We start from the raw sequence: 144,179 nt of genomic DNA, 5'->3' as shown, positions 1-144,179 counted from the left end.
GAATCCAAAATACAAGTGTAATACCAGATCCAGAAAATATAAGAAAAACATGAGAACAGATCAGATTTTGATTTGGATCAATTCTACCCTAATGCATTTGAACAGATCCCAATCCGACCCTAATGCACATTAAAATTTCACTTAAGGATCCAAATCTGGAACTGACATTCGGAGACAGATTGGATATCTGATCCATGTGGGTTGGGTAACAAAGAAGGTGGGTTCTTTTGGAAAACCCGATAAGGTGTAAAATGGGCACATTAACGGTTATGCAGAGAGACACAAGTTTCCAGCTTACCACACTATTTTTTCAGGTGATAAGTAGGACTGGCAAATAAGCCCAACAAGCTGAGCACGGACTGGTAAACAACCCTGTTTATGCTTGACTCTTGAGTTTGTTGCTAGCAAATTATAACATTGATTGTTTTCTAAAAACAAATAATTTTAAAGTATTTTTTAAGATATAATTTTAAAATAACAAAATCATATTTTCATATCAAACAAATCACATCAATATTCATACTTTCAACAACACTAACATGCCGCACTATGTTTCTCATGACTCAAACTTGCATATAGTTGTGCAAGTGAAGTTGCTCAATATGCATATTCATCGATGTGATCCAGGTCTTACACCAATTGTACATATGATGCATGGATCAACTTTTCACCAGTGTCGATGAATAGACAAGTACCCAAAAACTAAAAAAAAAATGTCATCAACTACTTGTCTACCTTGTAACCAGACATTTCTTTTAACACAAGCTAATTTCTCATTCATTCTCCTTGCCTTGTTGTTGTCATATTTGTCTCTCAATCGTGATAATTTTAACTTTTCACCTTTGAATGCATCTTTGGGTGCTTTCAATAATACTTGACATTGGTGTTTGAAAATTTTAAACTGAGGTGCATTCACTGACTCCTCATGGCACTTCAATCTGGTGATGTGTGTCATGTTTTTCAAGGTAATGGTCATCTCAAAAGTGAAGAACTTATATGTGTTGGTTTCTGCATTCTAAAACTGCACTATAAAATCTACGAGACTATGACCAATTTGCCATGATGTAAGCTCAAAAAAAAATTAAAAATACATTTGATCATATCAGTCCTTCGCTTCCTCTGATAGTGTTAAGAACCACTAATGTGCTTGTAACCAATGCATAAAACTTGTTAAATCCTATGACTCTTGAACATGTTAATCTTGCAATCACAATAAAATTTACATGAAATTAATCAAATATCATAATTTAATTATTGAATATAATAGTTAAATTCAATTCATGCACATATATGACAAGTTAATAATTGAATTCTAATATTACAAACATGTTTCATAATCATATTTCAGAATTTAGTATTTAAATTCAAATCCAAACTCATAATCTCAATTCAAACTCAAGTTTAAACTCAAAATCTTAATTTAAAAGCTAAATGCAAATTTAAATTTAAAGTAACAATTTAATTTTAAATATAAATTTAATATTCAAAAGTAAAATTCAAATCCAAACTTACAATTCAAAATTAAATTCAAATTATAATCTAAGCAGAAAATTCAATTTGAAATTCAAACTCAATTTCAAAAATAAATTCTAAATTCTAAATTAAAATACAGATTTAAATTCAAGTTTCATATGAAAATCTAAACCCATAATTAAATTACTCTTAAAATTAAAAATATAAAATTTATTTGAAATTCAAACTCAAACCCAAATTCATACCTATATTAATCAATGAATTGCAAATTTAAAATAGTTATCTTGCAAACATGTTTCATACACACGTACATACGACATTTTAAAGATTGAATTATAATATTCAAGCTAGTTATCTTATAAGCATACTTCACACAAAAATATATAACAATTTAATGAATGTATGTCTATACTCAGACTAATTATCCTAAAAATATGCTTTACACATATATGATTAATTAATCAATGAATTGCTTATTCAAAATAGTGATCTCACATACATGTTTCATATATACACATGTATAACATTTTGAAGATTGAAATACAAGAATCAACACAAACACATATATATGATAATTTAATTAATAATTGAATGTTACATTGAAAATGGTTGTAAGCATATTGCACACAATAATAACGCAGTCTCCACTCTACCTGTTCACAAACATTGGACCTTGTTTACTAATGCAACCTTTTTTCTGAAGCATGTAGTTGCTCCTTCAAGGGTTAGTCTTTCATCTCCCCAGACTTCTGAACATCCTCTTGCACACTCTCCACACCAACATTCTCCTTTTGCTTAGGTACCTATTCTGTAAAAGAACCCGCACTCTCCTTCTCCTTTGACTAATGACCATCAATATCATTATCCACCTTAGCATCTCCACCTTATATCTTCTCCACCTCAATCATGACATCTTCCTTTTGTTAAGGTACCTCTTCTGCATTTTTCACCCTCATAATGTCCATACATATCTTCTACATCTCACCATTGTCATTGCAGGTGACCATGTCAACTACTTCTTCAAGTCATGCATTGATGTTAGCAACAACTTCAAACTCAATAAATGACTCATTCAACTTGTTCACCACAAACTGCACACATGAATCTCCTTCCTTAGATACTTTCAGGATGTAAGACATGACTTTGGTCATAGGCTTGTCAATATTTTATTTTGTTGCCACTTAAGGTGTTGGTTGCTTCTTATTTGAACACAAATTTTTGAGGCCCATCTTACTCATGTTGCATTTATTGTATCATATGTTAGACACCCATACTTTTAGCTACAAAACAGGTTTCCTCTTTATCCATGTGTCAAGTCTCCTCCATGCTAGATAATAGCATTAATCAATCAGTGGGTAAGCTATTAGATGCGTTGTTCTATCGGTAGGTGTTGGCATAGGTGTTGTTGCCTTCATGATAGTCTCTTTAATAATCATTTTATAATCAATAAATAAAGATTTTCCTATCAAAACAAAATGAACAAACCGGTGATTGAAAAAGCTTTTTTATAGCAACTAACAAAAGTAGGCATCGTCTCTTTACATTAAACATAACATCAAATATTGTATATGCCTAATCATATGTATTGCAAGAAGATGTTAGAATATTTTTTGTCTTTTTTTCATATGATAAAAATCCCAAAAGAAAATGAAACTCACAAGGAAGATGATGCAGACAATAGATATTCATTAAAATGAAGACAAAATGTTAACTATTATACTTTTTTTTTCTTTTTTAATATAATACCATCATCTAAACAGAAGATATTGATAACAATATGTATAACATATGATGATCATAAAACGATAAGGATAAAAGATAATGTATACTAAACAAAAAAGCAAATACTACAAAATAATGAAAAACAAAAAAGTTCACGACATTAATTCATTTACTATGGTTTCAATTATGTAAAACAGGATTGGACCAATAACCTTTTGCCAACTTTCATAAACTTTTTCTCATGTAAATTTTCCTATAAGTGGTTCTATGAAAAAAGTACAGACTCATAAACATAAAGATGTTCAGAACTTATAGTCACTTCTTAGAAACAACTGTATTCAATAAATTTAATGATAAAAGATCAGATCAATACACTTTTAAAAAACAACAAATTTAATGACAAATACACTAAATACAAATTTTTTGTAGTGTAAAGCTCATGACCACATCATATAAACGACCATATGAAAATGGAGGCATACCAAATTAAGGAAACAAAGTAAAAAAATGGCGACTCACATGAAAATGAATTTAAAAAAATATAGAATACACTATTGAATATGCAAAGATAACTTGAGAACATGCAATTCTTTTACAAAATAATTGATTCATGCTAATGTTCAATTAAAATAACCGACTCAATTCAAAGAATTTTAAAAAATAATTATTTCAGCCGTTAAAGATGTGCTTACTGAAATATCTCCCCGTTGATGATGTCATGTATGCTAAAAAAAGTTATCGATAAAGTGTTGTAATGCAACAGAGAACAAGCAATAGTGTCAATTTTTTTTTTCAAAAAATAGTTTCCAAAAAATCACCAAATTTTTTTGCAAGAGAAGACACAATGGGGCAAAAGGGGTTGGAGACAACAAAAAAGCCATAAAATATGAAAAAAACTAAAATGCAAACAACATTTTTTTAAAAACAAAGAATCACTTTTAATGTTCGTAAGAACATTCACAAAAACAAAGAGAGATTTACATTGAAGTATTGATAAAATTTTTGAATCTCATGCCTAATTTGTGAATGTTCAAAAGGTTCACAAATGAGGCACAAGATTCACATATACAAAAGATATTAATGAATAATCTTATGAACATCATAGGGATGCCTGCACATGAGCGAGGACATTCACAAGTATTTGTGAATGCTAGCAAAGATTTGTGGATCTCTTCGAGGATTATTTACTTAAGTGAGGTTCATAGTTTATATTCTATAAGGTCATACTATATTTGGGAAGGTCATACTATATTTGTTGAGGTCTCATAAGAGTGCAAACATCAGGGACATTCACAATAGTTATTTACAAATGTGACATATTTGCATAGCTCCTTGAGGAGTATTTTCTTAAGTGAGGTTCGTAGGTTATATTCATAAAGGTTGTACTATAGTTGTGATTGTCGTACTATATTTGTGGATGCTCATGAAATCCCCTTTTTATTGAAAGGTTGCAAACTTCCTACAACATACCTCATATATCGTGCTTACCCCATCAGGTTCGCTTATGCGAAAGCTAAAAATGTCTTACAAAAGTAGGGCATCTACGATTTTGAATATGCAGGAGATTTTGTCAAATTTGTGGGTATTTTGAGAAGTGCACCATTTGGCAAGGACAATACAATTATTACTGTATAACACACATAATACATGTAACAAACATATATAATATGTATAATATATTTATGATTAATATATGTATAAAATATATAAATACATTATATACAAAACAAGACAAGCAACTCGTTGTTCATGTTCGGCTCAGATATCTAAATGAGCTGGCCTGTATCTCTACTCATTGAGCCATGCTCCCAAGCCGAGTTGAGCGCTTGATGAGATAACTTAGCCAAATAGCAAGTTGCTCATCTCATTTCCCATTCCTGGTGATAAGGGCGTTGATAAGTAGGGATTCAAATGGAATGGATTTTTTGGATATGTGTTACTAATCTAATGCAGTATTCGATTCACCATATCTTTATTTTCTTTGGAGGGGGCGGGGGGTAGGCTAGGGAAACCCCTCCCCCTTTTCACCAACTGCACATTGGGTGGTCTAAACAAGATGAACTAAATTGAGATTATATTAGGTAAATGTGTACTCATTTGAATATCACGACTCCTTTTTCATTTTCAAACACCTATCATAAATTTCTTCATTTTTGTTGTCCTTTCATGCAAATTTTTGTTGGACATGACAATACTAGTTCAGGCTAAATGATACATATATTAGTTCATTAGTTAATAAGTGTCGTATTTTTGGATTTAAGTGATTACCAAGAAGGGTGAGAAAGTGTTCATAGGCAGTGGGGACTGCATCAGTGTGGTGGAGGATGCAATAATTTAAATATGCAAAATGTTTAATTTACGAAAAATTATCATATTACCTCTGAAAATAGCGGTATTTTACAGCATAACTAGAAGATATCATAATATTCCTTGCATACTCACCCACCTTATTTCTCCTAAATTTGAGGCATTTATGAAGATTTTGCCCTTTAGCTAAAACACGAAAGCAACTTTCGTTGTTACTAATCCACCAAAATTTACCAGCCTTTAAAGTTTTAGCAAAGCTGACTTTTGCTAGCGAAACTGAGATTCTCATATAAAGTTTTAGCGAAATTCATCTTTAGTCAGCGAAATTTAGTTGCAATAGAATAGTGAAACTCAAATGTAAAACCTAGTGGTGGTGGTGGTGGTGGTGGAGGTAACGAGGATTGTGGATGAAGATGGTGGCAATGGTGATGGTGTAGATGGCAACGGTGGTGGTGATAATGGTAAAGAAATGGTAGTAATGATGATGGTGGAGATGGTAACGGTGGTGGTGATAATGGTAAAGAAATGGTAGTAGTGATGACTGTGGTGGTGCTGATGAGGGTGATTTTTTTTTTTAAGGCAAGCTGGGGTTAGACAAACCCTTACTCTTTGCATTCAACTACGTGAGTATATGGTTTCCCCCTTAAGGGACCAATTTGAGGGTGATCCTTACTTTTGGATTTCCCCTTTTGCTAATTTATCTAACCATTTTGTTGTATAATTGGAGTAATGTTGAGTAAACGTCCCTTGCCTTTTAAGGTATATTCTACCCATCCGTCGGAGCCCGGTCCGCTCCGTAGAACTGTAAAGTGGTTCAATTGGCAAGAGAACCTCCATGTGAGTGGCTCACTTGGGGTTTCTTCATACTGTGTTATATGCAGTTGCACCAATTGTCTTCGCTGGTAATGAACTCCTATGTTTCTGAATGTCAGTTTGAGAAGCGGAATCTCTATCCTGTTACTGGCTGGTTTTGCTGGAGGGCTGAGACTGAGGCCATAGTTGACACCGTTAGATGGGCAACCTCGGAAACCAGCGGTTTGTGACCAATGATTTCGTGGCCACGCGCCAGCGCCCCACACAGACAAACACACACACACACACACACACACACACACACACACACCAGCGTGATGCAATCTTCATTTGCTCCTCATTTTTGGCAGATATGAGAAAGAGGCCATCCTTCAGGGTGTCCATGGTTAGGTCTAGCATAGGAGGCCACTGAGCCATAAGCGCATTGAAGATGTACCTATACCGAATTCTGCGATCGTCCAAATCCCCCAGAAACGCACTGAATGACTGTCCACCGGAGGAGTTCAATGAGTTGCTCATACTGACTCCCTGGGATTATGATGTGGGGTCTCTCGTTAGTGCTGTTGGCACGAGTAGCATCAGAGCTTGATCACTAAACGGTAGTTCACCCACTACTCTTGCCCAGGATTTAATGCTTGGTGGTTGCGATGCAGATGGTGAAACCCTGCATTCATTATCGTTCCGGTCCACCTCTAGCTGCTGACTATCCTGGAGTCACCTGGGGTGGTCGTTCATCTCTCAGAATCTCGCTTCCAGTTTTCTCTCCTTCCGGCTCCTCTTCTACAATCCTCCACCAGATGATTCACCTTACTCTCTTTTTCCCTCCCTAGAGTTTCTACTTAACTTGATCTTTTTTCAGTGGTGGTGATGGAGAATTGGTGGTGGTGGTGGTGATGATGGAGTAGCGGTGGTGATAGAGATGATGGGGGGTAGAGTGGAAGAAAAAAAATAGTTGTACAAAAAAAAAAGTAAGTCTCCCAATTGAGATTTGTTAGTTCTGTGGCAACTAAATTGAGTTCCGCAAGTTTGATGAATAGGCGAATCTCAGCCTTGCTGGCGAAAGTCGAGTTTCATAGAAATGGTGAGTTTCACTGGATTGGTGATAGACAATGTTGCTTTAACGATTTAAGGAAAGGGTAAAATCATAAAAAAAAAAAACAAATTTAGTGAAAATCGAGTGGTGCATATGTGAGAAATGTTGTAAGATCTTCTGACTATTATGTGAAATACATTGTTTTGAGGGGGTAGTATCATCATTTTCTATTTTATTTACTATTGTTTTTGTCGTTTGTTATTCTTATGGCGACGTACAAATTTTATAAGATTTTTGTCTAGAATGTATTTTGCATTTTAAATTGTTTATTATGAAAATGGGAACTTTTGCAATTGTGGTTTTGTGTAATACAATTTCTTTGTAAAGGGTTCGAATCCGATCTTTTCTTCATGGAGCTTTAATGGGTCCAAACCAGAAATAACTGAGGTGCTATATATAAGCCGCATATTATCACAACAAACCTGGCAGGATAGCTAGATGTGTCATGAAATCCAACTTAGGTCTCGTTGGCAGCACCACCCAGTCCATCCAACCCCAACAAGTCAACCCTGCCAGGGTTAGCCAGACATAGCCAGGTGGTTGGGCCTTCTTGAGTTTGGTTCTCTCCTAATTGAACTAACTAAGTTGGAACTTAGTCAGCTCAACAAAGGAGCTAACTAGGATTAGATGGGGAGGATCCGGGCTAGACCCTGATCCACTCTCCTTTTCTTCCCCTTTCACGTTTTCCCCTCTGTCATGTCCTAATCCCTCTATCTCCCACGCATTCCCTTTCTTTCACTCTTCTTCCCCAGCGTTCTCTCTCCCTCCTCTCCATTGTCATCGGAGGTGGTGCACCACCTCTATTCGTTGCCCTTCCTTATGTTGTCGTAGAGGACATCCCAGTCGTGGAAGTTGCCCTCTCTCCTTTCTCTGGTGTTCTGCATTACGAAGGAGACCTCACCCAGCCATGAGATTTTAGAAGAAAGGACTGACCAAGGTAGGCCGACCCTACCCTCTTAATTTCCTCTTCTCCTTGTTTCTTCTTCTTCCCCTTTCTTTTTCCTTTTTTTCGTATAGTTTGTTATTGTTTTTTTGTTTTGGTTATCCTCAAGGAGGTGGACGAGCTGCAACAAGTTTACTGCAGCCTTGAGGTCGTTTTGGAGGTTCAAATTTGCGAATAGAGGACTTGTGCTTGACGGATTTTTGTGATTAAAGGTAGGAATTCAGTCCTCTCTCGTGTTAGTAGCATGTGTAGACCTATGTGTCTTATTTTGAAAAAAAATAAAATTTTGTTATGTGATGCGTAGTTGCCTATGTGTATTGAACTTCAAAAAAAAATGTTATGACAATGCTTATAATGCTGCCTATGTATTGGTTTGAAAAGAATATTTATGTTTTACGAATACCCATCTTGTCCATGTTTAAGTTAGAAAAATTATCTATAGCATGTGTGCAATGTTGTCCATGTTGTTCTAAATTGGGAATGTACATTATTCTTATGAAACATGTTATGAAAAACTTATATTTTAAGTATTGGATTATTCACTTATTTTTTGCAGACGGCATTAAATGAATAATGAACTATTATTGAATTGTTTTTTTATTTTTTATCGACGTTAATTTAATTGAAGGCCTTGTGGCATTTTATGAAGAATGAATATTTTTTATGTTTAAATGGAGATTAAACTCAGTTAAAAGTTTTTGTGATTTTGCTACTTTCTTTTGGGTTCTTGAATGGATTATTGGTTAATCTTTTGATACATGGGCCTTAGTAGGTCACGTGTACTGTGTTGAGAATCATGAACATGAAGTTTATGATTTTCTTGGGTTTCTCTTAGTATGGACCTTGGGAAATGTTTTTCCCAAGTGTGAGCTTTGTAAGATAACATTGAGGCCTTTGTAATATTCAAGAATTTTTGTGATTATTTTAATATATATTAAGGGATTCACCAGTTTAATGTGGATCTTTGCTAATGGACTTCAAATAATTACTCAATTTATGATTATTATTATTATTATTATTATTTAGCATAATCCAGAATTCTTTTCAAAGCGGTATTTGAGTTTGGATCTCGATGAGGGTTCTAGGAAAATCAACCCATAGGTGAACCAAGTTCTCGAAACATCTGGTTGAAGCTTGCTGGATCTTAAAATATATTTTGGATTTAGGGAAAAGATCTGAACTTAAATGTATCTGTATTGGTTTACATGACTTTGATCCGCACTATTTGGATCTCCGAATGAGTCAAGTCAACCCAAATAGATTTGGGTAAGGTTTAGACCCATATCTGGGTTTAAATCGGACTTAGGAGAGATTTGGATCCATTTGTAAAACCCAAATGGCCACTAAGAAAAGAGTATTTTGGATTCATTTGGAAACTCAAATGGATCTCGCTAAAATAAAAAGTATTTTAGATCAATTTGAAAACCCAAATGGATCCCATCAAATAAAAAGTATCTTTGATCCATTTGGAAGCACCAAATGGATCCCACTAAGAAAATAAAATATTGGATCCACTTGGAGACCCAATATAACACTTGCGATTTTGTTTTGTTTTTGTTTTAACTTTTAAATTTGGGTTAAAACTAGTTTCATATTCACATGAAATTTGTGAGTCTAAGTTGGCTAAGCAGTGTTTTGGACTCAAAGCAGGTTCCATGAGAGGCTCAGAGGGGTAACGCCCAACCCAGTGGGAGGTGCTAGGTACGGTCAGTGTGGTCCATAGGGGTTCAAGGGTGACTCACAGCTATTTTGGATCTTGGATCAGTTATGTTTGGATCCAAACCTGAGTTTTGATCTAATATAAATTTGGATCTTATGTCTAGATATAGACCTTTAAATAGATTTTGGATTTGTATTTATTTGTTTTATTTCCCATATCCAACCCAAATGGAGAATGGATCGAGATTGGACTTTTGGATTCAGATTGGGTTTTGGATCTGAGTCATTTTATATTCGGACCCAAGTGGGATCCACTCCAAACTTTAAAGACCTCATTAGGAGGGTCTTTAAAACCCTAGAAGAATCTAGAGATGGTGGGACGCCTCCCCTAGTGGACCCCCTTAACTAATTAAATAAATTAGTTAGAAATTAAAGATAAATTAGTAGCTAATTAAATTAATTAATTAATTAGGTAATTAGTTAGTAAAACTCTGAAATAAGATTCTTAGGGATGAGATTAGATTAGTTTTGAAGAATATTGGACTCTAAGGAGGGGACACCCTCCCTTTTATGGACTTTCTAATATTAAAAAAAATAGAGAAATAACTTTATCCTATCTTATTTCTTATTCTCTTCTTCTTCTCCCTTAGGGTTTTTCTAGCAGTCATTGAAGATGCTTCAAGGCGCTAGGATGAGAGATGAAGGTGTTGGTGGTTCCGAAAACACGTTTCAGGTAGGATTCATCCTACGTGTAGCATAGATTGGATGCAAATGCATAAACCATGCGTCTTGCCGATTCTACGGGTTGATCCACGGTGGATCAGATCTAGAATAAGTTTGAAAAAGGTTTTGAAAGTATTTTTAATTCAATATCAGGCTTTAAAACAGATCTATAAAATCGGTTTTGGTAAATCTATACTCGGACGACTAAACTGAGAAATCGAGTAACCTGAAACACATAGTTTTGTATTCTTACATAATTTTAGATGGCTAAATCTTTGTTTTCAACATGATTGGATGTATATTTACATTATTGCATGTGTTTACAGTATGAATCATGTCTCTGCAATTTTATTTTATGCATTTTATGGTGTTTTTGCATGCTAGAATATTAAACTAGTTATTTTGTGCACAAATCATGAATTATTTTGATAGTTTATATTCCAAAGCGTGTATTATGATCATATGATGTCTCTTTATGACTGTGGATAATGTTTAGATATTGTCCATGGGTTGATGCATGAATAAAAATTAATACTTCACATTTATGCTTGAGTCTTCTTGCTTTTTTCATGATTTATATTTTATTTTCTATGCTATCTTGATTTTCGTGAGCAATCTATCATGGTAAAATAAATATACCTCTCAAATCGGATCACCAATGGCCAAACCCTTTTATAGAGACTTTTCATATATCTGGGAGGTGTCTAAAAAAATATTGGGCCTTATTGGTGGTACGGAAGTGAGGGTCATGACAGCTGCAACTCAAGACAAAAATTCAGTCATGCGTGTAGAGTAATTCATGATAGACTGTTTTATAGAAAATTAATAAATCAATGATTTCGAGCTAATGGATGATTTTTGGATGTGTCATTCACATCATATGAATGGATCTGAGAAAAATAAAGGAAAATATGTTTAATTTTTTTATAAATCTTGAAGGCTCACACAAATTATGAAAAATTCAAGATTTTGCAGAAAACTTGGATTTGAAACTGTCTCAGAAATGGTCATATCTAGAAAACCTAGAAAATTTACATGATAGAGTTGTCCTACAAACTCAGATGATTCTGAAAGCTAACAAGCATACCTTTCACCAAAAATTTTAGGAGGACAAAATCCCTCTCAAATTAAGTTTAATGATTGCTTCTTTGAAAAGCAAGATTCTAACAAGTTCTATCAAGAACAAAAAAAATAGTTTTGGGTTCGTGAATTTTCACGGGCAAACAAAATCATTTTTCTAAGATCTACCAATTGTAATTGAAAGTTAATATGTTCTTATATGACTGTGAATTTTTCTAGAGTTATATCTATTTGTTTTGATGGTCTGTCAGACCCGTGAACAACGTTCAAATTTTGATGTTATGCAGTTCTTAATTTTGGATAATAATTTGACTTGTGAAATTATCTTTTTAAAATCATGTGATTGATTATGATATGAGATGTTAATTATGTATATATTAATATATAATTTGCCATAAATATGTTATATGTATGCATGTGGATTATTCGAGCATGATGGTATATGAGGCTGCATCTTAAACATGAAAATTAAGCATGATAATTATACCAAATGGTATGCATGATCATGCATGTGTTGTTTTTTGAAATTCATGGTTAATGCTAAATTGAAATAAGTCTTATGCATCATGGAGTATGGTATGTGGCATGTGATATGCTGTAAGACATGTGAGACATGCATATATGTAGCTCGAATGCAAGTCAAGTTTAGTGGAACCAATAGGGTGCTTGTGAGTACCTGGTTTGATTGTGTTAAACATGCTTATACACACACACACACACACACACTTTAACTGAACTCTTGGTGGCTCATTATTAGAAAGCACGTGCCTTGAGTTGGGTTCAAATGAGCTAGATTAGGACACCTCAGTGACTGTAGGGGGTGTGGGTTCTTTGCTTGTGAGGCAGTGATTTTGAGTTGCCTATAGTGAAGCTTCGAGTTGTTGAGCCTGGTGCTAAGTGCACCTAGTGTTGTAGTTGAACCAAATATAAATAACACCTAATAGCTCATTTGTTCTAATGACCTACCTTGGAGAGGGTAGTAGGTACACTCATTGACTGACACGTTTGGAGGGTATTGATACCTCTTGGGCCCCTAGTCATCGGTGTAGGGGTTGGGGCTGTCAATTTATCCTAGGTAGATAGTCATGCTTTGTAGAATAGGAATCGTTTTTTTGGACCACTGTTAAGTTTCTCTCTCAGTTGAAAGGCCGCTTCAGTGGATGTTTGGCCTGTCGCTTCAAATCGATAGGTTAATTAAAATACTTAACATAATAAACCTCCATCTGATTGCTAATTTAGGATTAGGTCCTGAGTGTGTACCCTTTAGAAAAGAAAAGAAAAACATTGCATTAGATTAGGTGCACAAGTGGTTAAATGATTCGTAGGACATTGGCATAAATTTTTATGCATGTCATGTATAATTTTTAGTTTCTGCATATGTTGGCATACATGAATCTTTTTTATTATTGTTTTGATTACTAATGATTATGCAGGTACATCATTTGAGGGTAAGAATGAAATATTATGTAATCTTGTATGATTAAATTATTATTATTGTGAACTTTAACTATGCTGGATTTATATGTTATGACATGCTATAATTTGAGTGTATTAGAAAATATGTATGTTTTATGATTTGTGTTCTTTTCATGCCTGTGTGTAAGGTGTTTTCCTACTGAAGCTATGGCTAATGCTCATTCATTTTAATATTTCAAGTAACAAATAAGCTAGAGAGAGATGATAGGAGGCACGGGGTGGTGTCAAGAAGGTCATAGTTTTGTAGGTTATTGGATAGGCTAAATGATTTTATTTACTTTATTATTATTTTTTAGTCCTATAAACTCTGATATTTGAAAGACTAGTATTGGATTTATTGTAATTTAATTAATGATTTGATTAAATTATTCTAGTCTTTTAAGTGTGTTTTGGTAATTGTAACCTATCCAAGATTTGAACCGAATCTAAAAAGAGTTTTCATTGTGTTCTTAAAAAATGTGTAAAGGAATTTTAAAAAAAAATCCTAAAATTTTTTGTTTGAAAAATTAAGGCATTACACCCAATTGGATCCCGTTATGTGAGTAAAGTGTTTGAATTTATTTTGAGACCCAAATGGATCCCACTAAGCAATATAATATTTGGATTCATTTCGAAGATCCAAATAGATCGTACTAAAGAAAACTTGGATGTGGACCCGTTTGTGTCCCAAATAGATCTTATCTAATAAAGAAATATTTGGTTCCATTTAGGACAAATAAATCCATTATGTATATACATACATATATAATAAATTACGAAATAGGGTTTGGATTTGATGAGACCAGAATAGGTTTCACCAAATCCAACCCAAATACCCAAAACATATGATTTGGTTTGGGTCCAGATAGGACTGAAATCCCCTTCGTTTAATATCTTATAGAAATTTTATCAAAACTAAGTTTTGAATTTAAAAAAAAAATACTTGACACCTGATGACCACCGTCGGCCACTACCGTGCCACCGACATGGTGGCACCTCAGCCGGCCATGCTACCTCCACCACCATGCTGCAGGCCACACCACCTTCACCATTGTGCAGGTTGTGGGCCCTGCCCGCTTTCCTTGGGCCTGGTAGGAGAAATTGACTGATTGATGAGTCTATCTTTGGGCTCTTTAGTCTTCTCCTGAATAGGGTAAAGTTTCTTCTCACTCTAAAGGGTCATACCAGAATTGACCTGCTCTTGTTGAGACTGTGTGATATGCAGGTCGTGGTGCATGGGTTCCTTATCCTTTGGGTTGACAACAGACTGACTAGGAAGACTTCTCTCACTTTGTCTGCTCAAGGCCTCAACCAACTGTCTCATTTGGGTCTCTAGCTTTGCTATCGACTGTGTATGATAACTTAAGTTGGCCTTGATATCAAACAAAGCCTCGAGAAGCTTCTTCTGAAAGGATTGACTCATTGAGGCCTCTTGAGGAGAAGGCAAGATAAGTTGGGGAGGGGTTTGAGGGAATGTGGGAAGTAGATAACCTTGTGAGAAGTTACCCGGTCTAGCCTGTGTCTAGGAAAGCATATGAAATGGGCCTTATTGATTTCTCCATGCAAAGTTGGAAAGATTTAGTCATCTTGGGTTATAGTTGGTTGTATATGGATCGTGCACCGGTCTGACGAAACTTTAGGCAATACTCACTTGCTTCTAAATGAATTCAGGATAGAGTAGCGTTGCTGAACAATCTGAAACATAGTGTGCAGAGCTAGCACATAGCTCGCACACTTTTCCTATGTGATTTAATGAAGTTGGGTTGGCTAGTAATTGATCAACTTTTTTGGTCAACTAGTCCACTTTGATTTGCAATTCATGTTCAAACCCAACTTCATAAATCTCTCCCTTTTTAGGACCACTAGAAACAGATGTAGTCCTATCAAGTCTCAAGGATACAGCATGGTGCATAACATTTTCACTCAATGTTTCGAACAGGGACCATGTCTCGTCCTCGCTCTTGAGCATGAACGTGCCCCCACACGAAGAATTAATCATTTGCCTGTCCTTCTCGGTCAGGCCATCGTAAAAGTACTGCATCAGTTTCTAACGAGGCACCTGGTGGTGGGGGCACTTCCCGAGAAGATCTTTCATCATCTCCCAAGTCTTATGAAATTGTTCACCTTCAATCTGAGAAAAGCTGATGATGGCTTTTCGAAACTAGTTTGTCTTACCAATTAGGATGTATTTCTTGAGAAATTCTCGCTGTATGTGTTCCCAAGTGGTAATTTGAACTGTATCTAAGGCTTTCACTTTGTGTTTGGCTTTGTCCTTGAAGGAAAACAAAAACAACATCAACCTCAACGCGTCATCTCCAAAATTATTGATCTGCACCGTAGAGTTGATCTTGAAGAACTCATCGAGATGACAATAAGGGTCTTCGTTGCTAAAGCCATAAAAGGATGGCAACATTTGAATGACACCGACCTTGATTTTGAATTGGTTTGCTCTTACATCTGGTCTCGTGATGCAATAGGCAGGAGTGTAAGCATTAAGAATGAAGTACTCCTTGAGAGGACATGTCAATTGTTGATCCTCAACCATGAGGTCGGGTCTGCGGGCTTTCCTAATGAGGGACTCGGGGTCCTCTAAAGTGTCCACAAGTGAGTGTCGCCCTTGCATACACCTGAGAGTAGACCGATGCAACAACCATCGTAAAGAGGGGTTTTCTACCTACCTAACGTGCAAACATGATCAAACCACAAAGTGGGCAGAATGAAATAAAGTAAAAAAAAACAGTAAACATGCACCATACACTTGCACCCAAACAAATATTATGCGAAAAAGTAAACTATGAGCATGACACCAATCGTGCAGAGTCACCTCCTAGGGGTAGCCTTGTAGGTGGGCCGTGCAGGAATAGTAAACTGGTCTCTAGGGCTCACAAGCAACGTGGTTATAAAAATCCTAAATACAAAAGCAAACTAGCAATCCCAGTTAATGAAAAGTGAAAATAAACTAGCAATCCTAATTATTATGTAGAAAAGAAATTAACAATCCTAAGTAAAACGAGAACACACAAGAGGCAATAAAGTTAATACTCGTATTTCTATAGCCGTTCTCCGGAAATAATGCCAAAAATTTGGTGTAAGTTTTATGAAATAATTTTTAAAATAATATTTACAATGAAAATAGCATGAAAGCCCGACACCAAATACTAAAAACTGGATCACATGAGTGGTAGAGTTTGGGTCGATCTCAAGGAACGGGAGAAAGTACTTTATATTCCATAAAAACTAAATTATTCTTTATTGCCAAAATAAAATAAATTAATTAAATAACTAAACTAAGAGTACGACCCTCTGCAGAGGGCTTAAACAAATAAATAAATTATTTTATTACAGACCCAATGAATTAAATAAATATGACGTAAGCTAAAAAGAAAGGAAAAGGTCATCAGTGCTCAGAGCTTCTAGTCCCTTTTTATCTTCATTGTTTTCCTTCTTTGTTTCTTCGTCATTGGTTTTTAGTCTTGAAGGGCTCTCTAAGGTGCCTGAAAGGCTTAAAGGGCCTTTTGGGGGGACCTTTTGGAGACCTCAGAGGCTTCTTTGATAGTACTTTTGAGGGCCTACCATGCAATCAACCGATTTCCTGCAAAAATAAAAAAGATGAAACACAAAACAAAACACAAGAACTCACAAAAATTCAAGGTTAGTTTGAACTAAAGATCACAAAAACATGAAATAAACTAACATGAAATACTCATAACATAAACTAATCACTACACTAAGAGACAAAATAGTAAAACTAACTATTAACAAATAAGAACTAATTCATGAACTAAATAACAACTTAAAGTACTAAATGACAAAAGAAGTCAACTAACTACCAAGAATGAAATCAACTAACATAAAGAACTATACTAACTTAATTTACATAGGAATTTTAATTAATTGAATATTAAAGCAAATGACAAACTACTTCTATCTAACAAAAGTCGATAATTGACATAAATGCAAATAATAACAATCAACTAATGTGACTTAACTAAATTACATTAACTAATTAATTTCTAAAGATTCTAATAACATAAAACTAAACCTATACTAATTTAATTACTAAAAAAAAGTAACGTTAAACTAAAATTAACTAATTAAAAGAAAATTACCAATACCTAAATTGGCTAAAACGATTTCTACCTAAAAACGATACTTAATTAATTAACAACTAAAGTATAATCTAAGTACAAAAAATAAAAATTATAGAATTGGAAATATACTTAACTGATTGTTGAAAATAATAAATAATTCTAACTACTCAGCTGAATAAAAAAAAATATAAATTAACTAATTAACTATTTCTATCTACCGATTTCTACTATAATGAAATAACTAATTCAAATTAATTAAAACTAAACTAACTAATCTGACATGCTGAAAGCAATGAAAGACATGATTAAATACATAAATAAACAAACATATAAATGAAAACACGCATGAATGATTAAATATAATTATCATAAATCATAAATTAATTGAAAGCAAAGCAAAACCCTAATCAGTTAATATTATTGAATCAAAACTAAATCTAGTTGAACTAATTTATGAAAGTAAACTAATTACATCTAAGAAAAACAACAACATGAATCAAACTAAAGAACTAATAAAAGAATATGCTTACCTATTGGCATGCAAATCGAGATAACCGATTAAATTACACTATTTTATATATTTTTTCTTTTTATATTTTCAGATTATGAAAATAAAACTAAACTAATCTATATGCGATGAATATGCAATGATCAAACGAAACTATATGCAATGATATGATATATGCTATGTCAAAGCTTAACACTACGAAGTACGGCAAAACGGAGGAGAAGAAGCAAACCGTGCGATTTACCTTCGATGGAAGAGTTGACAAAAAAGATGGATTTTTCTTGAGCTGCACGTGCCTCCGTCGACCAAGGTAAGAAGAACCGATGAAAGAAGAACATTAGAAGCAAGATGAATTAAAGGGAGAAAGGAGAAGGTCAAGGGAGAACCGGTTGGGAATGAAGAGGAGGAGGAAGAGAAGAGAAGAGAAGAGGGAGAAGAGGCCTATGTTTTCTCAGAAGGAAAAATGTGAGTTGCAGCTTGAAAACTATTATTTATACTAAATATTAGGTCAAAACACGTTTTTCTATGGAAGTCCAAAAAAGTTTCACAAATTCCAAAAGCGGTTTCCTCTAGAAAATGTGTTTTTTAAAAAGTGACTTCTAAACTAATTAAAATTAATTCACCAACTCCTAATCTAATTAAACTACATATTAGAAACCTCTAAACTAAACAAACACTGAAAAATGCAGTGCAAGCTCTGAAATGTGTGATTTTCTGCATATTTCAATGCAATTTCTCAAAAATAATGATAAGACTGAGTTTTTAATGCAATTTTTTAACGGATCATGCATAAAATAGTATGAATAAAATACAAAATATATGCATGATCATTGATGCACAAGAACTTACTCAAAACTGAAAATATAATGTGCACGTTAACTCATTTAACTATGCACATTCGCACATGCTCACATGCATTTATGATGCATATAGTGGCATAATAAAAAATGTAAATGTACACCAAAAATACTTTAAAACTGAGTTTTTGAATATAAATAATCATCACTTAGAAATTGTTTTTGAAACATGCCCATTATAGCATTCAAATATGGAAATGTTCTCTCTTAGGCATTTTACTGAATAATCTTGATACACCATTGCTCCTACCTTCTAAAGAATATCAAAAGGACCATTGTATCTAGGGTTGAGCTTGTCCTTCTTGCTAAACCTGAAAACACTTTGTGTTGGTGATACCTTTACAAACACAAAGTCTTCTACCTTGGTACAATAATGGCTTTCAAGACACACCAGTTTCAGTAGAAAAGATTTTTTCGGACTTGTCGTCAAGCACACTAGATGGTGGAGAGCCCTCTGGCCTCACCCATCTATACGTCGGCTTTACCCCTCTACACTCTGAACACACCCTTCTACACTCCTAATTTGCCCTTCTACACCCCGACTTCACCCTCCTACACTCCACTCAGAGAAAGGCGTACGAATAATACAAGAAACTGTGTTAATCAGTTAATCACCCTATGTATAAGAGTTTTTGTCTTGGAGTCAGATTACTGAACTCCTATTAGATAAATTTCTTTTTGGTGTAAGTTAACCAACAATGCTGAATTTTGAAAACATATTTGGATATGTACTAAGTTGACTATGCTTAATATGTGTTTTTCCTATGTGCTTATGGGTTATGAAATGAGTTGTTAATTTTTATTGCAAACCATTGACCCAAGCCCTTGATAATTTAAGTTGACTGGCCGGATGAATGGTGATGCACCAAACGAATGGGCAAATAAGTGACGATTTATGATGGAAATGATAAACATCTTGGCCATAGAAATGCACAACCAAGAACGGACTTGACAGAAACATGGTACACCTATGAAAATAAATTATAACCAAGGTGTGATTACATATGAAAAGTTTTTGAAGTTAGATCCTTCGATCTTCACAGGAAAGACAGATCCTAAAGCAACGGAGAATTGGGTCTAGGTGATAGAAAAGATCTTTTGAGTTTTGGATGTCCCAAAGGACAGAAAGGTGCACTTTGCGCCGTATCATTTGAAAGATAATGCCGAACGTTGGTGGGCAACTACCTTAGAAATGAAGTTTCAGGATGAGGCGGTGACATGAGAACAATTTGTGGTGGTCTTTTATGCTGCCTACTTTTCAAAGCACAAGAAGAGCCGCAAGATGCAGGAATTCCTTGACCTACGACAAAGAGAATCGACCCTACCCGACTACATCATTAAGTTCAGGGTTTTGAAAAGGTATTGCCCATGTGTCTACCTCTGAGGAAGAGCAGGCGATGAAGTTCACCAAGGGCTTAAAGCCAACACTTTAGACCAAAGTCTACACTCATCTGTCAAAAGATCTCGAAAAGGCTATTGAGGTAGCTACTTTGCTTAAGGATGATTGGGTTGAGATACAAAAAGCTCAGTCAGCCAAACCTGTGTTGCAGTCCAGAAGCTAGAAGAGCTAGCCTAAGAAAATTTTTGGAGGAAGTTTGTTCCTCCCTCCAAGAGGCAGAGATCCCAAGGTGAAGCTCGGCCATAACAATAGGCCGTAGCTAGGCCACCACAATAATAATCCACTCAAAATTATCCAAAATGCTATCATTAGCATGTGGGATAACCCTATCCTTGAGGGACTAGTGATTGCATGTACTGTGGCAAGATGAGCTACTTTATCAATGAATGGCATAAGATGGAAGTTGACGATAGGAGTAGAGGTATTGAAGGATTTCATCCCTTCCAACCGCCATTGCAACAACAACTGCAAGATGCACATAAGAAGGTAGCAGGGCATATATATACTACTTCCGTAGAGCAGCTAACCAGGGGCGACCTGGTGCAAGGTACTGTATTTATTGTTGGACAAGCAACTCTTGTTTTATTTGATTGTGGTGCAACTCATTCTTTTATTTTCTTGAACTTTGTCAAGAGCTTGAATGTACACACTAAGTCCCTTGAACACGATTTAGAAGTGTATAATTTATGAAGGCCAGGTAGATATGCGCAAGTTATGTACCTAACATAGGTGTCGTGTTAAACAAGAAGAATTTGTCTGATGATGTAATCATATTCGATATGATCGAGTGTGATGTCATAATGGGCATAAATTGGCTATATAAGTATCATGCTAAAGTACTATTTTGAGAAAGTAAGGTACTATTGTCTTGTTCTAAAGCTCCTAAAGCAAAATTCTAACAAGAAGAAGGATGAATCAATGAGGTTGTACATCGACTACAACATGCTCAACTAGGCCACTATCAAGAATGCGTATCCATCGCCCCATATAGAAGATTTGTTTGATCAACAACAAAAGGCCAAGATCTTCTCGAAGATGAACCCAATATTTGGGTATCATCAACTTAAAATTAAGGATGATGACATTTCAAAGACAACATTCTGAATGAGATATGAGCATTATGAGTTCATGGTGATGCCATTCGGGCTTACTAATGTGCTAGCAATATTTATGGACTTAATAAACTGACTCTTCAGATCATACCTAGATCGGTTCATGGTCATCATATTTTGATACACTCTAAGAGTGTGGAGCAACACCGAGGGCATTTGAGGATCATATTAAGAATTTTCAGGGAGCAATAGTTATTCGTGAAGTTCTCTAAGTGTGATTTTTGGCTCAATAAGGTTATGCTCTTGGGTTATGTGATCTTGAAGGATGTGGTATCTATTGACCCTAAAAAGGTGGACGTTATACAGAATTGGAACAACCTAAAAATGTGAGCAAAATAAGAAGTTTTCTTGGTTTGGCAGGATATTACTAGAGGTTTATTCAGAACTTTTCTCGACTTTTCTCTATTCTCCCAAGTCTCACCTTTGTCTTCTCTCTCAGTCTCGAGTCTTTTCTCTCTCTTGATCTTTCCCTATTCTTCCTCTGAGAGCACTCTCAATCTCTCTTTGTTTCTTGGGTTAAGAGAGCCTCATTCGAGTCTCTCTCTCGCTCAACATCGACATTGTTCCGATGTTTCCACCTTGTTGAAACTGCGGTGCCACTTAGGTGCTGCCCCACCTCTCTCTCTTGCCTTTTTTGTCATGGACAAAAGAAAGGAAAAAGTGAAAAAAAAGAAAGAAAAGAAGAAAAAAGGGTAGGTGGCCATGAACCACCGCTGCCACCGCATCCTCTGCTTCATCGGGAATTGAGCTACCATCATTATCACTTTTCTTGTGACCTTTTCCCACTCACCTAAGTCCCACGCGAACCCCAAGGTAGAGTCCTTATATCGATTTTTGGATAATTATATAATATATATATATGCTTATTTTTATATGCATATAAACACACACACACACACACACACACACATATATATATATATATATAAAATGTAGAAAATGCAAAAAGTATCAATTATGAGCTTTTCAAATAAATTATGAGCTTTTATAAGCTTTTGGAAGTATTTATGTATTTTTAAAATATTTACAAGCTTTAAAAACTTTTACAAGCTTTTAAAATATTTATGAGCTTTTGAAATATTTATGAGCTCTTAAAATATTTATGAGCTCTTGCATAATTACGAGCTTTCGCAAACTTTGTGAACTCTATACTTGTATGTTAAAATGTTAAATAATTATGGTATATGATATATGCATTGCTTCTGATGGAGCTTAGGATTCATGAAACTCGTTAAAACAAGAAACATGATTATCTGTCTTTTCTTTTTGACACATGAAATGATGCATGATTTATACTTATGTTAGCTCATATTGAAGTTGTTCAAAGAACCTGTTCAATGTTATTGGGCATGTGGTGTGTATGACATGTGATATAATATGTGCATACACGTACTTATGGTGGCTTATATATACGCTTGGGTTGATACGAACCTGTGGGGTGCGATCATAAATGCACACATACACATATAATGTTATGTTCGCCTTCACAGGCGAAGGGCTCGTATGGGCTAAAAGTGCCCAAGTGATGTCTGAATTAATCATGATTGAGGGATACTAGTGTAATTGAACCTTAATGACCTAATGATATGAGGTACATGAAATGACAAGATCCCATAATAAGAACCCTATAACCCATTTAGATATGTGGTCGACCTATAAAGGTAGATGTACAAACCTCGAGTGATAATATCATGTTTTATGAGAGCAAGGTGTTCCGATGGTGTCCAACCAGTCATAGGTTAGGAGACTAGAGCTATCAATGTATCCTAGGCGATAGATTTCTAACTACTGCAGCTAGTACATTATGTATCCTATATTGAGTATACGCCATAGTGGGTTTTTCTCCCGATCACAGTCCACCTGCTTTAGGTCCTGCTCAGTTTGGCATCGGGGTAAAAGTGCGACTCATGAATAATATGCCCTCGAAATGCCGCGACTGTTTAAGGTGATCGTTTCTCTTACGTACATGCGGGGACTATAATCAAGAGAAACAATAATTCTTATTCATATAATTTAAAAAAAAATATACATTGATGATGCATAATTATATTATGAATAAAGTTATATGTCTCTTCAGAGTTGTTAACTTTAAAACATGTCATACTATTTTCCGTTAACAACTACATGCCTTGATAAACTATATTAGAATTGTTTCATAACTTGATGAACTGTGACATCTTGTATGTAAATAAATATTTTAATGTCATATAATTACCTGAGATTGGTGTATACCTACTAGACTCTCACGAGTCTGACCCTTTAAAGGGATTTCAAGTGATTAACATGTTGGTCAGTGGATGATAAAATGCAGGGGCGACGTCAGGAACCAAGACCTCTAAGGATCCAGGGCTAGACTTAGGAATTAATTTCATTTTGATCTTTAGTACTTGTGTAATTGTAACTCTATTTATTTTATCCACCTTACTTCATTTTGTGAATGAATACTTTTAAAATATAAATCGTTTTGTTTTTTATAAATGATTCATGAATAGTTCTATGAATTTATGTTGTTGGTTCATACATGTAACTTACTTCAGAGTCTTTCAACTCTCGCATAAAAATATCATTTTCTGTTGTTTTAAGTTTTTTTTTTTTAATTTTTTTAAAATTTCGTGGTAAGATTTTGAGGCATTACAACCTTAGTTGAATATGATGCTTTTGAGGCACGTAGGAGACCCCATATATGCAATAAAATGATTGCACAAGCTAGTTAACTAATCTCATAAGTTAAAGAACTTAGTGTAGCCTGTTGGACAAGGCCCTGTGCACCTAAAAGGTACGTTGAGAACTAATGTAAAGTTAAATTTTAATTAAATATAGAACAAGTTACACAAAGATTGTTTGGTTACGCCCTGAAAAATGGGGTAACCTGTCACATTAAATGACTTTGTACTCATCTTATGAAGAAGTTTGCACCTACCTTGTGGGATGTGTTGAGTTGCCGACAGATTATGGTGGCAGGTTGTTGTCGTGGGCTCTATCTTTGTCACTAGAGTGAAACAATCTCCAACCACGATGTTTTAGGGGACAAGAACTCCTTTGAGTTGGAGGTCCTGCTACTTACACTAACATTAGTGTAGTATGACTTTGTCTAAAATACTAGTATTTAAAACTATACCCCCATATAGACGGATGAGCCTATGACTGCCCGAGGTAATGGTGCTTTCATAAAAATAATAATTAATATCGAAACAATTTTTTTTATAAAAGCATCATATAGAAAGCAAGAGAATAACTTAAATGTAGAAAGTAATTAAAAGATGATGTGTATGTGTTGTTGTTTTCCCTCTTGAGTTAGAGGTTGAGTCGAGCCAGAACTCATAGGGAGTTGGGTGTTAGTCTCGTGTTGAGTTGTAGATTTGGTTGGAGTCCAGCTTGGATCGTTGACTTATCCATGTTAGCGATCGCGATGAGATATCGTGTTTTATGTAAAGATGTGTTCGGATTCACTCATGCTTTTTTTTTTCCAGGTATCCACAGGTAAGCGTGTGTTGGTGGCAATGGATGCGGTGGATTCGAGTATCTCTGAAGCTGGATCGTGAACCCATTCTATTCTTGAGACTTTTATGTGTTTTGAGATCATCAATGTTGATTATATGATTTAAAGATTTTGTAAAAAGTACTTGTAGTTCACTAGATTTTGTAAATGAACCTCGAAATCAATATATAAAATGTTTATGGTAGTTTCCTTCTGTGTTCATGTAAAAAGAATGGGTCAAATTTTACGGTTTGAAGTTTAACATGGAGGTTGTATGGAAACAGAAAATGTGTTTGGAAGCTAGAAATTTGGGATGCAACAACAAAATCCATACTTTCAGTTTGATAAATCCTAAACAACTTGAGATGAAATTAACAAATCTTTGGCAATTTTTTTGAGGTGTGCTCTCAAACGTACAAGTGGGAGCTACCAAATCCCTAAATTCGATAAGCAGCTCTGACGGTTGGATGCTGTTCATCCATTTGATGAACGGCAGCGATAACACCATGTTTCTTTTTGTTTCAACCATTCATCTTTTTGCCGGTCACAATGACAAGCCATTTGGGGACACAATAGGACAACATTGATTTAACATTTTAAATATTATTTTATTATTTTCAAATAATACTTAAAAAAGAAATACTTTTGTTATCAAAACATCAAAAATTAATTTTTTATTGATTAAAATATCTAAAGATTCCATGTTACAGTGTTTATCTTTGGACATGCATTGCGGTGTAGATCCCATTCATCTAATAAAACTTGAAATGGTCTAAGAAAGTTTGTGGGACCAATCTAAGAAACAATCTATGACTACGCACTCCGGGTCGGGACCGAACCCACCTTTTGATCCGCTTCGAACTGAGCACGAATTTCTCACCTGGTGGAAGATTCTGCGGTCATACTATAAATCAAGCACATCGACTAATTACTCGCCACGTTTACACAGTCCAGCGGGGCTCGGCGAATCGAAGCACACAACGAGGGCGTTCTCTCGTTAATGAAAAAACTTGGCAGCATTTCGCTGGAGGTACTTGTTTTTAAAGCGAAACACCAAAAGTCTCGCACCCCGTTCTTCATACCGAAGCAAATTTATAAAGGGCTTTGCCAGTAAACCAGATCGGCGGTTTGGGCCTTCTGTTCTTCTTCTTCTGGCCGTCCTTTCTTTTTCTTCATCTTCTTCTGTCCGTCCCTTCTTCTTCTTCTCTCTCTCTCTAGAGAGCTAGGGAGGAGGGAAGATGGCGAGCCGCGGGCCCACCGTCGCCCTCCCAAAGTCTGCCGCCATCTCCAAGGGATACAACTTATTCTCTTCCTGGGATCAGGTGCGTGCTCTCTCTCATCGTCTTCTTCTTCTTCTTCTTCTCAGATCTCTGCGTGCTCTCTCTCATCGTCTTCTTCTTCTCAGATCTCTGCTTTCTACGTCGAAATTCATGAGAATAAAACACAAATCTCCGATCCTTTCCATCTAGGAAAGCTTCTTCTTCATTGAATTTTCCTCTCCACGACGGCGTAAAATCAATGTTTTAGGGCGATTGATCCATGGAGTTCATGAATTGTTGAGATCTAATTCCCGAATGTCTGATAAGAGAAGCACAGATCTAGAACAATTTGTGCCTTTTCTTTGCGTTTGGAAACCCTAATTATGTAGTTGGCACGGTTTGCGGCTTTCTTAGTTCCTTAAGTCGAGTTGGTGCTCTTGTTTCAGTGGGAATTTAGTATTTTTTGGATTTTGCTGGGGATTGGAATACAGTGTTAGTTGCGTTGGAAGCGAAGTGGAATGCGGTCATCTTCATTGGAAAATCATGCGTAAATGCAATATGATTTTGATGTGGTTTTTGTCGTCCGGAAATTAGAAGTGAAGTTAGTCTAATTCTTTGATTTTTGGTGATTCAAAGGGACTGCATGATGTGTAATTTCCATGAACAGTTATTCCAGTCCGTTTCAAGTGAATTCACCGTGAAAGTGTAAGGAGAAGATCCAACTATGCGGATGTAGGGCTTAGTTTCGTGCATTGTTGAGTTGTCCAAATCGTTACATGGTGATTGAATGAATATGATTTTGTGATGAATTTGGATGTGCAATGTCTGTCGTAACTCCTTGATCCTTAAATTTTGTTTAGACATGGCATCGACTGAAGAGCATAAAAGTGTAATATAAAAATTCTATCAGAGAATTTCTCAAAGGAGGTGGTGGTATCATCATAGCTAGAAGTGAAGTGAACACACTTCATAGTGGAATGAGACTTCTCGTACTGGGTTCTTTTTGCTTTCTTAAGTCCATAGAGTGCATTCCTTAAATCAGGAAGGGCTTTATAAATCAAGAAGGAAGCTGTTAGAAGTTGTCGACCTTTGTGGAGGTTCCTTAAACATCTCATGAAAAATCTTGTTAAGGAAGCATTCTTAACATCAGTATGTTATAATTGCCATCACCTAACAGGTTGCACACCATCTTGTCTTGAATATAGCAAGTTCCTCGTTGTAATTAGTGTTGCTCTTATGCCATCACCATATGCATTATACATCTCAAATCCCACAAGAAACACTTGTGCACTACATTTATAAGCGCTGTTGGGAAAGAGTAGGAACATCCTAGCTGTTCTTGTAGAAGTGCATGATCAATTGTAGCTTGTTCCAGCTAAAAACTTATCTATGACATAAGTATAATTATAACAATCGATGCTAGAAATAACTATGAACACAGTTGGAAAAAATGGTGTCAAGTAGAACTAACCTTATAGGGAAAACGACAATGCATCAGAAATAGTCTGGTAGAATGGAATGGCTCATGTGCCATGCGGACCCCATAGCAACATGTTCAGGACCATCTGGAACCAATTTTAGATGTATCGTCCCCCAAGATACTGCATGTTTCTATCAGAAAAGATTCAGAAAATGACTGGATAGATGCATAATTCAAGCAACTTAAATATCAAAATTGAGGAACCTAGATTGGAAAGAGTGGAATTTGCTTTAAGAGGTGATGTTGGTTAATGTTCTTGTATGAATCAAAACAGATACACTGTTCTCATTTTTGGCATAGCTTATAAACAAGCACCAAGCTACTATCTGTTGGCACTTGGCACATATAGTCAGTTTAAGTAAGTGTTCATTATATCTCATGGCTTGCTAAGAGTATGAAAATCAAAATATTTAACAATGTCTTTTTCAAGATGAAACATATATTAAGATATGGCAAAGGCTTCTTGTTAGTCAGGTACATAACAAAAATAATAACTTTGGCCTAGAACCATCTGGGTATATGGATACAGTAAAGGATATGAGCGGCCCTTATTATATGACTACATTTTCTTTCAGCAACCCTTTACTATTGAATGTAAGGAGATATGTGCTGAGTAACACCATGGGATTGGTGGAAAACTCCTACTATAAACTGTCTTCCCTTAAATTGGAGGGGAAAGAGCCAAATACTTCTTGCGTGCACAAACAGTACAACTGTACAAGTATAATGTAATTTAAAATCGTCCTTTATAATTTTAAGAGCTTGAAAAAAGTATGTTCTTGAACCTTTAATTGAATGTACAGACTTACCCTAAGTTAAGGTTGCAGTTGCAGGACAAGAAAATTACATCCATAGATTAGCATGTCAAAAGGTGATTGAATAAGTTGTGAAATGGAGAGCTTAGTATGATATACATAGAGATTGAACAAGACTCAGTTAGAAAACACAAGAATAGCATGAACAATGCATGGTACGGAGGAATCATCATGTATGTAAAAAATTAATAAAGCAGACCTGTAACACTCTACAAGCTAGCAATCATGAATGAAAAACAGAATATGTTCCTAAGTAATTGAAGAAAATACATAATAACAAACATTTTTAGTTAAAAAAAATCATGAAACAACTTTCAATTGACAAAGTACTCTACATAGTTCATATTGGGAAAGCGCATAACAAGTCCAACTAACAGAGGATGAAGTACAAGATAATGGGAAGAGGCAGGTAACAAGATGGGCCCACTGTGCTAGATACAGAAGTAAAAACAAAACTGAGAAAGTCATAGGGTAAAGTCCAACTTTCCAACATGATTTTCTCTAGTCAAATTAATATGAACACCAACCATTTTATTTGAGCATAGACTTTCATATCCTTTTGAATTTTGATATAAACCAATGCATTGAAGATACTGCATTTTCAGCATATGAACATTTCTCTCTCCAACAATGAGGGCCACTAAGCTGATTTTATCCACTGATTCCAAATCAAGTCATTTCCTGACCTTTTGTGTGTAATTCTTAACTGGAGAAGGGACACAATTAATTGCAAAGCACTTCTACTTTCTTATTCAAGCTAGATTAACATAAATAACTTGTTTATGAAGAGGTTATATATAAAGATCTGCTGAATGGATCCATAAATTTCATAACAAAAGATATATTAGCTGGCCAAACATTTTCGTTTGTAAGCACCTTGCCATAGAAATTAGAAAATAGGCAAAGGCACATTTCCTAGGAGGAGGACCAAGTCCTTGCCTTAGTTGTCAAAAGCTGCGCTTAGGCTGGCTAGCCATAGGGCCACCGCCTAGACTTATGGGTCTTGACAGTAGGGACCTGTTTTTTCACCTAGGCTGTCCATGCCTAACCTGCAGGGACATAATTGTCATATTTTTAATTTTTTTTGTCTCTTTTCTTTCTATTTTTCTTTTTCTTCTTTCTTCTGCCCCAAAAGCTTTCTTTTTTTATTCTCTCATTTTCTTCTTTTGTTTTTCATTTTTACCTTATTTTTTCTTCTTCTTCCTCCTCCTTTCACCCCTCCACTTAATTGTCAAAGGTGGAGCCTAAGTGCCACCTAGGTGGCCTAGCCGAGGTAGTCTCTCGGTCTGATGCTCAATTGCACACACATATATATGTTTTTTGTGTAATTGTAAATAATTATATATTAACATATCATAAACATATATTATAAATTTATAATATTCTGTGTTTATATTATATATATATCCGTGTAATTAATTCATATATAATTTATATACTTTCATGTTTTCATAAAAAATATTGCTAGAACCTATTATTTGTTATATTTTTAAAAATTTTCTTTACTTTTTGAATTTTTTTAAAATGCTTAAAATTTCCAAGATTTTCTCGAGTAAAACAACCTTTTGAAAAAAAAAATATTGAGCAAATCCTTGCTGAGAATTAATGTGAATGAGATTTGTGGTTATGGAATAAATATAGGATTGTCCTTAAAGGCCTGGGAATCAAGTGAAGGGTCAAGCTAGAGCTTAGTGGTTGTCTTTGTCACAACCTTTGTAATGGTCTTCTCATGAAAGCTAAAGAGTGCAGAGAGCCATCTTTTCAAATCACTGATCTCATCTTCCATCCACTGCACTCCTTCCATGCCCACTTGGGATGGTAAAAAAGCATCTAATTTTCATGGTGCACACATGTCAAGAGTCTTTATTTTAGACCAACTTTCGCAACTTTCTGGGAATAAGAGCAAAGTTCATAACATTAAGGTGGCACATTGTAAAACCATCAAAATCAGTGAGAGTACACATAATTTAATCAACTAAATGGAATCCGTTATCCTTCTAGTAACCTTTTGAAAATAAGTCCTAAATCTTTTCTCCATATTCAAGTAGGTCCTCGTGGTAATACAAAAAGCATACGAGTAGGACAATAATGAGGATCGAATGTGTGTGAGAATTGTGATTCTCAATATTGTAAGTATCATTACTATGGAAAAAAATGATACGATACACACTCATATTGCGATATTGGTATGTATAATATATGTATCGTATGATGCATCATTGTATTGTACAATATAGGGTGTATTGTACTATACACTTTCAACACACTTTAAAAAGGGCCAAATCATATTTTTTGGGTTTAACTTCCTCATTTGTGTAGAGGTTATTAGAATTTAGAGGGTAGCCACACACCTTAGGAGTCAGGAGAGCGATTTGGGGGCAGATACGTGCACAAGGGAGAGGGGTTTTGCGGTTTGCTCAAGTAAAAGTGCATTTTCACCATTTTTCCTCTCAAGGAAGTGAGTTAAGATAAAAAAATCTCTATTCTTTGCTTTTTATTGAGTTTTTTTGGAGATGATGACATCAAATGATTCGACATGGCAATGGGGCACTCAAGTAATGAGCAAAAACTGATTGAAAATTGAGTGCAACTATTGTCATAATATTTTTTTGGGTGATATCTCTCGGTTGAAGCATCATTTACCCGAGACACATCTCAATGTTGCCCCCTGCATGTCAAGGAATTTACCGGATGCCGTGAAATGGTAGATGATGAAGAGCTCATGTATATTGGAGATAATGTCAATGTCAAAAGAGGAGGAGAAGAAGAAGAAGATAATGATGATGATGATTGAGGTTATATTTAAAAAAAAACTTGTTTATTTAACACTTAAGTGTTCATAAACTTGGTTATCTTGTTTTTGTTTATGTAATATGAAAGTATGAGTCTTGTGGCATGTTTTTAAAATCAAGATATTTAATATTTCACATTGTTCTTGCAAGATAGTTGATGTTTGATGATGTCTTATGCAACTCATAGAGACATAATGCTTCATATATGATTTTATGGTTGTATTTTGTGCAATTTATCATTGTTTCATGTGTTATGATTTTTTTAGAATTTTTGCTATTTTTTTTCTGATTTTCATTATCTTTTTGAAATTGTGATTAAAAAATTATGCTTTTTTACGATACGATACAATATGTTATGTATCCTATTTTCGGCCCGACTGATATGAGCAACGATACGATACTTACAACCTTGGTGATTCTACCTGCCAATGAAAGGTATCATGTATTATGTAGGCTAGTAATTTGATTCCTCAATTTCCCAACATTTGACACATTCCCGGTTCTTCTCTCTTTATATTCCACGATGAAGTGGAAATCCAAAGGGAGCTTTTACATTTGTGATGCTTTGATTCAGTGTTGCAAGTATTGTACCATATTACTTTTTGGATTTTACGATACGATACACACTCGTGTCGTGATATGAGTGTGTATCGTACCCGTATCGGGTGTATCATACGATACACCCCTTTATCGTGTCGTATCATACGATACATCTTCGATGCACTTTAAAAAGGTCAAAAATTACGTTTTTTCATTTTGGGTTTTAAATACCTTTTGAGGTCTGACTTCACCATTTGTCTAAAGACCATTAGAAGTGCATTTCTACCATTTTTTCACCCAAAGAAGTGAGTTAAGGTAAAAAAGTGCATTTTCACTATTTTTTCGTTCAAGAAAATGGGTTAAGGTAAAAAATCTTTATTATGAGTAAAATTACAAAGCTATTTAACAAAATTCTTTTGCCTCGGGGGACGGACACTACCCCCTTACAACCCCTGCTAACTTACGAAAAGTTAAAGATTTATATCAAGGTAGAAATCAAGCTCCACACACTAACAAAGATGACATCAGATGATCCGGCATGGCAATGGGACACTCAAGTAATGAGTGGAAATCGATTGAAAATCGAGTGCAACTATTGCCATAATATTTTTGTTTATGTAATATAAAAGTATGAGTCTTGTGGCATGTTCTTAATTGCAAGATATTTAATATTTTGCATTATTCTTGCGAGATAGTTGATGTTTGATGATGTCTTATGCAGCTCATAGGGACATAAATGCTTCATATGTGATTTTATGGTTGTATTTTGTGCAATTCATCATGGTTTCATGTGATATGATTTGTTTAGAATTTTTTGCTATTTTTTCTGTTTTTCTTGATTTTTTAAAATTTTTATTAAAAAATTAAGATATTTTACGATACGATACAGTCTTAATTTGGGCCCGACCGATACGGGTAACAATACAATACTTACAACCTTGCTTTGACTGGTATAGTTAAATGTGATAAGCCCTCTTTTAGTTGAATTGATAGGCAGCCTTCACTATGATAGTGATAAGAGTACCTTTGGTTGGGTGTAATCTCTTTGAGACATGTCCAGAAATTATTAGGCTGGTATCAATCGCTAATGCCAGATTGCTAGCATCAGTACACATCTAACGAACACAATGGTGAACAAGAAACATATGAGATGCTTATCTGACAACAAGGTGATTCAATCACTGGAAGAAGAAATCTTAGAACTAACTTCTAGGTTCTAATATCATGCTATGCAAACCACATGAGTAAAAAAAGAATGTGCTATTATATGGTAATAGTTCATAGGGTTCTTGATGTAAATGAATGTTGTGCCGTATGCAGTGTGGGCAATTCAATATTTGCATTACCTGTGTTGATGGCGTTGGGTGCTGCTATGTATACAACTGTAGGTTGTCTTCTATATTCTTTTCTTCATACCGTCTCTGTTTCTAGTCTTATGCTTCTAAGAAAACACTCTTATCCATTCATACACATTTCTTTTGTGACAGAGTCTTCCTGGTGTAGGTTTTTATACTCTGTTAATTTGGTATTCATGAAATCTCTTTTCTTGAAACAAAGGTGTGAAGTTAATGATGTTTTTATCACTGAATGCAGTCTGAAGTTATCCATTACAATAAAGGGTTTATCTTTTGGGATATTATGGTATAAGCAAATGCTGAAAAATCTATTTCAGAAGAAAACTGATGGTTTTAGTGGGGTTTGTTCCTGTGGTTGTGTCGTAGCAAAATACAATTATTCCTTGAATAAGAAATAGATTCATGAACAATTTAATCACTAATTGACTTTGAAAATAATACTGGATAAATTGTCATACTTTCATGGCCACTTGATGTATACTTGCTTGTGTTATCATCTAATGTTTAATTCAATATTTACTGATGTTCCCACAAATTCACATTTCAGGTTTTAACATTTTGTTTCTTTCTTGTGTTGGTGATTTCCTTCATGAGTAGCCTCTGCTGTATATTTCTCGCTTGGAACTGCTTGATTGCAACCGAGTTTTTTAAATTTACAGAATGCTCCCTTGACAGAGGAGGCACATGCAGCCGTAATTGCTTTATCTCATGCTGTTGCAGAACGACCATTCCCCTTGAAATTGGTGAGTGGGAGTAGCTTTTTTTCCCTTTTAATATAGGGATATTTTGTTTAATTACTAATATGGTGTTATTTGTTGATTATGCATTTATTGATTTATATTTTGGCATTTCCTGCAGTCTCAGGAGCAACATGTAGTTCAGGAGAATGGAGTTTCAGACTTTCAAGATGGTAAAATACTAGAAGCTTCTTGGCCAACTGAAACAGTGTTGGTCAACAGCCATGAGGTGTGTTTTTGTAACATCTGCCTTACCTCATTTTGTATGTGTAATATATCCTTTAGGTATGGTAATGAAACATATGACATATTGGGTGTATTTCTGTTACATTTCATCTAAATTTCAAATGCATATTTGCTTATTAGATGTTTGGCATCCTCCAGATATATCGCTGAAAACTATTCATTTGTGCAACTTGGCACCTGAGCAGAATCTTTTGTTTAGCACTTAATGTGCATGTATTGAATTGTGAGCTGTCCAGACAGTCATAGGAATAAAGGAAGCTGAAGAAAAAGGAGGAATGAAGATTTGTAATGGCTTTAGGACATAATTTCATAGGTCACAACTTAGCTAGAATAGCAGCTATAGAGAGTGGGGTTGCCCCCAGACAATTCCAAGTTTTTCTTTGGACTAATCCTTAAGATGAGTCTGACACCTGCCCGGTGCTGGAAGGTCGTCTGGAGAAGTGTTATAAGCTTGGGAATCGGTACGTTAGGGAGGGATCAAATTTGGGATTTCGAGAGAGCAGAGCGTACCACCCTGCCATAGTAGTGAGTCTCCGTCTCATAGTTGTGATAGAACTTTTCTTCAAAGTAATGTTAGAATACACATTTGTCTGTTGGGGGTAATTCTTATGGCAGTTTAATGTATTTATATGCACTTAAATGGCATATTCATGTTTGTTATCTTATGTTAAGTTCCATAAATTAAATTGATTGTTTTTGCCTGCCACATAGTTGCTACTGAAATAGTGTATGTCTGTGTGCAAGCATGGAGGTTGGTATCATGCCTTATTCAACAAACATCTTGATTGCTCTTACTTGCGGGTGTTTTGTCGTGTATGCTACGAGTAGCATAGAAGAGTCATTCTGCAATAAATTTTCGGTCTATGCTGAGATGTGCAGATTTATTGGATATAATAACCAGTATAATGGATTTCAGTGCTACAATCCTCAAACTTAAAAAGTGATGATCTCCTGCAATGTAGTGTTTGCCGAGTCCAACTTTAGCAGTCGAGGAGATTGCGAGGTTGAAACTCTAAACTTTAAAATACAAGATTTCTCTCTTGCTGGTCCCTCACTTAATGAAATAAATATCATTGGTACCACTCATGATCATGGAGAAGATTCATTTCACATTGCAACCACAACTGATGATCCTGCTCAGTCCAACCTTGATGACTGTTTGATTATCTTAGATCATTAATTACAATGGTTTACCTTAGCCACACAAAGGTGGTTGAACCTATTGAAGTGTATGTTTGAAGATGAGATTATTCAGCTCATCATATCGAACAACAGGATGAAGATTTTTATCAACAACCTGATGGTCATGTTAATGAAGCACTTCCAGAAAACCATCAGCCACTTGAAATCATCCAGCTAGAGTTGTGACTCTCTTCTAGAACCAGACATCCAGTTGATAGAGTTGTAGCTTATGAGTCATTTCTCAACTGACTTTAAATTGCTTAGGACAGCGATAGAACCTGACAAGGAGCCTCACTTTTATATGGAAGATAAGGATAATTCATATTGTATTGATGTGACAAATGAAGAGTTCAAGGCCCTGCACGTGTGTTTCATGGAAAATAGTAGACTGACCTTATAATAAGAATGTGGTATGATCTATAATTATCTATATGATAAAGTATATGTTTGATGGAAGTATAAGATGATTTAAGGTCAGACTTATGGCTAAAGGATGTACAATAGGAGCATGGACTGGAATATGATAGAACATTTAGTGTAGTAGTTAAGATGGCACCATTCAAGTTTTGTCTCTGGTGGTGAGATTTGGTTGGAAGCAAAACAATTAGAAGTTTTTTTTCCATAACCAATTAGAAGTTAAAAATGCCTTTTAACATGTGAAGTTGGGAACTTAACTGAGAAAGTGTATATGGAGTGGCTGCTTGGGTATACTGAAGGTGATCTATTAAATAAAATTTGCTGATTGCTCAAAGCTATCTATGAGTTTAATTAGGCATCCCGAGCATGGTTCAATAGCTTTCATAGCATTATTTGGTGCAAAATGGATTGGTTGGATAAGGGAAATGATTACCATTGCTTCTATCTAAGTTCGGCAATTTGGTGAAGAGTGAGAAACTATTTAAAGGGAAGCATTCCAGCTTTAGTTACTTTTTTTTTCCCAATCCAAAGAGACATTCACACATGTGCATTGACGAACAGGCCAAATGACGTCAAATATGGATATGGCCTTGTAGAATTGGATCAATGTTATAATAATCTTCTCTGTTCAGCATATTTTTCGGTGGCACCTTGCCACTGTTTTCTTTACTTTTAATGTAACTATAAAAGTTTTACTTGTCAAGAAAACAAATTACTTGTTTCAAGGCAAGGAACTGCTTATTGCTTGTTAGAGGGTGGCTGCTGCTTTGTTGGTCCTGTGCCATGCATGTGCTGTATCCGATCCTATTAGTGCAGGAACTTGTTACTCATTCAAAGATGTCAGATTATTATGGAATCTTGTATTTAAGCTTATTCTAGAAACTATTCCTCTACTCTAAGGTTTGCTTCCTGCTCCCAAAGCTCTGGCTTGTAATTGTTTGTCTTAATCCTTTTACTTCTGGTTCTTTAATCTTTGAACCACTGGTTTTTTATTAGTTTCATATATTTGCTTCCAGTTCTACAAATGGTTTACAGATCTGCAGTCAGCTATGAAGTCAGAGGTTAGTCTCTTGTTTGCAGTTTTTAGTTGATCATGTTTTTTTATCTTAGCTTATTTAATCTTTAATGCTTGCCCTTATATAAACAGACGGAGGAGAAATATCGCCAATATGTCAATACATTGACAGAACGCATTCAGACATGTGATGAAGTCCTATCCCAAGTATACACATGGCTATAGTTTAAGCCATCAGTTTTCTTTATATTTATGCAGTTGAAAAAACCATGCATGCATATATAATCACCAGATGATACCTTTGTTGCTTGCGATTGGTTTGATGATATGTTGCTTGTAACCTGGTTCCTTTCTTATATTAATGCAGGTGGACAGCACATTAAATTTATTCAATGAGCTGCAACTTCAGCATCAGGCAGTTGCAACAAAAACCAAGAGTTTGCATGATGCATGTGAACAGTTGGTGTGTATATGTTACTATGTAGGAGTTTGTCATTTTAGTTGAAATATGTGTTAAACCAGAGTTACCGGAAGCTTCTTAGGTAGGTGGGAAGTGCACTTCCCGGAAACTCGCTTCGGAAGCGCGATACTGCTCGCTTCCGAAACATCATGGGAATCTTGATTCCCCCACGCTTCTTCTATGCTTCCCACACACATGGTATATGTTTCCTATTTGCTTTTCTCACGTTTCTTTTCATGTTTTTCCTCTCACTCTTTCACTCACTTCTCATGTACTTTCTCTAAATTAGTAACCATCATTGTTAGATTTTAGCAAAAATTTAACTCTTTAATTGAAAAATCATGAAATATAAGAACAATCAATTTTATTTTAGGTTTTATTTGCTTTTTGTTTGATTCCTATTCAGTTACCATATTGCTTCATTTTTTATTTATATTTCACTTTCGCTTCCCGCTTCTTATAAATTTTATCGTTTTCCGCTTTCGCTTCTTAGTTTGGCAACCTTGTGTTAAACTAATCCAAGTTATAGTGTTTAGTATGTTCTATTTAGTTTAATTCTGCTACAATGCAGCAAACATCTAAACAGGCGTTTTTCAAATTAAGACATGGTCATGTAGGCAAAGTGATTGGTAAAGCAATCATTCTTTTCTCTATACAGGATTTTGGTTGTAAAACTAGTATTTCTTTTCTTTGTTTTGTTTTTCTACTAAAATGTATGGATTTACTTATCAGTCATATTAGTGTATTGATTTTGGAATTTTATTTGCAAAACTCTACCTTATACCTGTAAGCTAATCCTATGATTAGTAAAAGAGTGGTACATGCGTATGGGAGATGGAGGGTGTCTTAAAGAATAAAATTTTATACAAGTCAATGCAGCTGCTGATAATCTCTATTTGGAAGCTTGGTGGTCATAGTTTAGGTTGTGTTGAAAGTGGGTATAGGAATAGGATATTTTCTGCAGATGATAGTGATGATCATGCAATGTCTGAAACATTCATTCTAGTTTAACCAAGGGTAGTTTTACAAAATTTTCTTGGATCTATGCTGGGTTGTGGGACCCCGACCCCCCAGAACTTGGACCATTAAATGCATGGGTTTCCCATTGATGATGAAAATCAACTGGGTAAACTACAGTGGTTTGACACTGGAGCAGCTTTCATTTTGATTAATCTGATGTCAGTGTCCAAACTCTTACTAAGTGCCTGAAAAATTCAACAACTCCTATCGAGTTGCCTCATAATCTGACTCACACTTCCTCCTTGGATGATGCTTGGATAGAAGCATCATTTAAGATCTTCAAGATTATTGTGAATAGTTTTGGTATTCAGTAGAAGAGGCTTCACTATTGTTCAATAAAATTAATCCCACTTCCTCCTTTCAAAGTGATTTTTAGGGGTTGGAAGTTAATTGAAAGAATACTTTAGAAGCCTCCTGTTGAATCTTTGGGCTTTGCAGTACTTGAAAGACATGCTTGAAATTGACTATTTTTCAAGACTCTGTGCAAATGCATTCATGCGTGCATGCCTACACAATCGTGTGCTTGTACACGACAATAGCCTACATTCATCACTATTTTGGCTTCTTTCATTGCAATGTTTTTTATTGTTTCAGAAATGCTTGATGCATGTGCCGTTGTTTGATAATGATATGTGAATATGTGCGTTGCTGTTGTTTCAGAACTTAAAATGTTATGGTTGTTCTTGTGTTTAACTGCAGCTTGATGAAAAGAAAAGATTAACAGAATTTGCTGAAGCAATTCGCAGTAAGCTCAACTATTTTGATGAATTGGAGAATGTAAGGTTTGAATGCTACCTTAATTATTATGTTGCTACCAGCTGGTTCATTTGAAAGTTTTGATGCCTCCTTCTCATTCACTTGTTTTCCTATATTACTTTTTCTTTTATGTATAGCTTAATCTGGATTGTAACATGGGCTGTCTTGCAATTAACTTTGTTATTTTATCAATGTGCACACATCTTGGTAGGATGCTTTCTTTCTGTTGTATCTCCCTTTGTAGGCCCAGGTCCTCATGCTGAGATCCCCACTCTGGTATAACATTGGCTGTGTTGCAATTTTGTCTTTTTTATTTTATCAAGGTGCACATATCTTGGTAGGATCCTTTCTTTCTGTTGTATCTCCCTTTGTAGGCCCCGGTACTCATGCTGAGATCTCCACTCTGGTATTGATTTAAGATAGCTATCAAAGTATGTAGTCCCTGAAGGGGAAAAAATTATGACATACAGGTACAAGTATGGACGCTGATATGGTATAGAGGGAATGAGATGGGGATTTCTAAAAATGTGGGTTGGGCACCTTTCTTAATATTTTAAAAAGGGAGGGAGCGGGGGGGGGGGGGGGAGGTCAAAACCCCATCCCCCCTTCTTTCTCTTATTTTGTCCTCCCTCCTCTCTCTCTCTCGAGATCGAAAGAGGGGGAAGGAGATGATGAAGAAAGACGGAGAAGAAGAATCTCTCTCTCTGTCTTCACCCCCACCCTAAGATCAGGTCTGGGTACCGGAACTGGTTCATGCCCCACCTGTTTCCTGTACCCATACCTGCACAACATGGGTAGCATGCCCTTTGCCAGGGAAAGAGACAAAAGTTCAGTTTAAGATGTTCATCTGTCCATGATTTGTATGCTTCTCATATGGGAGGTGTAGGCCTTAAGGTCTTTGTCTACCTTGATGATGAAGCGCATGGAATGAGCTTTTTGAAACCATGTATATCATTAATTAAATTGGAGAGCTACAGTTCCATCTCTTCACTATGATATTTCCATCATACTTTGTTATTTGTTAATTCATCTATTTTCCCTCTCATAGAAAGAGAAAAAAATCTCCATAGATGATGAAACGGGTATTATCTGATTTTATTATCATGCCTATTTTTTTTTTTCATTAGTGTTGTTGGTGACAGTAGATTGTTATTGGTTCATCATCCACTAACATCCTTGTATCTGTGAATTTGTGGTTGGGGTGTTTATTATTTCACAATTAAACATGCACTAACTAGTCTTTTCTGGAAGATTGATATATGCTGACCATTGAGCTAAATGTAGGTTGCTGTGGATTTTTATTCTCCAAATACGAGCGTTGGAAATGGGCATTTTCTCCCTTTGCTAAAACGGCTTGATGAGTGCATTTCGTGAGTTACACTTGTTCTATTTTCTTGATATAGTTAACATGATCACTGCAGTTTTTATATCTTACTCCATAACAATTGTTACTACATCAGTTGCTAATTTCTTGTCTTCCATATCTAGATATGTCGAAAGCAACCCACAGTATGCAGAATCCAGTGTTTACTTGGTCAAATTTCGACAACTACAGGTACTATGTGGTTGATTCAATTAGACATTCCATATTATTAGTTGTTCTTAGTGTTCCTTTCTTCTATTTATACTTTTTAGAATGTAGATTTGGCTCTTTAACTATATTTGCTTGGAATCATAAAATTTTAACTCTGGCACCATATCCTTTTTCCATGCAGTCTCGTGCATTGGGTATGGTTCGATCTCATGTGCTCTCAGTTCTGAAAAATGCTTCTTCACAGGTAGCCTTTGTTTCTTTAGTTGACAGAAGTCCTTGCTTGAACATTTGTTTGATACAAAATGCGAACATGTCACTTGTCTGGCTGAATTGTGGACAAAAGACATAAAGATGGACATGAACACAATATGGATGTGAGACATGGATAGAATAACAGGGATACACAGCATCTATTTAAATATTTCTATCAATGAAAGTTGTTATTTAACATGTACATACATGTGTATATATGTAAAAATGTATATACTCGTTAAAATGTATATATCAATGTGTATATATATATATATATAAAATTGTATTGTGTATGTAAACTGAAATACCCATCAGGGGTATTTCAGTCATTTCATCTATGTAACAGGTGTCAATCCACTAGGGACTGACTCATCTTTTTTATTTTTATTTTTTCTGTTTCTTTCCTTTTCTTTTCTTTTTTAAAATATAGCTGTTGGAGCTGGTCCAACTAGCTGTTGGCGCTGGTCCAATGGCTAGTTGGGCTAGCCCCCTTGTATCTTGGAGTGCCTATTTAAAGGCACTCTCTCTTGTTTACTCTAATGCTTTCTAAGCATTTTGTTAGTGAAAACACATATTTTTTATGTGTTGTGTGTGCCCATAGTGGCTTATATGTGTTGTGTGTGCCCATAGTGGCTCTTGTGTGCACTAATTGTGCCTTTGTGATTGTTCTCACTTGGTTATTGTATTGTCCCTTGGTGGACTAGTGCTTGTGCACTCTTTATTGTTCCTTGTTTATCCTTAGTGTTTTTTCTATTGTATTTCCACTTGTTTCATTACGCTCATGTATATAAAAGATTTAAGTTCTCTAGAACAAGCATATATTCTAAAATCTACACTCAAGAACATTAAGAAAAACACAAGACCATGAGAGAAAAAAAAATTCGGAACAAAGCCAATAAGAACATTGATTGTGTCCGACACTGAATATTTAACTGCTTTGAGGAACACTCTATACGAGATGGAAGGAGAAGAAAAAGGGAATTGCACCCAAAGGGATGTTCAAACCAAGTTAGGTTGGTCTTATTCTATTTGTAATAAGGCCCTTAAGTTACACTCTATGTCAGACGGATTCTTCTAACAGGGCACCACACCCGCACCCATGTGGGTGCGACACTTGGACACGACTTCCTTTGTGTCAGGTGAAGTCAACCACACTGAGGTCTATTTTTGTCCAAAAGTAGATTCGGTTAACCCTAACCAAGTCCAGTTATATCTACATTATGTATATAAATACATAAATGCACACACATACACTTAGGGTTAACTTAAAACTGTTCAAAATTATATATATATCCTCCCTGCACCCCCGCACCCAAATTTTTTTAAAGTGTCGAATCATCGCAATCGCACCCGCACCTATGCGACATAGGTTACACTTAGTTCACATTACCCTTATACGTAAAAAGTTCTACACACATGTAGTCCTAACAGTAACATGTTGTGAAGGGCTATCGTCTCTGTAACGTATGTGACTAAGTATTATATCTATTTTGAGCAATCAAAATTGGTGTTTTCAAGTTTTCATCTTGGGTCTGACTTGGCATTGTTCGTACAGAGCCAATGTTTTCATGTGTAGTATTTAAAACCAAATCTTATAACCAAATGTTAGGTAGCCAAGTTGTAATGCCCCAAAATCTCGAACTTGTAACTTTTTAGGAAGAATTTGAAATCTTTGTAATCAATCCTTTTTCAGAGTTTAAAATGGCAGTTCAGAAAAAAATGGTGTTTGAAATAATAAGTCAACGGACTTTGGGCGCATTACAGGCGAACTTTCCTTTACACAATAGATTTGCATCACCGTATAAGCATTGAAACCATAGTTTTAAAATAAGGTTTTTTTGATAATTAAAGTTTATAAAAAAGAGGATTTTTAAAAGAAAACCCTTATGAAAAATTACAAAACGTGCTCAGGAACGAAACATCAGAGAAAGAATGGGATCTTGATATCATCACGTTATCGCGTCATCGTCTCTCGTACCGACCTAATAATCACTTGTACCTCATAAAATGTGTCAGACTTGTAAAAATCTGGTAGGTGCATAAATATCAAAATTCAGAATAAGACTAACATATACGTTGTTCATTTCGTGATGTATAGTTCAGAATAAGCAAAATGAGCATGATAATCTTGTTTCAATATTAACTGTCCTAAATGTACGCACAAGAGAAACGTAGAAACAACTGAGACTGCCCGGGGGTTTGTTATTTTATGTATTTTGATATCCCGGACAACTAGCTGAGTCCGCTCCTAAGGAGACGACCAATGACCGAGAGAGAATTCTCCAGAGACATACATGGCAAGGGATGCATCTAAACTTTTGCAAAAGTCCATGAGATCTACCACCTAGGATACTTTTTGGTAGCTCCATCCCCTAACTCCGATGACTGGGGACATCGAGTAAATTGCTACCCGAGGAGTGTAGTTGTTAACAACCTGTCCATCGGAGTTTTTGTACCATCACATCCTCTCCCTTAACGGAACCAAAGAGACAAATGAGTATATCAGGTTCTATTTTTAACTGACGACCCCTTCTACACGCTTTGGTCTTTTAAACCAAATCGAGCATCTTACCTGTGAAGGCGAATCATCACTATTTATGTGATTTTCTTTTAATCATTGTGTATTTTCACGTTACGAGGTTACCGTAAACCTCTCATCCAATCATCGTAGTACTAACATGCCTTGTATGTCTGATAGTACCACTACGATGAGAGATATCGGTTTTTCAGAAAGAAACCCCAACATCATTTAGAAATTTCAAAGTCCTATGCTTTAGACGGGGAATATCCGAGTCATTTTAGATACTAAAACGAAGGACCGAACATACGTACCATGGTAAGTGTGTCGCGTCCGTTGTGCCGGCGTGGAGCGCTAAAAAGATTACGTTGCACTGCCTAAATGATGGTATTAAAACCTTATCATAACGATGACACAGGGGTCAAACCCAAACCTAGTTCGAGCCGAGCTCAATACAAGAGGCGGAGGGGGGGGGGGTAAATCTCGACTGAGCCATCTCGGTCTGAAAGCGGAGATCGAGCTGAGCACGACTGACTACGTGACCAACGGGAGGGGGTGGGCTCGGTGGTTTGGCCAAGCCCGACCTGGTCCCAATCTTGCGACAACAAAGGGGGGCTGACAGGGGGCTATAAGGGAGCGACAAGGTCCGAACACGACATGGCTCTCACCCTCTTTGGCGCCCTTGATTAGGGTTGCATTCCCAAACAACCTGACTCGTTGACAACACCTCGTGGTGCGACAGGTGAGTAGACACCCCCTGTCGGCTGTCTCAGAAAAGTAGCAGTATCCTACTACTGCTACTGAAAAAAGAGAAGGAAGAGGGTGTTGTAGGGGCTGGCCCTGTTGGCTGAAAAGGAAGCACAAAGGGGTGTGGCCCCGGCGTCGACACCCCCTGGTGGTTGTCTCGGTAAGGTAGCAGGCTGCCCCTGAGAAAAAAGGGGGAAAGAGTGCTTGACACCCTCCCTTTAGGCGAGCCAGAGCGTAGGCTTGCTTCTGGCAGGGCAGCAGCACCAGGCGGTGCTGCCACCATGGAGAGAAAGAGGGGCAGTAGGGCAGTGCCCTTCTGCCGGCATCAGGTATGGGGAAAAAAAGGGAGAGGGGCAGGAGGGCGTCACCCTCCTGCCGGCAACAGAAATGGGAGAGAGAGGGGGGCAGCGTACCTGAGGGGGGGGGTCCTGCGACCTGGATCCGGATTGGATCCAACCTGGATCCAATTTTTTTTTCGTACGAGTCTTACACAAGTTATCCAACATAAGTTTTTCAGCTTACAAGTCATGAGTCGTCTTGCTTGGTTAGAGTTGATTTGATCAGCACTTTTTTGAAACTTGATCAGATTTAAGCAACTATATTTTTGAGTATTTCAGTTGTTAAGTGTGATTCTGATTGCCAGTGAATCATGCATTTACTTGTCAAAGAGAAATCTAAAGATGGCTAAATGTGAAAGCCCTCAAGATTAATGATGAGAGGCATTGAGAGCTGAATTTGAAAATATATAGGACTAAACCAGTAGGGCCTCCTCTTAAAAACATCCAGCTTTTATTTTGTTTTCTGTTTTCCTTACATATTGTACTTGTTGAAAGTTTACACATGCTTTTGGTTGTCCCTGTTTGATAAAGTTGATTCTTTCATTACAGTGAACCTTGCCTGTCCTTTTCCTTTAAACTTTTCTAGAATTGTATTTTTCAAGTGGTACTTCACACCAGACCTTGCATTGTTTGTACTATATGCACAACCTTTATCATGATTCACAATCCGTTTATCTTTTATTTTTACATCTTCTGATGTCAGTAATACAGTATTTCACAACGGACTGTGTATTTTGTACTTTTATTAGGTTCTGGTAGCAATTAAAGAAACTGGTGAGAGGATTACTGCTGTTTCTGGGGGTGTGGAAGCATCTGTTCTATATGTTCGATTTAAGGCTGCAGCGGGTGAGGTAGGAAAACTTTTGTTTTCTGAAGCATGTTAGAACTCCAGGATTCATTTTTAGATTTTGTATAGAACAGATTATATATATTCGAGTATCTTTACATTCTTAATATAAGTTAAACAAGTTGTGCTGACATGCTTCAAACTCCTATCAGCTTCGGCCAGTTATGGAGGAAATTGAAGGCAGGGCCTCTAGAAAAGAATATGCCCAAGTGCTTTCTGAATGCCACCGTATATACTGTGAACAGCGACTTTCTCTTGTAAGCTGATGATGTTGTTCACTTCTTGCTGTTTTCTTGTTTTTGCGTGTGCGTGTGTGTGTGTTCATGCGTGCAAGCGGGATGGGGTGTGTGTCCTGTGATTAGATATTGCATTTTTACACGTTCTCCATCATTTGATTCAGATAAAAGGAATTGCGCAGCAGCGAATTACTGAGTTTTCCAGGAAAGAGCTGTTGCCATCATTGACTAGATCTGGATGTGCTTATCTAATGGAGGTGAGCATCTTGTACTTTAGAATTCTGATATTTTGATCTACATGATATCTTCATCAGGCAAGAGGACGTTTGGATATTCTGTGTAGTGTCTCGATTCTGAGTGTTGAGCTATTGCAAGCCATGCCAAAGAGGGATTATGATGTTTCTTTGCTTGTTAGGAAGTATAAAATATGAATTTTGAAACTTCTAAGTATAATTAACATAGATGTCTATGGATCCCATAATACTTATCCTGATGCGGATTTTTGCAATACTGTGTGATGTATTGTACATAAACTAGGTATGAAGAAGCTCTCTTTGGTAAGTTCTGTGTCCAAACAGTTTGCAGCTTTCTTGTTTGGTTCGGACTAAATGACTTTCTCTGTCATTCTGAAGTCAGAGTTGGTATTGAGGTTGTATACCATGGCTTGGGGTATGGACATTGATTTTTGTGAGCTAGGGTATGATCTATCTTATATCTATCTTTAGAGAGCCAATTACAAAAAGCTGCCCAACTTATCAGCTATTCACAGAACCATGCCCAAGTATTTCACGATACCATTTAACAGCCTTCTTTCTTTTAATACATTTCAAATACCTTTCCAAGGTATAATATCACCTTTTCATCCTTTATTGATAAAATAGCTCATCTCATGTTCTTGAGTTAAAGAAATAAATATTGAGGTTATTTTAGTCTTTTTTTTCACCAAAAAAATGGTCCATTAATTGATTTTAGGGCCAAGCGTGTTTTTAACGTAGTAAAAATCACAAACTGTTAAATCGTCATAACTGAAAAGTTAGGTTTGTTTTTATGAATAACTGATAAGTTATCTTTTTTTTGTAATTTTCTCATTTATAAAGTTTATTGTTGAAATTTCAACTTCTTGTGTGTGCGTGTGCCCGCACATGCTGTCTCACAAAGGTGCCTTTACCTTTTTGTCAACTGTTGCCAAAAATAGATGATCGAATATCTATTGTTTTATCTTCAGTGGAATAGTCATTCTAGTTGATCATGATTTGTTACTGGTTACGATACTTCTCAGAGTTCAGTTCTTTCACATTTGTATTTAAGACCAGTGTTACTTTAACTGCTAGCCAAGCAAGTGTTATGCATTGTTATACTTGTTGGCTTGGCCCTTTGGAATACTAATATTGTATGACCTTGTGACATAATAAGTTTCCATCCTATTAGTGTGACATGGTGTGGAATATTTCATGCTTGTTCCTGTTGTCTTCTTAAATGGACAGGATTACCTCATGACAATGTTGTGGTGTGTATGTACTTGTAAACAAACAAATATCCTATACTAAAATATATTTTACATTCAAACTGGTACATGCTGTTTATTTTGCTAGAAATGAGCTTGCTATTGCCAGTGAATCTTGTCAGCATTTTTCTTTTGATCTATTGCTATGTCACCTGGGTACGGGTACAAAGGGTACAACACGGCAATTAAAAAAGTGTGGGTACGGGGACACAGCGATATATATATATATGTATATATATTAAATATCACATAAATACAAAACAAACTGAATATAATCTAAATATATATGCTATATCTAAAATATATATTATATACTGAAATTATAAAGTTATAAACTAAAAATATAATTATACATTATAAATTAAATACAAACTTGTATGTACGGAGGGTAAAATGGCATGCCCGGGTGTCGACATGCATCAACACGGGGATACGTGTGTCGACACGGGTACGGAGGGCAAAATGGAGTGTCCGGGTACCATAGATCTATTGTTTCAGTAATGCTTTTTGTCTGCTACCTTGTCTGTATTTGGACTGCATATGGCTTATTATGAAAAAACCTGGTTAAGAACACTAGTTTCATGTTTATTATGTGTAAGCTTTTGAAGTTTGAACTGCCCTATTTTTTTTTTATTTTCAGGTGTGCCAGCTTGAGAACCGTCTATTTGATCATTTTTTCCCTTCATCAACTGATGCTGCAAGCCTAGCACCCTTAATAGACCCCTTGTGAGAGTTGTTACCTTTTGTGTGTGAATTTGAACTTTTTTTTATTGTACAAGAATAATTTAGAGAAAATGACATGAATTGTGTCAATTAAAAGAGTTTTAGAGAGTTTCCAAATCTCCATCTGGACAGATGAGAATGTTTTTCCTAGAAGCAGGATAATTTATTAATCTGCATATTAAGTGGACTTTCTTGGAATATGCTGCCTCTAACCCAAAATTTTGCTATGTAGCTTGAGAACTCAAACTGGCAGTTTAATTTTGCAGGTGCACTTACTTATATGATACATTGCGTCCAAAACTTATTCATGAGGCAAATCTTTATTTTCTTTGTGATCTTGTTGACATACTAAAAGTCGAAGTCCTAGGTGAACAACCCGGTAGGCGTGTTGAGTCAGTGGCAGGAATACGGCCAACGGTGCTCAGAATCCTAGCAGATGTTCATGAGAGATTAACTTTCCGTGCGCAAACATATGTCCGCAATGAGGTATTCTATGGAATATTTTCTTCTTCAAAGAGATAAATATAAATCCTCTATTTGTTTGCTTCTATATATTTTTTTCCTGTTTGTTTGAAGTAACAAACTTAAGACAGAATTGTTTCAGATAAGCTTGAAACATCTTGTGGTAAATATCAATCTCAGTAGTAGTTATTGAAGCACTAGGTTTAATTGGCATATATAGTCCCTTTAGGGATCCTTGCATATTTGACCAGTTCAGGATCTTGAACTTCAGTCTTTGTATGAATCATAGAACGACCTGTTCTTGAGCTCGGTCATGTTTGCTGGTCCACTATAACTGTATAATACCTTTATCTTTTTGTGTGTTCTCTTACTGTGAAATCATTTACTGTGTAGTTAGCTTGGGGTCAAATCAAGGGAACTGCAGATGATCTTGTCATTGGAACTAGGCAATTGCAAGAATATTTATCAGTAACAACAAATGTATGAATTAGTGACAGTTGAAGCCTCTATATTAACAACTATATATTCAATTATTCATTTTTATTTCAAATTATTTATAAATTATTTGTTGATTTAATTATTTTTGTATCCATACACTGCCGTTGGTATTTCACTCATGTGTTTTGGCACCAAAAGTTTCAAATTTCTCAATTCTTGGTGAAATTTAACTGTAGCTAGACTTCAAGGTTGTCTGACATGACTTCTAAGAAAATCGCATGCTGAAAAATGAACAGCAAATTAACCTGGACTTGTCTATTTTATAGTGTAAAAGGATGCATGCAGTATACTATGAGAAGTTAATACCAGCACAGGATTTAGTCAAACTGCAAATATGGCTCTTTAAGGTCTGCAACAACAGAAAATGGTACTAAATGAAAGTTGGCAAACTTGCATAATGTATAATTCATGATACATTTTTGTTATATTTATGGTGTCATTATATGAATAAATTTTATAAAAAAATAACAGTTTAAAAGTGAGATCCACTTCATGTTCTAACTTCTAACTATTGAGTTATTCCCATGACTCATACTGAAATAATGATCAACAGGGTAGTGAAGATCTCATTGTACAGTTGAAAGATTATATCATTGGATCATTTTTCCATGTGAATATGGTCAAGTTAAAAAGGAAAAGATCACTGTTAACATCGAAAAGTGGTCTTACTAGGCTTATGCTGTTCTATTGTAATGCATGAAAATAATTAGCTTAAGGAACATCCAGGAACTGTTGCTCAAGGGACTGGAGATTTATTCTAAGCTGGTGAAGCACTATTATTGTGGATCTATTGCTGAATTAGACAGTACTGTCTATGAGTGCTAAATCTAGTAGTTCAGGAATTGTTCCCCCTGAAATTTTATATTTCCTGCATCTGTTACATGCTAAAATGGAAAAACTAGAATAGAACAAATAATGTATGCAAAAGGTTTATCATTCCATTGTGCAGACATGTTGAAGGACCTCGAGAACATAACCAGGTTTCACTTTTTCTGTCCAATGTATATACCGACATGGAGAACTAGAGCCAATTACTGTAGTCAAATTTCCACAAGCCTTTTCTTTGGAGCCAACAAATCTAATTGGTCCGTCACCCATCTTGCTCTAAGTAATGCGAAAACTGTGAGGCTATGTCACATAAGTGCGGGTGCGCCACGGAAGTTTAAAAAAACTTGGGTGTGGGGGTGCGTATACACATATATACAGAATAGACAAAACACCTTTATTTTCTTTTGATATCTCAAGGATGATGAACCTAATTTTAAGGAATTGGATGGATGAGAAAAGCCTAAAATTCAAAATAAAAGTGTCTGGTTATGCAGGCGAAGATGCAAAAGAGGAAGAACATGAAGAAGAAAAAACTGTCACACGGACTCTTCTAACATGACACCACACCCGTTGGACACAACTTCCTTTATGTTAGGTAAAGTCAACCCCACTGAGGTCCATTTCTATCCAAAAGTAGATTCAGTTAACCCTAATCAAGTGTGTTTGTATCTATATTATATATATAAATACATAAATGCACACAAATACACATAGTGTTAACTTAAAACTGTTAAAAATTATATATATATATATATCCTCCCCGCATCCCCGCACCCAAGTTTTTTTAAAGTGCCGCATCCGCACCCGCACCCGCACCCGCACCCGCACCCGCACCCGCACCTATGTGACATAGAGAAAAAAAGGGGGTATAAAAAAAAGAGGGCAAAAGACATGATGATGAACGGATAGCAATAGCAGAAGCTTGGCATACTATTCCATTTGCTCAAGCAATAAGGAGTTCCATATTAGTACCTTCATTGATAATAGTTAAAAATATTGGTCATATGTTAATATTGGTCATATGTTATTATTTCAATTCCCCGAGTGGTATGAAGATGTTAAGGAATGGAGTAGAGAAATGCATGCCAAATGCACACGCACACACACACACACATATATGTAGGAAAAGTAGTAGGTGCTTGAACATTAGGTACTTGACAGGTACTTGAACATGCTTGCTGTCCATCGTGCACTTGATGGACGGCCAGCGTCACAAAAAAAAATTTAACATCAAAATGAGTTTTTCCGACAAACGAGCAATAGCTGTGACAAATGTCGCCGCTATTGACCTTTAGCAGTGACTTTTGTCGCCGCTATTGCTCGTTTGGCGGAAAAACTCGTTTTTGACACTGGCCGTCCATCGATGGCCAGCATGTTCAAGCACCTACGCACTACTCTCTCTCTCTCTATATATATATATATATGTGTGTGTGTGTGTGTGTGTGTGTGTGTGTGCAAATATGTGTTTAAGTATATACTATAGATAAAAGTTGACTTGGTTAGGGTTAACTGAGTCCAGTTTTTGACAGAAATGGACCCTGGTGCAGTTGACCGCACCTGACACTGTGGAAGCCGTGTCCAAGTGTTGCATCCACACAGACACGGGTGCGGCTGACCTTTTAGAAGAGTCTGTGTTACATAGCTGTGAGTACAAAATGGGTTTCTTTGTGCCCTCTTCTTATTGCTGCAAAATTGAGGCCAATCTGGAGGTGCAACCATGAAGTAGGGCCTTAAGTCTTTAAATGCTACAGAAAATGTTCATATAATATAAATGATCTCTGGATTACAGGAGTGCAAGGTCAAAAAGAGGATTTGTCTATACAACAATTTTTATGGAGTCGTCTATTATGTCCAGTATAAGGAAACTGTATGGGAATAAAATGGTATCCACGTTTCACACACACACATGGATGCCCACATACACATGTATGGATCTTCAAAAATATAAAAAATATCAAAGTATTTTTCTAATTCTTTCTGTTATCTTGTCCTGCAGATTCATGTTTTGTTGTCAAATATGGCCTATTTTTTGTGTATTATTTTTTAATGTACATATTTGTTTTTGCCTGATTGCTATATAGATCATATTCAAATGAATCAAAATTACTGTCTTGAAAGAAATAATTTATTTAATTGCTTTTATCTTCCCTGCATGTTCATGTTCCGTTGATGAATATAGGCCTGTTTTTATCTATTATCTTTTTAATATTCGTAAATGTGTTTTGATTGATTATTTGGATTCCTCATCTGCATGTTTGGAATCTTTGGTCATGTGCTATCCCTTTGGGCCTTGTGCTTAAATTTGTATAGGTTCATAAATTGTAGTTTTACATGCAAGTCTTACCTTCAATACACGTTTTGTATATTATTACTTGCTGGATGGACATATAAAACTAATTCTAATTGGTTATAATCATATAACTTATTGGGCATGCTCTTTTGCATTTGGATATAAGCTGGAAGTTTGATGGGATGTCAGTCAGTTCCTGGTTCATGGTTTCTACACCAATGAGAAGAATGTGATTGCTGTCCTTTGGATGATCATGCCATTTTGCATAGCTGTTGCTACTAATTTTTATTGAAGCTGGGATCTTGTTGTTCTGTATGCATGACCTAGTTTCCTTCTAGATATGTACTTTTCCTTTTTATCAAGTCTCTTTCCTCTTTGTCTGATTATATATGGATTGCCTTGTTTTTCTAAATTTATCTATAGGATCCTGAGATTCTTTTGTTGCATTTTTATCTTAAATATTACACATGATCACATTAATCGTATTTATGCACTTTTTTGATTAATGGAGGAATGAGGCTTACTAATTTTGGCATCCTATAAAATTTGATCCCTTTTCCCCTGTAGATAGCAAGTTACATTCCTTTTGATGAAGATTTGGATTACCCTGCAAAGCTGGAACAGTTGAGCAAGTCCCAATCAGACAATAATGTTAGTAAAATTGTGAGATTCAATGTTCATTTACACACTCTTGTCATTCTTACAATTACTTCTAGTTGCAAACTTGTGATTGCATCATGATCAGTATCTCTTTCTGATATTTTAAAAATAGTGATCAGTATTAGATATTTAAAAAATGTGATATTCTTGGGAAATTTGTGGTTATGCTGTCTGGTCAAAAGTGTGTATTTCAGGTCATGAAAATGAGAGTCTGCCATGGTTTTCTGGTGTTCATTTACTTTAAAGTTTTAATTAGTAAAGTTAGGTTCTTTTCCGAGATTTTTGTTTTCAGATGTTCTATCCTAAATCCTTAACTGTAGAATGCTTTTAGATGCCCTATTTTCACCATTCAGTGTACACAACTGGGGAAGGATTCTGAGAAAAGATAGAGTTGGCAGTTTGTGAGGGGAGTTTTATCAATTGTTAGGGAAGATAAGGACAAAGTGAAAATCATGATTCTATTGCCAAATTTAGGCATGACATGCACACCCACTGACCCACACTCCAAACATGCATCCTCACGCACAAACATGTGCACACATAGTAATTGAAAAGCATTTTCCACTGAAAAATGTAAGATGAATCTAGCATTGGATAGTCTATTTTCCCACTGGAAAAATCCACCCTATCTAATTGTTGAAGAAAACACCATATCCATATTCCATGAAGATTATCATATATTCATGTTGATCAAGGTGTCATCAAGTGGTATGGCTTTATGTGGTTGAGCTGACTACAAATTCAGTTCTGTCTATAACCAAAAAGTGACTCCTTTTCAAACCAAGTACCAGCGTGACATGCCTTTGGTTGTAATTCTAGCCATGAAATGGCTCACTTGGTTCTTTTTCCGTGATTCTAAGAGCCAACATCTTTTTTGAGTAAATCTTCCTTGTGTCAAACTAGTCATTAATGGTTAGCTACTTGGTACTTCTTTTCCAAAAGAAAAGACCCTCCACCCAGAGGCACTGAAAACTTAGTCATTGCCTGTTCGAAAATCCTACTACTACACTAGAAATGTTTCTGCCAATCTTTTCAGCATTAAATCTCTCAATTCCTTGCTAGGAATGCACTCTTTTTCAACAATCTTCTTCAGAAGTCCATTCCTGCTTGTTTCCTCAACAGAAAATCTGCTACTCTTTACCTGGACATGTTTCTTTTTTAAAGATGCACTTTGCACTTTCAGTGATAACGTTATAAGCATGATTTTAATTTAAAGTAGTGTTTTTATTCTGACCTTCATCCTTAGTGTTTGATACTGTCTGATGTTTCAGGTTGATGAAAAGACTGTTGCTTTTAAGACTTGGTATCCCACATTACAGAAGACCTTAACCTGTCTAGAAAAATTGTATCGTCGCTTGGAAGCTGCAGTTTTTACTGGCCTTGCACAGGTATGTGAACCATGGTTGGCTGGTGATCTTTTTTCTTTCTATATTTTGGATCTTGTTTATGTAAGGGAATGGAGTCTTCACATGCAAACAAGAATGCCCATCAATAGGATCTTCAAATGGACAAGCACAAAGTGGGCCACAAGGTGCACACTCATGAAACCCACAATGGGTACACACAAAGAATACTCAAATATAAAAAATATTATTTTACTGCTTGTTCAAATATGCTTGAAGCATTAACAATATAGAGGGGTTTCACCCCTATTTATACAACAAAAGAGAGCCAAAAGAAGCTCAAATGAGAGCCCATATAGCCGTTGGAGCTAGTCCAACGGCTAGTCAACCTTGGTTGACCAAGACTAAAAACAAAAATAGAAAGAAATAAAAATATATTACAAAGGAATAAATTATATATATAATATATATACATATGTATACAAATACATATGCATATTTAGATATGTATACATATATAATATACATTATACAAGTCACTAGAATATGAGAACTGAAATATGAGAACTAGAAATATATGGGCATTTCCGACACTTTTTTTTGCAAATCCAACCATGTGGATGTGCTTGGCATGGTTTGCTAGTAAACAACCATTGAATCGTGTATTTTCGATGAAAAAAATGTGATTTTTGAATGCTTGAATATTTATAAAGATTATGAGCCATTGATTTTAGAGCCTTAAAAAAATCTTGTTTATGCATCAAAATCGGATGATTCAAGAGCAGGTTCTTATAAAACCAAGCAAGTAGATCACATCCATACGGATAGATTCAAGAGAAAAGAACAAAAAATCCATGAAAATCACGGTTCACACATTAGTTCCCATATTTCCAGTTTTCATATTCTAGTGACTATATATACACATATTTTGGGTCAAAGCCCCCATTTGACCCAAATTTGGTATCTCAACTCTTTGCATCTCGACTTTCCCTCTCTTTGTATCTCAACTCTCCTCTTTGCATCTTGCTTCTCACTCCCTCTCTTTTGCCTCACTTTCCCTCTCTCTCTCTATCTCTCGACTCTCCCTCTCTCTCGCCTCTCACTCTCCCTCTCTTTGCATCTCGACTCCTCACTCTCCCTCTCTTTGCATCTCGACTCCTCACTCTCCCTCTTTTTGCATCTTGACTCTCCCTCTCTTTGCATCTCGTTGTCTCTCTCTCTCTCTCAAAAGGAAAAAGAAGTCTTGACTCTCTGCTGACAGGTACTCTCTTTGTCGGGTTCTCACGTCTCTCTGTGCCTCTCTCTCTCTCTCTGCATGCAAAAATGTGTGTGTCGATCCTTTTGATGTAGTGTTTGGTGAAAATAAGTGGATTTAGGGCTCTAAATTAGGGGTTTTTGTGTGTTTGTTAATGTTCTGGCATTCTTTTGTGTGTTTGTTAATTTTTTGGCATTCTATTGCATATATACATGCAAAAATATGTTGGCTGACAGCCTGACCCCTTTGATATAGTGTTTGGTGAAGATAAATGGATGTTAGGGCTTTAAATTAGGGGCTTTTAAGTGTTAAAATTTTGGCATTTTATTACATATGTGAATGCAAAATGTGCATGCAAAAATACAGGTTTTGGTCAAACCCGACTAACTCTATTATGGTGATGAAGCAGTCTTAAAATTGGCTCTTGCTTTGCTGTTTCAACATGGAATTCCTGGTGGATGTTTAATTGAAATTCCTGTGTAATATATGTTGAGTCTTCTCGAGTATGAATCTGAATTCATTGGATTATATAGAGCATTGACTCAATTTTTTTTTAATTTTAATTTATTTTTTGTTATTTACCTCCTTATTTGTGTTTTTATATGTAGTTGTAATTGATTGTTTGTTTTCATAACTTTGTTTATGCATTATCTTTTTAGATATTTTTTAAAGCTTTTTTTTAAGTTTTCAATTTTTTTTTGAGGCTTATGCTTACTCCTCGCCTCAGATTTTGGTGGAGCGCTTCACTACGCCTCAACGCTTTTCACAACATTGATGACAACCTTTTCTTAAACCTCTGGAAATGGAATTGAGTTCTCCATTAACTATAATAATGCTAACTAAAGTGGAGGCAGATTGAATGGTCCATTGACCCAACCAATCAACTTTTTCCCAAAACCTATATGGCACATGCAAGAGGAAAGAAATTCCCAACATATATGGTGGAGGGCTTTAATCAGGTCTACTTTTTGTACAGAGGCAAGGGTCTTGGAAGAACGGGTGGAATGAATAGAATGGATTGCCTCAATGTTATAATTAGTGTATCGGAACCTATATCACATGAGCCTGAGATACGGGTGATCATGCCATATCGTATCATATCGTAAGATACGGAAAAAAACATTTAAATTATGTAAACAAATTTAAATCACAAAAATCAGAAAAAAATCTAAAAATTTAAAAATAAAATGTAAAACTTTGAACACATGGAAAATTAAATAAACAAGAATGAGTATAAGAATTAAAAGCAAGTAATTATATAAAAATAAATATAGTAGATTATTTAAATCACATTTGTGACCATTGGAGGGGCCCAACGTCTATATGGTGGTCCCTGTGAAAATATCTCAAAAATGAGATAAAGTGTGCGATAAGCACAACACCACCAATGTGTACAAATGCACAAGAACACTTAGAACAATTGTACACAAAGGTACAATAAAGAAACTCAAATGCACAAAGGCATACAAAATATAAAGAATTTTATTGAGAAGAATGGAGAACAAAAGCTCCAAGAAGTGAAGTTTACAAAGGGGGAACTCCCCTATTTATAAGAGGGAAAAGGAGCCTTGGAGGGGCTCCACTAGCTGTTGGAGCCCCTCCAACGGTTAGAATTCTAACCGTTGGAGAGGCTCAACAGCTAGTGTTGAGCCCTCCAAGGTTGACTTTGAGTCAACAAAGAAATAAAGAAAAAAAAGACAAAAAAGGGAAAAGAAAAAAGAAAAAAGAAAAAAAGAAAAGTAAAAAAAGCAAAAAGAATTACAGCATATTCATAATTATGAATATGCGCAAAATGGAGAGAAATGACTAAAATACCCTTTCGGGTTTTACAAGAAAAAAGAAACATATATATTTACATATATATATATATTATATATATATTTACATATATATATATTATATATATTATATATATATATATATAGATAGATACATATACATATATACGTGATGTATATATGTATATGTATCTCTCTTTATATATATATGTAAATATTTACATAAAGAGATACATTTTAACACATTTTAACACCCTCCCTCAGACTTAGGGCACAATGACCGAAAGTTTGCTAAGGAGAAAGTTGAATCTTGGAGAGCAAAGCGCCTTGGTGAAGAAATCTGCCAACTGATATTCTGACATCACATAAGGAAGATCGATGACTTTTTGTAGATATGCCTCACGGACATAATGACAGACCATCTCAATATGCTTTGTCCGCTCATGAAACGTGTGGTTCTTAGCAATATAGATTGCACTTTTATTATCACAACATAACTTTGTGGGTTCTTGAATTGGAATCCCCATGTCTTGCAGCAACTGATGAATCCAGACAATCTCCATAGTTGTAGACGCCATGACTCGATATTCTGCTTCGGTGGATGATAGAGACACCTTCTGTTGTTTCTTACATCTCCATGAGATCAGGGATTCACCTAAAAAAATGCAAAAGCCTGTAGTGGAGTGACGATTATTTGGGTCACCTCCCCAATCAGAGTCAGTATATGCAATCAAATTTAACTCAGAAGATGAGGAAAGGAAAACTCCCTTGTTTAAAGTTTCCTTTATGTATCTGACAACTCGGAGAACGACACTCATATGAACGGATGTAGGAGCATGCTGAAATTGGCTTGCAGTATGCACGGCATGAGAGATGTCCGGTCTTGTGGTGCTAAGATACATTAGAGATCCCACAAGTTGCCGGTAGGGGGTAGGATCCTCCAAAGGTTTTCCATCATCGATATTCATTTTTTATCCCACAATTTCTGGGGTCTCACAAATTTTATCATCAGTAATACCTGATCTGTCAAGAATCTCACAGGCAAGTTTAGTTTGAGATAAAAAATAGCCTCTATGAGAGTAGGCTACCTCGATACCAAGAAAGTAAGTCAGATACCCCAGGTCTGACATTTCAAACCTTTCTTTTAAAGTAGTTTTAATGTTTCTGATGCCCTTTATGTCACTACCTGTTATCAACATATCATCAACATACAACAGTAAAATCACAATTCCTGCATCAGACTTTTTGACGAACAGAGCAGTGTCAGTGTAGCATGAGGAAAAACCATTTTGAACCATCACATCATTAAATCGATCATACCAAGCCTTAGGGGCTTGTTTTAAACCATAATGCGCTTTTTGCAAACGAAGGACTTTCCCCTTTGATACGTTCATACCAGGGGGAGCATCCATGTAAACTTCTTCATTAAGGTCCCCATTTAGAAATGCATTTTTAACATCCATTTGGTAAATATTTCATTTTTTAATAGATGCAATGGTGATCAAACACCTTACAGTAACCATTCGTGCAACAGGAGCAAAGGTTTCTTCGTAATCGATGCCGTATTTTTGACTATATCCTTTTGCGACAAGACGAGCTTTATATCTTTCGAGAGTGCCATCACTCTTGGTTTTGACTTTAAAAACCCATCTACATCCTATTGTTTTCTTTTCTTCTGGAAGACATTGAAAAACCCACGTTTTGGTTTGTTGAGGGCTCTAAGTTCGTTGTCCATAGCATCCCTCCATTCTATCATTTCCTTAGCTTCTTTAAAATTTTTAGGTTCTTGATATGAGTGAATGGCACTAGGACATGCCCTATGCTTTGGAGAAAAAGACTCATAGGATATAAATCTAGAAGGATTTTTCCTAGATCTTTCAGTTCTTCGAGAGTTGTTGGAAGATTCACTAAGATCACTATATTTCTCTATTGCACTTCTAAAAGTGTTTTTATCTCTATGAGTATAGGTAATTGGTTCATTTATCATTTCTTCTTCATCATGAATGGTTTGAGGAATACTTTCACTTATATCCTCATTCTCATTTAATTCATCATCGCTAAAAAAATCTTCATTTCTAGATAATAGTTCAAACAAAAAAGAATAATCGGCATTATCTTCATGGGTTTTGTGTTCTTCAAAACCACTTATGTTTTCTAAAAAGGTTACATTTCTTGAAACATATAGTTTATCATTCTTAATATCATAACACCTAAAACCTTTTTGGGTTTCCGAATATCCTAAAAACGCACAAGGAATAGCTTTGGGAGATAATTTATCATTCTTATCGGTGAGAACAAAACATTTACAACAAAAAATTCTTAACCTATTGTAATCGGGATCTTTTTTATACAAGATTTCATATGGAGATATTTGATTCAAGTTTTTGGATGGAAGTCGGTTGATGAGATAAACCGATGCAAGAGCCGCTTCGGCCCAAAATCTTTTTGGAATTTTTTGAGAAATTAGCAAAGTTCTTGTAGTTTCAATTATGTGTCTATGTTTTCGTTCGGCCAACCCATTTTGTTGGGGAGTTTTGGGACAAGACCTTTGATGAACAATCCCATTATTTTCAATATAACTTTTGAAATCATTTGAGAGATATTCTCCCCCGGAATCGGTTCTAAGAATTTGTAATTTACCATTGAATTGATTTTGTATTAACTTGTGAAAAACCTTAAAAGTAGAGAAAACCTCATGTTTATGTTTGAGGAAGTATATCCAACTATACCTTGAGAAATCATCCACATAAATAACATAATACGAAAATCCTCCCTTAGACACAACGGGTGCCGGTCCCCAAACATCCGAATGCAAAATTTCGAAAGGCTTAGTTGAAAACATAGTTCTTTGTCCAAAAGGTAAGCTTCTCATTTTACCAAGAATACAATCATTACAACTGAAATTGTCTTTACATAAGGTTTTAGCAAAATGTAAATACGAAAGCTTGACAATATTTGGATGCCCAAGGCGTTTATGCCAAACATTTATATCCTTATGTTGGGCAACATTACAAAAAGAGGTTTTTGGAATTTGAAGAAATTCCATGAGATAAAGATCTCCCTTCCTAGAGCCTTCCCCAATCAACTTCCCAGACCGGCGATCCGGGAGGAGAGAAGGTGGTCATGGCGGCTCCGGAAACGGATCCCTTGAGGAGTGGTTGAAGAGCTTCCATGATTTGATTGAGAGCCAAAGTAGCATGGTTGGAAGTTGATGGTCCTTCCTCCTTGGTAGATTGAAAAGTAGTAGACATAGCCACCATCTTCTTCCATTTAGGGCATACCGGTTTAATGTGACGGGGTTCTTTGCAAAAATGACATATGATCTTACTATAATCTCTTCTTCCATAATGCCCACCATTTTCTCTTCCTCCTTGATTTTTGTTAAAATGAGGGGGTTTATAGGTTTTAACATTATTCCCCGGTCTTGAGACGGCATAAGCACCCTCATCCTCATCTTTAGAGGGAACGACCAACACACTTAGATTGGTTTTATTCATTCCCAATCTAGTTTCTTCTCCACTTAATTTGGTAAGCACATCTTCCAATGGAGGAGAACAGAAAGAAGACAAGAGAGAGGATCTAGTTTATTCAAACTCGGGTCTAAGCCCATTTAAAAAGTTAAAGAAATGATTCTCTTCTAATTGTTTGGCTCTCAATTCAATAGCCTCACCACTCCATTTAGGTTCTTGGAGGGCAAGTTCATCCCAAATAGTGGATAACTCAGCGAAATACTCTCTAACGGACATTTCTCCTTGTTGAAAGGTTAAAGCCTTCTTTTGGAGATAGTATTTATGGGACAAATCTCTTGAAGTATACATTCTTTCAAGATATTCCCATACTTGATATGCCTTTTTGAACTTTAGAATGTTGGCATTAATTTTGGTCTCAACCGAAGAGAAGAACCATGAGAGTATTTTATAATTTTTCATTTCTCATTCTTCATGCTTCTTATTGTACTCTTCAAAAGCCTTTTCTCTTTCTTCTCCCTCAAGAACCTTGATCTCCCCTCTCTCAAGGGTAGTAATTTTTGGTTCGGGTTCGGGAATAGTTCCTTGAACATATCCCCAAAGACCCTTTCCTTTTATATGGGCCTCCATATTCCCGGCCCATACATGATAATTCGTTCCATTCAATTTGAAGCCAAGAGAGAAGTGAGAATCTTTTTCGCCCATTAGAGATGATACAAAGAGAAATAAATGCGTGCCACAATGCGAAATGAGTCCCTTCTTGATGTAGGAAGCTTCTAAAATATAGGATGAAGAGCCGAATCTTCACTCCAACCACCACAACTTAATGGCACGCTTTACGAGGTACTCCAACGAAGAGAAAAAAAAGGCACAATCTTCTTTTCCTTTAAGCCTAGCTCTGATACCATGTGAAAATATCTCAAAAATGAGATAAAGTGTGCGATAAGCACAACACCACCAATGTGCACAAATGCACAACACTTAGAACAAATGTACACAAAGGTACAATAAAGAAACTCAAATGCACAAAGGCATACAAAATATAAAGAGTTTTATTGAGAAGAATGGAGAACAAAAGCTCCAAGAAGTGAAGTTTACAAAGGGGGAACTCCCCTATTTATAAGAGGGAAAAGGAGCCTTGGAGGGGCTCCACTAGCTGTTGGAGCCCCTCCAACGGTTAGAATTCTAACCGTTGGAGAGGCTCAACAGCTAGTGTTGAGCCCTCCAAGGTTGACTTTGAGTCAACAAAGAAATAAAGAAAAAAAAGACAAAAAAGGGAAAAGAAAAAAGAAAAAAGAAAAAAAGAAAAGTAAAAAAAGCAAAAAGAATTACAGCATATTCATAATTATGAATATGCGCAAAATGGAGAGAAATGACTAAAATACCCTTTCGGGTTTTACAAGAAAAAAGAAACATATATATTTACATATATTTACATATATATATATAGATAGATACATATACATATATACGTGATGTATATATGTATATGTATCTCTCTTTATATATATATGTAAATATTTACATAAAGAGAGATACATTTTAACACATTTTAACAGTCCCCTCATTGCCTAAAAGACAAAAAAAAAATAAAAAAATAAAAAGAATAAAAATATATTAAAAAATGAATATGCATGAATGGGTGGAAAGACTATTTTACCCCTAATGGGTATTAGAAGAGGAAAAGTATCTATATTTATATATATAAATAGATAGATACATATACATATATATGAAATATATATGTATATGTATTTCTCTCTCTCTCTCTCTCTCTCTATATATATATATATATGAGATACAATTTAACACCATCCCCCCCTCAAACTTAGGGCGTAATGACCGAAAGTTTGCCCAGGAGAAAATTGAATCTAGGAGAATTGAGCGCCTTGGTGAAGAAGTTCGCCAATTGATATTCTGATGTTACATAAGGAAGATCTATAACTCTATTTAGATATTCTTCTCTAATATAGTGTCAGTCCATCTCGATATGGTTTGTGCGCTCATGAAATGTGTGATTTTTTGGCAATATAGATTGCACTTTTGTTATTACAACACAACTTTGTGGGCCCTTGAACATGAATCCCCATATCTTCCAGTAGTTGGCGAATCAAGACAATCTTTATGGTAGTAGTTGTCATGGCTCGGTATTCGGCTTCAGTAGATGATAATGACACCTTTTGTTGTTTCCTGCATCTCTAAAAAATTAATGATTCTCCTAAAAATATACAAAAACCAGTGGTGGAGTGACGGTTATTTGGATTTTCTCCCAATTAAAGTCAGTATAAGCTATTAAATTTAATTCAGAGGACGAAGATAGGAATACTCCCTTATTCAAAGATCCCTTTATATATCTGATGATCTGGAGAATTGCACTCATATGAACTTATGTAGGTGTATATTGGAATTAGCTTGCAATATGAACAACATGTGAAATATCAGGTCTAGTAATACTAAGATACATTAAAGATCCAACAAGTTGCCTGTAAGGAGTGGGGTCTTTTAGAAGAACCCCATCATCGATTTTCGTCTTTGTTCCTACTACTTCAGGAATTTCACAAACTTTATCATATGTAATTCTTGACCTGTCAATAATCTCAAATACAAGTTTAGTTTGAGATAAAAAATAACTTTTATGAGATTAGGCAACTTCAATGCCTAAAAAATACGTTAGGAATTCCAAGTCAAACATTTCAAATTTATCTTTTTGTATAGATTTTATGCTCTTAATCTCTTTAGTATCGTCACCTGTTATTAACATTATCATCAACATGCAATAATAAAATCACTATCCCTGCATTGGATTTTCTGCAAGGTTGTGTCTGTGAAATATGAAGTAAATTCATTTTCTAGCATTACATTATTAAATCAATCATACCAAGCCTGGGGAGCTTGTTTCAAACCATAAAGAGCTTTTCTTAGGCGAAGAACTTTATCTTTAGGAATTTTCATTCCTAGAGGAACATCCATATAGACTTTTTCGTTAAGATCACCATTCAAAAAAACGTTTTTGACATATATTTGATATATGTTTCATTTTTTAATTGAGCCAATAGTAATAAGACATCTAATAGTAATCATACGCGCAATGGGGGCAAAAGTTTTATCATAGTGTATTCCATATTCTTTACTATTCCCTTTGGCAACTAGACGGGCTTTATACCTTTCAAGAGATCACTCTTAGTCTTGACCTTGAAAACCTATCTATATCCTATAGTTTTCTTTCCGCTAGGAAGATTTTGAAATTCCCATGTTTTAGCTTTCCTAAGAGCTCTAAGTTCATTATCCATAGCTTCTCTCCATTTTGCAATCTTTTTGGCTTTTTTAAAGTTTTTAGGTTCCACATATAAGTGAATGGCGTTAAGACAAGCTCTATATTAGGGTGAAAAGGAATCATAGGATATAAACCTATAAGGAACTCTTCTAGCCCTTTCAGTTATTCGAGGATTTACGTCATGTGGGGAGGTAGATTCACTATACTTTTCAATTGCACTTTTAAAAATGCTTCTATCTCCATGTGTATAAGTGATAGGATCACTAGATGCTCTTTCTTCGATATAATGATCAATAGATTGATGAGAAGAATTGTTACTTTCTTCTATTTTTTCATTATCACTAAGATCATTATATGTAAATTCATGATCACTAGAAATATCATCATTTTTAGATAATAAGTTAAACAAAAAAGAATAATCACATTTTTCAAAACTACTAATGTTTTCCAAAAAGGTTACATTTCTAGAAACATATAATTTATCATTTTTAATATCATAGCATCTAAACCCTTTTTGAGTTTTGGAATATCCAAGAAATGCACAAGGAATGACTTTCAGTGAGAGTTTGTCATTTTTATCCGTAAGAACAAAACATTTGCCTCCAAAGACTTTCAACCTATTGTAGTCGGGTTCTTTTTTATATAAAATTTCGAAAGGTGAGATTTTATTTAAATTTTTGGAGGGAAAACAATTTATAAGATAAACGGATGCAAGAGCCGCCTCAGCCCAAAATCTTTTTGGAATGTTTTGAGAAATAAGTAAAGTTCTAGTGGTTTCAATAATATGCCTATGTTTTCTTTCGTCTAAATCATTTTATTGAGGTGTTTTAGGACAAGATTTTTTATGAACAATTCCATAATTTTCAAGATAATTTTTTAACTCGTTTAAAAGATATTCACCTTCGGAGTCAGTCCTAAGAATCTTTAAGTTACCATTAAATTTATTCTTAATCATCATGTGATATATTTTAAATGATGCAAAAACCTCATGTTTATGCTTAAGGAAGTATATCTAACAATATATAGAGTAATCATCAACAAAAACAACATAATATGCAAACCCCCCTTTCGATATAACGGGTGCCGGTCCCCATACATCCGAATAAACAAGTTTGTTTGGTTGTAAATATAAATCTTTGTTTAAAATGTAAGCTTTTCATTTTTCTAAGAATACAATAATTACAAGTGAAATCACTTTTACAAAGATCTTTAACAAAATATAAATAAGAAAGCTTGATGACATTGGGATGCCCAAGTCTTTTGTGCTAACCATTTATATCTTTATGTTGGGCAATATTACAAAAACAGTTTTTTGGAATTTGAAGAAATTCCATGTAGTATAGATCTTCCTTCCTAGAGCTTTCCCCAATCAACTTCCCGGACCGGCGGTCCTGTATCTAACATTTATTTGATGAGAATTTGATATCACACCCATGGTCCGAGAGTTGAAAGACCGAAAGCAAATTTAAATTTAATTTTGGTATAAATCTAATTTTGAGAATAAAAAATCTTTAATTTTCAAAATTTTCAATCCCTTTGATTTCAAGAGAAGCGCCATCCGTGGTTGAAACAAAAGGAGATATATTTTTTGTATATTTGGAAAGACAAAAAATATTTGGAGTCATACGAAAGGAGGTACCCAAATTTAAAAGCAAAGAAGTCTTACCAGGAGGAGAGAAGGTTGACATGGCGGCCCCAGAAATAGATCCCTTGAGAAGAGATTAAAGAGCTTTCATAATTTGACTTAGAGATAGAGCTCCATTGCTGGAAGTAGATGGACTATCCTTATGTGGTGTAAATGTTGTAGACATGGTCACCATCTCCTTCCATTTTGGACACACCGATTTAATGTGTCCTGGTTCTTTGCAAAAATGATATATAATTTTGCTATAATCTCTTCCTTGGTACCTTCCATTTTAGCCACCATTTTCTCTCGCTCTTTGATTTTGATTTTGGAATTTATTAAAATGAGGTAGTTTGTATGTTTTTAAATTATTTCCTGGTCTAGAAACTACATAGGCTTCTTCATTTTCATCTTTGTTTGAAGGCATAGCAAGAACACTGGATTGGTTTTACTCATTCTCATACGAGTTTCTTCTCTGCTTAGCTTAGTAAGAACATCTCCAATAGGTGGAGAAGTAAAGAAAGATAGAAGAGAAGATTTTATTTGTTCGAATTCGGGTCTAAGCTTGTTCAAAAAATTAAAAAAACCAATCCTTTTTCAATTGTTTGTGTCAAAGCTCAATGACTTCTCTACTGTATTTTGGTTCAAGCATAGCAAGTTCATTCCAAATAGAGGACAATTCGTCAAAATATTCTCTAATAGTCAATTCGCCTTGTTGAAGGGTCAAAGCCCTTTTTTGAAGATAATATTTGTGGGACAAATCTCTTGAGGTATACATCATCTCAAGATATTCCCAGACTTGAGACGCCTTTGTAAATTTCAAAATATTTGCATTGATTTTAGTATCAACCGAAGAGAAAATCTATGAGAGAATTTTGTAATTTTTCATATCCCATGCTTCATGCTTTTTGTTATATTCTTCAAATGCTTTTGCTCTCACCTCTTCATCAAGAACCTTTATTTTTCCTTTTTCAATTACATTGATTTTTGGCTCAAGTTCAGGAATTGTACCTTAGATGTAACCCCAAAGTCCCTTACCCTTGATGTGAGCTTCCATATCGCCGGCCCAAACATGATAGTTTGACTCATTGAGTTTGAAACCAAGAGAAAAGTGAGTCTTTTTCCGCCATTGATGAACTTTTTATGAGAGACAAAAGGAGTTTTCGAAAAATAGAACACTTACCACAACGGGTCTTCTTTAGGCTTACTTGATGTAGCGTGTTTTCACTAGATGCGGATTGCAAGAGCTTTCCACGCCAAAACACAAGAATGAAGTATGGGCATGACTTTCGAGGCGACCACTGTGATGACACAATACACAAGCTATTTTTCTAGAGACCAAGCTCTGATACCGTGTAAAAATGTCTTCAAGACTAAAGCTATGTGCACAAAGGCACTAGATTCTCAATAGACCAATATGCGCATAAAGGCAAGATGAACACTCACAAAGGAGTAGACATGCACAAAGGCATGAAAAATAAAGAATAAGTTTAATGAAGAGTAAGAGAACCTTTACAAAAAGGATAACAAATACAAGGGGGATGACCCCATATTTATACAAGTGAGAGGACCCAATGAGGGGCTCCCATAAAGGCGTTGGAGCCCTTCCAAGAGTCACATTTGTGACCGTTGGAGGGGCCCAACTTCTATATGGTGGGCCCCTCATTGCCTAAAAGACAAAACAATAAAAAAAAAAAAATAAAAGAAAAAATGAAAAGAATAAAAACATATTAAAAAATAAATATGCGTGAATGAGTGAAAAGACTATTTTACTCCTAGTGGGTATTACAAGAGGAAAAGTATATATATATATATATATAAATAGATATATATACATATATATGAAATATATATGTATATGTATCTCTCTCTATATATAAATATATGAGATACAATTTAACAGTGTACAATAATTGTCAAATGTGACATGCCTCAAGTCATATCAGTTCCCTACAATATATCATATCATATTGTGTGACACGATATGATACTGACACCATTGGATTGCCTCATTGGAAATGATGCCACATTCATGGACTTGCTTGAAATAAACATGCATTAGTAAGGAAATATCAGATTTTACCAAACCGGCTTCAATCTTGTTGCTGTAACTTCTGCCACAACCTTGTATAAACCTCCAATATGTGAGATGTGTCTAAATCGATCTATATCCTCAGCATCATGGTTTTTGAGAATAAGAACATTGATATTTTGGTAATTCTTTCTTTAGAAGTTACCATTACTATGAAATTCCTTCATGAAGGGTAGCTGATCCACCTTGCAAACATTCCAAAACCATTTAATTTATACAAGTTCATTTCGTTTATTTTAGTAGCAAAATGTGTGTCTATATATATTAGAAATTTTGGAAAAAAGACATTTTTGAAATTCCCTCGATAAAGCCATTGTTGATATCATCATGAGGTCAATATAGGTGTTTGCAAACAAATAAATTTGTTTTTTTTCATTGCTACAGACAGTTTGAGAAAGCTATGTTTTTTTCTTTTCCTTCTTTTGATAGTTTCACTTTTGTGTGCACTTTCAGGAAGCTGTTGAAGTTTGTTCCACATCCATTCAGGTGAGTGGATTTGTGCAAGTTTCAACTATGATAACATGGAAAACTGAATGTATAGCGACTATGTTGTACACATTATTTGTATGAGGACATTTCTTTTCTTTTCCTTCTTGAAAAGTGAATTTTTTAATTTGTTCTTGGATAATCATTTCAGAGGCCTTGTTTTCTCCATTTTGTTATTTTGTGCCAGAAAGCAAGCAAGCTTATTACAAAGAGATCCTCTTCTATGGATGGGCAACTTTTCCTCATTAAACATTTACTCATATTGAGAGAGCAGGTTTTGGTGTTTCTATGATTATTGCACTACTGGTTCAATTTTCAGTAAAATAGTTACAAGTAAACCTTTGCTCTTTCCTTTTCCCCCTCCAGATTGCACCATTTGAATTCGAATTTTCTGTCACTCACAAGGAGCTGGACTTCACTCATTTGCTGGTTTGTTTCTACACTTGGTCCTTTTTACGGTATACATGCCTTCACTATTGGTGTAGTTGTTTATCTTAATTACTTGAAAGTTATTGTTGTTGATCTTTGTAGCATGGTATTTTATACATGTGATTGATTGTGCTTCCTGTCTTTCCTTTTGCCATATAGCCTTCTGACGGTAGTTGTTTTTTAACTTTGGACTTGCTTTGTGATTATGTAATAAAAGTAGAGAATAAAAAGCTGTATGCTAGTAAGGAATGTAGGAAGTAGAATGAGAGCTTGATGGAATGTGGCACAGAGGTACAAAGTATCTTTAGATGTCTGGGGTGGGTAATGAGGTTCGGATTCAGATCCAAGTGTTTGTTTGGTCATAAAGGGGGACCAGATCTCTTTTCTGTAATCGTTAATCCATCATCTTTTCTACAAAATATGTTTTGGGCTGATTTGGCACAGCCTATATATATATATATATATATATATATATATATATATATATATATATATATATATATATATATATATATATATATACTTGTGGGTTCCGAACCCCCTACCTGGAACTCATAGGGTCTAGTAATGTTGACCAAATCTGACCCCATGGATGTGTTCAGCATAGTCAAAATAGTAGGATTCTACCCTTGATTGCGTTTTTCAAGGTAAAAATAAATTTTTTGAGGGATGAAAATTCATACAGATAACCTTGCCATGGACAACTTGTTCTTCAAGTAACAAAATCTCTAAACTGTTAGACCTTTTGTAAATACATCAACTATCTGATTTTCTGTTCTCACAAACTTAGTCTTTAACTTCCCTTCAATTTTCTAATTTCTATCTAATGAAACATTGGTCTATTTCAATATGTTTGGTTCTGCTATGTTGGACCGGATTTAGTGATATTCGAATTGCACTTTGATTATCACAGAATAAGACATAATTTGATACTTTCTCTCCTAGTTCTATAAGGAGGAATCTATCCACACAAATTCTGAAGTGACCGCTGTCATAGTTCTATACTCAACCTCAGAGCTTGACCATGCAACTGCTCTTTGTTTTCGACTACTCCATGATATAAGGTTGCTGCTAATAAAAACACAATAGCTGAAAATTGACCTTCTTTCTTATGGATCTCCACCCCAATCAACATCGGAGAATGCTATCAATGATAATATATCTTCTCCCCCAATCCATCTCCTATGGTACCTTTCAAATATCTCAATATTCTTTTCACTGCTTTCATATAGCTAACCTTTGGTTCATGCATAAATTGAGATGCTTGATTGACAACATATGTAATATCAGGATGAGTAAAGTAAGAGGGTTATGGTTCCTTCTTGAAAATAAACAGGGAATGATAAAGAGATGATATTTGAAAGCCATGTTTCTGAATTTCTAGGAAAAAGGTTTTGAACTAAGATCCGAGGCTTGCTTCAGCCCATATATGGCTCACTTTAATCTACAAAGTACAAACATATGCATTTGGATCCATAACACTATCTCGATGGCTGCTTCATGTACACTTCTTCATTCTGGTCACCATGCTAAAATTAATATGATACACATTTTAACGACAAGACTGAGCGTCTCATTATAGTCCAGGCCATGTTCTTGAGTATAACTCTTTGCAACAAGTCTGCCTTTATATCGTTCTATTGAACCATCAAATTTATATTTTATTTTGTATACCCATCTTGAGCCAACAACATGTTTCTCGTTTGGTCTTGGCACTATTTCCCACGTTTGACATTCATGCAAAGCTGTCATGGCCTCTACCCACCTTTTGTGTTTGGAAATTTGATTGTAAGATTTGGGCTCATCATGCTTAGTTATTTCAGCCAGAAATAATTGGTGGTCTGCTGAAAAACTATCATAACTTACCCACCTTTCCACCGGGTGTCGAAGCCTGGCTGATCTTCTTGGCTCAACGATATCACTTGGGACATGTGAGACTTCTTCTATAGCTGGTCCTGTATTTGATTCTCTTGGTCTTCTACTGTATACAACCCCTTCTTTGTATCTTTGGAAACCAGCCAAAGACTGTCCATTATTAGATCCAGTATTCTGCATATGAGACTGCAACTCCTCAACATTTAAGTTGGGCAGGTCTTTGGCATTTTGCTGCATAGAACATTCAGGATTAGGAAGGGCAAAAGGTTTAGCATTAAGCCATGGCTGATATCTGTATGGGCTGTGGTTTTGGCTGTGATTTGAGCACATTTATATCTTGGTATAGCAGTTCATCAAACACTTCATTTCGAGATATTCAAATGCATTTCTCAGCAGGATCATAACAACAATACCCTTTATAGTCAACTGCATACCCAACAAACTTGCACACAAGGTCTCTTTTATCAAACTTTGTTCTCAAGGACTTGTCTATGTGAATATAACATGTGCAGCCCCACGCCCTCAGTTCATCATAAACTAAATTTTTTTCATACAACATGTCGAATGGTGACCGGTTTCCCAGCCTTTTCATTGGCAACTTGTTTATTACAAAATTAACGAAATGAAAGGCCTCTGTCCATAAAAATAACGGCAAATTACTTGCATGAATCATCACAAGACTACCCTCCACAATATGACGATGCTTTCTTTTTTCAACGCCATTTTCTTGAGGTGTATATGGGCATGATATTTTGTGATTAATTCCATTATCATTTAAAAAGTCAATGAATTCCTTTGAACAAAACTCTTCACCTCTATCACATTGAAAATTAAGAATGGGACCAGAGAATTGATTCTTAACAAACACATGGAATCTACAAAAGATATTGAAGACTTCAGATTTATGTTTCATAAAGAATATCCTCGTGTAACGAGTAAAGTCATCAACAAAAATAACATAGCATTTACTTCCTGATAGTGAACTCTTGGGTGCAAGACCCCAAACATCTGAATAATTTTAGAAGGTTTTGAAGTATTATTATTTCATGAAGGAAATGACAATACACGACTCTTACATACTTGACAGCTTGAACTTAAAGAACCTTGTATCCATTTATCTGAAATGGACTTAAGAATAAGATGACTAGAAACAAGTCCCTCAACAAATGACTTATTACAATAGGCTAAACGACTGCAATATTTCATGCTTTTTTTTAGAGAGAACGTTAAATAACATTAATGTTAATAAAAGTAGTAATACATGTCTAAATCTGGTGGTGTGTGATGAGATATCACATGCCCACAAAACAGAGGATCACATTCTAACAACAATGAAAACAGTGGAGCTGACGGTACATAGAGACCATCATCCAACCTAGCGGCCATATTTCAGGCTTATTTGACTCATCAATACTGGAAACATAGATAAAGGAAGATGATGATAATGACAACAACTTCAACTTTGACTGAACAGTTGAAACTGATTTTTCAGATCTAACTTCACTCTCCCTGAAGATGTACATATTCCTGCATCTTTCCCCTTAAGAGAACGTCTTCTTCGTGAGAAAATCCTTCACATAAACAGAGTTAGGGATAAATGAGATGCTTGAATTTGTATCTACAAGTCTAAAAACAGAAATCAAAATTTCCTTGATATTTTGAACATAAAAAACATTTGACAAAGAAAGAGTTTTAGATTTGAAAATAGGAACAAAAACTTGACCAACATGTGATATGGGATGTCGAATTCCATCTCCAATTACAACATTGCCTTTACCACGATGTGGAACTAAGTTAGAAATCTTACCCACATCACCGTTGATATGATTTGCTGCCCCTGAGTCAATATACTATATCCCTTGTTCATTTTGCTTCAAGTTCAAGCCGTTGAGAGCAACCAACAATAAGTTCTTGTCGAATGCAAAGTTGCTGGTCTCACTTGATTGGCCCTTGTGATGCCCTGAAATTTCACCCTCCTGTTTGTTCTGAACCATATTTAATTGGGCATTGTACCTGAGATCATCCTTGAACCAACCGTTTGTCTTTATATGCCCAGGTTTCTTACACACATAACAGGTGGGAACACCTCGTCCTCCTTGATTGTTTAAAGGAGGTGTGTTGGGAGTAGGTAATACTCCTTGTTCTGCTCTATTTTTTCTTCCACGACCTCTGCCTCCACGAAAATTACGACCTCTGCCACAAAAAGACCCTGTATAAAGAACATCTTGGAAATTTCCTTGACCTCTGTTTCCACTGTCAGATCCTTTAAGAGACATCTCATAGTTAAACAACTTTAGTCTCAAATTCTCAAATGTTGGAGGGGCTGGAAGACATCCCATGGTAGTACATAATACGTGATACTTTGATCCCAATCTATTAAGTGTTTGCTGCACTTTATCTTTTTTTGATATTTCACATCTGATTAGAGCTAACTGATAAGTTATGCTCTTGATTTTATTCAAAAAGTCCATGATACTGGTGCTGCTGTCCTTTTTGAGATTTTGGAATTCGTGTTTCAGATACATAACCTTGGACTCTGATATCTGGGGATAAGTCTATGCCAAATGCATCCATAATTGCATGGCTGTGCAATCATCTGGAATACCAATCAGAACTTCTTGTGAAAGGGTTGAAGTGATGTATGCCACTAGTACCTGATCTTTTTTCATCCAACTGACAAACTCTGGATTTCTTATTTGAGTTGATGAAATGACCTGTCCTTTCTCATCCTTTGTGTCTTGCAAAATAAACTCCAGTGGAACCAAGAGGGACCCATCCAAGTGTCCTAATAGATATTGACTTCTTATAAAAGGAGTAATTTACCTTTTCCAAATCAGAAATTTGAAATTATTGAGTTTTTCGGAGAGTAATTGAGGCAGAAAATTTGAAGACAAGTTTGTAGAGGAGGAAAAGTTTGAATCCATGACACAATTATTTTAAGCAAAGAGAAAGAATAAAACAAGATATAGGAAGAAAAAACCAAGAATATAAAAGTGAAGTGACCTACTTCAGCCAGAAGCAATATCAACAAAACAGTGAAACATGAGATTTTTTTTTTTAAATCTCAGGAACCAGAACTTGTAAATCTCACAGATGTCAAATTCTTTTGTGGTTCAGTAAAAATCTTTAACCACCAATATCATATAAATGAAGTAGGTCAAGCACAGAAGAACACAGTATGTGATATATACCAGGGTATGAAGAAACAAGAGAACACAGGGTATATAATATATACCAGTTGCCACAAGCACTACATGATATCAGATATCAGATTTGATCTGGCTGGGAAAGGATGAACAAAGAAAAAACAGAGATGCAGAAGAAGGAAAAGAGGAAAAAGTCAAACTGGAGGTAGATCAAGATCTACAAAGACTTACCTTGAAGAAGTCCCATCAATTGGCCTTGCTCTGATACCATGTTAGAATATGGTATACGAAGTCGTCAACGAAGTTTACCACATGAAGAGAGAGGAGGAGGAGAAGAAGATAGACAGGCTTCCCTAGAAATCACATTCCTCAAAAACAGGACACGTGTAGATCCTCTATCTTATATTTTCCAAATGTTGAGTTTTACACATTTGACATATTTGACCCCATCTTTAATACAACATTAAAATAACATAAGGGGTTAGTACTGGAATGTAAAAATGACATACAACAAAATACGATTCTGTAGACTGAATTGTGGATATGGATCTGGATTTTCAGCCGATCCATATTCACGTCCCAATATATCTACTCCCAGACCTTTTTTCCCCTAATCTGGCTCTCCTTTCTACATCCCAACTTTAATAATCCAGACCTAGTTAGTTAGGTATCTGACTCCAAGTCCAGCCTGTTGACAGCCTTAGGTGGAATACAGCAGCTTGGTTTAGAAGCAAGGAAAAAGTACAGGAAACAAGGATTCTACAACTTGATACTAAATATCATCATTTGTTGTTTGTTGACTTGATGATTTTTTTACTTGAGTTTGACTTCAGCTATTTAATTGTCACTTGACCACAAAATTGCAATAGCTTGGCCTTTTCTTTTTTACTAGCACTGGCTGCTGTTACCTTACTGAAGTGCATCATTTTCTGCACTATTGATGTTTGGGAGCAATGATAAACCACTCCAAATTTGCTTTTCCACTGGATCATATGGCAAAGTGTGAACTTTAAAGATTTGATACATTTTTCTAGCGTATGTTAATATTCTAACTGGCTACCAAAACTGTGCAAGTGAAAATTCGTTAGAAGGCATACATGTCAAACTTGCTGTCTATCTATATTCATCTCTTATCATGACAAGTTATTTTTGCATGGAGAAAGTAAGTGCTCACAAAAGCACAGCATGATGGAACTGGTTTAGGAAGCCCCCTATTCTTGACTCAGTTGCATCCAATTGTGCAACACAACCAGTTTCAGTTTTGGCGCCAGACTCCAACAAGAGATGATTGACTGATAGGCCGGATGACTCTTCTGAGGTCTATTGTATTGCCAAGTCAAAGCTGAGTCATTCCTGCTTGTAGTCTAATGCTAAACAACTTGGGGTATATCGAAGTTTCAATGTGTTTGTGTATTTAAGTAATGGAGTCTACTATGATTAGTTTATTGTTCCCTAGCTGCATTCTAGTAAAGAGATGAGCTTAAGGCATTCACTGTTTCTTTTCTTTATCTTGATTACTTTTTCAGGAACATCTGAGGCGGCTACTCAGAGGTCAAGCATCTTTGTTTGACTGGTCAAGGTCAACATCATTGGCAAGAACATTGTCACCGAGGGTTTTGGAGAATCAGATAGATGCAAAGAAGGTTGGGCAACCGATTCCTCTATCTCTCTCTCTCTTGTTTTGTGAATAAACACTTTTCTAGTTTTGTACAAATAATAGCTAATTTTTTCATAACGTTTGAAAAAACATTCCATTTTTGTCTGGCATTTTAAGTGGACTATGAAAATAATATGATCAAGCACATGGCTGATGTTGATTTTAACAGTTAAAGGCTTACTGATCCTATTGGGTGACAGTATAAATGGAAAATCTTCACAAATTTTATGCTAGTATTTCTCACTTCAGAAGAAATGACGCTACTTGAATGATCTCTAGTTTTAGAGTCAAAATAAAATTCACAAGGATTGAAAAGAGATTTTTGGAAAAATGAGAACAAATGGAAAAAAGAGATTTAAGTTTTGGAAGGCTGGAAAATGAAACCAAAAGCTGAAGTCAATGCCAGTTCTTTTATTAGATCTAAAGAGAGGAAGACTAGTTTTCACAACATCAATTAAATAAAAGACGTGGTTCTTTTTTAGTTCATCAGGTAATCTTCACACTTCATTCCCCTCATGTAGTAGGACCCATATCCTACGCATCTGAAGATTCTAGCACATATTTGTGTGTTTTTAATTGCGTATATCATTGTAAGTTGAAGTTCCTTCCAGAAAAGTTCAACTAACATTTTACATTTGGTATTACAGACGTATGTATATGCATACATGCAGCATGTGTGAACATGTCCTGCATACATGCATATGCAGATACCCACACACAGACATGTAATCATCATCATCATCATCATCTCCCACTTGCATCAGCTTTGTAAGTCCTATTTTCTCAGTCAGTCATATCTTGAACTAAAACTGTCACTTTTTAATACCCCCTTTCAACCTATGTAACACGGACCCTTCTAAAAGGTCAATGCACCCATGTCCACATGGGTGTGACACTTGGACACTGCTTTTGCAGTGTCAGGTGCAGTCAACTGGACCGGGGTCCATTTCTGTCCAAAACTGGACTCAGTTAACCCTAACCAAGTCCGGTTTTATCTATAGTATATAAATAAACACACACACACGTGCACGCACACACACACACACACACACACATATATATATATACACACACCCGCATTTATGTGACCTAGCTTTCAACCTCTTTTATGGGTCTTTTTTCTTTTTCTAATTACTTTGACTTGTGTAATATCTGTTTCTTGTATTTGTGTTACTTCACACTTTTATGAAACATTCAGAAACCTTTGCAAATAATCTTCCTTGATCCTCATCTATGCTGTTATCCTCGCACTTTACTATATGCATTTTTTACTCTACTATTCTTTGCCAATCCAGAAATTCAGCATAATGTACCGTCCACAGTCCTGACCACCAACACATTCTCTTCTTGTCTCTTCTTTGTGACTTGGGAAACATTACATTTCATATCATCGCAGCTAGCTTGTCATGATAACATCCATACATTGATGTCTTCTTGTTAAAGAGAGCCTGAGTATTGAAATGTTTTTGTTGTGGCATACACTAGTGTCTTCTTTTAAATCATAACCTCTTTCATACTGACTGTGTGTTGCATTTGTTTTTCTTTTCCTGGTGACTTCCTGAACTTCTTTGCTTCTTGGTTCTGATTTCTTGTTCACTCATGTTTCTTAAGTGCTGATAGGAAGACATTCCACATTGAAATGGATACATACATGTGACATGACATGATACGTGACAAAGACATGCAATCTTATGGAAAATTAGGACCAGAATCATTTATATGTTTGACTGTTTAAATATTGTATAATGTTACATGTGTTTGAGACTCCAAGTTCTTACAAGATATTCTGCTATCTGTATTGGTATCATGTGAACACAAAACATTTACACGAACCGACCATGTGACATAGCTGGAAAAAACAAGAAGATAAAGAAGTTGTGAAGAAATGGTCAGAAACCACCTTTCTCTTTCTTAACAAGAAATCTTGAAATAAAGCTATAGGAACAATATAGACGAGCAGTATATAAATGCACCATGATTTGCAGTTTGAATATGATATCCTTCAGCAATGCACTTCCACATGCAAAACCTTCAATGATGCAACTAGAGGCCATATTTTGAGGCTTTCATATACATTTAATTTTTTCCTCTGTTGGGACTGATAATTGACCTTTTTCATTTTTTTAATTGTTGTTTCATTTTTATGCTGTCCCAATCATTTCTAGAACATCACCTTGAACATCATGTTGTCTTCGGCTACAAGTTTTGCTTTCATGTGCAGGAATTGGAGAAGTGCCTCAAAGCCACATGTGAAGAGTTTATCATGTCTGTGACAAAGCTTGTGGTTGATCCTATGCTTTCCTTTGTAACCAAGGTGTGAACTCTCTTCTTGTTACCCACAGCTGTTATTTAAAGGTTTGTTGATAAGCTGGGGAGTCAGAAAATGTTATTCAACTGGATGAGGAGTCTTGTGCTGGGAGTGACTTGAAAGTGTGGCCAACTCAGCCAGACTTTGGACTACTTGACTCAAGTGTCATCCTTCCAAAATGGGATTTGGGTTTGAGGCTCAAATGGATGCCACGCTGTATTTTTCCCCTTATTTAGCTTTTTTTCTTTTTCATATTAGTTTACGTAGATCACTTAAGTCAATGAATTATTTTTATGACTCAGCCTTATCACTACGAATAGGGGTGTCAACGGTTCGGGTTTGGTTCAGATCTAGGTGGAACCAGACTTGGACCCGATTTTCGGGTATGGTATCGGGTCCGGAGCCGGGTCTAATCGGGTCCACTATAAGATAAACCATACCCGGACCCAATAAAAACTACATGAACCAGACCTGGACCATACCCAATAAAATAATATTTTTTATCATTTTTACATTGAAAATTGCAAGTCTTAATAGGAACTCGGGTTGGGCCCGGGTCTGGTATAAAGTTTCACAAACTATACCAGGATCCATGTATTAATCGCACCTTCGGGTCCGGACCTGGGTCTTAATCGGGTTGTCTTATTTATCACCATACACGGACACTATAGGGTTTGGTCCGTTGACACCCCTAACTACGAACTGATATGGGATTATAAGTAGATACAATCAGCACCATAAAAATAACCACAATCAAAATTCGTTCCATGAGGCAAACTATTGTCCTGATGTGAAGCATGCTGAGTAATTGACCTTGACTTCAACCAGAAATTCAGGCTGCTTAAAAGTTTTACAAGTTTGGTTTCAGCTCAAAAGTTGCTCAGTAGACATTGATAAGCTCTCCTGACTTCAAGCAATTGCCACTGTGACTTCCTAAGTCTCAAATAATTCAGGGAGTCAGAAGACACTTGGGTTGGGTAATTAGTGATCCCCTCCTAACTGCGAGTTTCAATTCTCCACACATCATCAACTTTGAGTTGTCCAATTTTCACTTAATGATCAGCCGAAGGGAACTTTACTTAACGAAAGTGCTTTTTCCGTTCAGGCCCTTTCCTTTTAGAAATTAGCATTTGACTTAATGCTTGGATTCATCTAACAGGAAAGGGCCTTGAGGGAAAAGATAAAAAAGAAAAAGGAAGGGAACAGGGATCTGACAATAGTTTTGAACTATAACAACTCTGGGCATCAGGTTCAGTTCCAGAGTTGGATCAGGTTTGTATGTTGCTAAGTCTGGTCTATTTTAAATTATGACTTGATGAATGCACTTTAAGTCTGATATTAAGTTGAAACCAGGCTCAGATGACATCACCAGGATAGTTACTCATCAAAATCCCTTTTGTCCATGGGATTTGAGGATCTTGACTTGAGGTCTGCTGTTTATTTGAATTTGAATAGTATTTTGTTGAACATGGATACATGTGTGAACGAGAAATATCATTCTTTTCAGGTTACTGCAGTAAAGGTCGCATTATCGTCTGGTAACCATGGTCAGAAAATAGATTCAGTCTTAGCAAAGCCACTCAAGGATCAGGCTTTTGCATCTCCAGAAAAAATAGCAGAGCTTGTACAGAAGGTTCTACATTCAAGCTAAAGTTTCATCTGTTCATGTTATTGGTCTATTCATTGTCTAATCACCAGAATATGTGATTTTGGCAGGTCGACAGTGCTATTCAACAAGAGTTGCCAAAAGTTACGGAAAAAATGAAACTCTATCTTCAGAATCCTTCAACTCGTGCAATTCTGTTTAAGCCCATCAAGTAAGTTGCGTTACTGAGAACCCATGATGATTGCTTAATTATTGTACCATGCAGATCAAGTACGGACATATCCATGACTCTTGAATATAAACCACCAATTAATATTTCTAGCATATTTTGTCTTTGGATTTTGTGGCAGTCTTATATTTTGGTTAGATTGAAGATGCCAAAACTTTTAAGTTTCCTAAATTGAGATCCAATTTAATTGAACATAGACTTAAAAAGGACGCTGATGTAGCGCCTTCTTCTTTTCCTACCACTAAAGATTGGTATGATCTCAGAAAAAAAAGGGAGGGAACTGGTAGCTACAAGTCTGTCCTCATACGGTATAAGTAGATTGTGGTAAGCTAAGCAGACGAAAAGCTAGTTGCAGTGCAACTGGCTCATCCCATGTTTGTTATGCTGGAAGACTGCAGAGTTTTTATCTATTTTTCTTTCATGATCTTATTTACTTATTTTATATTCACTTGAATTCTTTTTCTTTGAAAATTTGTCATCAAGTGCATTACATTTCAATTTCAATGTACTTGCATTATTTTGATGTTCCTGATTATAGTGATTTAGAATTGTTGTTTTATACATTCACACAGACTTACATAGATCTATGTGTGTGTGCAGCCCTGTCCCCAAATCCTAATCATTGAAAATTATTGAATTGTATCAAGTGAATCCGTGTTGTATCCTGCTCCCGCATCCATATCCATGTGACAGTCAACAACTGAGAACTGTCGAGCACTAGCCAACCAAAAACTATCATTATTTTTTTTCAAGAACTTTTCTTTCTTTTTCTCTTCAATAACTATGATCATTATTTGACTACTGAACCTACAACAATGGACATTGGACACAAGAAACATGGAAATCTTTTTATGATATGTAGGGATGGAGACATGCGTAGGCACATCAAATTCCCAGTCTTTGCTCACATCATTAGTAAATGCAAATAAACTCTTGCAAATGAATTATTATTAGGAGAGAAGCAATTAACAAGAACTCCTAGACTAAAGATCATTAAAAACATAATTAAATTATCGATATATTAAACTGTGACAATGAAGCACAGTTGTCTGACGTGACACACACACACAAGGCTAAGCAGTGCGTTCCATAATACATAGTTTGCAACTTCAAGGTGTTTGTTCATGTATTGGAGTAGAACAGCACTCTGTTCAACTTGATTATGGTTTTCAGTTCAAATTTCTATTTTTTAATATTATTTGCTTCAAGCCTTTCACAATTCCTTATAGTATAGCTCTAAACTTCACCATATTTGGTTGATGCTTATACGTCTTGACACTGTTTTCAGAGCAAATATTCTGGAGGCCCATATGCAGGTTCAGAGATTGATAGAATCTGAATATGCTCCTGAAGAGACTGAGAACATTGGAATGATGAAAGCTCAGGAGTTTCAAGCTCGGCTGGAAAAAATTTTGTAAGTTTGTTTAGAAGACTCACCTACGATAAAAATCTTCAGGTTAATATTTTTCCTGTAGTTATTTTTTTCCGAGAGTACATGCAGCATTTTTTTATATATTAATCATTGTTTCTTGACAATATCATGCATATATCTTGAACAAAATGCTGTTCCATTTGAATTTTTCCTATTGTCGAGTGGGTTAGCTGTTTGTGATCTGGTCCCTACTTTTGTACTCAAACATATACCCCTTATTGAGTTACCTTTGATACAAATGAGAATGATTGTGCATAGTTGCAACCCTACCCCCATAACAGGTTAGAGGTGAGACCTGGTTCTATCGAAGGGAGGTGCAGTGGTTTCAAGTCCTGTGCATTGGGATCGAGTTTAGTGCTTCCGCTGAGAGCTCAACTAAGGCTCCTGCATATGAGCTGAGCAGCGGTCATTTATCTTTGGCTTTGTTATGTAAAATGAAGAGGCATTTGATTCGCGGACAGGCCTGGACAAGGGCACCAAGTCCTGTCCGCATATGTCCTTGTCCAAGGATGCCTTTTTTTTTCAAGTGTCCTGTCCTCTCCTGTTCTAGGGGGAAAGGAATAACTCTTCCCGACAAGAAAAATCGTTCAAGATGACCGTGGGTTCCCGCCCCCCCCACCCCACACACACACACGTCCCTTGTTTGTGTGGGCCCCACACATTCTGCGGATGGCAGACATCACCATCCGCTCAATCAAACGCTCCCTTTGCTTCACGAGCTCAAATAAGTTTCCAAAAAGCCAAAAAAACTGAGCCTCAATCTGCCCTGTTTGTTTCCCAACCCTAGTTACACAGCTTGGCACGAGAGAGATTGTGTGTGTGAGAGAGAGAGGGGAACTTTCAAATGCCATCTATGTTCAAAAATGTGCTTTTGATTATCATATATTGATGTTCAAACATATCAACCAGATTTTCTTTCACAAATTACTACATAGAGAAAACAGTTTTCGAAAGTTGTTTGTCACTAAACATAACAACGGTTTTCTTTTGTAAAACATATTAGCAAAATTTGAAAATCAATAATATGTTCAGTACGGTTGGGCTGGGCTTAGGTAGGCCGTTTCATGGGTTGAACCGGCGAAATTGGTAGAATTGAAAAAAATAAAAATGGACACCAACCTCGAAGGAAAAAAACCACACGACCAAAGTCCGAAATTTTATTATGAAAAAAAATTAAAGTAGATTACAAATTAAAATTAGAAATAAAAATTCTAAAACTATAAATATTACAACTAAAAAAAAAAATTAAGAATACCTGTCTTCTTCTTCATGTGGATACGGTTCATTGGACGGGTTGTTAGATGGGTTGATGCGGGTTAGTATGGTCTGGTTCACGGGTTAAACAGGTTCAGGTTGTAATGGGTTTTTGGGTCGGGAAGTAAAACTGGTACAGCCCACTACACGGTTTACGAGCTTGAACCGTTACTGTATCTCTTGGGCCATGCCGGTCTGGGTTTCAACAAGCTGGTTCGGTTAATGGGTCAAACCGGCCCATTAGCTACCTCTACTCTCAGCACCCGTAAAATGAAATTGAGTACCACCAATAACAAATTTAAACAACAAAAGTACAAAATAAAACAATACCAATAATTTCATTTGCATGTTTTGCCATTAACATGATAATGATCAAAGAATGCCATTTTGTTGTACGTAAACAATACAATATGGAGCCTTCTGCTTGACTAATCCGGATAGGGGTGCAATCATAGGGCACAAAATTTGTGCATTAAGCACCTGATTGCCCTCCACCGGGCCTTGGGCTCCATAACTGACAGGCCTGACCCCAAGATGGATCTAGTGCTTAATGCACAAATATTTGTACAATCATATCCACTCTCATGGGTGTCTTTCCTTTGCACAAGCCAACCGGTAGCATAGGCCCTCGGGGCAGAGGTCCTAGCTTTGAAGTTTTACGCTACCGTGGATCTAGGATTTTGCTTAAAGGGGGGGCAAAAAGTTTTTATTATAAAATAAAATATAAAGAGGCAATATAAATTTTCAAGATTTTGCTTAAAGTGGACCAAAAAAAATTATAATAAAATAAAATATAAAGAGGTGCAATAAAAATTTTTATATTTTGCCTAAAGGGGGGCAAAAAAATTTATAATAAAATAAAATATAAAACTAAAATATAAAGGAAGGCAATATAATTTTTTATAGTTTCCTTAAAGGAGGATTTTTTTCATAATAAAATAAAATATAAAACTAAAATATAAAGGGAGGCAATATAAAGTTTTATAATAAAATAATAAAAATTTTCAAAACTTTAGGAGGAGCTTGATCCCCTCCTCGCCCCCCTAGATCTGCCCCTGACTGCTGGCATGACTACCGTAGGCATGGCAGGCTGAGCCAGCGCTAACAGGTCTTTGTGCCCGGTGTGATTTCTTCGGGTTATAAATAAAAAAATAATACAATACGTAGATGATATTGATCGGATGGGCCCATTCACTAGAAGGCAGCAGTAGGGGTGGCAATCGGGTCGGGTTGGCGGGTTGGCGTGTCAGCATACCTCAACCCGAACCCGACCCGTTTAATAAACGGGTTACCCGACACGACCCGCCAACCCATTTAATAAATGGGTTGGGTCGGGTAAACGGGTTTTCAGGTTCGCGGGTCAGGTTGGCGGGTTGACGGATCAGGTTGGCGGGTCGGGTTGGCGGTCGGGTTGACGGGTCAGGCAGACGGGTTGGCATACCCCCAACCCGAACCCGACCTGTTTAATAAACGGGTTACACGGGTCGACCCGTTTATTAAACGGGTTGGCTTAAGCCCAACCCGAACCCGCCTAAGAGGCGGGTTGGCGGGTCGGGTTGGCGGGTCGTGTCAGAAATTGCCACCCCTAGGCAGCAGGATGATGGGCCTGGTATCTTGTCTCACTTAAAAACTCCTATTTGATTCGCCGCAGTGATGGCAAACTGACATTGCGGGGTGTTCATGCATAGTTGGATGCATGCAGTTTTTTTTATGTGTGCAATAGGTCAGAGGGACCTCTGACGGTAATCACCCTGATGCCGTTCATCCATGCGATGAACGGCATCCCAGATACCATAGAACTATGTTCTCAGTCGTGCATTTTGCAAACTCTAGATGCCGTTCATCTAAGGCATCAACAGTTCTGAGAAAAAATATGAAGCCCATCTAGGAGATACAGAGTCCAACCATGGTGGTATCTTGGTTGACTGGACCAGGCTTTGGAATTGGCTCGGGGAAAGCCCACATGCCTACATTCATCTGTGCAGTCAAGAGTCACAAATTTTGCCAAGATTTTGAAAATCGCGATATTCAATGTGAAAATATTGTTAGGTTTACAAATTCTTTCTTGTTTTTAATTATTTTTTTATAACAAAGGATCCTTCACCAAGAACCGGGTCACTTAATGGGTCCGCTCCCTGAGAGGTAAAACTCCGGGTGGAGGACACGACCACCCAGCCTTACATGCTCCAACCGTGATAAAGAAATGGCAGCCCCCATGCACTAGTGAGATTCGATCCTGAAGTGCCTTCAGCTTGACACAAAACTCCTTTGGCCACATGGGTAACCACTGCGGTGGTAGAAATTCACGATATTGGAAGTGACAATATTGTTAGGTTTACAAAATGCGATATTGTTATTTCTAAAACTAACACAATATTATATTAAGGTTTTAATTATGAGTATTTTATATACTTAATTTATTTTCTTAAAATTTTAAATATTATAATTATACTGAAATCTTTCCCATGCTATCTTGAAAGTTTCTTTTTGATCAAGAAGACCATGACTACCAACGGGAGGTCCGATTGTTTGGTAGGAGATGTTAGTGCACGTCACCTTGTGTTGGGACGTTGAAAGTTCAAATCCCAATGGTACGTTGTATAACTGGTGGGGGTCAGACTAACCCCAGCTTGCCTATCTAAAAAAAAGAAGACCATGACTACGTACCCAGAAGGCCTCTACTCACTTGGTAAGGGCATGTGACATCACGAGTTCTAAACTCATAAGGAGCACCCTTTGCCATAATAGATAGAGGGCCCTCAAGGGTTTTACCAATCTGAGTCTGGCCAATGTGCGGTTGGTGATGACTGGTTTTTCTTTGACCTAGCAAAAAAAAAAAAAAAAGCTCCGGCTATACATTATGTGCACTCAAAAGGCACGTCTCCTTGTGGTGGTTGGTAGGAACTGTCAGTGCATGTCTCCTTGAGGTGAGACGTTGCAGGTTCAAACCCCAGTGGTACGTTGAATATTAACTGGTGGGGTCTGCCTAACCCCAGCTTGCCTTTCAACAAAAAGCGGATGTAGATGGGCCCAGACTTGATTGTGATAAAATTGTATTGTAATGAATGAAATTTATATAGCATGCTCATGACAAGTGAGGATAATCATTCATGTACTACCTTGGCTAAGCTCGAGGTGTAGGGTGCAGTGGAGCTGATATAGTCTAAATGTGCATTTGGATGAGACTTAGATTTGCTTACTCAGACTATTTTTAATATTCGGGTCAGTATTTTAGGTTGAACTTAATTTGGATTTAATTTAAAATCCAATCCAATTGCATATTTTGCATGTCAATATCTTGTCTTTAATTTAATATTCAATCCTACCTCATCTGATAGATTCATATCTAATTCTTGCATTTTGGACTCTGGAGATTTAAATCTGGCATGGTTTGGCCTGTATCCGATCAGTTTGCACTCACAGGCGGGGTTGAATTAGTTCACAGTTTCCCTTGATCTATAAAAAATAAAAACACCTGCAGTTTCCCATGACAGATAATTTGATTCTCAAGATCTTGATCCATCATTTTCCACAGGCCATGTTTATTTGTGGCCATGCTTTTTTATGAATTTGCTGGACCCACTTTACATGTGATTCCTCTTGGCTAGTTTGGATGTTTAAAAGAGTACTTGGTTAAATAAAGGATTGGGCCACATCTGTCCTATTCCTCGGTAGGGTCAAGTCGGTCCAGTACTATCACTACATTAAACAAACAGCCGCCTTAAAATGACTGCAATGTGAATGAGGATGCAGTAGCTGACCTCTTTAGGGTTGGTGGGGATCGTGCAAGAGGGTTGAGAATGAGAGGGAAAGGAGAGAAATGGGTAGAGGGTGGTAGCTGGATCATGGAACTAGCATCGGCAAGTGCCACGTCAGTTCTCCCTCCATCCCAAATGAAGGTAGGAGCTAAGGATTCCATGAATCCTCTCCGGCAACCTCCGATGCTGAGTTTCGAAACAGGGCCTTATATGAATCCACAAACATCTCTCTCTCTCTCTCTGCAAGTTCCTGGATAATTAATCTCAGTTAGAACAACTAGACTCCAAAACCATAACAGAAGGAAGAGCATGTGTGCTCTTCTACTTTATTTTCTTGTAATTAGAAGTAAGCAAATTGGGTTGCGTGGAAAAATTGAAGCAGACACTCTTTCATTCTGTTTTTTGATATAATTTAGTGTTTCCTACCGGAAACAACTACAAGGAGGGGTTTCTTGGAAGGTTGAGTTTTGGGTCTTCATCATTTGTGATTGCTGAGAGGCTTTAAGCATGTGCTGAGAATGTTGAAATTGAGCAGCTTCCCTCCACTCCTCTGACTTCCTGTGAACCAATGCCATTCTTTTCATGAGTTTTTCTTCCAGGTTTGACCTCATCTTCTGTATTTTCACCTGAGACAAAGACCATGTTTTGCATTTTAACTCGCTATCAGTCAACCGGCAGAAATTCAGAAGGCAGAAGAATGGTAGCGAGAAAAACTTCTTTCTTACTTTACTGCAGTTAAATCCAATACTTGAATCTTGGTATTGATATTGATAAAGAGGAAGTTGAAAAATGGGCAAGGCAAGGCAAACTTACTTGAGCCCAGTTATTGTATTGTCATGATGCAATAACATATAAATAACAATGATAATACTAGGAATGAAACATGGTGTCGTACGTTGGCTTTTGGTTGTGGAATACAAGCAGATCATAAATAGCAATAAAGTTAAAATAACGCCAACTATGCCAAGGAGGAGAATGAAGAGAAACTATTCCACCTTTTTGTGGTAGTCAACATATAATCAAACCAATAAAATTCAGGCAAATATTTCAATGTTTGTTGGTGACAAATGTAAATGACTGTGCTACACCCCTTCGGTGGTGGCGGTGAGATCGAATTCAAAAGGAGAATAGTACAACCTGTGAGTTGAAAGGACACAAAGGGAAACAAAAGTGACACAAAAGAGAGCATGGGGCTTAATATGGCAGGTGGGAACTTGAAATTTCCATCAAGGCAACAAAAGGTACCGATATACAGGATGTGATCATGTGAGGCATCGGAATAGTCATTGGACAGCAGAAGATTTAGTCTTCGTATACCATTTAACTCTCAAGAGGAAGAAGAGCTATGGATAATGAGACATTTTTGTCACATCTTAGTAGTGAACCCACAGAGCTCTAGTTTTGGAAATTCACCACATTGTTGTGTTCATGTTTCAAACATTAGAGTTTCCCACCAACAAACTTAAAAATGAAGAACCCCACAAGGACTCACAACCATGGTTAGTCACCCGAGTCTGACATGAGATGACCACGGTTTGAAACCCACGGGAAGCGGGGACCTAAAGGGTCTCATCAACCTGAAGCCTAATTGTGGGTTTTTTTCCCTTGGCATATCCAAAAAAAGGGGGGAAAACATAAAAATGGAGAAAGCCAGTAGCAGAAAAAAAAAACTTAAAAATGGAGAAACCGAATCCTGTAAAGTCTACTTTTGAAGATTCTATGCTTTTATTAACTTCGGAGAATTTCAGCAGGTTGTTTGAGTTTGTACCAGTGGTATGCAAATCCTGAACTGTTTTGCACTTATCAAATGGAACTAAGAACTTGGGAGAGGGAAAACAGTGAAAACTTTCCACAGAGCAACCAACCTCTAGCTTTCTTGACTGAGCCTCTGCTTTTGCATTTTGCAGATTCACCCATGCATGAATCTTTGCTTCTTCCCTCTGATACCTAAAAAGCAAAAGAAGCAATTGGCCAGACAAAAGTAAAGCAACTTTGCAGTGGAGAAGAACAAACAAAAAGAAAAACAAATCATGAGAAGTTAAAACAACAAACATAAACTTGGCCCATTTAGTAAGGGTCACAGACAAAGCACGTGCAGATTAGCTCAAAACTTAAAATGCTGGAGCCAGAAATAGTTTCAGACCAAACAAATAAATGAATTACTGCAACTTAAAATCCAACAATAGATTTAATTTTCAGTTTTAGTAAACACACGTAGAATCCATCAAAATCACAAAAAACGAAAAAAGCTTGAAAGAAACTGAATAAATTTCTTCGGTTGAATCTTAACCACCACATCGACTTAGACGTGCTAACTTGATCCGAGACTGCAAATTTCTCCAAGAAACAAGAGAGAAGACGAACACCAACATCATCAATCAATTCATGATAAGAAACTGACACAAAGAATGCATTACCGTGCATCAATTACCTTATACAACACTTGGTTTTCTCTTCATCTTCCCAAATAGAAACTTTGCAATCTCCAACGCTCTTCCTCCCAGCCCCCACCTCAAAATGTCTCAAACTCCTTGAGACCTCTTCTTCCTCTTCCTCTCTCGAACTCCAATTCGATAAGTTAAGATCGATCCAACCGAACTTATTCCCAAGCTCAAGCTTGGCGAAATGGTAATCATGGATCTCAGAGGTATCTATGGGTGAAATCGGTGGAGGACCACCCAGCGGCCCAGACCATGCAGCGGGTGTGTTGTGCCTGGGTGGTGAAGGCGTCTTGATGGGTGTTGGGCACCTTGAATTCCTTGAGCTCCCAAGAGGTGTCATCTCTGTTCCAACGTCTCTGTGATGAACCTCCCTCACCACCTCAGTACCAGCATTCTTCATAGGTTCACTCACTGAACTTCTGAACAAGAACCCTTCTTTCATTGGCTCACAATATCTAAAATTTGAATTCACAGGTTCCACATTATCTGTATATTTATCTGTACACAAGAAAAATATCACTCAAACAGAAGTACGTTTTTCAGTGCAGTAGTAGTGTTTTATCATCAACACTGAATAAGGAAAAAAGAGAGAAGGATAAAGATGGTACCAAGAAAAGCGGATTTTTTGTCAGAAGGGATATGTCCTTTGCTGCTAGGGACTAAAGCTGACATTTTTTCATCTGAAGCTCTGATCTTTTCGGCAAACAGCTCAGTTTTGTAGGTGAGAGCTTGTTGGCTTTGTTGCCTTGTGATCCTTTGAGGCTCAGGTTTTATGATATGGGCTGGGGACCCATTGCAAGAGGAGCCAATGAGCCACTTCTCTGCATCATGCCATTTGGAAGGGAAGGGCTTTCTTGAAAAATTGGCAAGGGGTGAACCACTGTTGTTGAAAGAGAAAACAGGTCTACCAGGTGTTGATGGAGCTTCCAGTAGCCTTCTTTGACCAATGAGCACCCCTCCTCCTGTTCTTCTATGACTAGGACTATCTACAAACCCTTTAGGCGCTGTGTTTGCCTTAGAGAGAGGGAAAGACTTCACAAAATCTGAGGTTTCCCTCAGGTTGAGCTTGCACAGGGGATCAGGGTGGTCTAGAAATGTTTCTGAAAATGGGCCTTCTGCATCTTTGCTGAAAATGCTTGTGTTCCGTTCCAGTGGTGATTCCTGCTGCACCAACAAAGAAAAAAAAAGGCTATTAGAAGTCATCATCACTCAAGAAAGAGAGAGCATGCAGAAGATAAAGAATACAAAAAGATTGGAGCGTTACCTGGTTGGAGTAGAAAAAGTATGGGCTTTGGAGATGCTTTGGGGTCTTGAGATCCATGGTGGAAATGGGTGAGGGAGTTACCGATTTGGGGCTTAAAAAATCTCTTGATGACTCTCTGCTGCTGGCTTCCTCTGTTGAACCATTCTGTTCACCTGAAACCTTTTTCTAGAGAAAATGACAGTAGCTTTACTGGTTGATGGTTAGGCATTGACTGTAGCAGACCTGATTCTTCCTCTTTTGAGCTCTCCAAGAAAATGCAGTGGGAGGCTTTCTTGGGTTGAGAGAGAGAGAGCGAGAGAACAGGGATGAAGAGACAGAACCGTGAGCATGAATATCCGGTGTTTTTTTCGGGGAAGCTTCTTGTTTGATATGGTTTCCCGGTACTGGAGTACAGACAAGCCATGTCATTTGTCTTCTACATCACCGCACGTCAATTTTATTTTTAGTATTATTTTTACAGTTTACCTTTGTGTTTGGGTGAATCCACATCCGAAGTATCAAATAAGTCCAAACAGGGTCAAATACTCAACCATGGTCTTAGAGTTTATTTGGAATTTTTCATTGGGCAGACCTATTGCGACATTCTCCTACGCTTTATCGATATATATATATAAAAGAATGGAGAATCACTAAAATATGAGAATTGATATGAGAACTAATGTGTTAACCACGATTTTTATGGTTTTTTTGTTCTTTTCTCATAAATCTAACCGTGTTGATGTGATATGCAGGTTTGGTTTTATAAGAACCCTTCTTGAATCGTCCTATTTGGATGCATAAACAAGATTTTTTTAAGAATTTAAAATCAATGGCTCATAATCTTCAAAAATATTCTAGCATTCAAAAATCACACTTTTTCATCTAAAATACAAGATCCAATGGTTGATTCCTAGCAAATTCAGCATGCCAAGCACATCTAAATCCTTGGATTTGCAAAAAAGGTGTTCTAGTTAGATTTGCAAAAAAAGTGTTGAAAATGCCCATATTTCTAGATCTAATATTTTAGTTTTGTCACTAACAATTAGCTGTGGCAAAACCTGATAAGACCCACCTCTTAGGCTGGTTAGGGTTTGGCTTAAATGGGTTCATGTCATAAACGGGTCAACTCGCCTAACCCATTTTTTAAACGGGTTGGGTTCGTGTTAAGGGTATGCTAACCTGCCAACTCGTTTAATAAACGGGTTAGGGGGCGGGTCAACCCATTTACCCGAACCTGACCCGTCAACCTGTTTACTCGACCCAACCCGTTTATTAAACGGGCTAACCGAGTTGTGTCGGGTTACCCGTTTAATAAATGGGTCATGTTCAGGTCGGGTTCGTATTGCGGTATGCTGACCCACCAACCCACCGACCCGACCCGCCAACCCGACCCAATTGTCACCCCTACTAACAATGCATCCGTGCTAAATGAATCATGATAAATGGGGTTCTTAGTATTTTTTTTTTTCAGTTCCGACCCTTGATTTTTCTAACCTTTTAAAAACCCAACTGTGAGTCTGAATCGAATGCTTCAAAGAGTTAATCCCTGTAAAATCAATTACATAGATCACATATGTACGGTTAGAATTTAAAAATAAAATAAAAATATATCAAAAAACCTATTTAGCACAAACATATTACCCTATATATAAAGAGAGAATATGCAACCGTGAAAACTGAAAATATGGAAAGTTTGTTTGAATCAGTGTACATGATTTGTGCACGCATGTGAAAAGGCTTTTAGTGGCGCTTCAAAAGCACTACCAAAGATAGCACTCTCGCGTCCACTGTATGGGTAGAGCCGTGGGTAGGTGGACAAGTGCCCACCTTGACCTAATAGTCCCCTAATAAAGGGGTTCGGGTTAGACCCAGTGAAAGGGTGACTACTACCCAGTGAAAGGACGGGTGCCCGACCTGATTGTCTCATCTTTTACCCAATTTCCCCTCAACAACGCTCTCTCTTTATCTCAACCCTGAAACCCTATCTGGCTATTTGCTGCCCAACGACATCTCCAGGCATAACTTTGGTGGATGGTTGTTGGGTTTTCCTTTTCTTCTTTTCTATTTTTGTTTTTCTCAAATTATCTCATGAATCATGAATGAATTTTTTATAGGATTTTGATTTTAGGATTTTTATTTTTTAATTAACATATTGTACTATGTTTGTTAGGGTTTAGGTTTTTTATTTAGTTTATTTTTTAAATAGCATGAATGTTTAATTAGGATTTTTAGAGTTTTTATGTTTTTTTTAATTAGCTTTAGGCATGTAATGAATGGTTGATTTTGGTTAGAATATTAGTTTTTTTTTCTTTTTTAATTAGCATAAATCTATGAATATTTTCAGATTTAGGATATTGATTTGGATTTTTTTTTAAATGACATAAATGTTTAATTAGGGTTATAGGGTCTTTTGTGTTCTTTTTTTCTTTTAGGTTATCATAATGTATGATATTAACATGAATGTTTTGATTTTAGAGCATTTATTTATTTATTAAATTAACATAATATATGATGTTTGTTAGGGTTCAAGGTTTTTTTAGTTTATTTTTAAATAGCATAAATGTCTAATTAGGGTTTTGTTTTTTTATGTATTTTTTAATTAGCTTGATTTTGGTCCAAATATTAGAGGTTTTTTCAATGAGTATAACTTTATGATTTTTTAAAAAATTATGGTATTGATTTGGATTTTTTCAAATGATGTAAATATTTGATTAGAGTTTTTTATTTTTTTTATTTTTTTTTCAATTATCATTAAGCATGATTTCATTAATGAATATTTGATTTTGGTTATCACTTATAAAACCCCTAAATCTTTGATTTTTTTTAGAATTTAGGTTTTTATTTTGGTTTTTCAAATGACATGAATATTTTTTATATTTACACAGAGAAACCACCCCACCTAGTTGAGCTGGTTATGCTCTATGATATTTTTAGAAATTAAGGTATTGATTTGGATTTTTTCAAATGATGTAAATATTTGATTACATTTTTTGGATTTTTTGGATTTTTTTTCTTTTCAATTATTATTAAGTATGATTCCATTAATAAATATTTGATTTTGGTTATCACTTATCAAACTTTCAAATATTTCATTTTTGTTAAGATTTGAGTTTTTTATTTTGGTTTTTCAAATGACATGAATATTTTTTTATATATATATATTTACATGAAGAAACCACCCTTAAGATCAAACCTAACTGAGTTGGCTTTGCCTGCCGTACTTATGATCACTAACATCGCAACGTAAAACTTTATGGGCTTACCCCTTGCCCCTCGGGGAGTGGCCACACTTCCGCTTAGGCAAGGGGTGACACCGTGACACCATGTGATTTGAACCTGAATATCCCATTATATATGCCAAACCCCTTTGGGGCTAATGACATGAATATTTGATTAGCTATTTTTGTGATTTTTTAAAATCAAAATTAATCATGATTCCATGAATGCATGTTTGATTTTAGTTAAAAATTATTAATAATATTTGTTGAGATTTAGGGTTTTGATTTGGTTTTTTACTATGCATTTGTGCTCACCTTAGTTTAGATTCTTGACTATGCACATTGGCGCCTAACTCAAAAGTAGGCAAGTATATATATATATATATATATATATATATATATATATATATATATATATATATATATATATATATATATATATATATATATATATATATATATATATATATATATATATAGAGAGAGAGAGAGAGAGAGAGAGAGAGAGAGAGAGAGAAACGTGAAAAAATTAGAGGTTTCTTTGCTTACATTGTTCCTGAGGTCAAGTGGTCTCGAGAAAAGCCAAGTATACTGAGGATCTCGTGAATCTTATGAAAGTTTGGTCACAGGATCGACATTGTGACCAACAATAACAATTTTTACAAGTTTACAATTTTTACTTTCTATTGTTCATCCTCAACAGTCAATGTCACCAAGGATAACGTGCCTTGAGACAATTTTATAATGGAAGATGACGAGTGGCCTCAGTTTTGTAATAAAATAGAAGCATATCTTCTTTTCCCCCCCTTAAAAATGGAAGACATGATTACCTGAGTGATAATGGTGAACATCTTCCTGCTTTTGTGCCCCTGCCTACCTAGTGATGTGAGTCCCTTCCACTTAGGGGTGTCAACTGGTCCGGTTTACCCGGACCAGGTATGGTGACAAATAACAAGACTCGATTAAGACTCAGCTCCGGACCCCGAAGGTCCAATTAATACATGGACCTGGGTATAGTTTTTGAAATTTTATATCAAAATCAGACCTGACTCGAGTTCTGATTAATACCCACAAATTTTCAATGTAAAAATGATTAAAAAAAAATTTATTGTGTCTGATTCATGCAGTTCTTATAGAGTCGGGGTATGATTTCTCTTATAGTTGACTCGATTAGACTCCGGTCCGGACCGGATACCATATCCAAAAATTTAGTCCAAGTCTGATTCCACCTTGATCCGAACCAAACCCAACCCATTGATACCCCTACTTCCACCTAACCTATTCTCAAAGCCACTATGGAGAAACTATCATGGGATTTGGGAAGTGGATTAGCTAAGTGGAGGCCCCTTGATTTAACATAAGTGGATTAAATCGTTCTTCTAGTAGAGTCCCTTGATTTAACTTCACTAAATGGAGTAAATCATTCTCTTAAGTAAGAAAAACTAGTATAGTCCTCTGTGCATGCGCGGGCATGGGTGTGTGGGCCAGTTCTTTGCCCAACACAGCCCAATTCCAAATGGGTGGATTAGGGATGTCAATAGATCAGACTTTATCCAATATCTAACATAACTCGACTCTCTTTAGCTGTATTTGGTAATCCAAATCCATATCCTATAAAATCTACCAACAGGATGTGAGGAAATACAAAAGCAAATAAAAAGCTCCCAAAATCCTAATCCTCAATACATCCCAAATTCTTTTACCCAACTCTCAAAAGTATATATATATATATATATATATATATATATATATATATATATATATATATATATATATATATATATATATATATATATATATATATATATATACACACACACACACAAAAGGCATAAAAACCTAACCGGTATAAAAGAAAAAATTTACAAAACTAAATAGGTCTATACCGCAGAAGCACTACCCCCACACCCTCAGAGAGGTTTGTGGTGGACTCCGGTCTCAAGTAGGGATGGCAGTGGACCGGGGGAAAGTGGGGCTCTGCCCCATTTGGACCGGGGATGAAGGATATAAAACAGGGATGGAGGCGGGGAATAAGGTTAAAATCCATCCCTGTTCGGGGATGGAGGTACACTTTTTCCCGCCCCATCCCTTCCCCGCCACTTTTCCCCGCAATAGCCCCGCCCTGCCTTATCTCCGTTTGAACCGGGGATGGAGGACATGAAACAAGGATGAAGGCAGGGATGGAGGTTCTAATCTTGAGGCGGGGCGGGGATGGAGGTTCTAATCTTGAGGGCGGGGGTGGAGACCTTGTCCCCCGCCCCGCCCCACTGCCATCCCTAGTCTCAAGCCTACCGATCCCTTCACTACCACCACAAACCTTAATGAAAATTCTCATCGTGTGAACAACACAATATTTTTGGATCAGGTCATGGATTGGAGTGGATCTGGAATTTAAGATACCCACATCAGAATGTGCATTTAGATCCAAATTGGATTTTTCTGTTTGAACTTGTTTTGGAATCAGATCCAATTTTGATTATTTCTTTCTTTGTATCTATCTTTTCGTCCATAAAAAGTCTCATCTTTTTCTGTTTTCAAATGTAAAATGTTTGTTACCACCGTGGTATCCCATGTGGTAAGCGGGGTCATGTGCCAAGCTGAAGGCCCAGGTTCGAATCCCTCTGTCACATGGGGCTTAAGAGATATCTGATAACCCCAGCTTGCCTATATAAAAAAAAATGTAAAATATTTGTTTCCATTTTTCACTGAACCAGTATTAATGTAAAATTTGGAACTGAATTTAACTCCTCAGTGGTTATTACTAGGATAGATTTGGACTCGGACCTATTGTTCAAAATCAATTTTGAATTTGGATGAACCTTGCTCTAGCTTGGATCTGATCCACTTGCACCCTTAATGATGCAGGGTTGCAGGAAAGCCATCCCTAAAACCTGCAGATTTGATGCTAAAACCTAGCTATGAAACTAGAATATAATATCTTTTTTTAGAAGAAATGAAACTAGAATATCTAAAAATAACTAGAAATTAAAATTTTTAGAAAACTGAAAAGTAACAAAAACTTAAATTCACCCCGTAATTTTATTAACTCCCAGTCGTCTACAACTGTTCTAATTTTAATAGACTTAAATTTTTTAATTTTGATAACTTTTTTTATTAATATGAACTTTTTAACTCTTGTCAAATATATAAATCTAATATTCAAATACAATGTAATATCTAAATTAAAAATCCAAAGACAAAAATGGATCTGAATGAATTATATGAACCCAGATCGCTTCCTACACCCAATCTGCCTCACTTAACCGAGTCCAGATCGGGTGCAATATGATTGCACAAAAATTGTGCACCCGATAGCCCGCCATCAGGTCTTGGGCCCCACACCTGACAGGCTCTGTCCCCAAGATAGAGGGTGATCAGGTGCTTAATGCACAAATATTTTTTTTGTTGATTTAAAAAATTAAAGAATTCTATGCCCTCATATTTTTCAGATTTTTTGTTTTAAAATGGCAATGTGAACTTGCTTGACATATGTTAGGTCGATCATTTAAGACATAAAGCCCAAGCAACATGAAAACACCATAGGCAAAACAGAGTCCACAGCCTACTCAATGATTTTTAGCGTGAGACTGATGGGATGTGAGCAGGGGTATCAATGGGTCAGTTTTGGTTCGGACCCAGGTAGAACCAGACCTGGTCTGATTTTTGGATATGGTATCGGGTCTGGACCCGAGTCTAATCGGACTTACTATAAGAGAAATCATACCCAGACCCGATAAGAACTACATGAACCAGATCAGGTACCTGGTAAAATAATATTTTTTATCACTTTTACATTGAAAATTTGTGGGTCTTAATCGGAACTTGGGCCGGGCCGGGTCTGGCCCTGGTATAAAATTTCACAAACTATACCCAGTTTCATGTATTAATCGGACTTTCGGGTCCGAACCTAGGTCTTCTTATTTATCACCATACCTGGACCCCTATAGGGTTTGGTACGGGTTGGGTCCTGGTAAATCCAACCCGTTGGATGTGGGGGACTATCATGTGTGAATTAGAGAGACTGGATCAAGTAAGAGTGCTTCAGATTGCCTTCCAAGCCATTCATTTGAAAATGAGCGACGTCCAAACCACCATGGGCCCACCGATGTTGTCTACCCTTAAGATGACTGACATCCAAGGTGCAGTAGCACTGTGGAGGGGCACCCTGGACCTAACCCATACTCTAAATTAGGGAGGTTTGCAACATTGAAGTGGATGAGGCTGGATCAGATGCAATCACATTGCATACATTAAGTGTGCGGCTACACCTGAACACCATACATCTTTTCAATGCAGTGTGTGAGCCGTGGGGCCCAACAGAAGATGTGCGGCGGTCAGGTGCAGCAGCATACTCAATGTGATTACACCTGATCTAGATTCGAGGTAGATGATGCAACTTCACTGCTAATTAAGATTGAACACCTGAAAAAAAAAACAGCTTGGAATAGGTTAAGATAAGTTGGGTTGAGCTCAAGCTTGGCCCAGGTCGGACCAAAGACCCAAATCTTGGTGGCTGGGCCATATGCCACCCTTGAGCCTGTTCTATTTTTGAAAAAGAAAAGACATGAGCCTAGCCTAGCTTATCGATTTTTGACCAGGTTGGCAGGTCCATTGGCAAACTACAGGCGATTTGACCAGCTCTAAGTCCAGTGACTCAGTCATGAGCTTATGAATAGAATCCTAGGCTGAGCCAACTAGGCCAGACCAGACAGTGTTGAAAACTGGTTGAGCTTGAGTCGGAGTCGGATATAATGGGATGCCCTGATTTAGACTCAGATTTGGACTCTAAATTTATAAGATTCAAGAGAGAGAGAGAGAGAGAGAGAGAGAGAGAGAGAGAGAGAGAAGTCTGATTATACATGCCCCTGCAAGGCTAGCCATGGTTACGAGACCTTAATATTTGGTGCTATTTAAGGCACAAAACTTCTTTTCATATGTAGTGTGAGAAATGACAATCCTCTTTAATTTTTGTCAAAAAGAAAAAAGAAAAAAGGGAAAAAACTGAATTGGCAGATTCTTATATTGTTATGCAAACCACAAGAAAGAGAGAAGAAAACAAGAGAACATACAATACATAGTTTGGCTCTTAGGCTTACATCCACCAGCGAAAGGAGGAACAAAAATTCACTAGCAAAAATAAGAGAAAATATAGAAAGATACAAACCTCTCAAAACCCTTATACACCAAAAACCCTGGCACACAAGATGTTTGCAAAATGAACAGCATGGATGAAGGGCATCAGAGTGACTGTTAGAGGTAGCTCTGACATGATACACAGTCAATGCAGTGCTGCCAGACTTTTCTGACATTCACAAAGGGCACGGCCCTGCTCATCCTTGACGAGCCTTCCAGCCCCAACCCAAGTATCATTGGACCGTTTACTCACATGATGAACCCCCCAAGTAGGGATGGCAATGGACCTGGGCGGGGCGGGGGACAAGGTCTCTACCCCCACCCCGTTTCAAAATCCGAACTTCCATCCTCGCATGGGGATGGATTTTAACCTCCACCCCCACCTCCATCCCTGTTTCATGTCCTCCATCCCTGGTCCAAACGGGGGTGAGGCAGGGTGGGGCGGGCCCCCGTTTCCCCTTAGTGTATAGTCATTCCTTAAATGATTGGGAACGGGCGGGGCGGGGATTGAGACGGGAATGGGGCGGGGTGGGGCGGGGAAAAGCGTAAGTCCATCCCCGCCTCCATCTCCGCATGGGGATAGATTTTAACTTTCATCCCCACCTCCATCCCCGTTTCATGCCCTTCATCCCCGATCCAAACGGGGGCGAGGCGGGGCAGAACCCCGTTGTCCCCTGGTCCACTGCCATCCCTACCCCCAAGGAATCAGGGACGTGGTGGCTTTCTTTTTGGAGGGTGGATCAGGTACAATACTTTGAGTGTGCCGCTGCCCTCTATCTCTAAGGTGCAGCCTGTCAGCTGTGGGGCTCAACATAAGATGGAATCATGGAAGGCAGATCAGGTGAAGCAGCACACTAAAGTGTGCAATGTGATTGCACCTGATCTGCAGTCCTCTTTTTGTGCATGTGGGGTTTAAGGAAAGAACATGGTGGCACAATTTTTTGTGCCTTACGTACCTGATCACCCTCTATCTTGGGGCTAGGTCCTGTCAGGTGTGGGTGGGGCCCATGACCTGATGGAGGGCGATCAGGTGCCTAAGGCACGAAAAATCTGCCATGTGAAGGCACCTGATCCGGACTAATCGGCTTGATCCATTTTTTACTCATTTTTAAATATTCATGTTTAAATAAAATTTCCATATTTTTCTAAGCATTTTCTGAATTTATCCTTGTTGTTTATCAATTCTCAAATAAAAAAATTGAATGCACCGATTCAATTTTGATTCGGTTTATGCCGATTTTCTGAATCATTTTAGAAAATGATTCCCTCTCTAAATCGATTTTAACATTGATGCCCTTTATCTTTCTCCCCCTATTCATTCTCTCTTTAAATAAATGTTCCATGCTTTTCTAATTATTTTCTGAAATTTCCTTCATTTTTTATTTAATTTTTAATAAAAATATTTTTAAATGAACCGATTCAATCCGTGCCAGTCATTTTAGAAAAGGACTCTCTCTCTCTCTCTGAATCGATTTCAATGACATCGGTACCCTCTTTCTCCACCTATCCACTGTTTTTAAAAAAGTGCTCCATATTTTTTAAATTATTTTCTGAGTTTGTGCTCGTTTTTCTATCAATATTTTAAGAAAAAATATTTTTTAAATGATCCAATTTTCTGAATTAATTTTAAAAACGATTCATGGCTTTTAACAACATTGGTACCCTCTGCTTTAAAAAAAAAACTTTGGTACTCTCTCTCATAAGCATATTTATAAAAGCATACAGTCAACGGTTTGGGTTTGGGCCAGATATCCAACCGACCGGAACCGATTAATTGGGTTTGGTTCAAAAGGCTGAATCTGATTAAGAAATGGGTTCGTTGCCCGGTCACATGCCGATTCAAACTTGGTTTCAATAAACATTTGCCGACCATAAGGCTCTCATCTTAAACATTTGCCGAACGTTGCCCACTAACCAGCAGACCACCACCACACTTTGTTATAAGACGCAGAAAGATACTACACTTAAACTTAAACCGTTGATCCCACCCAAATTGATTTAATCAGATTTCAGGTCGGATTCAATTATTTCATTTTCAATCAGACAGATTCAGTTTTCATTTTTTCTTGATTAGTATTTTTGTTTTAATTTATAACCCGAAGAAACTGCACCCAACACAAAGACCTCGCAGCCTACCATACCTGCAGTCATCATGCCCAAGTGTAAAACTCCTAGGCTAGGATCCCTCTGCCCCCGAGGCCTATGCTACGTGTTGGCTTGCAAAGAGAAGGGACACACATGAGAATCGAACCTTGATTGCCTGTCTAGCAGCCAAGGCCCAACCCCACTACACCAACCCCCCTTGGGCAATCCGGATTAGTATAATATGATTAGTTGGATTCGGTAATGCTCACGCCCAACCCATTAAAATACCTATTCCCTAGCTTATGGTGGCCTACCGGAAAATGGTAGGCCTTAATTTTCCTTTTTTTTTTTTGGGTTTTTTGTGAACCAGGTTTTTGGTCACCAAACAGCTCAACATGGGTTGGTTTTTTCGCAAAGTTTGCCAAAAACCTGGTTTGAGGCAAAACCTAGTTGGACAAAACCAGGTATTGGCCCGTCATCCAAACAGGGCCTAGAAGTTCCCAACGTGTTGGGATCAGGTGCAATCACATTGCACAATTGCAATGTGCCACTGCATCTGATCACCATCCATCTGCTGTTGGGTCCCACTATGACAGCTGTACTGACAGAAGATGGAGGGTGATCAGGTGCAGCGGCAAATTGCATTTGTGCAATGTGATTGCACCTGATCCTGCCTCGTTATCAACACCAGTGTTTTAAAACTCGTCGAGTCAACTCGTTGACTCGGCTTGGCTCGGCCCTTCAGCGAGTCAACCCGGCAAGGTAAACTCGGTTTGCCAAAACTCGGGCTGACTCGGCCTGACTCGGGCGAGTTCTGGGATGTTTGAAATTTGATTTTTTGGGTATTTCAGAATAAAAAAAAATTGTTTCTTGCATCAATAGGGAATAATTAATTGGCTTGTATAATTTGATCAGTTGTCTTGAGAATTTCTTCTTTGATTTTGTTATGGATTTTCTCACACATAGTATGTAACCCATACTTTCTCTCAAATATCTTTTTGTTTTTCAAATTACTGAAATGGCTATAATGTTAATTTATTTTTTATGACTGAATAGGATCGGACTTTGAAAAGAACCTGTCTTTAGCTATGTGTAGTTGGAAGTGTACACTACATGAGCAAGTTTCATGTGCTTGTTACGACTGTGATTCTTGAGCCTATAGTATGGCTGAATTTATCTTACAAAGCACATTGGATATCCTTCATAGTTTCATCTCAAAAACTATAAGCCCCGGCCCCTCATTCTGCTGTTCAATATTGTCTTTTATTAGATGATTTCCTTGTGAGTCTATTCTACATAATCAGATACTGTGGCCAATTTTTTCTGGCAGTCATCCTAGTGCAGCTTAAAAGTGTAATTCTATATTGTACATGATTACTTTTGATATGTGGGCATGTTTCATAAAGCACAAGTCCAATATTTTCTGAGCCAGGATCAAACTCTGATTTTGAAGTGGATTGGGCCTACAAAAGGTAGAACCTGGTGAACTGGCCATTACAACATTTATGAGTTGGTCAGGTCTCATCAACTTCAGTACAAACCAAGCATGGACCATTTCAAAAAGTCCCGACTACCGACATATTTTGCCTAACATGAGCCTCTGTATATGAGTTTATCATCTCTTGTTTACTAAAAAACATGGTTTGAGACAAATTATATATTATTTTCTTTTAAAATCAAAAGTTAACAAAACCCGGTCCGAGTCACCGAGTTGACCCGCCGAGTCACGAGTCAATAAAGAACGAGTCGAGTCCCGAGTCACGGGTTTTAAAACCTTGATCAACACCATCTTTATGTTCTCCATCAACTTGTAATTTTCTATTACTCAGGAGTGTTATTTCAAATTTCCCCAATGGAAACAGAACCAGAAAGAGATTGTTTATTCGGTCTTCCTACGTGGGAGAGCACGTTTGTTCCATTCCCTGGTCCCCAAGTTGTCAGTAACGATTAGAAATGCAAAACCTTAAGAATGCAAACTTTTATTATAATACTATGATGTCATATAGATAATGTATTAAAACGATCCACCAACAAATACCGACTAAGGTCTGATGGCAACTTCAGCAATAATTCATGCAAAATTTATGAGTTTGATTATTTTTTTAGATCTCTTTGTTTATTCTGTAAATGCTTCTGTTCACCCCAAACAATGTCAAAGGAAAATTACAGATGAGCAAAATGCTTGTCTTATTTGAGTTGCTATCAATAATGAACACTTTTTTTTTAAAGGCTCAATAATGAACACTTAAATAATTTAACACAGAATTACCAAACTTATTCCAGCCAAACACCAATCTTTATTCCTCTTCCTACCCTCCCCCAATTTATTTCACTCTATGGTCTTTCCCATAGAGTCCTCATTGATGGCTTCTAACTGCTCTAGCCCCTGTGTTCTACCCATGAGTAGCCATACCACCATAACTGCAAACAGGGCCACCGTGGTTCAAGCCAAGCCTGTTCCTTCCACCAGAATTCACTGCCTCAAGTTCAGATCAGTAGTGAAAAACAAGGTTCGTATCTGCAACTATTTTGCCAGTTTCTGTTAAATTATATGTTTCACTCAATCTTAGATAACGAACACGTATTGTCTGTAAATTTTCCATGGGCAACTGATGTCTGAACTTGAGAAAAAAAATTGCAATAAGCTTTAACAACATAGATCAAATGAAATGTTCTTGCTTCTTTGACAGACCTTGTCTGTTGCAGATATATGAAGATCATGAACGAGGGATTGTCTGCTACAGAGATGATGATGGGGAGGTGATCTGTGAAGGGCTTGATGAGGGCCCTCGGTACAAACCACCAGCAACCAAAAGTTCTATCGGTCAGGGGTTAAATAAGGTTAAGGACTTTGAACTTTCTCTGCAACTAAAATCATGTTGTTCATCAGAAAATTACTAAAATAAACACATTCACTTTGGCTTTGTGATAACAGCAGGAAAAATCATATCCTGACACTTCTCAGACAAAGCCAGCAAACGACTAGTTGGTGTTGATTTCCACCGTCCAATAAAGTGCACCGCTATGCATGATGAAGATCAAGAGTGCAAGACTGTTAACTTTGTTAACAAATTGTCAATGAATTGCTGAAAATAGATAGATTATGTGGAATGAAATTGTTCCTGTTTGGAGTCACACGACTGGACTTAATGAGTTTGAAAATCATCACCAATACACATTAATAACAGCCAGTGACTGCAATCTAAGGGCATGTTTGCTTTGGTCACAGGTGGGGGATGAACAATCACAGCTGAGAAAGTAGAAGCCGTAATCATTGGTCACAAGGTCAAATTTGTGACCAACTTTCACAAGTTTCAAGACAAGAACAACCACAGCTGGCAATCACAATCACAAGTTCTAATTTTCTCTTGTTTAACTTACCATGAGAAAGTTTTGTGATCGTGATTTACAAACACAGTATCTTGAGAAAATCCAAGAATCACAAGGCACAGTAAACATGCCCTAGGTAACAAGATACACACTCAAACCATGCTGCTTCAATTTTGAGAATTGGTTATATTTAGCTGGTCCTCTCACCAATATAAGCTTATCTATAGCAAAAGAAACAGCCATTGAATGCAAATCTAACATAATGTACATTGAAAGTTTGAAACCATTCTATTGGAACTTTCAGAGTTTGGAACTCATGTTCCCAAGATTGGCTTCTCTCTTGCAATAAAAGTAACCAACAAATATAATCTTAGATCACAATGTATACAGAGATTGTGATGTTCACGTAACTGTATCTACCGATGTCACATGGACATGGCTAAAAGGGCATGAGATCTGTCACTTTTGTGTAGTTTCCCATTGAGAATAGCATATAAAGGATACTGCATGGGAGTAGGTTGAATTACTCCTGTGACATAGGTATCTATGTACTCAAGACACCACGAACCAATTCCCCCTCTTCCAAGAAACAACAGTCTAAGATTCTGCAGAACTACACTGACCAAGTTGAATTTCAGTCACATGGGATAATTGAATTATATGACCGAAGAAGACATCCAACATGGGAAGACTGAATTTTATGACTGAAGAACAAATACAACGTATGCATCCCTTATTCCAAGCACTAAGTCACATAAGGTAACTGAATCATATGACCAACTCATTCACTGAGCACTCATCTCATGATGACTTGGTCCTAGATCCTTGGCTGGAAAGATGCAAATGAGAAAAGTCCAGATACTTTAGACTTCGTAGTGCATATAGTGCATAGATCTCAACTTGTGTCCAGAAAGTTATTGATAAAGTCAAAATCAGATGCTTCACTAGAAAGGGATCTCAGTGCCAGAGGGTTGTCAATAAAGTTTCTATATCATTTGGCCAACTCAATCCAGTCCTAAATTGACCACCACATTGTCAACTTTGCTCATCTTGGACAGCAAGAACATCACAAAAACCAACAAAATCCCAGAGACCCAAGCTAGAGAATGAGCCATTCAGCATGGAAGATACTGAATATTAAGAACTGATATCCCAATCAACTCACTTAGCTATACCTCCAGGATGGTTTTCGATTAAGATTGAAAACTAGGGCAACTTCCGAAAGATAATTCATTTAAATAGTCCGACATGATCACACTGAAGACAATTAGCTGCATCACCACCTTCATCGATCTGGACATGGCATTAAAATGCTGCTGCAGGCAGCTGCAGTCAATAAAATAAGACCTCTTCTTAATGACCACATGAATTTTTGACTATCCTATCATTTATGCATGCATGCTTTATCACCTAGTTTAAAGCAAACTCTTGAAGACAACTCAAAGGTGACCATAACAGAGTTGCTTTGTAGAACTCCAAAAAACAGGAAGATGTGCACTCAGTTACAAGACATCCAACTCGCATTTCCCCCAGGCTACTGTAAAACTGAACCTGCATTTTGAATAGTCAATTGACTGGGCAAAGCAACATAGTTCACTTCAATAGTTTTCTAAACAATATAGAAAAGAATAATGAGGAAGCCTCTAAAGCATATACACTTACAGTTTGCCCTACAGGTCTGTCAATCTTTCCAATCCACTCATGACTCCTATCTGGGATAAGGAAATAACTAACAGAAATCCCAGCTAAAATTTATCAGATATGTAAACATACTAAACTGTCACAACAATAAGATTTCAGATACACGACAAAATTTTGTTTTTGTTCAACACAAAATGCAATAAAGACTGGCTTACAAAGATAGATAATGAATTTAGCATCCATCACCCACAAACAAACTAAAAACCATCTGACATGTAATATCGTGTATTTTCGCACTTAGTCCTTTTATGATTTTGTTGAAAATTTGGCTAAGTATAGAAGAAAAATCGGTAGATCCTCGATTGTTGGCTGATGCTTTTGAGTCTGGGCTTAGCCCAGGTCTCATTGTCAAGGTTTAAACGAGTCACTTAAAATGTGAGAAAGAGTTTTATTTTTTACCTTTAAATTCAAGCGAAATTCAGGTTATTTTCGGACGAATTTTAGAGGTGAAATTTGAGTTATATATCGTTGGATGAGTCTCGAAATTATGAACATAATGATATTTTATTTTCCTTGATTCAAGTTACAGTTGGCCCAAAAATCATATTTTTTTGAAAAATGAGAAGTTTGTCGAACTTGGATTGAACCGGATCTGATAGATTTGATTCAAATTAATATGGATCTAGACTCTATCCAAGACCCATATTAATCTGGATTTGGTCCAACCCAAAACTTATTTGGTTTTTTGAAGATGGATTTGGATCTAGAGCCAAATCCATGCCCAATGATTTTTCACCTTTAAATTTATTAGATAGCTTTAAATTGAAGTTAATTAATGTTAAGAAGTCTCCCAAGTTATTATGGCAACTTTTGGAAGCTTCTAGAAATTTATGTATTATTTAATATTTAATAATTAATTAATTAATTAATTTTAATTAATTCTGAATTTTATTTGTTTGGTCGTTTAGGGCTTCTTAATAGAGTCCTTATATAGGCTTAAAAAGACTTAAAGAAGGTTTTGGAAAGTCTATTAAAATGGAACTTTGAAAAGTCAACAAATAAAAGAGTTTTGAAAATTTGTGGAAACTAGAGAGTGAGAATCTCAAATTGAGGAAACTCTCCTTCTCCGGCCCATCTAGAAGGGGCTGGAGAAGGGGGAGCGTCACCCCCCTCTTGGCCTATTTAAGATATAAAAAAAAAGAAAGAAAAAGAGAAAGGGAAAAAGAAAGAAGAGAGAGGAGAGGAAGAAGAGGAGGATGAGATCGATTTCTCCAGCCATCCACGTTTTTCACCATTACTCTCTTATTCTTTTTCAATCTACGATCAAGGTACGAGTTTACTCTCTTGAATCAAGTGAGAAATTAAATATAGATTGAATTTTCATGCAATATTTTGATGAAAATCTATAGAAAATGAGTAAATATGGATATTTATCCTAAAATGCATGAATGAGGATTCATGGATCCCCTTCCATGGATGTGTTGATGGTTCTTTTCAACTTTTCTCAAATGAAATTCTGTACATGTCTATTCTCATGCTAAAACAGAATTTATTGCATGATAAAATAGCCTATGGAGTGTTTGTTCTATGCTAAGCTTGATTTCCATTGAATGAGCCGTTGGATGTATGTTATTTTGTGGGAGAAAAAATCTGTTTATGCATGCATATCACCTTGAGAGATCAAAAAATGCATGTGATCTGGAATAAGCATTTATATGTAATCTAACCATGCATATCATATTTAAAAGCCTGAATATGCATGTGCTAAAGATTGGTGAATAAGCATGTACATGCAAGTTGATTTTTCTGCAGTCTCCTCTTGACATGTTATTTTTACTTTCTATTGTTATTACTGGGCTCGATGGCAGCCAGCCGAGACATACTCGGCTGGCCTGTCATGGTCTGCCAGACCTGCACAGGCTCGGCCTGTGCAGGGTAGTTGCTGGCCAGCAGATTAGCCGAGTGCTACTCATCTACACCAATCCTTTCAAAAAATGGTCACACCGAAGCCACCTTCTTTTCATCTGTTCGATTTTCTCCTCTTTTTTGGGCAAAAAGGCTTGATGTGACCCAACTCATTACAAAAGTGACATATTAATTTACCATTCTTTTTGTATTAATAGTCATTTCTTCAATGATCATTTGAGCTTCTACCAAAATGAGGGGGCTTGTAAGCCTTTATGTGGTTTTCGGGCCTTGACATAGCAAGCACTGATTCTTCATCTTTAGTAGATGAAGGTTTTTTTAATCTATTTTTTTCCATAGTTAATTCTTCAAGTATTTCAACTATCATGGGTACACTTCTTCTATGAAGAAGGACCGATTTGGTCCCTTCAAATTCGGGTCTAAGACCATTTACAAATTGATAGAAATGCTCAATTTTAATTTATTTTTCACGGAGTTCTACGTGTTGAGGGCAATGCCACTTAGGCTCTAAGAGAGACAATTCATTTCAAAGAAGAGAAAGAGCATTATAATATTCTCTAATGCTCATTTCTCCTTGGGAGATAGTTCTAACTTTATTTTGCACATTACATACATAAGCTATGTCTTTTAGATAATAGATATCTTTGAGATACTTCCATGCATCACTAGCAAAATTTGATTTTGCTAAACTTGAACATTTTTTATTTGTCAACACTATTGATGAGTCATCCAATGATCTTGAAATGACCCATCCTCCATTCTTTCCATTTTTCTCGTATTCGGCAACGACTTTAGATGTCTCTTCTCCTTGGAGTGCTACTTCCTTGCCATTTTCAGCTTGGTAAGCATGAGCTTTGGTTCTCTGTGGATGCCATCAACCAAACCCCATAGACCCTTTTCTCATATTTTGTGTTTTACTATAGATGACCATGTTACATAGTTTGTATTGTTGAGTCTCATGGGAATGGAGTTGACAACTTCTCGATCATCCTCCATTTTTACAAATAAAGAATAGACAGAGGGAGAGAGAAATAAAAAATAGAAAGAGAGGAGGTAGAATGGAAGTGAAGTACTTTTTGGACACCACGAGCTCATGATCACACGATCCATTCTCGCATCCACATAAACAAGTTCGTTAACCGATGACTCTGATACCATATAATGAAATGAGAAATAAAATGCAAGAGAACGCCTCTTATGAGCTTACAAGAATATAATATCAAATAGCACCAACACCACTTATGGATCAACACAAAAAGCACGTACACATAGGCCACACAAGGGCCAAGAGAACACTCAAAATATAGAATTTTGTATAACAAAATGCTTGAGAAAGCACTAACTTTACATGAGGGGGAATACCCCTATTTATACACAACTAAGGCCCTCGAGAGCCATTGGGACACTCCCCAATGGCTAAAAATAGAGCCGTTGAGAAGGTCCCAATGACTCTATGGGCTGATTACAAATATGTCCTCAACATTAAATTAAATACCTAGTCTATAAAAATAAAGATAAAAAGACTGTTGTGCCCCTAATGGGTACAACCTATTACAAGGCTGTGAAAAAACGAAAATACCCTTATTGGGTGTTTACCTATTACAATGATATATATATATATATATATATATATATATATATATATATATATATATATATATATATCTTAACAATTTATTACAGAAGCATTTTCATCATTTGTTCAAATTCCATCATTTGCATAGATCATTATATTAACATTTAATATAGACTTGTTTCGGGGATAGCCTTGTCAATTTTAACCCCTTAGAGTTCTAACATATCAGGTGAACAGTAGACCTCGGGTAGAATGAAGGAAGCCCCTAAGTTCATCTCACATTTCCTCTCTTTCTTACTCTTCACCTTCTCTCAATCATTTACACCTTTTCATCAAATATGTGATAATACCATGGATTGAACAGGCCTAACTCAAAATTCATTCAAGCCACATGGATATCGTTGATTTCATGGTTCCAAATACTAACTTCAAACAATTGGTTGTTCACTTAAAATGTAAAAGAAGATTGCAATTGTTCATACAAGTTTATCAAGAAAGCTTTTCAGATTAACTAAATAGTCTCATATTTAATACCCTTTGACGCAAATAGAAATCCACAGTTTTTGACCTGGACTTTGATAGCTTTCAAGATCACAATATCTTCTTGAGAAAAAACTTATCTCATAGTTAATGATTTGGAATTACTTGCAGAAATTTAGAGGTGTTCTCTGGCAGAAAGTCATGGCTTTGGTTAGGATAAAAGATGATACCATTATAAGAAGATTGTTTTTAGGTTAACAGGAAACACAAAAACAGGGAGAAGTATCATTCCCCAACTAGCTCATTTTAGCAAGTGCTTTGCCTTGTCCTTGACAAAAATTGAACAAGCTGATATTGTCTCATTTTAAGTTCTAACCAAAGAGAACTTTATTTGCCCCACTTGAATCAGGATTATGATGAGACCTTGAAGCTCCTCTAACGTCGTACAACTCCGTTAGATTTGAGACCCATATTTGTCTTATTTACACCTTTCAAGTGCATTTGAGAACTTTAAGGCATCCAAAAACAACATAATATCGAGGAACAGAAATTGGGATCATAAAATTATAACAACAAACCATATTATGACATAAGATGTCTTTTAAATGAACCTAAGAACCCATAATTATCAAGATGCCTTTGCCCATGTATGTTTCAAACATTCTAAGAGCCTGAATTGATTGAACAAAAAAACAGTGTGTTTATATCATCATCAACTAATAAACCACTTTCTTTACTATATGGCCATAAAGTAATTTTCTTATGATTACCATAAAATTCAGGAGACATTTGTGAGGAGTCATGGAGAGGTTACATTTTATTTGTTTTGCATAGAAAGAATTAAGTCCTCTGATGTAGCCAAAAGAAACTAGACAATTGTTCACCAAACATCACATTCATATCTATTTGATATGATGCAGGAGCTTAATATACTTCCTTCAAACAATAATCCAACAATTGATAGAAAGCGAAGTTCAGGAGGTGCTCAAAAGCAGAATAAAAACTCAGAAAGGGAGCTAAGGAGGGGTAAAATCCTAAAATCTTTGTCTACTGGTGCCAATTGACTTGGGTAGACATGTAAAATAAATTGGAGCAGACTTCATGAAAGAAACCAACTCTTTTTAGTATCTTGCTCAATGATAAACCTAACACCCAGTGTCTATGTAAAGAGAGTATTCCCTTGCCACCCTGTCGTCCCCCATTTCCCACAGCATCTTATCATACAGTTTCATGATGCCTTTTTTTTTTTACAAAATCTTCATTAGATAAAGAATATAGTGAAAAAAATTCTCCCTGGAGCTATTAGCACTTGATTCATGCTAAGTGGCAAAAGAGAAGTGTTGTTTTCATGTATTACTTTCTAATGCCATTTTCCAACATTACATCTGAGAGAACAAAATTTTAACTTTTGTTATATCATGATAAATTGCTCTCTTAGTATTCACTTTGTGATTGAATCGTTTACAAGTTCATAAGCTACATTTTAATGTGACATTAATGAAAATGTAGCGCTAATGAATAAATATCCTGACTAATACCATACATAGATCTTTGAAAACTTTAATTTTATGTGGACTGTTCGTGAACTTATTTTAAAAATAACATTTTTTTGAACAAATCTTTTCGCTGTAGCAACATACCTTGTAAAATTATCAATTTAATTACAAGAAACATCTTCAAAAAATATTATCATTTCCCTGCCTCAATATGGTGTTGATGTTGCATTTGGCACATTCTTCTACCCATAAGCTTTTTAAAAATCATAAACATTGTTTGAACAAACATATTCTTCATTTACCAACTTACCCTCTCAAACTTTAGCAATTAATTATGAAAAACATCTTTGGAAAATCTTATTGTGTCTCTGCCTCCACATGGTGTTGATGTTGCAGTTGTTACATTCTTCTACCTATTAAAAATAACAATCCAGGATAAGATTTCATACCATTGCACGTGTTGGCTGATAAAGTATCAAATGTAAACTAGTATGAACATTTTGGATGAAGAAAAAGAATAAATTCAAAAGGAACATCAAGATTACATACCCATCAACTAGCACTTTTTCATACTGATAACACGTTAAATTGTGAAAAACTGCAGCAATGAATATTCCTATACAGACAAGTAGACCATTCATCTTCATCCAACAATATACATGTGTAGTGGTACAATGACCCAAACAAAATTCAAGGGCACTTCTGATATTAGCAGAGAAGGTAAACGCATTCTGGGAGATTGTGTGAGCAAGTGAGCGATATGCACTTGTGCTACTGAAGAGATTAATGCCTCAAAGCTACTCATATTTGTGGATCGCAAGCACTCGTATCAGTGCCCAACTTTCATCTTCTTCAACAACCATTCAACAAAGATTTTTAGCATAATAGTCATTTCTTTCTCTCCCCTTTCCTTGTTTTTGATGGAAATTTTCTGGTTGCTGGTCACCGTTTTGCAGATAAACTCTGAATTTCCAGCTTACCTTAATTTTTCATATCATTGCATTTCTCAACAATTAGGGAGCTATCATTGCTTGATTGAGAATCCCAAAGACTCATACCTCTGTAGTTCGTACATTCTGAGCCTAGGTCTCTACTAAGAGAAGCGATTCGGGCATCTTGAAATGATGGTAGGCACTTCTCCTTGGCAAACTGGAGACAAGCCTCCCTTGAAGATGCTAAACAGGTATCCATTTCCCGCTCTTCACATCGTGCCCTCTCTTCAAAATCTATTGGTTTTGAAAACAGACTCCTCCACCATGGAGGCTTGCATTTTTTTGATGCATTGATTGAGCATCCAACCCATGCGCCATCCTTTAAAATACAAAATCATGAAAGAGTCAGTATTAAAGTATAAGCTGCGTAGAAGGGAAAAAAGAACATGTTAGCATATCATTTGAAATACATGCAGTGCGGGAAAGAGACATGAACATATGTTGATTAGTCACACTAGTTGTACACCAGCATTGCTCTCAAACAAACATGTCGCAGAAACCCGCGGTTCCAACCTTATAAATACATGCCAATATCTATGCTGATTTTAAACAGCATGATCTAACTTCGCAAGATAACATACCACAGTTAAATGAGACTCATGATACTCTTAGCAAAGACACATTGCTGCGTCTCAGGATCCAGCAAAGTGATGTTCAGTTATCACTAGCTAGAACGTATTGAAAAAGGTGGAAAAAGGAGAGACAAAAGGGGGAAAACTTTGGCTTACAATGATAGCTTGTTGAATGAATTTCATTTGGCTAACAAACATTAGCATTTGTTTCAAGTGTATACCAGTGGCACATTTCATAGTTACCTAGATTTGGGACAGACGAGTCAACCACTAAGATAACCACTGACTGCAGTCTAAGAATTACATCTACCATCATTTAGAACAGCATGTATTTCCTAGCGGTGGTTGGTTACCTGTTCGTGGTAGATGTAATTCATTCAACAAGCAGTTCCCAGTTGCAATAAAAACACTAGCAGCTCACAAAATACACAGCCACTGTATCTGTATGCAAAGCAGTTACCAAATGTCATAATCGTAACAGCAGCTTTTGAGTGAAGCCCAAGCAACAGAAAATTACAATTACAACAGCATGTAATCTTCTATAACTTCAGCATTTAACAAAGAAAGGAGATCAATTTGGAGATACTAAATCCAAGAAGATGAATAACATAACAATAACTAATGGAATATCATACAAGGACTGAAAGATAACAATTTTAAACAGTGATCAACCCAGAGGAGCCTACAATGCTCAAGATGGGCTAGACTAATAGCAACAACCAATCATGGGCAAGCATTATGCAAGTAAAATTATGAATTCATAAAAGTATTTCAAAGAAATAAACTGATTGGAGGAGGGAATCAGAAAGAAGGAAAGTGGTGTCCGTCTGTCGTAGTTACCTCGCATTGTTGGCGGAGTTTGGACTGGGTGGAAAGGAGGGCTCGTCGCCAGGGCAGTTGGTCCTTGAAGGCAAGGACGAAGGGCTCAGCTGAGGGGGCATCGTCCCTCCCGGCGGGCAAGGGACCCCTCAGCAAAGGAGGGGAGGCTCGAAGGGCACCACACGCCGGGTACACCACCCATATCTCTCTCTCTCACTTTATATATATATATATATATATATATATATATATATATATATATATATATATATATATATATATATATATATATATATATATATATATATATATATATATATATTTTAAAAGCAAGCTGGGTTAACCAGATATCTCTTGGAGTCCAGATGAGGTGCAATATGATTGCACAAAAGAATGTGCATTAAGCATGTGATCGTCCTCCGGTCTTGAGTCCCACACCTGACAGGCCCTCTCCCAAGATGGAGGGTAATCGTGTTTAATACACAAATATTTGCTCAATCATATTGCACCAAATCTTTCCTGTGACAGGATTCTAGGTCATCAGCCTGGCACTTTGACCCCGTTTACCATATGGGATACCACTTCTGTCGTGTATATATATATATATATATATATATATATATATGTGTGAATGAAAACCTCTTCAATGAAAAACCTTTCAAACCTTTTCAATGAAAGTTTTATATGTTTCTTTTTATAGAAATTAGTTCTTGGAGCATTTGATTATGAAGCATGGATAGGTATTTATAAGTTTCAAAATTGCCTACAATTTTCATAAATTTTTAGGCTCTAAATACCATTTTTTCTATCCAAAATTCATGATCCAAGTACCGAATTATAGTAAATCAATCATGCTGTCAGAATTTTGAAAAAAACACCATAAAATTTTCATTAAGGAGGTTTGGGAAGGTTTTCATTCTCATATATATACACAAAAATGAAAACAATATATAGATAGATAGATATATACGAGCAATGAAAACCTCTTTGATGAAAACGGTCCCAAACCTACCAAATGTAAAAATTTTGTTATTTTTTTTTTAAATTTTGACTATACAAATATGTTTAGCATGATTGATTTATTGGAAATCGACACTTGGATCATGAATTTTGGATATAAAAAATAATATTTGGAGCCTAGAAAATTTATAAAAATTATACATTGTTGATTCTTGAAACTTATAAACACCTATCCATGCATCGGAATAAAATGCTTTAAGAACTGATTCTTATAAAAACAAGCATATAAATCACATTTGTACAGTCAAAATATTGAAAAAAGAACCAAAAATCCAATAAAATGTCCATTTGATAAGTTTAGGAGGGTTTTTCATTGAAGAGGTTTTAAAAATCCTATATAGGGAGCATTGGAGGCTTTGGAGTAAGAGGGCAATGAAGTGTACAACAAATATTGTGATTTTATTGTTTCTCAAAAGCCGATAAAAATGTAACAACAAAAAAACACGTTATTTTCATGGGCAAATGAGAATATCCATGCTACAAACCGTGCATTTTCGGTTTTTAGTCCTCAAATCCAACCTTGTAGATGCATTCAACACGATCTATTTTCTAAGAATTAAGTCTTTGATCGTGTTTTTTATGTAAAAAATATGATTTTTTGATGATTAAATATGTATACAAAATTTGAGTCATTGATTTTCAAACTCTAATAGGACAATTCAAGAGCCGTTTCCTATAAAACCAAGCATGTAAAACACATTGGTACGTTCATATTTCCCAAAAAAAAAAAAGTCCTAAAAATCCTAGTTCGTATGGGAGCATAGATGATTCCGGCATGGAGGGTTGCATTATCCATGTTTCTTCTTCTTCTTTTTATAGGCAAGCTGGGTTAGGCAGACCCCCACTAGTTATACAACTGTACCATTGGGTTTTGAACTTGCGACGTCTCAACACAAGGTGACGCAACCAGACAAGCGGAGCCCTTGTATCAAAGTGCCATGTAATTGATCTAAATGTCATTATGTGATACATCTTATAACAACTTGCATTTCATCTTTACAAAAATTGAGCCAATCCAAGCCGAGAGGAACCACTGTTCAAGCTCGAGTTGTTTGGTGTAACGAGCTCCATGACAACCCAAACGAGCCAATTTTATGAGCCCCAACAAGCACATCATTGAGCCTAGTCAAGCATCTTCCTTGACCAGCCCTAGTTCGGGTGGTGTCATTTTGCAATATTTTAGCTATCACATAAAAAGTAGAAACCATTTCACTTGTGTTTCCAAGTGAGAAAGTAGATTGTTGTGCCTAGGAAAGTTGTTGAGATTTGTAAGCCCTATATACTAATGGAGGTACGAGCAATGAAGGAGAGAAAGGTGTTCATGTGAATGGCAAGGTATTCTTCATCAAGTCTCTTATTTCTAGATTTTCTTTCTTTTTTGCATCCATTTTTCATTTTCAAACTGCTATTTATAGAGCTAGATATTCACATGCTAACATTCACGCGAAAAAATTGTTTTTCTGTCATTCAATCCTCCAAGGGCTTCCTTACCTGGTGAGCTCTGTAAGGGCTTGGGTGTTGGTGACCTCACGGGACGGCGTTTACCTCGCAGAGAGGCACACCCATTAAGTGATCCGGTAACTACCATTTTGGTAATTAAGTAGGCCTTGGCACATTATAGAAGGGGCCTCCTTCTCTAACATGCTCTTTATGGGGCACACTATCAACTAAGGTTGGGAAACAAGCCAAGCTGCTCATGGCTCAGCTCATGTTAATTAAGCTCGTTCAAACTCATAAAATAGGCTCGATAAGCTGAATATGAACAATAAGGTACTCGGCTTGGCTTGACTTGAAGAAGCTTGATAGGCAGTAAAAAATATATTTTAGATATATTTGATACATATCTTACATGTATTTTTTGTAATCCTATTCTCCCAACTCTAAAACACTGTATTTTTTCTATAAACAAGTCATCTCTAACTCGCTTTAGCTGGCCACAAGAATGAGCCAAGCTTGAATACTTCAACTATGGAAACACTTAAATTTTGGCCTTGTTATTTGTGCTGCATTTGTTATAAGAGTATTTGATATCCCAGCGGCTATTTTCATCACGAACACTTAAATTTTGCTTCCAATATTTGTGCTACATTTGTTTATAAAGGTATTCACACTTGAAATGGCTATTCCATCTTAAGATTTTTTGAAAGAATAAAAAAAGTATATTAATATGAACAATTAATGTTACATAATCGATGGTGAGCAATCATCGAGATACAAAATAAAAGAAGAGTGCAATAATTTGCGCCAGTAAAAGATCCTTTTGTTTTTTTAAAATATATTTTAATGGCACAATATTACGCTAGTAAAATGATGTTTCAATTTTGTGAAATATCTTTACTGGCACAGAACTGCGCCAGTATTAAATTTTTGCTTGTGCAAATTTGTGTAGGTAAAAACCGTTTTTCCTGGTGGCGTAAAGTTGCGCCAGCAAAGGTTTTCCCTGGCGCTATTAGTGCGCTAGTAAAAACAGTTTTTCTTGTAGTGTAACAGGTTATTGGTGAAAATAATCCAAGAGAGGTCATTGTTTCCTCATTATGATCTTGCTGATAGAAAGACATTCGTCTGTATTTAGATAGAGATCGCTATTCCATTGTAACATTGAGAAGCACTTTGAAATTTTCATTAGTATTCATGACATTCTTGCCATGAACACTCATAATGGCTATTCCATTATAACACTCAAAACTCAAGCATACTTGGGTTCCATAAAACTAACATGTTTTAAAATAATTCTTCAATATTCACTTTGTTAGTGGATCTGCAATATCATAAGAGAATATATCTCATAATTATTATTTCATTTCTCTTAATCATGTCATGCATATATTGATATTTTGTTTCAATATGCCTGCTTTTAGAGTTGTTTGCTCGTACCAAGAACACTATTCAATTATATAAACCTACCTTTTGTGCAATGTCTTACACTTAAATTTTATATATTATATTTTCACGAGATTTTATGAGAGGAACACTCCTTGTTCGTGCTCACCGCATTTATGCTTAACAAGTTGCTTGTCACCTACACAAACCGAACACGAACAAGTTCATGGCGAGCCGAACCACAGGTTGCTCAGTTTGTTTACCAGCCCTAATTATGGGTCTAACGTTTTAGATCCATCCATGTTTCGTTTAAAAAAAAAAAGATCCATTCATGTAGACTGCGAAACAGAGGAACCAGACCCACATAATATTGGCTTGCTCCAGCTTGTGTTATGAAAGTTTTAAATTTGAAAAAAATAGGATCAAACATGTTTTGGATAAAGTTTCATATTCATGGGGTTGTTAACCCTAGATTGGGCATCTAGTCCCATTGTAAACCACAATCAAAATCAAAACAACATGGTGCTATTTGGCTATAATGAGGTGTGGTATATTTTAAACTCAAATTGGGGTTCGATTGGTTTTCTAAAAACTCTACTACTCTGTGCATTGCCTCCAGTCAATGAATGATGGGCATAATTACTTAATCACTTTAAAGTTGCTCGAGAAATCTGAGATATGCTCCATTTAGTCTAGATCTTTGTTAGCAATTTCAAGAAATAACAAAGGAAAATGAAACAAAAAATTATTCTCCTTGGATTTTACCTCAAGGGAAGCTTAGGTATGTTGATGCTTCTTTAGAATACTGTATATTCCCATTAAAGAGATTTTAAACTATTCTCTATATTGTATATTGTGAAGAAATTTTCTTTCAAAATGTTCTTAAATCTGCTTCTATTAGCATATGGGGCAACTTTCTTCTTTGAAACACGTTTCGAAAGTGCAAAACATTGCACTTCTGAAATGTGCGGGGAAGCGCCAAAAAAATTGAGAAGCACACTTCCCAATTTAGGAGAAGTGCACTTCCATTTAAGGGAAGCTTGTTTCTTATTTTTTCATTTTTTTGTGGTTTTTATTTTTATTTTTCTTTGTTTTTTCTTCTTCCTCGCTTCCTAGGCGCTTTCGAGATGATTCCTGGTTCACTTCTAAGTCATCCTGCGCTTCTAGCTTTATAAAATTTTGAAAGTGCCTCGTTTCTCACTTTCGGTTTTTGAATCGCTTCCCGCTCCTGCTTCCCCAATTGACAATCTTGAAATATGGTAATCATGATTTTATTCTTGCTCTTTAGAAAGATCAAAAGTAAGAAAATGCAAAATAATGAGTAATACCAAGTCATTTTTTGGAATGGAAAGGCTTCAAGAAGATTATGGTTATCTCATGGTTGATAAAAATATCTTCAAATATGCAGAAACATAATTTGCAATGTTACTCATCATCTATAACATCATTTCCTTTGTCATATATATAACGGCATCTTGCAGGGCAACCCAACTGACTAGAAAACTGATATGAAACAGTGCAACATGAAAATGATATTTTATTTTTGTATGCATAAAACTAAAACTCTAGAATGCTAAGTACGATCCGTAGTCCAAATACATGACATTATCTTCTACCATGACCTGATCTGCTTCCTATTTTACTAGGAAAGTTATCCAATGTTGGTTTGAAAGTGCTTAATTTCAGTATAAAACAAAAGCATGGCGGTAAGGATGACGAGTGTTTAATTTATCTTGCGCCCCTCATTTATGAGTTGAACAAAATTTTCTAATAGAATTGTTTAGAAGCTTCGTTTGAAGAAATCTTGTTGTGCTGGTCGTACCCTAGGGATGTCAATGAATCAGATTTTATCCGATATCCGACCGAATTCGGTTCGGTCTAGTGGCATTTGGTAAACCAAAACCATATCCAATTATAAGCAGATGCGAATATGGTTTTGATTTTTTGCTATTGAATCAAACAAATTGATGAATATTCAAATCTGTTTACATGTAAAAAAGAAGATCTCATATAAGCTTTTCACCATCCAGATCCGAATCTGAATTGTAGAATATGTTTAACAAACATCCGAATCTGAATTGGTATTGGACACATCCCATCCCAAATCCGAACCGTTTACCTCCTATCATGCCCCAAACAGTAGCCCTTGTGTATATCCTTTAATTATGTCAGCCGTACGCACAAACATCAACCTATGCGCGGTGCATGCTGAAGGCCCCCTCATAGAAAACAAGCAGGCCATGAACTTGTAGAGGTGATTAATTAACATATGATCAATCCAAGCCGTCCATCAATATGATACAGGTGAAAGCATGGTTATCCAAACCAATGTTACCACATCGAATCGGCAGAAAATCCATACGCTGTAAGCTTGAATCGGTTTTTTATAATAAATGTAAAAAAAAATATCAATTTTTTAAAATTATTTTAATGGTTTTAACGTGTCACATTATGATTGACACGTAGTAATTTTTTATCATTTTTGGACAGATACAAAACGATTCACTTCGGTATCAGCCGATACAGCTGAATCGGTGGCCAATCGATTCAGGGCCGATACTGATACTGATAAGGACAACATTGATCCAAACATTATAGAAGTCATAAGGTTATTCTTTTTGGTACTTTTTGTTTAAACTCTTATCACGTACGTACCCTTAGGGCTGTCAACTGGTCGGGTAATTACTCCAACCAAACCTTATATATAGGGTCCGGGTATGGTGATAAATAAGAAGATACACAAGTCCGGACTCGAAGGTCCGATTAATACATGGATTCGGGTATAGTTTGTGAAATTTTATACCAGACCCGGGCCTGAACCCAGTTCTGATTAAGACCCACAAATTTTCAATGTAAAAATGATAAAAAATATTATTTGACAGGGTATGGTCCGGGTTTGGTTCATGTAGTTCTTATCAGGTCCGGATATGGTTTTTCTTATAGTGGACCAATTAGACATGGGTCCAGACCCAATACCATACCTGAAGTCGGGTCCAGGTCTGGTTCCACCTGGGTCCAAACCAAACCCGACCCGTTGACACCCTATGTGCACTTCATTGTCGAAAAAGATTAAAAATGAATAATAATTTAACAAAAACAATACATTGACTAACAACTTTATCATGTTCAATACAAGAAAAGGTATCTCTCTATTTTCTGCACTATAAAAGCTGTAGAACCCTAATGTTGTTCACATATCCATCAAGCCTCTTTATCTTTCCTTTCTGGAAAAATGGTGTCTAAGGTTTACCCTAAGCATTCCTTGCTGTCTCCTTCATCTTCTGACTCACCAACATCACCTTCACCTCCATTACTGTTGGAGACATCTCCTAAGCATCCCAAAATTAAGCAAGAAACCTTCACTGTTTGGATGAAATCATTGGTCTTCAACAGCAATGGATGCACTGTCATCGACTCTAGTGGCCGCATAATCTATAGAATCGATAATTACGACCGCAAGTTCCACAATGAAGTTTATGTCATGGATCTTCAAGGTGAAACCATCTTCACCTTACTTTGGAAGGTAATGATTCATCAATCTTTTATGCTGTGAATTTATAATAAACAGCTGTGTTATAAAGATGCAAGAAGCAATGTTATTTACCCTACTCTGTTATTAGTCAGTCATGTTAAGATGTGATTAATACATGCAAATTAAGGATTTTGAAAGTAAAGAAAGATTTTCTCTGACTATATAGTAATCTGTGCAGATTAAGAAATGAAAGGTGTATTTCTTTGTGCAGCAAATGTGCTTTTTTGGTCATTGGGAAGGTTACAGATGTGAGCAAGGAGTGCCATGGTTCAAGGTCAGCAAATCCTGGTTTCATAAAGGGCACTCTCTCTGTAATATCACCATCACAGAGGGAAACCAATCCACCTGCTACAAGATAAAAGGGTCAACGGGCACACCAGAATTCAAAATAGTTGATCAAGAAAGAAAACTTGTAGCAGAGGTAAGAAGAAAATAACAATTTCTGTCACTGACTCTTCAAATTAAATGCTAATTAACTCTCCACACGCTGACAAGGCTATATTCAGTATAGATCTTTTAAGAAAAACCAAAAACAAAAAAAAAGAAACTAGAGAAGGGATAGAGGTGATGTAGTTAATTCTTCCTATAGATATTTCAAAAAGAAAAAAAAGAAAAAAGAAGAAACTATCATGTGTCTGTGTGTGGGAATACCTGTGAAGTAAACTGCTGAAAGGAATGGAGGTGATGGAGTTCTTTTGAAAAAAGATTCAGTTTAGGTTCATTGAACAAGTGATGCCCCTATTTTCTTTTGATTGGAAAATGAATAAATGTTTGTCTTTGATTTCATGCTTTATCTTGTTGCATAAATTGAAAAAGATAGCCAGTCCTATGTTTAGGGTTGCACAATGAGCCGAGCTAGCTCGAGCTTGGCTCGGGCTTGACTCATTTAAACCCAGCTCAGACTCGTCTGAGTAACTGAACGAGCCAAACTTGATGAGTTCGATTAAGCTCGATTAGCCCGATTAAGATTGGCCAACAAAGGCATAGTCACTCATTTTATATGTAAATATTTTGTTGGATGATAAACACAAAAAGGGGGTTTAGTCAAGTGGCCTGGTAGGGTGTCTGTCGTTTGCGCGTGAGGTTTGGGGTTCAGATCCCACCCTCTATGCATGCAATTCAATAATGTTTTTTAAATAAACCAGATTATCTTGAGCCGAGCCGAGCGGGCTTGAATTCTTTTACTCGGCTGGGGTTCAAGCTCAAGCCTGTGTTACATGGAATTGAAAGCTTTAGAATCTTCATGCAGATGTAGTTGCAATTTTTAGAACTTTGCATTGGGTGATAAGCTGGGTCGTGTGTCAAGCTGAAGGGCCCATGATCGAATCCCTCTGCCATATGGGGCGGCTGTTGTTCTAGTAGGGGTCCCCTATAACCCCATCTTGCCTTTAAATAAATAAATAAATATATATATATATATGTATATATATATAATTTTCTATATATATATATATATATATATATATATATATATATATATATATATATATATATATAATTTTCTATAGGAGTGGCAGGATAGGCACTCTGCCAGGTAAACTTTTTCATTTATGTCGTTAATTCTGTAAACCATAAGGTGGTATACTGTGGTTTGTATGGATCTATCTAGCAAATGTTAGCTCTAACCGTACAGATATGTTTAACATGGCGTATTGCTATGTTATTAGGTTCTATCACATGTTGCATATAATGATGTTTGTTTTTTGAGACGGTGAAAATCGACAGCTCACAATCCATGAAGACAAGGATGGTTTTAAAGTAGCTTAAAACATTGTGTTGAAGTCAACTTTAATAAATGAAAATAGTAAATAGAACATGCTAGTGATCTAAAGATTAGTTTTTATATATATATATATATATATATATATATATATATATATATATATATATATATATATATATATATATATATATATATATATATATATATATATATATATATATTGTGTGTGCTTTTTATACAGTTCTCTCAGTGTACCTACTTCCTCTTATAAACCCTTGGATAATTTTCAATCTTTTAGATGGAGAGTTAAATGTATATGTTTTTTTTATTATTATTGGAAACCCAAAATGTAAAATGAGTTGAGAGGGACGATTTCCATCCGTTAAGATAAAGAGTTAATTAATGTGCATGCTATGTGAATGAATGCATGTCATGATCACACATGTATGCATATCTCTCTTTCTCATGCATACATGTATGGATGATGCTCACACATGCATGTCATGTGCATGCATCTACAAGTGGAGTCTGGTTGGCAATAACAGAAAAGTCCAAAGATGGTAGGGCAGAGAGAGAGAGAGAGAGAGCAAAATCAAATTTATTTACTGTTAAAACTTTGAAAACGGGTCCCCTTAAGCATTGACTCCTCATTTACTTTTTTGTTTCCAATAATTATGAAAGGCACAGAACATTAAACCCTCATCTTTACCTTGGATTTTAAAATAAACCAACTGTTTATAAGAGCCGGAGCACCTACTCCCCTCTAGTTAGAAACCATATGGATAAGTTATATATTCTCAATCAGACTTCCTAGATGCATTAACATGGTTTATTTGATAGAAATCATGCTTTGGATCATGTTTTTTGGATACAAAAATAAGGTCTTTTAGGTTTTGAAATTTTGGTACATCTTAGGCCGCCAATTTTTAAAGATCTTGAAAATTTTATATATAGGTGACATTCACAAGATTGAAAACTTGTTTTCTACTAAAAAAGGGCATGTAGATCATATCTACATGGTAGATCAACAAAAATCCTCAAGAATTTTGAAAAACTAAAGCTTTCTTTAGGTGGGAGTAGGTGCTCTTAAACCACCATAGTCTTACTATATATAGTCATTAGAATATGAGAACGGAAAATATGAGAACTAATGTGTGAACCACAATTTTCATAATTTTTTTATTCTTTTCTCTTGAATCTAGCCATACCGATGTGATCTACATGCTTGGATTTATAAAAACACACTCTTGAATCATCTGATTTTGATGCATAAATGCGATTTTTTTAAGGTTTTAAAATCAGTGGCTCATATTCTTCATAAATATTCATGCATTCAAAAATCATAATTTTTCATCCAAAATACACGATCCAATGGTTGATTCTTAGCAAATTCATCATGTCAAACACATCCACATGGTTGGATTTGCCAAAAAACTATTGAAAATGCTCATCTTTCCAGTTCTTAGATTTTGGTTCTCATATTTCAGTTTATATATATATATATATATATATATATATATATATATATATATATATATATATATATAGAGAGAGAGAGAGAGAGAGAGAGAGAGAGAGAGCATTCTCTACCCTCGTGGGTAACCTTCTTAGTACTCATAGGGGGAGATTGTTTTGACCAAATCTAAACCCATGGATGTTTAACATGGTTGAAATAGTAGGAATCGACTCTTGAATATATAGTTGTTGGGCATAAAAATGTTTTTTTTTTAGGTTTGAAGATTTAGTACATCGTAGGCCCCTGATTTTTCAACCCTCATAAAGTCTGAAATATAAGTAAGAAAAATATGATCCAAAGGTCAATTTCTATTAAAAATATGTAGATCACATATGGACGGTCAGATGTGCAAAAAAATAAAAATATTGCATTTTTCATTAGGGAGTTTCATACCTAAGAGGATAGCAAATATTATATATATGGTCACTAGAATATGTAAACCGGCAATATATGAACTAGAATACTGCATTTTCACTGTATAGATGCAATATTTATTTTTTTAAAAATACACAATCCGATGTTCACTTCTTAGCAAATGGACCATGCCCAACATATTTACAAGGTCAGATTTGCAACAAATGTATCCAAAATGCCTAATTCACACTCAGGTTCACATATTTCCAGGTAACATATTCTAGTTGGCTATATGTATTTATATATGGGTAATGAAAACCCACCCACTAGAAAACCTACCAACCCTACCCACTAAGAAACATGCTATTGGATTTCAAGGTTTTTTTCAGAATTCTGGCCTTACAGATATGATAAATGTGCTTGTTTTTATACGAATCAGTTCCTGGAGCATTTGATTTTGATGCATGGATGTAAGGTTTCAAAAATCAATGGCCTATATTTTTTATAAATTTTGTAGGCTCCAAATATCATTTTTTATCCAAAATGCATGACCCAAGTCTCAATTTCTAGTAAATCAATCGTGTTAAACACATTTGTAAAGTCAGAATTTTGAAAAAATACTACCAATCCAATAAAATGTTTCTTAGTGGGTAGGGTTGGTAGGTTTTCTAGTGGGTAGGTTTCCATTTCCATTATATATATATATATATATATATATATATATATGTGTGTGTGTGTGTGTGTGTGTGTGTGTGTTCCTTAGGACCCCTTTTTCGTTAGGTCTCGTTAGGCCCATTCAAAAATAGTAGTTTTAAGTATTTTTTCTCAAGTCTAACACTGTAGATGTGATCTATAGGTTTTGTTTAGTGAGAACTGGCTTTTAAATCGCCAGAATCTGACTTATATACAAGTTATTCCGGTGATCCAAAATCAATGGCTATGAAGGTACCAGTTTTTCTCCGCTGATAAAAATATGTTTTTTTCATGAAAAAAACATGATCCAAGAGTCTATTCCCACTGTCTGCAGTACACATGCACACATTTATCAGTTTCCAATATATTTATGTGTTTTGGGGTTTCTGGGCAGGTGAAGAGGAAATCATGCTCAGGAGTGATGTTGGGTGATGATGTATTGACATTAGTGGTGGAGCCCAAGATTGACCACTCTCTTATTTTTGGAATTGTTGCTGTACATAATCTTATGAAGCACAATATGTGAATATTTTTCTTTAATTTCTTTTCTTAGTTTTCTTTTTGTTAACCCTGTTTGCACAATCAAATAGGATCATAAATGTGGATTATGCTTTACACAAGCAAGATTTAAGAGTAAATTAATTGAAGGAAAAGAGATGAACAAGAATTACATGGTTTATGGTTTAAGGGGTGAAAACAGATCGTGTCCAAGCTGTGTCATGGTTGATCCTAATGAGAATCTGAAGTTTAAATACTAAGAGTCTGAATCTGGACAGAGAAGATCTGATGAAGCAGAGTTGGATCTGGATCCGAATTTTACACCGTACTAATGGATCCAATAAAAAGGGTAGAAACAAGTTTTGTACAAGTAGAATGTACCAAAAAACCAGTTTCTATATGGGTTCACACATAGATATGACAAAAGACTGATCCAAATTCAAATCTGAAAAAGGCTTAGTAGATAATTCTGAACCTAATCTAAATGCACATTCATATATATCTTATTTTCAGATCGATACCCAAAAATAAGGTGCCGGATTCAGATTGGAGGTCTAACCAATTGTGATACATGAGCTATACTTTCGCAAGCTGTTTGGAGAATAGTGTGTTTGGATTTTGACAGAAAATTCAGGATATTCACCTTGAGTGAGAATTCTATCTTCAGCTTTTCATCATTCTATTTCTGTTCTTCAAACTTTTCCACCTTTCGGACAAACAAATTCTCATCATATGCAATCTCTATGTCAACAAGATTTGGTGAAGATGATCAACATAAGAATGACACAGTCCCAATTAGCTCATAACATTGGTATTTGTAACCAACGGGGTCTGGGCTTGTTTGGTAGGAGCTGTTAGTGGACGTCACCATGTGTTGGGATGTTGCAAGTTCAAAACCCAATGGTATGTTGTGTAACTGGTGGGGTCTGCCTAACCCCGCCTACCTTTCAAAAAAACAACATGATTCAAAATGGTTGCAGGGCTGGCCGGCCTCTTTGATAATTGAGGTCACCGCCTAGGGCCTCAAATGATATATATATATATATATATATATATATATATATATATATATATATATATATATATATATATATATATATATATATATATATATATATATATATATATATATATATAACACTTATATTTCAGATGCTGAGCACCTCCAATGAAACATGATACATGCATGTGCCTCATGCTGAGGGCATCCAATGAAAAAAAATATATGAAGAACTATGGGCCTCCAATAAAATATACCTAGGGCCTCAACTTCTCTTGAGCTCCCCCTAATGGGTAAAAGGGACCTCAAGGGTTTTACCAACCAAAGGCCTGCTAATATGGGATGGGTGGTGGAGGAAGTTTTCCCTTGCCCTAGCTTGGGATGGCAGTGGGGCGGGGCGGGGTGGGGAACAAGGTCTCCACCCCCGCCCCGCCTCAAGATTTTATCCCCCACCCCCGCCTCCATCCCCGGCGGGGATGGATTTTATCCTCCACCCCGCCTTCATCCCCGTTTCATGTCCTCCATCCCCGGTTCAAACGGGGATGAGGCGGGGCGGGGCGGGGCGGGGCGGGGATATTGCGGGGAAAAGTGATCGTGGCGGGGACGGGGCGGGGCAGGAAAAAGTGCACATCCATCCCTGCCTCCACCCCCGGACGGGGATGGATTTTAACCTTCGTCCCTGCCTCCATCCCCGTTTCATACCCTTCATCCCCGCGGTCCAAACGGGGCGAGGCGGGGCGGGGCCCCGCTTTCCTCCGGTCCACTGCCATCCCTAGCCCTAGCCCCCAAAAAAATTATTGGTATTTGGATTGACATGATATCTTGAATATATTTTGCAAACTTTCATAGTCTTACGTATATTTTGTGAACTTTGATGGACACCTAAGTTTCACGTTTTGAGCTCCTACCATATAAATCAGAGCTCAAAATACTAGATTGTGGACAGGGACCATGCACATACCCAATTACCCTATATCTAAGTTCACAAATTCAGTGCCTTAAAATGCAACTTTGTTGGAGTTTTGAATCTTGAACTCTTTTTTTCTTTTTCTTTTTTCTGATATTTATCGAGAAGAAACCCTGGTTTAGGTGGGTGAGGGCATTGCGAGATTTATGAAAATCTCGTGAGAAATTACCTGAAAGTTAAAAACAAAAATTTCTCACGATATATTCAAAATATCATGACTTTTTCTGCAAAACATAAATATTGTGATTTAAATGTGATATTTACGTTCTTAACGGCTTTTTATCCTGAAAAAACTGTGGCTTTTAATTATTTTTAAATTCTTTTTTATATTTTCCTATAAAAAATATTTTATATTTTAAATTTATTTTTTATTGCTGAGATTTTTCCAAAAAACACGAGATTTTTAAAAAAAATCAAAATCTCGAGACTTTTTGACTGCCTAAAAAAACGCCTTTTTAACTTTTGTCACTATGGGTGGGGGCATGTGAGAGATGGATGCTCTTCCATACGAAGACAGCACAAAAAGAGAACTTCCTTATAGGTTTATACTAAAGTAAATAAATTTAACCAACTCACTGTTAGTTGGTTTCCAGCACAAAGACTTCGGATGCCTCTGTTCAAAATTGGCGTTCAAGCTCTGTATAGAATTTGAATTTGGTACCAACGGGTCCTCCGGTTGTTTAGTAGGAGCAGCTGGTGCACGTTACCTTGTGTTGGGACGTTGCAGGTTCAAAACCCAATGGCGTAGTTGTATAATTGGTAGGGGTCTGCCTAACCCCAGCTTGCCTTTGAAAAAAAAAAAAAGAATTTGAATTTGGTAGAATCTCACTATCCTAAAGAGAAACCATCAGGAGTTTAGAGCCTGTGGGAGTAATACCGTAGAGCTGTCAACCTGTCAGACCCTCAATGGAAATAGTGATCTGAATACTCTGATCCCATCTCCACCATTCCTACACAGCCCCGGGCCTAGGTGCAGCCAGACGGCTCAAAGTGGTTGAGGTCCATGTGGGTGATCCACACCCAGCCTAGTGAGATGGTATCAAAATAAATTAGGAATGTTAAACGAATAACTTAGAAAATAATCATTAGTATCGAAATAAATTAAGCGAAACTGCCCATTTGTTGGGAAAAAATGTATATTTTATTTATGCATATTTTTCATTTCCTATTCATTTGTACATATTTTTCAATTTCTACTCATTATTTCCATATGTTTTCAGTTTCTTTAATTATTCACTTATTTGTTCTTTCCACTATCTTTCCTACAAAAGAACGAGAAAACCAACAATTCAATTTCTCACAAGAATTTGGGCAGTCACCATTTCGCCATTTCTAATTTTCGTCACTGTGCTTCTAATTGCATCTTTATGCGAAACGGGAAGGACTTAGGCTGGAGTTGTCACTGTGCTTCTAATCAGCCCTCTAGAGGCAATGAAATGCAGCAACAGGCTCATAACCAAACTAAAAAATGATACCACTGCCATCCCAAAAGAGAGAGATGATGTAGGCCTGAAGCAAAGCTTGAAAAGAAGGAGGCAACAGAGGAGAAAAGGTGAATGATGGAGATGGAAAAGGACGAGATAATGGATGAGAAGATGGTTGAAGTGTGGAGGAAGGCGTTGAGAGAAGCAGAGGGAAATCAAAGGCTACGATGTGAAGAATGAGGCTGATAGGTATGTCACTATGCTATCATCACACTAAGTTTTGATGTTTTTATACAGTGGGGTTTATGGTTCTTGCACCCTGTTTTGAGAGATGAGAATGGCGTTGTAAGTGGAGATGGGTTATTTTCAACAAGAATATAATTGACAACTCCAGCCTAAGGCCCTGTTTGGAAACTAGGAGCTGTGATATGAGTTAATGCATTTGGCCAAAACTTAGTCAAACTACCTTTCGTTTGGAAACAGGTAGCTGGGATGGGTGTTTATACCAGATGAGAAGTGAGGTCCTCTAACCTTTGTATTTACACTAAAGAATGGAATCCATAGCTACTGCCAAATCCAGGATTTGGCAGTTCCCACTTCCTCAAATGGCACTTCCTATCCCAGTTACTAGTTTCCAAACAGCGCCATCTATCAATAGTGTTAGCGAGGAACCAACCTGATCGAGATAAGAATCCATAGCATAAGAGTTCTCATTGTTCTTGGATGTTGATGATCACAATCAGCTAATGATGTAAAGCATTAATTAGCTAGTAGCAGCGATTGGTTTTCCACAAAAAAAGTAGAATAATAATCACAACAAAAAATAAGCATTTGTTGAATCTATTAGGGTTGGAAGATGGTGCGACTTATCAGCTGGATGAATTGGGCCCTGACCATTCACTTGAAGTTCTTAGTTATCATGCTTTTGGAAGAGCCAAACCATTGGAGAAGTGCACAAAGTTATCTGAGAAAGTTGTAGCATGCACTGATGGAGACCTTGTCGCTTGAGGTATTGGGGTCATTATTTTTTGACAAGAACACAAACTAGATCAATGTGAATGCATGTTGGAAACACTGAAAAAGGATCAATACAAGGATATTCACCAAAAGCTTGAAACTAAGTTGTGATGGACTTGATGATGGAGAGAAACAATCTATTTTGGACATTGCATGTTTTTTCAATAAAAAGACAGGAGATGCAATTTATGTGTGGAAGGATTGTGACTTTTGCCCATATATAGCAATTAAAGTCCTATTGCATAAGGATTTAATTAACATTTCTACCAGTGATTCTTATACTCTAGATGGAATTCACAGGCATCAAGAAATTTTCAGTATGCATGACAAAATTAGGGATATGAACAGACATAGTTCTACAAGAGGGGCCTTCACATCCTGGGAAACATAGCAGGTTGTGTACTGATGGTGAAATATTTAGATGTGTTGGAGAATCTTGAGGTAAGATCCAACTGTAAATTTACTTTTTTATTGTTTGGCTCATTTTTGTGTATTTATTTTATTGCACGTGTGTGTCAAATGCAAGGAAGGCTCATTTAAGAACTTGGGTCTTAGTCAAGCATGACTGCATCATATAGTTTTAAATGTAGGGCTCTTTTGTGCATAGATTTCTAAAGAATCCTGTCAGCTTAGCCTTTCCATGGGTCATAAGGTGTTTTCATATTTTGGGAGGTATGAAAAGATTTGCACATGAAAAGTGGTAGGTGGTGGGAAAAAAATTAAGCACATTTGTGCCAGCATGACACTTTCTTACCATGATGATTTGATATTTGTTAAGGAAAAGGAACCGAAAGAGAGCTCAGCAATTTCTCATGAAAATTACATGAAACAGACAGGCCTTTAATTTATAATGTGATCTATTAGGAAAATCTCACGGGACATGTTATTCGTATAATTTCACATTAACAGTGATAATATATAAGGTGGCGCAACACGAGAGTAATTTAGAATATCTGTGTGACATAAAATATGATTTAGCCTTATTTAGATGACAGAGGGCGGAATCTAGGGCTTTGTTTGGATTTTAAGAGTTAAAACAAGGGGTTTAAGAAATCTAATTTTGCTTTCAAACCTGTTTTTGGCAAATCTGTTTTGCTAAAAAACCAGGTTTTGTTGGTGTTTGCATGGCTCAAAACATAAAAAAAAAAAACTAGGTTTTGGGTTTTCAAAACTCAAAAAAAAAAACATAATGGTTGGCTGTTTTCTGACCAAATGGCCGGGCTGGTACTGCCCATGCCAAGCGACATTGGCCCGACAATTTTCTAGCTTGTGGTTGGTTGGAAAGGCGAAAAAAATAAAATAATAGGTCATCCATTTTCCAATCAGCCACAAGTCCAGAAATGGCTAGGTTGGTCCCATACAACAAGGGCAGCACCAGCCCGGCCATTTTCTGGCCAATGGCTAGTCAGAAAGGGCAAAAAATAAATAAAGAAAAAAAAAATAGGTTGGCAAATTTTCGGCCAGCCATTGTCTGAGAAATATTTGTGTTGATGCCACCTGGTAAGGGCAGCACTAGCCTGACCATTCCCCAGCCAGTGGTTAGGCTTAATTAAAGCCTGAAAAAATTTATGATGATTGGCCATTTATCACCCAATAATGATGGCATCTGGTTGGATGGGAAATGTCCAAAAATACCAAAAACTAAACAAATAAAAAAAATGGCCAATTTTTTTGGCCAACCACCAACCATGAAATGGCTAGGTTGCTATCACCTAGCAAGGGTGGCACCAACACTGATGGCACCAACACGGCCATTTCCGAGCCAGTGGCTGACCAAAAAAAAAAAAAAAGGTGCAGGCCAGTTTTCAGCTAGCCACCGGCTGGGAAATGGCTAGGCTACTGCCTCCCAATAAGGGTGCCATCAGCCTAGTGGTTTCTCGACCGGTGGCTAGACGGGACAACAAAAAGAAAAAAAAAAGAAAAAGAAATAAGAAAAAAGCCAACCATTTTTTGGCCGATGGTTGGTTGGAAAGACCAAAAATGAAAATGTAAAAAAACGGGTAGCCATTTTTCAATTGCCCAATGGCCAGAAAATGGTCGGACTAGCACCATCTGATCAAGGCAGTGCTAACCCAGCCATTTTCAGCTGGTGGGTAGCTAGAAAATAACCACACTATTCTGGAAAAAAAAAAAAGTAAGCTATCTAGACATTTCCAGCTGGTGACTGGCCAAAAAATGGCTGGACTAAGATGGGTTGGACCATAGTGGAAGAGGGAAAGAGAAGAGGGGGGTCATGAAAGAGTTAGAGGAAGTGGGGGTCATGAGGAGGTAACCTGATAAACTTCTGCTTGAAAAAACATGGGTTGGGATGTTTTTCCAAAACTTGGTTTTAAACCAAGTTTTTGAGTTTGATTCACACCCTTGCAGGAGCATGCCCTGGTATAAGGATTTGTAGTAACCATATTTTTCTAGAGGTTAATAAGCTAAGATTGGCTGCATCAAATACCCTGGGTTCTGCAGATTTCTTACTTCTCTTTTCCTACGTAAAATAATAAAAGTGTATGAACATTAATTGCTAGGAATTATTGACCCATAATATACCAGGATCAACATTCAAGTTACTAATTTCTTAACAATTCTCGGTGGAGTCAATTCACATAAGCGTCAAAAACAAGAGGTAGAGGTGGGTACAAAGTGTCTTCTTTCTCAAAGAAGAGGAATTTGAAACCTACAAACGAAGGAACAATTTCAATTAGCCACTCCTTATCCCTTTCCATTACTTTATTCTTCCTTAAGAAAAAAAAATGCCGACCCTCAATTCCTCTCATCATACTTACCCCATTTGTGCCAAAGCTAATCGCCCATATCCATCAATCTGCCTTCTCTCAACCTCAAGAATCAGCAGCAGCAACATAGGAGGAGAAATTGGTCATAGAATGACGATGGTGAGGTGCCTTTTAACAGGCATCATGGAGGAGATGGGACGTGTCAAGGTGCTCAAGCCCTCGCAGACGAGGAGATTCGACATGAGGATCGCGGTAGAGGTGGTGGTGGATGCCAAGCTCAGTGACAGCTTTTCCATCAACAACTACTGCCTCATCATCACGGCCTTCTCCCTCATCGACTTCACCTTCAATGTAATGGCTCAACTTTCAAACCTATGGGGGATTATTAGTTACACTTGGGTCAATACCTATAAATTTAAATATATAACCATAAATACTTGTACTTACACATACACCTATGCACAAAGGTCATTTGAGCGTACACTTATACTTGTATGCAATCCATGCATACAATTATACAACCCTTTCACTCAAGCTTACTACTAGGCTCACAAGCAACTAAAGTGAGGCGAGAAAGAAAGAAAGTTTTGTTAAAAGTGGAAAGAGAAAAGAGAGAAGGAGGACTTCGTGGAAAAGGGAAAGAAAGATGACAGAAAGGGAAAGAAAAGGCGGTTCACACCTAACTTAACGGAAATGACTTTCATCTATGTTCACTCATTTACTAAATGAGCGGTGTTGTGCAAGTTCACGATTAACCCACTTGCTCACCCTCAATAATATGAACCAATGTCACCTAATATTTCAAAATGTGACTATTGGATGACTCTAACTTGATCGCATATAGTGCAACAACGATAGGACTTTAACTTGACCGTAATTCAATTAACTATGACAAGGTGTTAACCTGACTACATTTAATGTTACTATGTCAGGACTTTAACCTAACCTCAATAGTATTGTAAGTTTACAATTAACCCACTTGCTGGACCTCAATAGTATGATTCAAAATCACCCCATATCTGGTGTAATTATATCTAGATTTTAACTTGATCGCATTTAGTGTAGCTTCGACAAGACTTTAGCCTTACCCCAATTCAATGCACTCTGATATGACTTTAACTGACCATCTTTAAGGGTCACTAAGATTGAAGTTTAACCAATTGCCTTTAGTGTGACTTCCCTTATTTTTTGAAAACTTTTTCTCAAAATGTATCATTTCACAAGTAAATGCACACGCTTTAGCATCTTATCATTATTAGTTACACTTGGGTCAATACCTATAAGTTTTGTATTATTCAACCATGCATTTTATGCATCAAGTCTCATTCATCATACTTACAAATATCAAACTCGAATTGCTAAACCTCACATTAGAAAAAACCATTTGGGTCAACACCCACCACTTTTACGTTCAAAAGTGTACATTACATGAAACAACATGAATTTCAAAACCTTCACATTTAATGCAATCAGTTGGGTCAATACCCATCACTTTCACATTTGAAAGTGCACATAGATATACACATCACATAAATAATCATATATATGCCTCAATTGCACACACATATACTACAACATACAAGTATGTATATGCATTTCATCAATATTCATATGTATGTTATACTGACATATTCACACAACATATCAGCCATTCGTACATATGACACTGATATAAGTATGCATACATATTAAATATTTGTATGTATGCTTAAATTGCATATGCATGTGCCGCCGCATATCGACTAGAATAAGACTTTAATCTGAGCGCAATTTAATGCACTATGATAGGGCATTAACCTGATTACATTTAACATCACTACGACAATACTTTAACCTAACCTCAATAGTATGCACAAGTAAACAATTAACTCACTTGCTCAACCTCAATAGTATGGTTAAAAGTCACCTCTTCTCTAAGTGTGATTACGACAAGACTTTAACTTGACCGTATTTAGTGCAGCTATGATACTACTTTAACTTGATCGCAATTCAATGTACTATGACAAAACTTTAATCTGGCCATTTTTAAGGGTTACTATGACAAGATTTTAACTTCACCGCCTTTAGTGTGACTTTCCTTATCTTTCAAGAACTTTTTCTCAATGAGTGACATTTCACAAGTAAATGCACATGCTTTAACATATTATCATCATTAGTTGTACTTCAATCGATACCCATAAGTTTCATATTATTCAACCATGCAACTTATGCATCACATCCCATTTGTCATACTTGCAAATATCAAACTCGAATGGCTAAACCTCACATTTGAATAAACTATTTGGGTCAACACCCACCACTTTCACATTTGAAAATATACATTACACAAAACAATATAAATAATGAGACCTTCGCATTCAATGCAATCATTTGAGTCAATACCCATCACTTTTCAAAAGTATACATAGTTGCACACATCATATAAATAATCACATGTATGACTCAATTGTACACTCATTTACCATAAGTATGCATACATATTTTATCAATATTTGTATGTATGTCAGACTGACATATGCACACAATATATCAACCATTTGTATGTATGCTACACTCACATACGCAAGCATGTATATATCAAACATTCGTATATATGCTTCAATTGCATATGCATGTGCGCGTATCGACAATAAGTTATATATAAACCACCCAAATTTTATTTCTTTGTATGTATACAATAATTGCATACGTATATGTCTCATCATGGAAGTCTGTATATACCTTAATTGCATATGTGCATAATTATATACTTGTATGTATGTTGTTCTAATACATGCATCTAGCATACACTTTTAGTATTCTTACCTAAAAAGCACACAATTTTATATACAACACTTCTAAAATTTTGGATTTACCAGTTCTATAATTATAATTTTTTGTCTGCCAAATCTTTCATCTCTGGTTAGTTCATTAAAATAATTATATATATTTATGAACCCCAAGATGCCTCTTTTGGAGTATACCTTTATAGTTGTGTCCTTCGTTTTGGGGATTTTTCCAAACTTTCTAAATACACACATATTCTAGTGTGTGATCGACAACTCGAAAGCACACAATGACGAGGTGACTGTGATGCGGGCCACGAGGCAACACACACATAGGACAATAGATGTGTGATTCTCGAGGTAGTTCATGTGATTCCTAAGGTAGTGTGCATGAGTCATGAGACAACTGCGGTGATGATGATGATACGATGAGTGTGATAACGAGTTTGTTGTCTGATGTCAGTGGGGCCCACCCAACTCGATGGTGGCGCCCGAACACCCTTTTTCTTTCCTTTTTTTTCTTCCTCCTTTCTTCTTCCTTATCCCTTTCTTCTTTTTCCTTTCTTTCCCACTTTTTCTTCTTTCTTTTCTTCATCCTTTCTTCTTCCTTCTCCCTTTTTTTTTTCCTTTCTTCCCCTCTTCTCTTCTTCTTCTTCCTCTCTTTCATTTATTCTTCTTCCTCCACTTCCCCTTCATGACACAACCGAGTAGAGAGGGAGAACGACAAGAGGGATGGAGGCGAGTGGGAAAGGTGGTGGCAATGGAAGATCACGATGGCCGGAAGGGATGGTAGTGGATCGGGGTAGAGGCATGGGACAAGGTCTCCACCCCTTCTCTGTCTCAAAATTTTGCCCACCATCCCTGTCTTCATCCCTACACGAGTTTTGATTTTAACCTCCATTCCTATTTCATGTCCTCCATTCGTGGCCCAAAGAGGGCGGAGCCCTGTTTCTCCCCTGTCTACTATCATCTTTAAAGGTATTTTAGTTATTTACTAACGAGGATAGGAGACGGGGTAAGATGGGGCATGGTGGGGGAAAGAGTAAGCCCATCCTTGCAAGGGTTTTAATTTTCACCTTCATCCCTGTTTTATGTCATCCATTCCCAGTCCAAACAGGTCGAGGTAGGTTTGGGCCCCATTTTTCTTGAGTCCGCTACCATCCCTAGCAGCAGTCAGTGGTGGTGTCAGCTGAAAGGAGACAGTTGTTGGCATGAGCAATAACCCATGAGAGGGAGGGCACAAAAAGGATGGTGGAGGCAATACCTAGCCAATGACGACAGGCATCCAACGATGGGATGCATGGGTCTGATGGTAGAGTGGGTGAGAAAATCGTGGAAAGGGGATTTCATGGTGTACAGTGAAGAGAGAGTGTGTGAGAGAAATAAGCTGAGAGGGTGGGGAGTGTTGAGTGTGTGGAGAGAGAGAGAGAGGGAGTAAAGGTGAAGAAAGAGAGTGAAAGAGAAATAAGGTGAGAGGGTGGGGTGTATCAAGAATGTGAAGTGAGAGAGAGAGAGAGATAATATAAGAGAGAGAGGGAGAGGGTTACCTGTAAGGAGAGGGAGAAGAAGAAGGTGGGAGAGCTACCACATGGCAGCATCCCATGGGGTAAGGGGTCCCCTCATGGGAAAAACCCCAATCTGCCCCTCTTCTACTTCATAATTCCTTAACTTTTACGAACTTTTTTTCATTCACCTCTCACTCTCAAAAAAATCTCCGTACTTGCCTCTATGGGCTTTGGGTTATTTAGATCTCGATTCAAACCTAATTCGTACCCAACCTGTTTTGATCAAATGGGGTTTATGGATTCCCGATCGATCTGAATCTTGCACAGATTGATCATATGAAGTTTGCACCATTCCATCTTTGTTTCAGACCAAATATCGAGTTTACTTCGTTCCAATCTGCATCAAACCCAAACTCAACGGGTTTGGGTCGCTCCTTGATTTAAACTTAGTAAAATTCTAAATATATATTTAAAGATTCTTGAGTATTACATCCTTACACCCTTAAGAAAATTTTGTCCTCAAAATTTAACTTATAAAATATATGTTATCCTCAACAGATCTCACCACAACTATTATCATAATTAATTGCAGTATGTCAACACAAACACAAATTCTTTTACTTTTGGATATTTTGTACTGAATTTCAATTGATTTTGACTGATCTGATATCAAGTGGTAACAATTGATTTTCAAACCTATCAGAGATTTTTTTTAAAATGTATAGCAGAAGACTTTTCAAAAGTACTCCCAAACTCTCTGAGATGTGTCACAAGTTTAGAATCAAACCATTGCAATTCAAGTTTAACCAAAAAAATAATTTCATTCATAAATGAAATTTAAAGTACCCTTCAAAAGAAGGATAAAATGAAATTTAAAGTACAAGCAGGAGAGTCCAGTCCAGTCCATCCCAAAAAGGCAAAAGTCCTCGTCATTGCATACATGATAAATCTACAACATTTCTTTTGACCATTTCAAACTTTTAAAGTCCTGCATTGCATGTTCTCTAGATGCAGCAAGTGATTTCTAGAAGTTATTTAATTTCCTTTGCTTGTTCCGGTGCCGAGCGAGCAGGGGGTGTTTTTCCCTCATACTATAAAAAAACAAACAAATTCTGATGGTTTAAATGAAAACGAGTATGAATTCCATCATTTTACATAGGATGGGTTCCATCCTACATTGAATCATAGACATCCAATCTACAGCTAAGATTGGTCTACATTTTAACCTGGATGTGGACTGATCCTAGCCATCCATATGCTTGAGCTGGACGGCTGGGATCACATATGATGGAACCCATCCTACGTCAAAGGATGGGATCCTTTTTTAATGAAAGAAGGGGCTGGAAACTAGAACAGATACGCAACAAGACAGTTGATGATCAAAATATATGCACGATTTGAGAAGCATTAACAGTCAACAAGAAACGGAGACATTGAGTCCTCCTGATATCTAACTCTAAAAGATTCACCACCGAATTGAGAAAGAGCAAGAAAACTCAGTCCTTCTTAGATAGAAGCTTTGATCTGAGCTCAGCTGCATCGACTTCCACAAAATGGTCCTCTGGCTTCCAGTAACCGGATACAGGGTCCCTCATCCAGTAGGCCTGTTTCTTCTCCAGCTGGTTGGGTTTATAATTAGCAAGTTGAGATAATGAAGAGCTTGCTGCAAGACTCACAGGCTTTACACCTCCTGATGCTGAGACTGCATATGTTCGTCGGCTGCAAATGAGAGCACAAGTAATCTTGAGAGAGAGAGAGGAAAATATAGAAGAGAAAACAACAAAATCAGCAAGAACCCAACATTCAGAGACCAAAACCCTAACAAGAGCAATAGACCAAGAAATCAAAAGAGGAGAGAGAGAGAGAGTATATTATCACAGATGTGGGCCATTTTGTTCATGTAATTGAAAGTATAAAGATTTCATATATAGAACATGTCATAGTTCCAAACGATGCGCATCAGTTCTGGAATATTGATTCCACATCTTCATATAATTCCCCAACAAAACAGATTCTCATTTGTACATAATGGGCTTCCAACTCTAGAAGACAAACACGGTATTGGAACGCAATCCTGCTCCCAACTGTATGGTGCAAAGCAGTGTGACAAATATCGCGAGATTTATGAAAATCGTACGATAATATCGCGAGAAATAGCCTGAAAGTTTAAAACGGCAATTTCTTGCGAGATTTACAAAATATCGCAAGATTTATAAAAAAACATAAATACCATGATTTAAACGCAATATTTACGTTTTAAACGGCTATTTATCCCGAAAAAATCATGTATTTTTATTTTTAAATGATTTTTTATTAATATTTTCTTATAAAAAATAATTTTTATATTTTTTAATTAAATTTTTTATTGCCGAGATTTTGCAAAAACATGCAAGATTTATGGATTTTTTTCAATTTCTCGCAAGTTTTTGAAAAATGAAAAATTGCCGATAAAAACGTTTGTCACTATGGTGCAAAGCAGTATACTAGCTCGCAACTTTATTCTTAATTTTATTTTATTTTATGACAATATAGCATATTGAAAAGGACGCCAGTTTTCTATATAATAAGCGGTTTTCTTAGGGAAGTGAGCGTTCTTATTTGGAAGCTTCAATAATTTGGTAACGTTTCCTAAAGAAAACGCTCTCGGAAAATTTGGTCAAGGCATCAGTACCGAAACCGATGGGGATTTTGGGTTTTAACAAATCTTTCTTTTGAATTTCAGTAGCAACCCATCCCGAGATATCCGGTAATTGAGATATACACGTATCACTTTCTAGAGGTGTGCGTGGGACCTGCTCTCACACAAAGCAAGTGACATGCACCGTTCGCAAGTGAGATGTGTGGTGGAGATTGACGATGATCGCTTATATAAAATATGAGCATAACTGCTTTAAGTACTGAGTCTTAAGACTCTCCCTCTCTCTCTTTCATGCCAATCATCATCATCATCAATGAAGCTATTTGATTAGAGCAAAGCTTTTGTGATGAAAACTGAATTATCAAGACATTACCACTACGAAAGAGAAAAAAGAGAGACAGAGAGAGGCAGTGAAACTTGTGGAAGATTCATACGTTTTGGCTGAGAACTGCGAAAAAACATTCAATGGTCATGGAGTACAATAGAGAAAAGGTTTCAATGGAATACAAGCACGCACACACACATATATAGCCTTTATTAGCAGCGGTTGTGACAGCCTCTAAAGGCTGCTTTTGCCCTTTTAGCATGTACAGGTGATCGCATATGCACTCGTCCGAGGTGGGCATATACTGTTAAACCCATACATATATGTGCGTGTGTAAAGAGAGAGAGAGAGAGAGAGAGAGAGAGGGTCAAGTATCTTGCCTCAGATACAGCAGGTTCTTCAGCGAAGCGCTCGCCATCGTGCAGATCCCAACGAAGATGAACGATAACCCGAGAAAATAAGAGAGAGAGAGACTTGAAATTTCCTGCGGCCTATGAAGAACTCGCTTGGAAGTTGTTTGATGGTTGCAGCACAGGGGACTCCCCTGTTCCCTATTTATAGAGAACTATCTTCTCAAAAAAAAATGTTTATAGAGAACTCCCGTACGTTACGCTCATTGACTCCTCCGAGAAACGGAAACCCTAATTTTGAAAATGAAAAAGGAAAGTCGGACAAATAAATTCGAGATTTTTTCGGTTGCCTACCCTCCAAGGGAAGAAATTTTGCACGTTAGATTCTCTTGGTGAAGGGTGACTGCGTTAAAGTTGTAGAGTGCATAGACTGGCTCGACCCAAAAAACAGGATACCCCTTTCTTGAAGAATGATGAGTTGATCGAGTCCACCACCCAAAGGTAAATTTGGACTCTCTCTCTCTCTCTCTCTCTCTCTCAAAAGAGATACTTACCAACAGAACCATCATTTGAAATATAATGGGTTTCATCATCAATCCTAGCCATCCAACAGAACCATTTAATCATTGATTGGATGGTTAGGATGGAATGTATGATGGAACCCATCCTATTTTCAAATGATGGGATCCGTATTCGTATTTGCTGCCAAGGTCTATGATATCGTACCATTCAGCAAATGTCCTCCACATGAGTGTCGAGAATTGGGGGCCACAGTTATGCTTGTGCAACGATACTGAATTCCTCTAAGAATTCTCCTTTTTCCCTTGGACCATATTTTATTTCTCACAACGAATTTAAATATGAGAGAGAGACTAGTTAGGCAAAGCTGCTTTGGTGTGGAACAAAGCAAGGTGGCCCAATGCCTACTTGCAGTGTTGTGAGAGGCGTACCCCTCAGTACCTGAAGCGTACGCCTCAGAGGCGAGGCGCACGCTCAAGGTACTGAGGCGTTGCTGTGATGCGCCCCTCATCAACCTCCGACCAGTTGTGACCACCGACCACCGGAGTTGCTGTGCTGCAGCTGCTGCTCAGTCTTCTCCGACCACCGGACGACCGGCATATCCCTCGCTTCCGTACCAGCTGGGCGGGTGGTCCTTCTCTTACTGCCTCCCCTCCCACCGCTTCACTTCCATTCCAGTTGTGAGAGGTGTATGCCTCAGTACCTGAGGCGTACGCCTCAGAGGCGAAGCGCAAGCTCAACGCCTCGCTTCGCCTCATAGCATTTAACAACCTTGCCTACTTGTAACCATCTTTCTCTATGTAAAAGCCTGGATATGAGTTGGACCTGCTTACTACTTCGATTGCACTCAATCTTTAGTGCAATATGCCCAAGGCACAAAATTTTATTTAACCCAATCCTAGCCTCTCATCTTGATAAAGGTATAGAGAACTAACTAATTTTTAGCCAACTTTTAATTTCTCACATGCTGTTATCATAGAAAAAAATGTTAGTTAGTCGAAGTTTAGGAGTAAATAGAATATAGGACTGCCATCAAGACCTTTAAAGGTGAAATGGGGTATCCTGTTGATTGAAAAGCATCTCATTGGTAGATTGAATTTTGAAAATAAATGATTAAATAGTGTATTTGCTTTTAATCAAGACCTCCATACACTAGCGATTTTTCTTTTGGTTTTTTTGTCAACCTACATTTGATTTTTAGTGAACAAAAATTTACATACAAGCATCAAAGTCAGGACCTTCAATTTTCTAAGATTAAAATGTGCCATAAAATTAGTCTAACACGTCATTGTGGTATCTCCTTCTTCACATCAAAGCATCAAGTTAAGCATCTAACAATGATAAGCTCAACATGGATGCAGAAGGGAACAAAATCACATATTCCCTTCACTGTTTTTTCACAAAGTGGAGAAGGAATATTACTTTCTAACACCATGCATGCACACTATTTAGTAGGAAAATGGATTTTTTTTTTTATGAAGCTGAAAGATGAGAATCTAACTTGTCACCTTTCGGCAACTAGTGTTGAAATTTTCTTTCTTATCCTAATGTAAGCATATGCACAACAAATTCCATTTCCCTTTGTTCACTTCAAATTCAAAGTGCACGCACACACCAGGAAGAACGCAGACAACATGGTTAGGTGTATAAACCATAAGCACACCTACGCCCACGAGATCTCTCATATCACTTGGATATCGTGTGAGTGAGGTGTGCACTAATATAAAGAGAAAAAATACTTTCTTCATGAGCCCACAAGGACTCTGCTTATATGGTAGGAGCGACTTGTGAATGTTACAAAGTTGATGAGACATCACAAGTTTGAAGCCCACACAAGATCGAAGCTGGGTCTACTTCCGGGTGGGCAGGGAGGACATCAAGGGTTTTACCGGAATACGGATCCCATCATTTGAAATAGGATGGGTTTCATCATACATTCAATCCTAGCCATCCAATCAATGGCTAGGATTGAATGTATGAAACCCATCATATTTCAAATGATGGGATCTGTTTCTGTTTTACCAACTAGAGCCCAGCCAATGTGTGGTCGGTAATGTGAGGTTTTTCCCTTAAACTATCCAAAAAAAAGAAAAAAATATCTTTCGTCTTGAATTTCCTATAATGTAGTCATCAATCACCTTACATAAGATCTTTCTAGATATAATTCGGCTGTCATTAGCTAACTTCACTAGATTTTGATCCCTTTGAGAATTACCATATGATGAGGACTACCTCTGTTGAATAAATTTGGTCCATCATCTTATAGTTAGTACAAATATTCATCATAGATTATGTTATTTCACACACCTCTCCATATTATGCAAAGTGATACATGTAAAGCACCTTATCCATTAAATTATGAATTAAAGCAGATTATCTTATTTTAAATCCTTCAAAAACGATTTGTCGAGCATTTTACCTGGTTTAGGTCAAGTTAGGAAAGCTAACTTTTGGAACCATATTGGAATATAAACTTTGAGGTAGTGGGGATCTAAGGACAAAAAGAAAAACCTAAAGATTCCAAAAAAAGAAAAAGGAAGGCTTACTCCAAGAAATTTGGTCCCATGTTACTTTTTAGTCTTAATCATAACCATGTAAGCCAACTTCGAAACAAACAGCACAAATGTTCTTTGGGGGTCAAAATTAGGGCTGGTAAATGAACCAAGCAGCTCATGACTCGGCTAGGCTCGGGCTAGGCACGAACTTGTTTGTGATCGGTTTCTATACCTGGTGAGTCGTGACATGAGCAAATAGTCTAGCTTAAATGAGTCGAGCCCAAACACAGGATGTTCTGCTCGGGAGAGCACGTGAGTGTGTATATATATTTAATTTAAGTGTAATATATAAAATGTACACATTTCATGTATAAGTAGCATGAAATCTTTTTGCACGAGCCTCAGCTCATCTCATTTAAGGACGAGCCAAACTCAGCTTAGCTAAACACAAAAACAAGCCTAGTCATGAGCTCAATCCACTTGTAAACGATCGAGCCGACCTGAACACACCCTGTTCGGTTCTTTTGGCTCGTTTATCAGCCCTAGTCAAAATAAGTCTCCTTTATCTTCATCCATTAGCATTTCTAATGCATCAAAATGTTCCAATGCCCTAGAAAACTTGACTTTGACTTCCTATTTGTTACCATTAAGCTGGAAATGGTGCAACAGGTGCAAAACACCAACAGATAGTGTTCACTGCTTTATCACACATCTTTCATGTCTTTTTTTTTAGATAATCGCACATCTTCATGTTATTCTCTATAATTTCATCATCTACCATATTGTTCCCTCTTATTTACAGGTCATGGGTTCCGGGTTGTGGGTCACCGGGGCCCAAAGCACAGCGTATGCTTGGTAGGACCAGTTGAGCTAAAGAAAATTGTAGCACATGAGTTGGAAAACTGGATAATGCATGGGTTTTAATTTGCTCTTACCTGTGCGATTAATCAAAAACTATTTTCTAGGCATGGTAGGGTCTAAATAATTGTTTCAAATCAGGCATGGTTGCTATTGTCAGTCACCAAAAGTGGACACTTTATAGCATTTAGGCGTGACAATGAGTAGGATTTGATCCGGACCCGACCTGTACCAAACCCTATCGGGTCAGGGTTTGGTAATAAATAAGAAGCCCCGATTAGAAACAGGGTCAGACATGAAGGGTCCCATTAATATATGGAGCCCGGTATGGTTTTTGAAATTTCATAGCAGACTTGGGCCAGACGAGTGGCGGAGCCGGAAGTTTTTTGTTGGGTGGGCAAGCTTTGGGTCTCGGGGACAATGCTATGGTCTTGAAGGACGATCCATTTATTCGGACTAGTGGTGGAGCCAAAAAAAAAATCACTGGACGCACAGTCATTCGTGAAGCCTTTGAATTATATTGAAATCGAATAGTAATCAATGTAAAAAAAAACAACAATATTTATCACAATATACTCAAATCATATGAGATTAGTCTTGCATACATTCAGCTCAAATAAACAACAAGAATCATAAGCAAGTATGACACGCGTATTCAGTTTGCGCAACTCATCATGAGAACAACAAAAAACCAGAACATTACGCTGCTTTCCCAAAGCAGTTTACAACAACAACTACGCCTTCATCCCAAAACAATTGGGGTTGGCGATATGAACCAAAAAAGAAAATCATTCTGGGTCTTCCACATGAATCCTTCTCTTCCAATCATTCTGGGTCTTCCGAAAGTAGTTTCTAAAGCTTAAAACGCACAATCAGAACCCGGTTGAATGCAGATTTGATGTTAGTCCAGATTAGGTGGAAGCTTAGGGTGTATGTGATACCGCTGCCATGGGAAAACATAAACGTGTCAGCACCACTTGTTGATCGCTGTCCTGGGCGAGTGTTGTTGGAATTATAAGCAAGACTCACCGTTTTCTCCCCTCATTTACTTGTCTTGGGAACCCGTTTTACATTAAGGCTATTTGCAATTTTCTATGCAAACTCTTTAGGTTCCTCTCCCATTTATTTCTTTTCCTTGAAAATGTAATAGTCTTTTAGTTTTTCTATGGTAAGAATTTATTATGTAATTAAATTCTGATTGAGCTTGAATGTTATATATATAGCAGCCATGTATCCTCATTTTGA

At 36.6% G+C, this 144,179-nt stretch overlaps 3 protein-coding genes across 3 annotated transcripts; 2 read left to right on the top strand and 1 right to left on the bottom strand.

Annotated features, from left to right (window-relative positions):
- The first annotated feature begins 25,835 nt into the window (after positions 1-25,835).
- LOC149827517 (sec34-like family protein) lies at positions 25,836-80,477 on the top strand. Its single transcript, XM_090019438.1, has 25 exons — positions 25,836-26,035; positions 33,614-33,697; positions 33,813-33,920; positions 36,553-36,597; positions 36,684-36,758; positions 36,919-37,014; positions 38,731-38,808; positions 40,072-40,157; positions 40,276-40,342; positions 40,503-40,565; positions 44,926-45,027; positions 45,176-45,280; positions 45,424-45,516; positions 47,404-47,489; positions 47,753-47,972; positions 52,132-52,215; positions 53,496-53,612; positions 67,511-67,543; positions 67,731-67,817; positions 67,910-67,972; positions 74,520-74,636; positions 76,872-76,964; positions 78,466-78,591; positions 78,675-78,775; positions 80,082-80,477. Exons 1-25 carry the CDS (start codon positions 25,952-25,954, stop codon positions 80,209-80,211), a joined length of 2,343 nt encoding a protein of 780 aa, XP_089875564.1. The 5' UTR covers positions 25,836-25,951; the 3' UTR covers positions 80,212-80,477.
- Positions 80,478-85,659: 5,182 nt separating this feature from the next.
- LOC149827516 (uncharacterized) lies at positions 85,660-88,999 on the bottom strand. The gene is made up of 5 exons (XM_090018526.1): positions 88,943-88,999; positions 88,287-88,839; positions 87,669-88,197; positions 87,103-87,184; positions 85,660-85,863 (listed from the first exon to the last, which is right to left on the bottom strand). Exons 1-5 carry the CDS (start codon positions 88,997-88,999, stop codon positions 85,660-85,662), a joined length of 1,425 nt encoding a protein of 474 aa, XP_089874652.1.
- A 30,262-nt stretch (positions 89,000-119,261) lies between these two features.
- Positions 119,262-124,373, top strand: LOC149827515 (protein LURP-one-related 3-like). The gene is made up of 3 exons (XM_090018525.1): positions 119,262-119,552; positions 119,773-119,982; positions 124,242-124,373. The coding sequence occupies exons 1-3, from the start codon at positions 119,262-119,264 to the stop codon at positions 124,371-124,373; spliced, it is 633 nt and encodes a 210-aa protein (XP_089874651.1).
- Positions 124,374-144,179: the final 19,806 nt, after the last annotated feature.

This window comes from Nuphar pumila, chromosome 10, assembly GCF_984573655.1.
Source record: "Nuphar pumila chromosome 10, dmNupPumi1.hap1.1, whole genome shotgun sequence".
Taxonomy (NCBI): domain Eukaryota; kingdom Viridiplantae; phylum Streptophyta; class Magnoliopsida; order Nymphaeales; family Nymphaeaceae; genus Nuphar; species Nuphar pumila.
The sequence above is the reverse complement of the archived record's forward strand: the minus strand, read 5'-3'. Positions and strand labels throughout refer to the sequence as shown.

Excerpts from the sequence above, each read along its gene's own strand:
- LOC149827517 (XM_090019438.1), top strand. The coding sequence starts at position 25,952 with ATGGCGAGCCGCGGGCCCACCGTCGCCCTCCCAAAGTCTGCCGCCATC. Across the intron at positions 33,921-36,552 it reads TGTTGGTCAACAGCCATGAG|TTCTACAAATGGTTTACAGA; the intron begins GTGTGTTTTTGT and ends ATTTGCTTCCAG. Across the intron at positions 37,015-38,730 it reads ATGATGCATGTGAACAGTTG|CTTGATGAAAAGAAAAGATT; the intron begins GTGTGTATATGT and ends GTTTAACTGCAG.
- LOC149827515 (XM_090018525.1), top strand. The coding sequence starts at position 119,262 with ATGGTGTCTAAGGTTTACCCTAAGCATTCCTTGCTGTCTCCTTCATCT. Across the intron at positions 119,553-119,772 it reads TCTTCACCTTACTTTGGAAG|CAAATGTGCTTTTTTGGTCA; the intron begins GTAATGATTCAT and ends TTCTTTGTGCAG. Across the intron at positions 119,983-124,241 it reads AAAGAAAACTTGTAGCAGAG|GTGAAGAGGAAATCATGCTC; the intron begins GTAAGAAGAAAA and ends GTTTCTGGGCAG.
- LOC149827516 (XM_090018526.1), bottom strand. The coding sequence starts at position 88,999 with ATGGATCTCAAGACCCCAAAGCATCTCCAAAGCCCATACTTTTTCTAC. Across the intron at positions 88,840-88,942 it reads ACTTTTTCTACTCCAACCAG|GAATCACCACTGGAACGGAA; the intron begins GTAACGCTCCAA and ends TTGGTGCAGCAG. Across the intron at positions 87,185-87,668 it reads AAAACCAAGTGTTGTATAAG|GTATCAGAGGGAAGAAGCAA; the intron begins GTAATTGATGCA and ends TTTGCTTTTTAG.